This window comes from Phoxinus phoxinus (genome assembly GCF_949152265.1).
Source record: "Phoxinus phoxinus genome assembly, chromosome: 7".
NCBI lineage: Eukaryota > Metazoa > Chordata > Actinopteri > Cypriniformes > Leuciscidae > Phoxinus > Phoxinus phoxinus.
The window spans coordinates 29,473,637-29,579,474 of NC_136882.1; the positions used below are offsets into that span (position 1 = coordinate 29,473,637).

The 105,838-nt window shown below is 37.8% G+C and overlaps 6 protein-coding genes and 1 long non-coding RNA gene across 15 annotated transcripts; 4 read left to right on the forward strand and 3 right to left on the reverse strand.

The window, feature by feature from the left end:
- Positions 1-729: 729 nt before the first annotated feature.
- Positions 730-11,973, forward strand: sona (SON DNA and RNA binding protein a). The gene is made up of 8 exons (XM_079617634.1): positions 730-929; positions 3,712-3,843; positions 4,120-4,312; positions 4,408-4,466; positions 4,612-7,077; positions 7,217-7,653; positions 9,949-10,029; positions 10,123-11,973. Exons 2-8 carry the CDS (start codon positions 3,816-3,818, stop codon positions 10,123-10,125), a joined length of 3,267 nt encoding a protein of 1,088 aa, XP_079473760.1. The 5' UTR covers positions 730-929; positions 3,712-3,815; the 3' UTR covers positions 10,126-11,973.
- A 913-nt stretch (positions 11,974-12,886) lies between these two features.
- Positions 12,887-29,001, forward strand: rcan1a (regulator of calcineurin 1a). Of its 3 annotated transcripts, none has more exons than XM_079617637.1 (5): positions 12,897-13,357; positions 22,724-23,015; positions 27,099-27,272; positions 27,432-27,591; positions 27,734-28,953. In XM_079617637.1, the coding sequence occupies exons 2-5, from the start codon at positions 22,929-22,931 to the stop codon at positions 27,901-27,903; spliced, it is 591 nt and encodes a 196-aa protein (XP_079473763.1). In that variant the 5' UTR covers positions 12,897-13,357; positions 22,724-22,928; the 3' UTR covers positions 27,904-28,953. The 3 variants fall into 3 exon arrangements, with proteins under 3 accessions (XP_079473761.1, XP_079473763.1, XP_079473762.1); XM_079617636.1 differs by having other exon boundaries at positions 12,901-13,357; positions 22,427-23,015; positions 27,734-29,001; XM_079617635.1 differs by lacking the exon at positions 22,724-23,015 and having other exon boundaries at positions 12,887-13,357; positions 27,734-28,955.
- Positions 29,002-31,538: 2,537 nt separating this feature from the next.
- Positions 31,539-39,995, reverse strand: dnajc28 (DnaJ (Hsp40) homolog, subfamily C, member 28). Of its 2 annotated transcripts, none has more exons than XM_079617638.1 (2): positions 39,766-39,994; positions 31,539-32,807 (listed from the first exon to the last, which is right to left on the reverse strand). In XM_079617638.1, exon 2 carries the CDS (start codon positions 32,776-32,778, stop codon positions 31,639-31,641), a length of 1,140 nt encoding a protein of 379 aa, XP_079473764.1. In that variant the 5' UTR covers positions 32,779-32,807; positions 39,766-39,994; the 3' UTR covers positions 31,539-31,638. The 2 variants fall into 2 exon arrangements, with proteins under 2 accessions (XP_079473764.1, XP_079473765.1); XM_079617639.1 differs by having other exon boundaries at positions 31,567-32,826; positions 39,766-39,995.
- LOC307001840 (uncharacterized protein) lies at positions 33,415-35,641 on the reverse strand. The gene is made up of 2 exons (XM_079618829.1): positions 33,885-35,641; positions 33,415-33,831 (listed from the first exon to the last, which is right to left on the reverse strand). The coding sequence occupies exon 1, from the start codon at positions 35,151-35,153 to the stop codon at positions 33,978-33,980; it is 1,176 nt and encodes a 391-aa protein (XP_079474955.1). The 5' UTR covers positions 35,154-35,641; the 3' UTR covers positions 33,415-33,831; positions 33,885-33,977.
- An 878-nt stretch (positions 39,996-40,873) lies between the features above and the next one.
- Positions 40,874-45,917, forward strand: mab21l3 (mab-21-like 3). Of its 2 annotated transcripts, none has more exons than XM_079617640.1 (7): positions 40,874-41,062; positions 41,321-41,473; positions 41,566-41,637; positions 41,759-42,050; positions 43,778-43,959; positions 44,533-44,727; positions 44,870-45,917. In XM_079617640.1, exons 1-7 carry the CDS (start codon positions 41,015-41,017, stop codon positions 45,101-45,103), a joined length of 1,176 nt encoding a protein of 391 aa, XP_079473766.1. In that variant the 5' UTR covers positions 40,874-41,014; the 3' UTR covers positions 45,104-45,917. The 2 variants fall into 2 exon arrangements, with proteins under 2 accessions (XP_079473766.1, XP_079473767.1); XM_079617641.1 differs by having other exon boundaries at positions 41,321-41,461.
- Positions 45,918-53,981: 8,064 nt separating this feature from the next.
- On the forward strand, positions 53,982-66,544 carry atp1a1b (ATPase Na+/K+ transporting subunit alpha 1b). The gene is made up of 22 exons (XM_079617555.1): positions 53,982-54,121; positions 56,909-57,022; positions 57,116-57,175; positions 57,273-57,476; positions 57,988-58,101; positions 58,253-58,387; positions 58,502-58,619; positions 59,559-59,827; positions 59,910-60,218; positions 60,511-60,645; positions 60,962-61,157; positions 61,247-61,422; positions 61,504-61,640; positions 61,727-61,877; positions 62,676-62,844; positions 62,916-63,070; positions 63,171-63,294; positions 63,489-63,634; positions 65,681-65,811; positions 65,919-66,020; positions 66,106-66,197; positions 66,312-66,544. Exons 1-22 carry the CDS (start codon positions 54,110-54,112, stop codon positions 66,338-66,340), a joined length of 3,078 nt encoding a protein of 1,025 aa, XP_079473681.1. The 5' UTR covers positions 53,982-54,109; the 3' UTR covers positions 66,341-66,544.
- Positions 66,545-77,681: 11,137 nt separating this feature from the next.
- Positions 77,682-79,811, reverse strand: LOC307002047. 5 transcript variants are annotated; one of them, XR_013798406.1, is made up of 5 exons: positions 79,648-79,811; positions 78,464-79,490; positions 78,200-78,369; positions 78,068-78,120; positions 77,682-77,846 (listed from the first exon to the last, which is right to left on the reverse strand). It is a non-coding gene; the product is annotated as an uncharacterized lncRNA (long non-coding RNA). The 5 variants fall into 5 exon arrangements; XR_013798407.1 differs by having other exon boundaries at positions 78,464-79,091; positions 79,387-79,811; XR_013798408.1 differs by having other exon boundaries at positions 78,464-78,518; positions 78,618-79,811.
- Positions 79,812-105,838: the final 26,027 nt, after the last annotated feature.

A 105,838-nucleotide genomic window follows, 5' to 3' on the forward strand; every position in this document is an offset into this window, starting at 1 on the left:
TTCTATAGTTCTCTCACTGTGGTCTTACACTGCCCTCTGCAGGAAACTGCACTGTACACAACCTTTTGCCATTTGAAAGTTTTTCCTCAACTAAATCACATTTTCATGTTCAGACAGGAGAATTCCTTTATCAAAGAGCACCTGGGGGCAAAAACATCAAACATCCAGGTTTGATGTTCTTGCCTCTGCTGCTGTTTTCTTATTAAAGTCTCAATATAATTTAATTGACTTTTATAAATAAACATTTTTGTATGTGTGCATAATGCACAAACTAGATGCAGAACATTGGCAACACAAATTATAAATGCATTTCCTGCCTAAATGTTCTTGTTTATATTTATTTATTTTTACGGGGATACCAGTTCTGACACTGATACTCCTAATACTGTGAGTAGTAGTAGTGTAAGTGTAGCCTATAGCATGTGTGGGTGCCAGGTTTAAATACTGATAAATTTCATTAGGCTATATTTTATTTAAATTAATAAATTAACCAAACAAAATCTATCCATCTATCCATCCATCCATCCATCCATCCATCCATCCATCCATCCATCCATCCATCCATCTATCTATCTATCTATCTATCTATCTATCTATCTATCTATCTATCTATCTATCTATCTATCTATCTATCTATCTATCTATCTATCTATCTATCTAGATTCTAGAATATACTCTTGTATATTCGCATTCTGTATCTTTATATTGCTACGGTAACGGTCAAAATCTGTAGGAATGTAAATACAGTATGATGACACTAGATGCCGCTATGTGCTTGTAGATTAAAACGCACAAGCGAAGAAGTCTTGGGGTTCGTGTGTTTCTGGGATACTGGCGGACTGACTGTGCTGTAAATGTCATGGCGACCAACAGCGAGCAACTTTCTCGTGGTTTCGTAACTGAAACCAATCAAGAAGTCAACAACACAGGTGATTATTAGTGGGTGAAATATTTCTCAAAAATAATGTCTGATTACTTTAAGAATATGACGGACATTACTGGGCTGTTATACAGACGCGCGTGGTTTGTTTGTTGTAAAGCTTGTTGCGAGTGGGATGCTAAGCTAATACACGCTAACGAGCCTTTGTCCGCGTGCTCCGCGAAACGCTCAACCAACAGCATTTTTCGACGCGTAACTACTTTCTGCGCACACGTAATGTAATAGTATCCAAACAAACAGATTAATTATACAGTACCTGTAAATGAGCAGCCTACGCAGTTTGCAAAACACGCATGTTGGGTTAGCCTTTGTAGGATGCGCGTGCCGAGTTAGCGCCGCGCTGGTGACGAGTCTCTATTCTCTCTACTGAACGAAACGATGCGAAAACAATCACGTTAGAAGTACTATAGGCGTATACATTCATCAGTAAGCATGTTTATCTTGTATCCATACTAAAACGTACTTAAAACTGTGTATTTTAATCATGAGGTGAATAATATCAAAACAACCAAGCGTCATGTATCGTGCTCCGTAATAACAGTTACTCGGCGTGCTTATCTGCGTCTAGCACTCTTTTAATGTAGTAAAATTGACTATTTGAATTACTGCGTAACTGTTTGTAAAAACACCACCGACTGGGTATCTATATTATGGTAACGTTAATGCCAAACCATATTATACTGGGAATTATTTATTCTAAATATCTGCTGGTTAGTGACCAGTGGTTACTACTACTGTCGGTTGTATGTTTACATCCCGCTAAAAATATGTATACGTGTATAATATATATATGTATGTATAAGTCGTCTTAATTTGTATATTTCGCTATTGCAATGTCTTAAGATCCAGGTCTATATACCGTACTTATATAATGTATACCTACTAATGCCTTCATTGTCGCTATTCTAGAATAGTACGTTAAGAATATTGTATGTCCTGCATCGATTCGGTTTTCCACGTATTAGATGCTATTTATCTACATATAATATATTTAAACGTTCATAACAGTGTCATCTCTTCATGAGCTCAATAATATCAAAACAATCTATATAAATATATTCAATATATTTAAATGCCTAATTTATTCAATCTCTTCACTAAGCTGGTAATTCTCAAACCAATGGGACCATATTGTTTATACCCGTTGCAGAATAGGCCATTCAAGGAAGACACAAGTTTTTAAATGCTAGGAGAAGATCCACCAGCATGTTCTTTCTGTAAAATCTCTTTATCATTGGAGCATGTTTATTAGATTGTGCTGGTTTTAACCTTGTGAGACTTTTTTTTTTTTTTTTTTTTTAAGGCTAGTCAGTTAAATCTTTTGAAGAATTTTTTAACAAAGTTAAACCAAATATAGTCCCCCCGGTTTCACAGACAAGGCTTAAGCCTGGATCTAAACTAAAATGCATGTTTGAACTGTTGAAACTGAAAGCAACTTAAAATATGTCTGTGCCATTTTTTTGTCTCAAGATGCGCAGCACATCATCAGCAATGTTTTTTTCTTCTAAGGCACGATTATACATTTCCTAAATTAAACTAATGCCTAATCCTGGCTTATCTAAGCCCTGTCTGTGAAACCAGCTGGCCTTATAGTTTTTAGCAAAAATAAATGGCAGGTAATTTGTTTGAAAGACAATGCTAGTGATAAGTCAATCTTCAGTTGAGAGATGCATTTAATTCACTATTAGTTATTATCCTAGTCACATCCATTATGCTGTTTCAGTACCCTCCTGGAACATTATAAATTATATAAAAAATTAGGCCGGATTCACTGCATGGTTGAAAAGCCGTCTTTTTAAAACTGTGATTCAAAAAGTGATTTGCCATGCTGATGTTATTATTCAACAGCCCTGCTTATTGAGTGCAAAGAAGCTCTATGTATTCAGACTAGCGGGTCCAGTAAAACATACTTTCAGTCTTTATATTAGTATGTAAAAAAAAAAAAAAAAAAGTTTTTTGGCCCTGCCATTCCAATTTGTACTTGTACTTCCAATATTTTTTCTGGATACAAAATCAGTATATTTATGACACCATAACTTTATAAACACTAAACACTTTTAAATGTTAACACTTATAAATAATGGCACATGGTGATTTGATTAATTTTCAGCTAATTTTCAGCTTGATAACATTTAAACTGATACCTCCTAAGACTAATAAATAATTTTTGCTGTGGTGACAATCTCATCTCACTCCTTTGGTGAAGATGAGCAAAATTCACAACAATGTGAAACAGAAAACAAATACTTTGCATAAAACATGTTTATGATCACTGATCAGTCATCTTTTTCTCTTGAGCCATGCATTTTATATATATATATATATATATATATATATGTTAAACTTGTGCAGGCTTCTCGGCAGCATCGACCTTAATGTTACCTTAATAAAGCAATATTTAATGACCATGCATGTTTATAGCTTATATGTAGACTGAACAGTAAGCTATGAGTACGGTTTTAGAGATAGTTCACCCAAAAATAAAAAATCTGTCATTTACTCACCCTAATGTTGTTCTAAACCTGCATGAATGAATTTTTTCTGCTGAACGCAAAATAAGATTTTTTTGAAAAATGGGTAATCAAACAGTTGATGGTAACCATTAACTTCCATGAGTATTTCTCCCCCCCCCCATACCCATTAACTGTTTATTTACAAAAAAAATTCAAAATATCATCTTTCGTGGTCAGCAGAAGAAAGAAAAAATGCAAACAAGTTTGGAACAATTTAAGGATGAATTATCCCTTAAAGTTGGTTGTTTTTCGTTTCAGAGTGAAAACTGAGGGTCAACGTGTTTTGTCCTGATTTACGGAGCAAAGACAACATCATTTGTTACCAAAATTAAGATTGGAAATCAGTTAAACCAGTTTTTGAAATGGAGAGTGCAGTGAACACTGGTCCTGGTAAGTTACTAAGTTTTAGCCCTTTATAGAGTCACAGTGTTAAACATGGAAAGTTGATCATGGCGAAATGATTGTTAGTAAAAGATTATGAGAGCTTTCCATGTCTTCGTATATTCAAACATTTTCAGTAGCACCATATGTGATTTATCTGACGAAGAGATATGGTAAAGTCCCAATTGTCATATAACTTTCCTAAAACTGTTAGAATAAACTTATTTCATACTGTAGTTATGTTCAAATAAATATGTTTGTTGTAAACATTGTCTTACCCCACAGATGATGAGCCATCTGAGACTGCTGTTCCATATGAAGCCATTAATGTCAAGGATGGGAGTGAGACCCCCAAAAAGAAAAACAAGAAACATAAGAAACACAAAAGTAAGAAGAAACGTAAGAAGCGTAAGGGTGAAAAAGACAGTAGCTCTGAATCTGGAGTAGAGTCAGATGGTGATTCCCGAACAAGAACAAGGTGAGATTTTGTTTGGTTGCTTGGCAACATTGTTTTTTTTTCTTCTTGATACTTTGTTTCTTTTATATTAAATTAAATTTTTTCTTTTGTTACAGTGTTAAAAAAGATGGCTTATCTAACCTTGAGACTGATGCTACAAAAAACTGTACAGAAGGTATATGCATATGTTCTCGTCGATACAATGAGTTACAGACAATCTGGCAAATTATTACGTGTATGCTCAAATTTAAACCAATTTACTGTGAATTCAATGAGACTTTTAATCTGAAAAGTAAAATTACAATTATTTGTCCTTATAGACCTCAGTGATGTGGAAGCTGATGCCAAGGTTAAAAAGCAAAAACATCGTGTTGGGAAAAAGAAGAAAAAAAGAAGGCGGAAAGAAGAGGAAAAGCAAGAGAAAAAGTCCTCCTCTCGCTCAAGATCGGGGAGTAGCTCAGCGTCAGGGTCAGAATCTGATTTGGACTCCAAACAATCACAAAAAATGCAGGTGGAGTCTTTAAAATTGGACAAGAAGTCACCTATTACTGCAGTTAAAGTTCCAAGTGACAAATTTAAAGATGGCACACCCCAACCTGAAGATAAAAAGAGAGATATGACTTCTGACCACAGTGAAGAAGAAAGTTTCAAATTAGGAGGGAGAAAAAAAATGTCTCCTGAGCCTGCAAATGCACTAATTCCAGAGAGAAACATAACCGTGGAAGCTGGTGGCGAACATGAAAGTTTTGGTAAAGGTCAAGAACTTCCTGATATAATCCCTAAGCAAGAGAATGTGCACAAAGAGCAAGCTGTGCAGAAGGACATCTTAAAGGAAGCAAATGGGAGTCAGAAAGAAAAGAAGAAAAAATCCCTCTCCAGGTCAAGGTCACGATCGCTTTCAGACACTAAAGGGAAGAAATCCAAACATAGTCGTTCCAGAACCCCAAAGAAGTCAACCGTTAAATCAGGACGTCATAATGACAGATCATCTTCAAGGGATAGGTCTGTGTCTGCCTCGGGTGGGAAGGATCGAACAAAACGAAGAAGCTCAAGGTCTCCATCAGGACGGTCCCCATCTAAAGTGACAAAGAAAGCTGGACGCAGGTCAAGGTCGCTCTCTGGAAGAAGAGGGTATCGCTCTGACTCAAGGTCTCGTACAAAGACCAGAAGATCTAGGACCAGGTCCCCACGGCGTGGTCATCGCTCAAGATCTAGGTCAACTGGAAGAACAAGACATTCACGGTCAAGATCAAAACAATCTGTTTCTCGGCGGAAGAACCGGCGCTCAAGATCACGGTCCAGATCTCTACGGAGAGGAAGACACTCAAGGTCTCGCTCTCGAAAGAGGACACCTGTTTCTCGGACGAGGCGGTCCAGGTCTAGATCTGTCAGAAAAGCAAGGCGAGCACGCTCAAGATCCGTTGTGATCCTTAAACGATCTCGATCCCAAATGAGAAGAAACAGAAGATCTAGATCAAGATCCATTCGTAAAAGATCAAGTTCAAGAAGCCCAAAACGTCGAACTAAGTCTCGGTCCCCTCAACGCTCCCGGCCTTCTGTGTCACGTTCTCCTGCAGTCCCTCAAAGGAGGTCAAAATCAAGGAGCCCTCATAGCACAAAGTCAGAATCAGTATCTCCTCAGCGACGTAAAAGATCAAAGTCACGGTCATCCTCCCATAATTCAAAGTCTGAATCCCCAAAATTAAGAATGGATAAAAAGCAAACAGGTAAACGGTCAAGGTCAGTTTCACAGCAAAACACATCAAGATCTAGATCCATTTCCAGGGAGCGACAAACATCAGATAGAAGTGTGTCCCCTACTAAGAGTATACACTCTAAATCTCCCACTAAAGAAGATGAGTCCTTAAAGGATCAGAGTTTAAAAGAAACCTCAGAGACTACACTGCAAGTTTTGGATGCTGTGGAGGAAAAAGTAGAAGTAAAAAGGACAACAGGTGGATGGAAACCAGTGACTACTGAATGTACATCTGTGCAAAAGCCATCAAATGAAGACGTAACATCATCAGAATGTGACACAGAATGTAAAATAATAGAGGTGCCCGAAAATCCCTCTGAATGTGAAGGAAGACCAAACCGATCTAGATCATTGTCCTCAGAGCCGGTTCCTCAACATGGCACTGCGGGATCAGATGAAGATGATCGATCAGAGAGCTCACGATCACCTTCCCCAAATACAGTGAAAGAATCGAAGTCCTCCAACAGAACGTCACCTGTTCAAAGAAAGCGCTCCAGATCAGCTTCTTCCACCAAGAAGAGGCGGTCCAAGTCAAAATCTGTCAGCAGCAAGAGGAGGTCAAGGTCTCCTGCAAGAAAACACAAGTCCAGGTCTCCTTCACATAGTCGTAAAAAAAGGACAAAGTCTCGGTCACCGGTTCGGAAAAGGAGATCACGATCAAGATCAGCCAATCGAAGGGCAAAATCAAGGTCTAAATCTCACACAAGGACAAAGCGCTCAAAATCAAAATCCCCCAAGCGGAAACGGTCAAAATCTAGATCACCAGCTCGAAAAAGGAGGTCCAAGTCCCGTTCTCCTGCTAGAAAGAGAAGGTCTCGTTCACGGTCAAGGGCACGTCAGTCACGATCCAGAAGGTCACGATCTGTGTCCCGCCGGAGGAGACCAGCATTTAGAGGGCGATCTTTTGACAGACGAGATCGGTGGAAACGTGAACCAAGCCATTCCCCAATTTTGATTCTCCGTAAGAGGAGGTCCAACTCAAGATCTCGACGCAGTTCTAGCAAGACGCCACCGCGTCTCACTGACCTAGGTAAATATACTCCCTCTTGTTAGCATGAATAAAATATATTAACTTCAAATAAATAGCATGAATAAAATATATAAACTTCAAAATAATAGCAAGAAATGTCTGTCTACATCACAACAACTTTAATTACCTCTCCCTTTAGATAAAGATCAACTGTTGGAGATTGCGAAGGCTAATGCCGCTGCAATGTGTGCGAAAGCTGGAATGCCCATACCTGAAAGTCTCAAGCCGAAGGCAATTCTACAGTTACCCCTGCCAACCCCAGCTCCAACCCCCTTGTCTTTGCCTCTGCCACTGCCCATGCCCAATTTACCTATGAATCTGTCCATGGGTATGGCAGGTATGCCTGCAATGCCAAACATGACGATGAACGCTGCCGTGGCAAGTATGACTGCGGCAACCATGACCGCTGCTCTATCAAACATGGGTGCCCTGGCCTCTATGCCCCCGATGCCTCCCCTTCCTACCATTACCAACAAGCCCCCTCCAGCACCCACACCTAATCTGGCAAGTATCGAGGAGGTAAAGAGGAAAGTGGCTCAACAAGCAAACAGCATCAGCATCAAGGAGTTCACAGAGGTGAGATTTGTTTTTGTTGCTCAGTGAATCAGATTATGTATGCATGTATTTTGGGGTCAGTAAGATTTTATTTGTATTTTTTAATTAAATTAAATTTATTCAGCATGAGTCCATTTAATTATTACTAGCTGAAATCAAATTCAATATTGAGCAGTATGTTAAATTCCAGTTAAGTGAACTTCCCGTTCCCAGAAATGCGTCTACAGAAATGTTCATATAGAATCAAATCTTTATTGGCATGACTGAAGGTCATTTACAAAACATAGGCTATATGGTACTGAAAGTAGGACTATTGGATAACACAGAAAATTTATTGGGTAAAGAGATGAGATCAAGTGTTAAAATGAATAGAAATAGAAATATTAAACAAAAATAAAAGTCTGCAATTTCAACTGTGCGTCAAACAAAAAAAGCTAACCCGAGGTATAAAAAAAAAAAAAAAAAAAACGCTTTTACACCTGGTTTTGCGCCAAAGTAACTATGCACACTGACGTGCAAAACCAGGCGTTAAAGCGTTTATTTATTTTTTAAACACCTCGGGTTTGTTTTTTTCGGTTTGACGCACATCATGGAAAACTGGCCGACCAATGAGATTAGCGCTTTTGTTCACGTGCCTGGAGCTGCTGAAATTATAGTACTTGGCATAGACATAATAAATATATCGCCAGTGAAAATTGCTTGGGTATGAACACTAGTGGTGTCAACAATAATCGATTCAGCGATGCATCGCAATGCGGGATATGCACGATTCAGCATCGATGCGGCAAAGTGCCATAATCGATTATGTCACTGTTTATTTGCTGGCCTTGAGTTGGACAATAAAGTTACTTTCGTGGGCATAACAACAACAACAATCAAGACGGCTGAGGCGGAGGGAGATGACCGCGATAGACGGGTAATTAAAAACGCACCCAAAGCTTGGAAAAGCGGACATCTGGGCACATTTCGGATTCTACGAAGTTAATGGGAAACTAAACAAGACAAGGCTGAACACAGGAGCGCAGCTTCGCGGCTGAGACAAGAATAGACTAACATAAAGCTTTTACTCTTAAACACAAAAGGCACGTCCATTTGAATAAAACAATAATATTTATTAAACAAACCAGATCAAGAGCAAAAACGAAATAAAGTGCATAACTGAAAAATAAAGCATAGGCTCAAAACTAATACAAACAGTGGCACTGCGCATTGGGCTCCAATAATTATTTTCCGTCTTCTAAAAAAAAAAAATGCTGCCACACTGCCGATGTCTTTGTTGACATGGTAGAAGAGGACTGACTATGAATTAAACGGTCTCTCAATTAAATAAATAATATTTTGCAAACCTTCTAGTAGCCTACTTTCTTCAATCTGTCTCTCTTCTCCGGTGGGTTGGGCTAATCCAAAAGAAGTGAAAACAAGGGGGGTGTTCTGAAGACACACTGTTACCTGTGAAACAGGGGTGCTCTGAAAACACCCCCATTTGCAATTAGTGCTTTCCACCTGATGAAATGAACGCGCAAAACGAATAAAATGAACGCGGGAAAACTGATGAAATGAACGCGCAAAACGAATGAAATGAACGCGGCAAAACGAATGAAATGAACGCGGCAAAACTGATGAAATGAACGCGCAAAACGAATGAAATGAACGCGGCAAAACGAATGAAATGAACGCGGCAAAACGAATGAAATGAACGCGGCAAAACTGATGAAATGAACGCGGCAAAAAATCGACCAATCAGAATTTTGGTCAAGCCAGAATGTATCGACCAACAATCGACTGGGAGATTACAGCCCTAGAAACCAGTGATTTATGTTTTCTTTTTCAGGTTTGAAAATGCCATATCCAATACCCTGTACCATTCAATTTTATTTTGTTTAATGACATATGTCAAAGATACAGGAGAGTGATAATACACACATAGCAGCCAATAAAATCTGTTGTTCAATATATGACTGCTTGTATTGCCTGATGAAAAATTTGCCTTGTTGTGTGCAGTAGAATTTTGATGCATCGCAATGCATCGTAGAATCGAATTGAATCGAATCGTTACCTGGTGAATCGTAATCGAATCGAATTGTGAGGGCAGTGCCAATGCACACCCCTAATGAACACATTGACGTGCCAAAAACGCTGGCGATACGCGCGTGCGATGATTATCCCGGTGTTTTTAAAAAAATCGTACTGACCCCAGACTTTTGAATGTTATTGTATTAGTGCTAACAAATCGATTAATCAACTCTTAACATAAACCTTTGTAAATCTATATTATAAAAAACCAAGTAATCATTTTTTGCAAATCATCTTTTTTAGAAATGTAAACAGATTGCAGAGAGCAAGGAGGAGATGCGTATTGCACGACCACATGTTTCAGATGATGAAGATGAGACACGGGTAAATGTTCTGTCATTTTGAACTGATTTAAACGTTTTCTATCCTGGTTGCTTGTATTTACCTCTTGTTTGTTTTATTTTAACTATTTTGCAGTAACCCGCTGTCCTTCAACTTCATCTTGTATACAATCCTGATGATAGACACCTGAGGCCCGTATTTAGGATGAAGGATGAACTCATGCCATAGGCTTGTTTCTGTCATGTAAATTAAACATTTGTTTATTCGCAGGAGTTTGAGCATTTGGACACTTGAAGCTACATTAATTTCAGTGGTTTATTTTGACCGTTATCTTTAAATTGTCAGTTGTTGGAACAACTGCAAGCTACAGGAACCTTTTTTTACCATAGACTACCAGATTAGGCCATTCAATATGTCTACCTGCCCAGACTGACAGTGAAACATTTCGCTTTCAGACTTTTTACCTTCACTACATATGGTGCCTCTTGATACCATTAAGAAGGACCTCTGGCAGATTAAACTCAGATTAATAGGTTTACCTGTGCGTAAGTGAGTGAGGGAGGGAGATAAAAAATAATAAAAAAAACCTGATTTTGGGGTGCAGCTTAGATCACAGATCAGGTCTGTTGGTCCACGATTAACATGTTAAGAGAAGTGATCATTTTATGAGTATTTTTCCCCCCCAGTGTTTTAAAATTCATTGTGTTAATCGCTTGTTTAAATACATGAATGGTAAAGATAATTTGTTTTTGTTCCTTAACACTTTTGTGAACTTTTAAAGCAAATTAAATGTTGAGGTTCAGAGTTGTGGCTATACTTGAGTGCTATATTAATGGATGATATTTGCATTGTAAGGGTTCTGACCACAAACTTTCTTTTAGTTGCATCGGTTAAACCTTGCTGTGCTTATTTCTGGTGACTGATTGTGGTCTGGCTTTATGTAAAAGAATTATCACAGAGAATGACACTCATTGATGAGATTGAGTTTTTTTTTTCTCATTTTTATTCTGTATCATACAGTGCATCCTTGTAAACAACAGTTCATGATGCAGTTGTGTGGTATGCAATGCTGTTTTATCTTTGTGATTGAAATATTTGACCCAGCAGTGCTGCAGGGTGGGATGCTGAACTTTCAGTAGTGAGAACGTCACCCATCACCATTCTAGATGGGGGGTGATGAAAAAGCATATGATTTAAATAAGATTATTGTTTAGACACATGTACTTTAAGGTGTACTGTATACTGTGTAGGTGTGTTTTGTCCGTTTTTGTTTTTGTTTTTTTTTTACTTCTCCTCTACACTGTTTTTTGCTATAGTGCAGATTACTTTCCCAATTTATCTAAGAAATGTGATGATGGCACTGCTCCTACTAATACACACAGGAAATGTTTAACATTGTTCAACATAAAGGGATGAGCCACACTGTTAGCTTTAGATTTGGCACTGTATTGTTCTCAGAAACACAAACTTCTGTCCTTAGCTTCTTCCACCTTGGATAGATGATAGTGATTATGAATTAAGTTTAAAATTCATTAATATTAGCTAACAGATTTCAAACTGGAAATATGGAATAAATTGTTTAATTTTGCCATTATTGTTAACTCAAAGGGATAATTAACTTCAAAAAATAAAATGTGTCATTTACTCACCCTCATGTTGTTAAAAACATCCATGGCTTCTCCAAAATATTTTGGTGATTTGGAATGACATGAGGGTGAGTAAATGAGGACAGAATTTTTGAACTATCCCATTTTGTAACTATTAAATTTGAAAATGTATTAAATGAGTATGGCCATGTTGAAGTCTCCTTGAGGTTAGTCTGGAAAAGTTCTGCATCTAAGGTACAAGCCCACATTCCTTGCAACATCCTCAGTTTTGACTACAACTTTTTTTTTAATGTTTTTCATCACATTGTGAAACATAATGGCACACTTTGTATATAATGCAACATCAAATATTAAAAGAAAACAATCTAATTGACTTTGAAAATGTGTTAATTGTATTCTCTATAATAATTATATATAATAAAGTAGGAATTGTCTATGGCAGAAATCATAAGAATAGGGTTCAGTTTACTCTAGAATTTTTCTTTTCAGTGACTTGGCGCATGATAGACTTTTTTTACAATGTAAAAATATCAGTACTAAACTTAGTATTAAAGTAATCATTTAGATGTTACTTTATAGGCAAATTGAGGCCTCTAACCCCTAATTTTGGGGAAATAGTCACTAGTTAAATCTTTTGGAAAATAATTTACATGGCTATATATCTTGCCATTTTGTTATGTATTTTGTTTAATCTGGGTTTGTTTTAACATCTTAAGTGTCAAAAAAGGCCTTGTTTCACATACAGGACTTAGATTAAGCCAGGATTAGTTAAATTAGGGCATTTAAGTAATAATAAAAAATAAAATAAAAATTACCATATGGTACACCTGTGAAATGTGAATGAAGTAGAAAATAAAACTTCCATGTGGCATATTGCATCAACATCACTCTTTATATATAAAACAAGGCATTACAATATATTTTGGCCAGAAAATGTCATTTGGATTTAATTAATATCAGATAATGATATCAACATGACACGTCATTTAACAGTTTGTTCTCTTTGTGATGTCAAAGAGTAGCAGTGATATACAGCTCTGCCAGAGATGTACAGCATATTGGCTATTCGGCTACTTGTATATGACTCTAATAATCTCTTTTTATGCACATTAAATGTAGTCTGACTTTAATGGCAAATGATTGCTAGTCGTTTATTTTGATATTTTGCAATCTGCAGAAACACATTTAATGGGCAAACAAGTTTGTAAAAAAAAAAAATACCGCTCAATGCGCAAACCATATGCAATACATTTCTTAACTAATTTGCATGGATGTCTTATACCGCCCCCTGCTGGAATTATTGAATAATGAATATGAAAAAGGAAACGGGAAGTTGTCAAGTTGGTATGTCGACGAAGCTGACTATTTTCCGCAAATGATGGTTAAATCGAGGTTGCTTATAACTTCCAGCTTAAAAGGCAAATATAGTTTATAGTTAAAAAAAGGTAAACTGAACACGTCAATGCTGATTACAAAATCTGTTCCCAAAGCATGCGTGAGTCGTTTAAGGGTGATGACATTGTCATACAGTAGACTAGATAGCTTAGCTTGCCAGTCGTAAACCATATGGTTTACACAAAAATTAATTAGGAATTAAAACAATCTAACGATCTAGACAGTATCCGTTTCATATTTACATTATGCAGCAGTCAAATAATGAGGACAGTGAGGCCACCGTGGACGTGCATTTTACCGAACTGACTGATTCACTGGTGGCCTGGAAAGTTCCTGTGGATGTTTTTACCATTGAAAGCCCTTTAAGAGTGAGTAATATTTAATTCATACTCCTATATCCTTCTCATGAATCTTATGTAGACCTGGCATGCATATAGCCTAACAAATAGACCATGCATTGACTGAGAATGTTCATATAATTATTGGACTTAAATGCCATGGAACATCAGAATATCACACCAAGTGGCATTTTGAAGATAGCACCAGCGCAATTTTCAAACAAAACGTTTGACACACACAAACAAAAAAAAGTGTTTGAGATTACAGTGCAATAGTTAAACTGTATTTGGACACATTGTCAAGCATAGCAGACATGTCAATTTTTACAAAAAAAAAAAAAAAATCTAATTTTCTGTTTAAGGCGTCAGATGTTTTCTTGGTTTGACATTTGTGTTATCATTATCAAATGCAAAAGTTAATGGTCCATATTGGCATGATAGCATCATGCAGTTGTAGAGTTGTTGGCTGCACATTTATGCTGTGAATGTGTCATGCTCTGAATTGAGCTCTGGTGATTGTGAACTAATCTTCACCATAATCTTCTTTAATGAGCCATAAGCAGATATAATCTTTCTCCTAATGATATGATGCAAGCATCATTTGATGATTAAGCAGTCGAGATATGGTTGTATAAGTTGTTGTGAGTATAACTGGTAAGATTTAAATTTTCTGTTGAATGCCTGTAACTTGGAAAAGACTGGCTTTTTTGTTGGTATAAAGTGTTACAAAGGCTAGTTAACTTTGACTAATGGAGTTTTTGGAATATTTATAGAAATTTTTGACATCAGTGGTGTGACTTTAATTTCCCTGACAGCTTCTTTGTTCCTCATTGTAAAAAGGAAAATAGGAACTTGGGGAAATATTATTCTCATTGTAAAAAGTCTTCGAGTCAATCCAGAATTTCTGTGTGGTTTCCATATGGCTTATCAAAATGAAACATTTCAACCATTTATCTTAGTACACTTTGTTTTCTAAACGTGTCTTATATACTTCCACCATAATTTGTTTAATGGCAGCGTATGATGTATTGAAGTAGTAGCCAGTGCTTTCAGAAATGGAGATTTATTATATTCCTCTGCGTCCCTTGAGTTTAGGTCTGAAATATTAGAGTAATTTACAAGTCAAGTAGCTAAGTGAATAAACACAAACAATAAATAACAACCCATAATGTACTCATTTGTTTGCTTTTTTTTTTCCACTACAAGATTATTATGACATTGGAGTGGTGAATAGGTGTGTTTGTTATGGCTGAAGAAATTTTCCACTTGACGTCACTTTTGTTGAGCTGTTACACAAATCCTAGTCATCAGACAGCCTTAAGTCAAATTGTAGACATTGTTATTATAATGTACTAGAGAAATTACCTGTTTCAACTATCCTTTTTTTATACAGTCCAGCTTAGAGATTAATTTACCACAGTGACGCGCTACACAGTTTTTGTCAGTTTGTCATGCCTGATGATAAATTAGTATTAATAAGACTTTGGGGCGTAATATACACAATAATCCAAGCATTGATATCCAAACACTAGAAGTTGTCTTTAGCACAAGAAGTAGGTTATATTTGAGTCCAGGCAACATATTTCTGGTGTGTGCAAATTTCCAAATAGGGTGGAAACCTTGAGTTGAATGGAAATGGGATGAGAGCATAATAGTCTGCTGTTGAGAATGGATAATATGGAAAATCTGTTCCATTGTGTTTTGCAATGCGGAAACAGGAAGCAACATGTAGCCTATTAGCTACAATGCTGATTGTTCCGGTTCTAAAATATGATTGAAGGAGCAGGTCATGTAACCACCATAGACATTAGCTATGTTTACATGGACAAGACACCTTTTGTTTCTTTCAGTCATAATGAAATCATTATGATGATGATGAATGAATCTGAACGAAGTGTTTACATGAACACTAAATAAAGTGATCGGGTTGATGTGCACGTCTATGTCTGTCACAAGTCTCTAATAGAATTTGATCTTTTGACACACTGCAGGAGTATATAGAGTTTCCTGCTGTTGGTGCATACTAGGCATCCTGCTTTTCTTTGTTTTAAAAAGCAGTCTTAAAGGAGAACTCCGGTCAATTTTAACATTGAGCTCAATTTTTAGTAAATTTGGAGTGCTGTCAATACAGAGAACAAAAACAAAAATCGGTGTTGCCTACACCGTGTTATCCTCTTTTTAAAATTTGCAAGGAGTCTGAAGGAAGGACTCCTGCCCTGCAGAACGCGATTGCGAACAGCCCGACGGGGGGCCAAGCTTCCGCTACCTTCCGCTGGTCCCGGCCCCATGCTTGGGACGGCCCTGCTAATAAGACAATGTTGTCCTGCACCTCTTCACAGACTATGAGTGGAGGGAGAATTTTAGAATGACACGACATTTATAAAACTTTATACCATGGTCTGTCTGAATACTAGATTCTGATTGGCTGGAAGGAATTAAACCGGTTAATGCACAGGTCATTCCACACCGTTTAATTCCTAGTCCTTTTAATCACTGTTCTATATAAATGCATGGTTTTCATTGAAGTGCACACACACACATACGTCACTCGCACACACAGAGAGCGGAGACCGCGGTGCGCACGCACAGAAACTTATCAATGCTGCCTGCGATGATTCGTTATCAATTATTCGTTTTGCTACTGAATCGCTATACTTTATAGGCCTATTCCTCAGCAACGAGGAGGTTACATCGCCCGTTTTAAGTAAGTAAACTCACAGCTTCGTTTTTAATAGATAGAGAGATGCTGAAGGTAATGCATCTTTCTCTATCTCTCTCGATCTATCGATAATTGATTCAAATAAACGCTATAATTAATTTATTGAAACAAATGTAATCTTACTCACTACTTTATTTGCGTGTCTCATTCAAAGCGGGCAGAGTGCTAGATCTGACTAGCCGTAACTGACGAGAATAACCGTAAATGTTCCCCTTCCGTGAAATATTTATAGACAGTATATAAGATGGACACAGCGACCCCATAGACTTCAACGGAGAAAAGTGAAGCCCATTTGAAGCACTCACTTCCTGATCGCCAGGCGAACTGCGCAGGCTCAAACTGAGCTTGAACACGTGAGCAACGTGTCTGACAGCTGTCAGTCTTCTAGTAGCTGTGCGGAGAGAAATCTGAATCATTCCCTTCCGAATCTCGCAGAAACGGAGAGCGTGAGTATTAGCTGTCCATGAGCTAGCAGCAGGACCAACTTTATCACGCTCTGTGGGCTTCTCTCTTGACTTTATCAGACTTTATGCCTCCACGTCCCCCCGATTGCCCGTGAGCTTCTCTGCCTGTCTATACGGTAATTTCTCTACAGTGCGACAGAGAGTCGTGTGAGTTATGACGCAATCGTTAGCCTATTTTTACAAAAACGGCTTCTACGGGGCCATAACGTAAGGTACAAGGTAATGGAGCCTTTTATACATTGTCGAGTTTCTTTAGAAATAAATAATGGACAAATGGAGTCTTTGGACGCCTCAGATGTAAAGTTATTCGCTGTCAAAGTGACGCAAAAATGAATGGGAGTCAATGGAATGCTAACAGCAGGTGAAGTTCTGCTACAATGGCGGCGCCCGCGGAGGCTTCAGTTTCCGGCGGATGGATTACCCCCTTGGAAATATTGCGCGGCAGACATCAATAACAGCTTTATGTTGTCAATGCTGGCTAATGATGGTATAAGCGGGATTATCCACGCTTTCACACTCCGCTTCGTGTGGTTCCTTGCCTCCACGTTCTGCATTAAGATGGTTTAATGCACAGCTAGCCGAGGATTATCACTTTGCCATGACTGAAAATGATGCACGAGTAGCAATATGTAAAGTTTGTTAGGCAGCTCATTGCCGAATAACTTAACTATAGTTTAATTTAGAAAACGGCACCCTGAACATACTGAGTTCAGTTACCCAATTACCTCAGTAAAAAATAATAATAATAATTTTGATACATCACTACTTAAAAGTTTACCCAAAAAGAAAGTTGTGCAGTCATTTACTCACCCTCATGTCATTCCAAAACTGCAGGACTTTGTTCCTTCTGTGGAACATAAAATATATTTTGAGAAATGTCTAGGGTTTTGGTCCATATACAGTGGAAGTTAAGGGTCACCAAAACTGTTTGGTTATGAAGAATCTTCAAAATATCTGCTTTTGTGTTCATCAGAAAAAGTCATACATGTTAGAACGGCATTAAAGGTCCAATAAAGTTCATTGAATAGCGCAGCATTATTCAATGTGTTGACGTAATTTCCACTGAAACAGAAAGACAAGGCGGGACATATTGAACAGGTCCTCCCCTTTTTTTAAATAGTCAATAATATCATTTAGTTTATAAGAGCTCGGACAGAGCCGTTGAGCTCAGTAAAGCCGCAGTTTAATCCTAATCTCTAACCGTTTCTCCTCCTAATCTATCACTTTAAAATTTAGCATTCTGTGTAGAATGCGTCCGATACGTTTTCTGTATGTGGCAACTCGCGCATATGATCCACTCATGATTGTGTATCCGGAGCAGACTGTGCGCGCTGCGGCGGTTCGCATGACACTAGACTTCAATCGCCTAATAGGAAGCATATTTACACTGTCTGAATCGTTCCCTATCCCCTTTATAGTGCACTATGTGCCATTCACCATGTAGAAAATATATGTGTGAACAAGTGACTGATTTTAGACGCAGCTTAAGCATCTGTGTGTCTATGCATCTATTCATCATTCATTTAATGTAGGGGGTGGGCGCTTAGATTCTAGAGAGCATTTGATTGGACAGAAAATCTGATGAGAAGCTGAAGTGCAGACTGATGTCATCAAAATCGTTGATCCTTATTGGCTGGAGTAAGAAACGCTAGGCTATATCTTCTAAATGCGAATTCTGTCATTGTTTTGGAGCACACTAGTTTATAAATAACCTTAAGGCTAACATTCATACTAAAAGCCAAAAAAACTTCATGGGGAATTTAAGAAAAGTAAATAATGACAGAATTAAAAAAAATTGTAGAATGATCCATTTAAAAATGGTATGCCTAAAGCCGCACAAACTTTATTTGGCTGCATGTTTTCATGAAGTTTCTATGGTGGCCGAGAGAAGTTTCTATGGTGGCCAAAAACAAAATAACAATTCAGAAAACACAACGACAATTCAGAAAACAAAATAACAATTCAGAAGACACCAAAACAATTCCGAAAACAAAACGGAAAAGGTATATTTTGAAAATGGCATACGTATCGCTGTTTGGACAAGCAAGAACCGGAATCAAGCGATTACTGGAAGTACCGAGTTTTGTTTTCTGAATTTGTTTTGTGTTTTCTGAATTTTTATTTTGTTTTCTGAATTGTTATTTTGTTTTCTGAATTGTTATTTTGTTTTTATAATTGTAAATGGACTGCATTTATATAGCGCTTTCTCAGACCCAAAGGTTGACCACCGTAAGTTTCACTGGAATACACAGTTTATTTTTGCATTTTCAGCAGTTATAGTTCATATTTTGACTTGGCTTCTTTCTTTCTTTTTACCTCCATAATGCAGATGATCATCATCTCCGCCTCAGCAAACAAACCTAATTTCAGAACCTATCATTGTAGTATCATCTTCCAACCTCAGTTCTTTGAACTTGCCTATTTACAGTGGCACAGTTGTAAACAAACTAGTGCAATACATGCAGTTTTGTGATCCACCAGTAGCACGCTGTTTTTCATCTGCTTTCAACTCAAGCTAATGACCATTTAACAGTGTGGGAGGTCTAAAGTTTTTAAGGGATAGTTCACCCTAAAATGAAATTTAACTCATAAATGACTCACCCTGGTGTTGTTCTAATCCTGTATGCCCTTCTTTCTTTTATGGACCACAAAAGGAGATTAAAAAATAAAAAATGTCCCGCTCGCGCTTGTCCATACAATGGCAGTGAATAGCGACCAGCATTAAAAAAGTCTGATCCCATGCGACACATCACATGTCGTATATTCCAAGTGCTCTGGTGAATGATATGAAATTTAATGTATTATTTAATGAAAATTCTGACCTTAGCCTTTGGTCTGTGCATTGCTACGTGATGTAGACTCTATTAGTGCTGTAGGTCACTTCGTCTCGCCCAAAAAGAACACGTTGTGAGAAATCAAGATTTACAAAAACTTGACAAGAAATACGCCTAGAAATCCCCCAAAAAACATCCGAGTACTTTCTTCACTGAGTTAAATATCTCCAGACCGGAACTCTGATAATCGCGTTTTTGTTCATCTTAATTGCTCTCAACAGCCAAAAATCTTTCTCCTTCCACATTCACCATTCGCTTATAATACACATTTTCTTCAAGTTTCCACATGTACGACCTATTCACAATATACATGAGAATCTAGGACATTGTCATCATCTTTTGTTTTTATGACTTTGTGTTGCAAACAAAGAAATTCTTGTCTATTGTATTAACATGAGAAAGTGTTGTGTACTGTATAGTTTAGGCCATTGTAAATTGAAACAAATCAAAAGCCTATTTTCAAGGCTTTATTGATATTTGCTGCTTTAGTTTAACTAGTTAAGAAACACTTTTCTGAGATATTTTTCACTGTATCTGCAGGCAATAAATGTGTCAAAATGTGGCTTTTTTTGTGTGGTTATTCACAGTCAGCTGAGTTTCTCATGATGAAAAAATCCACTTTGGTTGCTGCTCTCTGTGGAAAGTCTGGAAGGAGTTTGACACTTGCTCTGTGTGCGACATGGGTCCTCGAGCTGTCATAAACTCAGCTGGGTGTCTCACTGGAAAATATAAGCCGTTCTTTTTAAATGTGTCAGATGAATTCACATTTTCTGAGCAAACCTATTCTGATATCAAAACCACAGCTAGGGTCTTATAACCAAAACACTTGACTCAGAAACTTTCTTGGAAGTTGGAACCCACTTCCTGAATTGGTGCTTCTAAACATGAAATGTGCCATTTAAGTGGACAAATGAGTGACATCAGCCTGTATGGTCATAGTTTCTGAAAGCTTGAAATGGAGCCTATAGTCATGGCCTTAACCTCAGGTCAGTTTCGACTATTATTATTAGGTGGGCTAATAATATGTGCTCTCTGCTTTCCACATTTACACACATTTCTATGACGAGTTCATTTGCCAAGAAAAAGATAGCAGATCCTTTTATTTTTCATTACATTGATTGCAGATGATAAATTCATTACAACGACAGAAAATAATACTTCATTTCCTTTGGGGGTAGATAAGAATTTAATTTGCCATTTGACTTAAATAATGACCTGTTAAGTAATACGTAATAATTTTATCCACATAAAGTTATTTTTAAGTTCTTCATTTACCAACACATAAATTGTAATATAAGAATTGAATTTCCTTTACATTGACAGAAGATAATTTAATTAACTTTTACTTTGATGATTATTATTAATAATAATAATAAAGTAACATCAAATTAAGGCAAATTCAGTTCTAAAATTATAATAATAATTATTATTAAATATTTGTAAAAACTTGATTTGCTGTAGTATATGATATTTTTCTTGCTGTGACTTTAATGTTTGGTAATCCTTTTATTTGCTGTAACTTAAACAGTAGGCCTAAATAAGAACCTAAATGTGTCATTACAGTAATAATATGATTTGTCATAACTTTGATGGACTTAGCTAATAATTAGCCATTTGAAAATGAGGAATTCAACTTGTTTTACGCTTCTGACTTGAAAGAAATGTTTTTAATGTATAAGGTTTTTATAATAGCACTTGCTTTGTAATAACAATAAGCATTATGCTTTCCACCCGTATAAAAGCATACACAAAATACAGCAACACAATGCTGCTCTGTTCACCATTTTCCACCATGTGTTTCTTCCTCTTTGTTATTTGGTTTCATTGTTTTTTTGCTTTCCATTCTCTAATAAGAGACTTTGTTCCACTGGAATCCCAGCTTTTGACTAAAACATCTGCACACGACTGACAGATGCCTATGGCTAGTGTAGATCTCTCTTATCTCTTTACCAGATTGAGAGGTGGAAAGTTTGTGTGGAAAGTATGGGAAGAATGTTCACTTTACTCTTATAGAAGGCTGTTTATTTGATAAAAAATGGCAATATTGTGAGAACATAACTGGTTGTCTGTTTAATGTATTTAGTTTATTCCTGCGACGGCAAAGCTGAATGTGCAGCATTGTTACTCCAGTCCTCAGTGTCACATGATATTACAGAAATCCTTATATGCTGATTTGGTGTGCAAGAAACTATTTTAATTATACATCATTTACAAATGGTAGTGTTTCTTAATAGTTTTGCGGAAACCGTGACCACTTTTTTTTTCTGGATGAATTGAAAGTTCAAAAGAACATTTATTTGAAATATAAATATTTTGTAAGATTACTGTGTCGTTTTTATTTGCATTTAGCATTCTTTTTTCTCAATGCTGTCCACAGACCAGCAAGTTTTGTTTTTTTCTTGAGAACTGCATTTTAAGTGTTAATCAATCATATTAGCCTACATATTCCCAATTTTAAGTATTTTTTTTATTATTAAAATGCCAAATGTGTTTACCTTCATAGAAGATTACAGTTAATCTCTGTGCATCAGCTGTACCGTCGTCAGTTTCAGTATTTAATAGCCTAATAGCCTCGATGTTTACACACTCGAGAGGGAGAATATGGATAGTGTCTCTAAAACTTTGGAAGACTCGGAGAGAATAACGTCATACAGATCAGTGTTAAAAATAAGCCTGACAATGTGACAGCTGAATGCCACTAAACAGATAGCAAAAGAAAAGCTGCTCTTCAACAATAACGGGACAAATCCACTGCCCCTGGAGTCAGACAGGAGAAAACGAGTGGAATTAACACCCATGGAAAATATGCTGCGGGCAGCGCTTGATAACACAGCTGCCCTTCTGCCCAGCTCAGCTGATCTAGATTTTCCATCACGATGGGAGGGGAAGCGTAAAAGAGATATACAGTGAGATGACCGATACAGATCATTGTTTTACCACACCGTGTGTCCTGAAATAGTGTGACTGAATTGAGCAGAGATTGGCCGAACTGAATCTGAGCTGCATGGAAAGCAGTGTCACATAGTTTCCAGGACTTGCACTCTAAGGGTGTGTGTGTGTGTGTGTGTGTGTGTGTGATTAGTCAGCAGAGCCATTCGTTTCGGTACAGAATGGAAAAGTGAGGCGGAGTCTGCAGTGGGCGGAGCCTGTTGTTGGGCAGTGTTGAGGATCTTTATATAAATCGAGACGGATGAGTGAGCCGCAGTCTTACCAAGCATTCCAGACGTTTGATCGGTGGTGCAGGAGCACAGACGATTCCAGAAGATTCTCCCTCAACAAAGCAGCGTCACGTGACCGCAGTACAAAGACGCTGGGCTTATATTTGTGTATGCATTAACGTTTCTCAGTTTGACCCATTTCCTTTCTGAAAATGCTCAAGGCTCTCTGCGGGACTGAGACCGCCTGAGAAGGACTGGGGAAAGCAGGAGCGAAGAGGGTGATTTCGAAAGCATTTGTTTCCTGAAGCAGGCGTCATTCGTGTCCTCACGCTGGGGAAGGCAAAACGGACACGTCTCAACCCCTCCTGCCCTTTACGTTCTCTAACCTCTCAAGTCCTCCGGAGGATCCGTCAACGGGCTGCAGTCATGCACCTGAAAACCATGAAGTGCAACCCTTTCTGCCTTATCGCTTCCTTAGAGGATCTGGATATGTTTAACAGACCCGAAAAGAGGGTAAGGCTTCATTGACATGGTGCCTTACAATATTGAAATAGCTTTACACTTTAAATAAATACCAGAAAAATTACATTACACTGCTGGAATAGTTGTTTCAGCCATTAATCAGAATAAATGACAATAAAAGAGATCCGAAAGCTGTTTGAATACCCTTATATAACCTTTTGTCTTTATTGATGATGACTAGTCTATTTGATTTGTGCTTTATGTGTGGTTTGGGGTTGACCAAATGACCTACTTGTGTATCATGTATTTATGATGCAGTTGGTTGGTTGTGGTAGGGGTGGTTAGATCATGGAATAATGCTGTTGGAACATTTAATGAGCGTTTGTATGGACAGTTTGGGTTTTTTGAATCTGACGTAAGCTCTTACGCACACATGGGTGGTTGACGTGACGCTACATTTTTGCGTCCATGGTGACAAATATTAATAAAAATGTATAATATTTCATTAAAATGTCTGTTGTTATATACAGTTTAATCTTCTAGAACTAATACATCTGTAATTAATGAGTATTATAATTAAAATATGTAAATATTTAGTTTTAAACATGACATTTGTCCTCTGGTGTGACTGTCCGGGGTAGCTTTGCTTATCTTAAAATTACTGTAATTAAATGAAAAATAAGTCTAAATACATTAAAATACTTGAATAGATGTTATAGAGGTGTTAACTTAATGAAACTAAAGGTTATAAGTCATAAGGTCCCCATTTAGAATAATTGTGACACATTACATTTTGTCCGCAAAAGTGGTGTCCACCTGGTGTGACGCCATTCTGTAGATATAAAACGGGCATTAATTTTGGCACCTTATTACTGAGAAGGGTCCTTCTTCATCCAGGAAGCACAGTAGACCTCACTGGAGTACATGGACTGCCCAGAAGGTGAGTTCTGTTTAAAATATTTTCATAATATTGCTATTTCCATGCACTGTTGGAAATGGGATCCATTACGCTGTCCTTTGGTGTGACATAATCTAAGTATTGATCTGAAAATTTTCAGCAATTTATATTTATTGACTATTGAAAATAATGTAAATCTTAACACTGTTAGTCAGGATTGAAGACTGTGTCTCATACAGTTAGGCCGCAAACTGGCCTTAATCTTGAAAATGTCCACTGGTGTGACAGCACTGTCCTGTAGTGTGACATGAAATCAGTGTCACACTGGTGGACATGACTGTCACACCAGTGGATGTAAACATTCTTTGTTCCTATAAAATAACCAAAATCAGACAGAAATCACGAACAAACCAGATATATTTGAATCCTGCATTTATTAGCTTCTTGAATCAGATGAAGAGATGTGTAGAACAGCCTTATGGTCTGGTTGGTTCACGTGAGATGATTGACAGCTTTAGAAACTAATCATATCATGCTGATGTCATAGCTGACGCGAATCAGGAAGAGGAGAGTCATTGCTAGCTCAGTTAGCTGTTTTAAGCTCTTGAGATCGTACATTTTAATGCGATATGAATAGAAATGTTATGGGAACGGATTGGGCGGTACCGCCCAAAATTGCATACTTTTACATGTGTAATTATCTTAAAAACTGTTAGTGATAGAGAGGTGCGGTCTTTTTTGCCGCATTCCTCATATTCCGCTGAAAACAGTGGTATCCAGTTTGTACAGACTTCCTTGTTGCGTAATACCACTGCGTAAAAAGGCCAATGAAATCGATGTTTGCTAGGCAGATTCCACGCGCATCGACCAATGGAAAAATTGCGCTGGGAGGAACATTTTTCTTACCCAATCTGAGGACATTATTACCATGACGTATTCTAGCTAATCAGAAGACTCTGTAGCTGTCCCTTACCATAGTAGATGGAGTTGGGGGATCAGTGAAACGCATGGCAGATAACCATGTCCATGGGGGGCAAGACATACAAAGCCCTAAGGACCTCTATGAGTTCCTAGCCCGAAAAGAGGTCCCAAACATAAAATTCAAATGGATCGATGAGGCAGATATCCAGGTGTTCAACGAGATGTTGCCACCTTCTGTCCCGAAAGTACCTGGCATCTTAAACACACACCAAATACTTTCCTTCTCTGCTGGAGAGATCTTCTATAGGGCTCTAAGCTGTTTCTGCCGCTACCCAGAGATGTGTAACTGCTTCTCTCCAAGCAAGATGAGGCTTGCCTGTGAAGTCCAAGAGACCCAGCCTGAGAGTCCCAGTAGTGGAGAGGAAGAGGAGGAAAAGTCTGACGACAAGTACACTGTAGGGAAATTCGTCATTGTCCGCTATGACAAGAAGCCATTTGTTGGTCAGATCACACAACTAAATGCTGAGCACATTGAGGTCAATTGCATGGTGCAAATTGGCAGGAAAAACACATTCAAGTGGCCTGCTAGGCGAGACTGCATTATGTACAGCAAGGACCAACTTGTCAGTGTCATCTCTGAGCCAGAGCCCCACCAGCGTGCAGCCCAACTCACCAAATATGACTGGCTGCTGTTCAATGAGGTGTGAAAGGAGGATGAGTCCTTAAACTCTAAAACACTACTTTTTTTCTTTTTTTGTATTTCACAGTGTACTCTGTATGAATTATTTTTATGAACCACAGGATGTTTTGCTGTTTTATTCTGTATGAATTATTTTTATGAACCACATGATGTTTTGCTGTTTTATTCTGATCAATTCCATTTATGGTTATGAAATGTGACAAGGTGGCCCTATAACTTAAAGCTTACCTTTTTATTTTAGTGAATTTTAAAATAAATTTGAACAAGTAATAAGCCAGGTGAATTTTGTTTACATGTTAATGTTATGTTGCTAAATGTTACGATAGCTCCCAGGTCTTTTTTATGGGAATGTTGGTTTCTTCTTCTTTCTTCTGACTTTATTGTACAAAACACATTTGAACTTGAAGTTGTACCTTTGTTTTAATGAATTGTTTTAATTATCTGAACAAGAAATAATAAATGTGACTTTGTACAAAACAAGGGCATACTGGTACTTTTTGTTGTCCAATGGTGTGACGAAATGTCCTGTGGTGTGACAAACTGAATTATAAGTGGAAAAGGCATTTAAATGCACAAATTTATGTAAAAGGTGTTGAATAGTATAATAATAATATCATCACTGTGCACATATATAAGGATGGAATGAAACTTCATTAGGTTTTATACAAATGATAATGAATATAATCCAGACGTTTGGGTAAAGTCCCTATGTGTACATTTTATAGTGGGATAATAACATGATTGTGAATTTTTATTGGTTACTTTTGATGTGGGAATGTAATTAGGACAAATTGATTAGGATTGTGCATATTTGTATTATCTGTCACACAATCTCTGAATTGAATATTAACATAAAAAATGTTGTCACACCGGTGGACAATTTTTGGGACTACCACACAAAAAAGTTAATAAAATGCTAAATTAATAAGGAATTAGAAAGGGACACATTCAGTTTTGAGTTATTCACATATTAAGCAATATAATTATAAGACATTTGACATGCATTTTAGAAAAAAAAAATTTCCCACTTTGGATTTGAGTTCACGTCAACCACCCACATGCATACACTACACTATACCCAATAAGAATAACCCAGGATTTGTGGATCATACTCTACTAAATCTCTGCATAGCTTGAAATGGTCCATCAGGATAGTCCGTCTGCATGTTCTCACTGTGCAGTAAGTCTCTGTTACCTTGGAAACCAATATCTTGTCGAGCACTGACAGACGTGGTCATTTTTAGGATGTGTATTAGATTAGTAGCTATGTGCGTCAGTAAGGTTTAATATAGAAGCGTTTACTGAATAACAATCTGGCAGTATCCCCAAAAACAAGATAAATGGATTTAGCACCATGAAGTCTTACGAGCGCAGTCTCGCCACAGGGTGGTTGGTAATCTAGTGCTTTAGGATTAAGTTTTTTTTTTATAAAGGTTGCCAGACTGAGCCTAAATGGAGGTACACTTTCAAACACTTGACATCAGATTGCTCCACAGGGAATGTTTATTTATGTACTCTTCTTGCTTCAACCGCAAAATGTTCATTTCTTACTGCTGTTTCCATGAAGACGCATAGTCAAATGTATTAATTTGAGATGCTTTCCTCTCATCCACAGGCTAGTTTTGAGGATCTGTTCCGTGCCTTTGACCGAAACGTCACCTTCCAGTTCTTCAAGAGTTTCCGTCGGGTGAGGATAAACTTTAGCAATGCTCTGGCCGCTGCGGAGGCAAGAGCAAAACTCCACAAAAGTGACTTCAGCGGCAGGGAGGTGCGACTCTATTTTGCCCAGGTATGTCACCTAAAAAGTGTGTGTGTGTGTGTGTGTGTGTTATTTGTATTATGTGTGAGTGAAATATTTGTATTATTATTAGTATATATTGATAAAATAAAATGATTATATAATTGTATCATTTAATAACAATAAATAAATATATCTTTCTTTTCCTAGTCTGTGCACATTGGCAGTCCACACCTGGAGCCTCCTAAACCAGATAAGCAGTTCCTCCTGTCGCCTCCTCCGTCACCTCCTGTGGGTTGGGAGCAGGCAAAGGACGCCACACCTGTCATTAACTATGACCTTCTGTGTGCCATCTCCAGACTAGGCCCAGGTACAACACATGCAATGTCTCACATTCTCATTGAATCTTTTTTCTGAATGGTCCATACTTCTAAAATAGGTCAGCGATTTAAATTATAAATTTAATTTGGCCTGCGTTGAATTTCTAAAAATAAATTATCTCTGTATGGCAGGTGAAAAGTATGAGCTCCAGCCAGGAACTCCCACCACTCCCAGCGTGGTTGTTCATGTTTGCGAAAACGATCAAGAAAGCTCAGGAAATGAGGAGGATATGGATGGTGGCAGACGTCCACGTCCAAAAATCATCCAGACCCGTCGTCCAGAATATACTGTCACGCAGTGATCCTAGGGAACCTCTCATTGTGCCATAATCTTTGCTTTACTATCACAAGACCCTCTGGGGGATCTGCAGAGGCACGCAGTTGGTTCTCCAGACCACTAGAGGACGCCTTAAGACAGAACCTCAGCCCTGTGGAGAGAGACATAATGTATATGTCCACTGTCTCATAGGACAATGGGGTTCACTGCATGCGTTCGTTCATTCGTTCGTTCGATGGTAGAGTGACTAATTTTTCTGCAGGCTGGGGGTTTTCAAGAGTGCTTTCATTGGTAACTGTGGCCATGGAGAACATCAGTCTCATATTGTGTAATGTTTTTTGTATCTTGGGAAGCATGTTGAATCCCAGTCATTGGATGTGTTGATATGATTACTTTGTATTTCCTTATTAGTTTAGCTTGATATTTTCAAGCTCTTATTGAATTAACACTCAAGTGCAAGATTATTGGAACTTGAACTAGAGTAAATGCTGACTATGAAGTAAATAATTTCTCATAAAAGGGGTTTATTTTTCCCATTCATATCGCAATTGTAAGTCTCATTCCACCTTGTGCCTCAGCATGTTCCTAAATGACAGAATCACAATTTAGTGCTCTCCTATGACTAACATTTTTATTTGTCTAGATGTCCACATCTTTTTGGGAAGGTGAGTTAGGTTATATGAGAGTCCATTGTTTTAACGTATTTAACAAAACTGACTTTTTAAAAAAATAAGATGCGTAATTAGTCTTTAAGATGCGTTTTTAGGATGTACTGAAAGGAAGGGTCCTCAATTTCATGCACTTGAGTCATTTGTAGGACCATAACACTGTAATCAGTTTTGATTGAGGACTGTTACACTCTTTACCAGGATGAACATCAATTGATTTTATTACGTGGAGCTTAATAATATATTTCTGATGCCTTTTACTGTTTGTAATGTCTGTATATAATGGTATATGTTTTGTTTTTTGTATTTTACTTGGTTTTGAACATGTCACTGACTTGGAAATGGCTTGGGTGTTTGTCCTGTCATAAATAACAGCCATAACATGTCATTAAAATAAGTTGTTTTTCTTCACAAAGTTGTTCTGGCCTTTTCACTTTTTTAAAGCAAAACTGTATTTTAGTCTGCAATATTGTGAGTGTTCTGACTTTCAGCCCACATGCCTCTTGAGTTTTATGCATTTAGTCATTTTCAGAAGATGACTCAGCGTACATCCAGTATGCTGGTATCGCAATAATGACGCAAGTCGAGGACTTTTCAAGGATATGTCTTTTTCTCTTTTTTTGCCTTGAAATAGAATCTGTAAAAGTCTCGAATGCCTTCCTACCTGCCTCAATGTACGGCATTGTTCAACTTGCATGTGGAGTTATTTAGCATCAAGGTCAAGCTGACAGAGGTGATCGAAATATCTACAGTCTCCATGTGACTCATGCCCATCTCCACCAACATATCATTTAACTAGCTTGTTAAAGTCAAAAACATACATTGAAAAACATCACTCTGTCCTACATAACTATTAATTCGGGATGGGGCTGATCTGTGCAGAATTTCATTGGTCAGCTAGTCTTTTTTTTAGACTCAGACTTTTCTCCCTGAAGAAGCGGATGACCTTGGCTTGTTAGATTCATTAAAGCTGTTGACATTTTAAGAGGGTTGGATCATTGAGTTAGTCTCTCCATGTTGATAATGGGGTGGAACCATGATCAGATACTATCCTGTCTTCCTTAGTCTATTTTTTTTAAAGGTACGACACAAGAGGACTAGCAGGAGAGATTCCCAACACAATTTTTGGCTTCTCTTGCAGTAAACTAAAAGTTCATATTTACACCAAAGACTATAAGGTATGTTCGTTCATTTTATGTTATATTATTTTCTTACTGGAGAAAAATATATGTATTTGATTATTTATATTTTATACTGAGCACTTGTTGGCTGCGTTGCCTGCACAAGGTTTAATTTTCCAATTTAAAAGAAAAAGTGTATATGTACTTTTTATTTATCAATTTTGCACACCGTTCACCAATGCTTGAGTATTATTTTTATGTTATTAATTATATTTTAATATAGCTAAATGTAATTTATTCAGCAGGCTGTACTCCAGTTGATGATTTGGTGCTCATTATCAATATTGAACCATTATGCTGCTTAACATTATTGTGGAAACCGTAATACTTTTTTTCCACAATTCTTTGAGCTCAAGAAAGTTCAAAGGAGCAGCATTTATTTAAAATATAAATCTTTTGTCACATTGTAAATGTCATTAATTCAATAATAATAATGCCAAAATATAATTGCTGAATAATAATATTGTTTGTTTTATTTTATTTTATATATATATATAGATAGAAATAGTACGATGATGATAAACAAATTCAGTCAAGCGTGTTCAAACATTTGACAGGTTTAATATATTTGGCTATAAGTAGGCTATTCCATCAGATAAATTAGTTATGAAAAATACTAATGATGCATCCTATCTGTATTTATATTTATTGAGTTTGCTGTCTGTATCAACAGTGGGAAGAATGCTAGAGCAGAACTACACAGTTGTGCATTCTCTGCTGGTATACTGGTTGCAGCACTACTTTAATGAGACATGGGCAATGGGAGCAGCTCCGTACGTGCCTCCACATCATCCACCTGTGCATCTGAGTGGACCTCCGGTAAATGATCAAGGTCACGGCATGATCTACATCTGTCTGATGGTGGGACTCTTCAGTTTCTTTACCTTTGGCATCATGTTCAGCTATATCCGCTCAAAGAAGGTGGAGAACTCACAGGATCCGTATCATCAGTATATAGCTAAAGACTGGGATAGTATAGCATCTCCTGTTGTCATCAGCAACCCGTCTGCTCTGGGACACCTTCCAGGGTACAGTGGAAGACGCCAGGAGTGTGCATAGATTACTGTCGTTGACTTCTTTTATCTCCATACGGAGTATACATTTGATTTTCTGTTTCATTAAATTAAAAAATATATTTATGTCTCTGTTGTTCATTTAATTGAATTCAACATTCAGTTTTGTTTTATAAATGGTAAAGGTCTCAACTGCAGTCTTAAGGCTAGTGCACAATATCCCAGCAAACACCAGTCTCCAACAGTTGAGGGATTTTGTTGGATTAGTGTGTTATTCCTGTAGGCATTTGTTGTCACAAAATGAACATGTGCAAGTGGCATCTGTAAGGTCATGGAATGTTTGAGATGTCTGGAAGGATTTTCCAACAATATGTTACATATTCTGACTCAATCATGAATGATTGGCATGGCAATGAGATCTATAGTCTTCAAATAAATGTCATTCTATTTTCTGGCTATTCATCAAAAAATATTGGAAAAAAAATTTAGCATGGTTTTCCAAAAAATATTAAGTAGCAAAACCATTTTCAAAATTGATAATAATAAGAAATGTCAGCATATTAGAATGATTTCTGAAGGATCATTTAACTGAAGATTTGAGTAATGATGCTGAAAATTAATTCAATTACATTTTAAAGTATATTCAAATAGTAATCCATTATTTTAAATTGTAATATTTCACAATATTACTGTTTTTACTGTATTGTTTATAGTAGTTTAAGTATTATACATCAACAAGGTATTATTTATTGCCTTTAATCTTCTGACAGTTTTTAATAAGCAAGACAATAATTGTTTCATACTTTATTATAACAAGAACAAGGAAGGGGCAAATAATTTTTAATCACACTAATAATAGGCCAATAGGTGAATTACAACTGCATTTTTTAATGCAGTATCATTTAAGTAAATTCTGCATCCATGTGATGAATCCTTGTCTGGTGTGCTGAGATGTTCTTGCTGTCTCCATCTGCTCATCTTGCATCATTTCTTTTTCTCTTTCCTTCTTTTGCCTGAGCAGCTGATCAGTTTTCAGTATTTTCTCCAGCTCTCTCTTCAGGCTGTAATGCACCATCTGCCTGCTCAAGAGAGGGACAATCAGGTTGAAATTGTCCACTTTCTTGTTGAGTTTTCCCAGTTCATCAGCAAACACAGTGCAGTGCTCCTTCCACTGGAGGGTGTCAGAGTGTCGCATGGGTTCCCCCAGCCTGGCCCTGACCTTCTGCAACTCTTCCCTAATTTTAGCGATGGTTTCCCTGATCTCCTTCTGTACCACAATCCATTCAGGCTGGTAACCGTTGTCGATGAGGATTCTGTTGAGGTTGTGCGTCATGGGGTCCATATACGGGTTATGATCAAACTTGTTGAGCGGTTTGCCGGTGCCACTGAGGTTCTTGAAGTCTCCACGGGCCATAGACTCCTGGATGAGGTCCTCAACCAGCCTCTCTACCGCCTGAGTGATTTTGATCTTCTTGCTGCGCAAGCGTGCATCCCGGGTCACCATGGCTCCTTCTTCCGCTGCCGCTTTCTCCATCTCCTTGCGTCTGTACTCCAGAACCTGGTCGGTGGCACGGTCAACGCGAATCTGCCGGTACTGTCGTTCTCTTTGACTGGGAGTGCCAGAACCAACTCCTTCAAAACTGAGGTAATGTCTGTGTTGAGGGGCATTACGTTTAACTTTATCTTCATCTTCTTCTTCTTCCTCCAGCGATTGGTTGTACTGTGAGACAGACTTCTGCCGGCTGATCTGAGTAAGCACAGCCCGATAGGCCCCCTCTATCTGGGAAAAAAGAGCCGCATCTGCCGTGGGAGCACCGGAATCTGGATGGTAGAGTTTGGCCATGCGTAGGTAAGCCTCCTTGACCTCTGCAGGGCCGCTGGCTTCATCGTCAGGCAGCTGCAGCAGACGGTAGCTCTCTCTCAAGCTGTGGGTGATAGCTCTAGAGCTAAGGGCTCGCAGACTGAGGGAACAGTACAGAGGCAGGAGAGAAATGCGAAGGTCCCCGCTGTGTAACCGTAACAATACCCAGCAGTTCATTGCGCCTATGCAAACAGCACCGGAATATACTGAAATTACAAGATAAAGCTAAAAAAAATTAACATTTGAGTTACATTTGTATTAATTCATACATTGCTTTAGAAAGAAACTAAAACCAAACACTAAGTTATGAAAAGTTATATTAATATTTTTATATTTCACTGGAAAAATCTAAGTTTTAAGACATATGCCTAATAATATTAGTGTAACTAAATTAAATAGTAAAAATGACAGCACTAATGTTTATGATATGTCTTCTGATATTTTCAAAAGTTAAACCATCGAGCTTTTATTTTGGCGGAAAACCGTCAATGAAATTAGGGGCGCATAACGTACTCGGTTACTAACGTAACCTCGGTTCTCTCTAGGAGAGGGAACGAGTACTGCGTCGAAAGAACGCTACGGGAAAGATATTTCTTTGTCGAGATTGAAGCCAAAAATTAATCCTTAATTTTGTAATATTGTAAAACGCTTTTCTGAAGCATACAACCTAGGCGGAGCAATACAGCTCACCCATTGGCTGCTCTGCCAGAAAAGCACAGCCTATGCGAGGCCAGGACGCTGACCAATGAGGACGCTTCGCGCCCTTCTGCGTCACCTCCCGCCCAAACAGGCGTGGCCTAGGCCTATAAATACGAGCATAGCTGTCTAACACGCCGATTTTCGTCAATGAAGCGACGCAGCGTGGACACGCACGGCATGAGACGCAGTACTCGTTCCCTCTCCTAGAGAGAACCGAGGTTACGTTAGTAACCGAGTACGTTCTCTTACGTAGAGTTCTCTCGTACTGCGTCGAAAGAACGCTACGGGAACCCTATGCAAACCGCCGTGCGTGTTCTTGGATCGACACAGACACCTAAGGGCGCGCGCGCCCTGGTATACAAGCGCCTACCCCAAGAAGTATAAGGAGAGCGGCTAAAATAGCATCATCCCTTATAGTAGTGCCTCTCAAGGCATAATAGCATATATATGTAAATATAGATATATATGAGGGGTAATAGCATGCTCATGGGACACATTGTCAGTGAGTGATGCTTAAAACATTGAAGTGACCTGGGCCGCAGCGCGGGGCAGGAGCACTTATACATATTAGACATTGAAGTGACCTGGGCCGCAGCGCGGGGCAGGAGCACTTGTACATATTACCATTGAAGTGACCTGGGCCGCAGTGCGGGGCAGGAACACTTATACATAGTCTTCTAGACCGAGAGCAGTTTAGCCTGCAACGCAGGAACCTCTAGGTTATAGAACCTAATAAATGTAGACGGGGAGGCCCAGCCTGCCGCCATACAGATATCTTGTAACGAGATTCCGCTATACCAAGCCCATGAGGAGGCCATGCCTCTCGTGGAATGTGCTCTGATGCCCAAAGGGCATTCCAAGCCTCTAGATGCGTAGGCTAGCGCAATGGCGTCCACTACCCATCGAGACAGACTCTGTTTCGTTGCGGCTCGTCCCTTGGAGCGCCCGCTGAACGAAACGAAGAGCTGCTCCGTCTGTCGAAAAACAGCGGAGCGGGACACGTAAGCTCTTAATGCCCTGACCGGGCAAAGGGAGCTATTTCCGTCCTCTGAGGCCGGCAGGGCCGACAGGGAGATGACCTGAGCCCTGAACGGTGTGTTGAGGGACTTAGGCACGTACCCATGCTTCGGTTTCAACACGACTATAGAGTCGTTTGGCCCGAACTCCATACAAGAAGCTCTCACTGAGAGCGCTTGCAAGTCTCCCACACGCTTCACTGAAGCGAGAGCCAAAAGAAACACGGTCTTGAGAGACAGGTGTTTCATGTCAACTGAGTGAATAGGCTCGAAAGGGGCCCCTTTCATAGCGTTCAACACTGTAGAAAGGTCCCACACGGGGACTGAAGGAGGCCTTGGAGGGTTTAACCTCCTGGCGCCTCTCAGGAAGCGGACCACCAGGTCGTTCCTGCCTAGTGAACGGCCAAGCGTTGGATTAACGAACGCTGATATGGCAGCCACATAGACTTTGAGCGTGGATGGGGTTCTTCCCTTATCCAATAGCTCTTGCAAGAAGGAGAGAATCTCCGGTTCTCCACACTGAAGTGGTGACAGACCTTGATCTGAACACCATCCAGAGAACACCGACCATTTGGAAGCGTAGAGCCGTCTAGTAGACGGAGCCCTAGCTTGTTCGATCGTGTCTAACACTCCTCTTGGGAGGTTAGCGGGTACCCGTTTATGGCCCATACGTGTAGGGACCAAAGCTCGGGGTGAGGATGCAAAATCGAGCCCTTGGCCTGTGAGAGGAGGTCTCTCCTCACTGGTATCGGCCACGGGGCTGTACTTTTCAGTCGCATCAAAGCTGGGAACCAGGTCTGATTCGTCCAGAATGGAGCAACTAGCAGTACTGAGCATCCGCTCTCCCTGATACGCTCCAGCACTTGAGGCAGGAGTGAGACAGGAGGAAAAGCATAGAGCGGGCGGCGGGGCCAGACTCTGGCCAGCGCGTTCGTGCTCTTCGAAAAGAATTCTGGGCAATGAGCGTTTTCCTGGTTTGCAAACAGGTCTATTTCCGCTCTGCCGAACGTTTTCCACAGCAGACGCACTGTCTGTGTGTGTAGGGACCACTCTCCAGTGGGAACGTTGTTCCGTGAGAGTCTGTCCGGGCCTACGTTCAAGTGGCCTGGCACGTGCATTGCTCTTAACGAGCGCAGGTTGTGCTGGGCCCACACCAGTATGCGTTCCGCTAACCTGAATAGGTTCCGGGATCTCACGCCACCCTGGCGGTTTATGTAGGCTACTACCGACATGTTGTCCGAGCGGACCAGGACGTGGTGTCCTTTTATCCGGGGACAGAAGCGCCTCAGCGCAAAGTCCACTGCCATCATTTCCAGGCAGTTTATGTGCGGTAGTTCGGCTCGCTCTGACCACTGGCCAAAGAGCGGACTGCCGTCGAGCAGTGCTCCCCAGCCTGAGGTGGACGCGTCCGTGGACACCACTTTCAGGCTCGAGGAAGTCCCCAGGCTTACACCTGACCGGTACCAGTCTGACGCTCTCCATGGTGTCAGGGCTGAAATGCATTCCTGAGTGACCTTGAGGCGATAGCGACCGTGTAGCCATGCTCGGCGCGGTACGCGCGCTCTCAACCAGAACTGTAGTGGGCGCATGCGCAGCAGGCCCAACTGCAGCACTGTTGAGGCTGAGGCCATGAGGCCCAGCATTTTCTGAAATCTCCTGAGTGGCACTATGTGGCCGCTGAGGAAGGATTTCGCCATTTGCAGGGTATTTCGCCTGCGCTGTGATGACAGCTGTGCTGTCATAGACAGTGAGTTCAGATCCAGTCCTAAAAAGGAGATCCTTTGACTGGGAAACAGTGAACTTTTCTCCCAATTGACCCTCAGACCTAAGCACTCGAGGTGATCGAGTATTAGTGTCTTGTGGTGAGCGAGTTCTGACGGCGATTGAGCCAGAATTAGCCAATCGTCCAAATAGTTCAGAATTCGAACGCCCCGGAGTCTCAGGGGTGCCAGCGCCGCGTCCATGCACACTGTAAATGTACGAGGTGCTAGGGATAGGCCGAATGGCAGGACTGTGTACTGATATGCCCGGCCCTCGAAGGCGAATCTCAAAAATCGCCTGTGACGTGACGCAATTTGTATGTGAAAATACGCGTCTTTCAGATCTATTGCCATAAACCAGTCTTCTCGGCGAATTTGCGCGAGGATACCTCTGGTCGTGAGCATTCTGAACTTCCGCTTTGCAAGCGTTTTGTTCAGACGCCTTAGATCTAAAATGGGTCTGAGACCCCCGTCTTTCTTCGGTACCAGGAAATATCTGCTGTACAGGCCCCCTTCGCTCTGAGCTTGAGATAAAGGCTCTATGGCCCCTTTGCTCAATAGCTTCGCTATTTCGGCTCGAAGTAGATGTGCTACTTCTGTTTTTACCGTGGTTTCGACTTTTCCCGTGAAACGGGGAGGGCGTCGATAAAACTGTAGCGAATAGCCTCTTTTTATAGTCTCTAGCACCCATTCTGAAACCCCGGGTAGTCCTTCCCATGCATCTGCACGTGTGACTAGGGGTTGAATGTAATCTGGGCTCTGGTCGCGAAATGGCGGCGACACGAGAGCAACCATGTGCTGTGACATGGACGCCGTGGCGTCTGAGGCGGGGGACATGTTTAACACAGTATGCGTCCCGCGCGCGCTCGACTCTCTGAGTTGAGAGAGAGCACGCGGGGCGAGCCCTACGGGGCTCGTTATGTTTGTGAATAAACGTGGGCGCTTGGTGGCGGGCACATTTATAACACCGGGGACACTGTGTTTGTGTACTGACTGACCGTTCGTTAGTTTCGTTTTTACAGAAACCGCGGAACGTGCAGTGTGTAGTGGTTGTGGGCACTGGACAGTGGGCACGCTCACTACACGTAAAGCACAATCTGTGTGAGCCGATTTTATGTGTGCAAACCCTGTGTTGAACGGGGCTGTGCTTGTGTGAATGAATGGGCACTGGGTGGGCATTGCAGTTACACACATTACACCATCGGCCTTGGCCGGAACACCAGAAATTAAACTCTTTTTTAGATTTATCTGGGTCGCCGTGAAAACGGCGTTTGTGTGCAGGCAAACGGGCTTTACGGCCGGTTTGTTGGCTGCTGAGTACACTGGTACAAACACGGAACTTAGGGCTGTACAAGCGGGAATCTTTGGTGGAAGTCCGGCCGCAGCGGGACCCGAACACCGTCTTTTTCCTAGCAGGGCTAGGATGGCGCCGAGGCCTCGGGCTTGATTGAGATCTTGGGCCGAGGACCACGCGGTGGCGGGCGGCGTCCGGCGGAGCGAGACCGTGGTCTCTCTCGGGCCTGTTGCTGCTGGGCCGGCGCGGCGGGCGCGGGGCGCTGCTGAGTTCGGGCAGGCGGCTGTTTAGGGCGGCCTGTTGCGGAACTGGAGCGCTTTGGCAGGAAATGTCTCATGGCCTGCGAAGTTTTCTGTACCTCGGCGAATCGGTCCGCGAAGTCCTTCACGGAGGATCCGAAGAGGCCAGCCGGTGAAATGGGGGCGTCGAGAAACGCAGAGCGCTCGGATTCCGCCATTTCAGAGAGAGTCAGCCATAAATGTCTCTCAGAAACAGTAGCTGTGGCCATAATCCTGCCGATGGCGTGTGCGGCGGACTTTGTAGCGCGAAGAGCTAGGTCTGTGGCGCTACGCAAGTCCGGAACACTGATCGCGCCCGGGCCTTCCTCGTCTAGCTTGCAGAGGAGGTTGGCCTGGTGGATTTGAAGCACCGCCATGGTGTGCAGCGCCGATGCAGCTTGTCCGGCGGCGGAATACACGCGACCGTTCAGAGCTGAAGACGTGCGGCAAGCTTTGGATGGTAGGACTCCCTTAGCCCGCCGTCCCGCAGAGGGTGGGCAAAGGTGAGTCGCTACCGCCTCCTCGACCGGAGGGAGAGCGTGGTAGCCTCTGTCTCGAGCACCGTCCACTACGGAGAATGCTGGCGAGGCAGAAGTACGTACTCTGGCTGAAAATGGCGCCTTCCATGATTTCGCTACCTCTTCGTGAAGCTCAGGAAGAAACGGTGCGTGTCTGGAGGGGGGCGCAGCGCGGTCTCCAGAGAGGAAGCGTCCATCCAGCCGGTTGAGTGCAGGTTGTTCGGGCGTCGACCAATCGAGGCCGAGGCTCGACACGGCCTGTGTGAGCAGACGCATCAGTTCCGCCTCGATGCTGATCTTCCCTCCTCTGCGCTCTCGAACAGCGGGGGAGGGGAGGTCCACAGAGCTCGCCCAACCCTCGCTCTCCGAAGCGAGAAGCGAACAGCAATCATCATCTCCCTCTGATACAGCTTGCTGGTCGTCATCCATAACGGACAAAGCGGCGTGCTGCGGCTGTTGTCCGTCGGTGAGCGACTCGAGCGAGACGTTGAGAGGAGCTAGCGGCGGCGGCGGCGAGCTCCTCGTGGAGGGAGGTTCCGGGGCCCGCTGAGCACGGCGCTTTTTACGGCGCGGCGCTACAGGGGGCGGTTGAGCAGCTTCGGCGAAAGATGCAAGGCGAGTCCGCAGAGTCGCGATTGGCATCATGTCGCAGTGATGGCAGCCGCCATCACCGAGAGCGATAGCTGCATGTTCCTCGCCCAAGCAGGAAACACATAACTCGTGGTGGTCCCCGTCGATGAGCGCGGCTCGGCAGGAGCCGCAGGAAAAGCGAGACATCTTTATAAAGACGCTCGTGCTCTTTTGTGAGGAAAAAGCGTGTGACGCGGTAGGCGAACACACACACAAAACACACACAAAACTGAAAGGATATATCCACGCCGGAGAAGCGCAGCAGGGAACGGCGGCTGAAGGCGGCGAAGACCAGCGGCTTCAGGTAAGGGCTCGTCCTGCTGAGGTGCTTGTATCCAGACGGCTGTGGTGGCTCGAATCAATCCAGCGATGCGTGCAGCTTCGTTGAATTTAAGAAAATCGGCGTGTTAGACAGCTATGCTCGTATTTATAGGCCTAGGCCACGCCTGTTTGGGCGGGAGGTGACGCAGAAGGGCGCGAAGCGTCCTCATTGGTCAGCGTCCTGGCCTCGCATAGGCTGTGCTTTTCTGGCAGAGCAGCCAATGGGTGAGCTGTATTGCTCCGCCTAGGTTGTATGCTTCAGAAAAGCGTTTTACAATATTACAAAATTAAGGATTAATTTTTGGCTTCAATCTCGACAAAGAAATATCTTTCCCGTAGCGTTCTTTCGACGCAGTACGAGAGAACTCTACGTAAGAGAACTTAACGTTACATATCATATAACGTTAGTTTTATTACTTGTTAGCATACTAGCTTATTGCTATGCCAGTTTTTACAAATTGTTGTCAATAACTCGTGCTCTAGTGTTTCTAGATGATTACGATAAACATATTTGATTATTTGTCCACAAAATATTCCAGTGTTATTGGACAGGTTTGTTGTAGCATGAGAGCTAATGCTCAAAACTACATATCAACCATGAACACATTGGTTCATTCAGTCTAAAAACAATATATAACAAGGACATACCTAGCTGGATTTCTCCACTGCAGCGTGAGTTAGGTCACCATGTATTTAGGTTATATGAATGACACCGTTTTGAAAAAAAAAATGCACTGGAGTTTGTTGTTATATACTAATGTCGAACAGCTTGCTGGGAAATGTAGTCACTGTTGTCAGGGTAAAGCGCGTTATCCAACTTGTCCTTTAGATGGCGACAAAAATCAACAGCCGAATTTTAGAGATATTAATAACAGGCTTAATTCTTTCTCTTTTAAAAAAGATTTTTTTTTTTAAATAGGCTATATCTAATATTCTCTTTGCACAGTGATTTAGTCTGGAGAAAACGTGACCGTTCTGGAAATAATGCCTGTTCCAACAATCCAAAAATGTTTCCCAAAAGGATTGTGAGCAAAGTTGATCATATGAGGCCGTTGGTGCCAATAGTTCTGTGATCTAAGCTTACAGTGCTTTTGAGAGATGCCGCCCAGGCTGGTTTGAGTTTTTTTTTTTTTTTTCAAGCAGGGTTCATAATTTGCTCCAACTAATTGCATAAGTGTTCCTATTTATGATGTTAATGAATTGGTATTACACTGCCTTAATAATTGGCCAGACCCATGATGACATTAGTTTACTTTCTCTCCACCACTGACAGCAGAAGGTTAATGTGTGTTAATGGGTGGAGTGCAAGTGATTGGAACAATGTTTTTCCATATTGCGATCACATGACCTCTACTAAATTGGACTGTGTAAGAAGCCAGCCAATTCATGCACATGTAGCTTAGTTAGTGAATTGTGGTGAATGAGCTTATGACCTACTGAGGGGTCCAAAAGTCTATTTCATTAAAAATGGTCAACATTTTATAACAATGTTATATTTGGTTTGTCCCTCTTTTACTGTAAAGCAAAATTTTTTAGAAAGCGTTGTCTTGCATGTTTGTTTATACCACCTACATTTAATGAAAGCTAGATTAAAACGAAACAAATGTTTACATTACAATTTCTCTATGTGTGTGATCTGCCATGTGAGTAAGCAATTGGTGAACTCATTTGCCCAGAGGAACATGGGAGCTTTTTAGCATCTCAGAAATCAATATAGTGAGATCAATGGGTCTCTGCTGAAGTGCTTTTCCCTCGTGCAATCTGTGTCACACGTACACTGGGACACAAAAGAACGACAAAAAAAGACCACAAAGACCTTATGTCAAGCTCTGCTGCTGAAAAGAAGACCTAAAAATAGCATTTGAAGAGAACACCGATTCTAAGGATAGACTGAAAAATGACCAACTTCACAGAAGAAGATCTGGACAACTATTTGCATAATCAGGTGACCTATTTATGCTGTCATGGGTTTTATTAAGCACTAAGATCTAAATCGGAGTACTTTTGGTGATTTTTTTTTTTTTAATCTTATTTTAATATTTAATTTTATTTGAGGTTAGATAGCTTAACAAATTTACTTTGGGCAGCTTAAAGAATTGTACATTTTATTTGATTTAGTCAGATAGCTTTAAGGACACTGTTTTGGCTTGTTTACAAGATACTCATTTTGTTCTTCTGTATTGATCGAATGTACTATTGTCAGGTGGATCTCAGACATCGGCAGGTTTCAAAGTCTGTAGAAGATGTGCAGAAAATCATAAAAGATCTTACGGCTGAGGTCAGCTCAAAGGATGCTCGTTTCCAGTCCATTGCAAACTCTGGAGTTCATAATGCAAGCCTCAAAGTAATACTTCATGTAGGCCTCTTGTCTATTATGCAAATAGTAACATTTAATTATGGATGCCTTTGTAACATCGTGATTCCTCTGGTGTCCACAATCCGATTTAGGACCAGACGGCTTTAGTTTCAAAATGGTCTGCATTACTCCGGGGAAGATGTGCATACAACCCCGCCATCCATGTAAGCGACAAAACTACCCGCGGTAATATAATGTTAACATGAATGTACAAGTAAAACATTGTACATCTGTTTTTTCATTGCTTTGTGGATATACTGATAGATTTACGGCTCATTTTGGCAGGTGCTCACTCCAACTCTGTACCTGATCTCAGTGCCTCTACAGGGCCTGATGGGTTATAAGGTGAGGCGAACACGTCAGTGGCGTTACTACTCACTGAGCGGGTCTCGTCTCCTCTCACCGGTCCGTGAGCCAGAGAAGCTCTACCAGTGGCTGGAGCTGGAGAGTTTCGTCAACCCGAGTCAGGAGTGGCAGGATGCTTGCATGACCATTGAGGGTGATATTGTGCCAGCCAAGGTGGTGAACATCTTCAAAGAGCATCTGGAGACATCCATAAAGACCTGTGGACTAACAAGTTAGTGTTTTTATAGTGTCCCCTTGTTTACTCGCACAGCACGAGAGAGAAGAGATTTTCTAAATTAGATTTCTATCCGTTTTTCGAGGCTACTTTTAATTTTTCACAAATTGTCTGGTGAATGATGGAAAATCTCAACTAATAATATTCTATTGATGTGTAACTGTTTTTGGATTTTTTGACCCATCCAACCATCCATCCATCCATCCATCCATCCACCCACCCATCCATCCTTCCATCCACTCACCCATCCATCCACTCACTCATCCATCCACCCATCCATCCATCCACTCACTCACTCACTCACTCACTCACTCACTCACTCACTCACCCATCCATTCATCCATCCATCCATCCATCCATCCATCCATCCACTCACTCACTCACTCACTCACTCACTCACTCACTCACTCACTCACTCACTCACTCACTCACCCATCCATTCATCCATCCATCCATCCACTCACTCACTCACTCACTCACTCACTCACTCACTCACTCACTCACTCACTCACTCACCCATCCATTCATCCATCTATTCATCCATCCATCCATCCATCCATCCATCCATCCATCCATCCACTCATCCACCCATCCATTTATCCATTCATCCATCCATCCATCCACCCACCCACCCATCCATCCACCCACTCACTCACTCACCCATCCATCCATCCATCCATCCACTCACCCATCCATCCATCCATCCATCCATCCACCCACTCACTCACTCACTCACTCACCCATCCATCCATCCATCAATCCATCCATCCACTCACTCACCCATCCATCCATCAATCCATCCATCCATCCACTCACTCACCCATCCATCCACTCACTCACCCATCCATCCACTCACTCACCCATTCATCCATCCACCCACCCACTCACCCATCCATCGTTTTATTGTTTTGATTGTTTGTTACACTACAATCTTGGTGCGTGGTACAATACTTAGTGACTGTATGTTTATACAGTAGGGTTTAAAAACCCACATTGAAAATCAGAGATCCAAAATATAATTTAAACTGAAAATATACTAAATGTTTTAGGATTTTGGAAGAATTATGCAAAATGAATATTTATGATATTAAGTTAATTTCTGACATTAGCCATATTAACGGCATTGTTCAATTGAACTTTTCTTTAAAAAAATTAGAATATAATTTGTAATGAAAACCATTGTATCACATTAGAAAAATGTAAGTGTTTTCTTTTGGATCCCACTGTAAGTATTTTGATTGCAATCAATAAAAGCTTGTGTGCAGCTATGATAACAGATGAGTTGTAGCAAAGGAAATCTTTAGAATGAAACAGTGGGAAGTTTAAAAAGCTCCTGATTTGACAGGCAGTGCTTTTAAAGTCACTGTTTTCTCATTTGACCCGCAGGTTCAATGTGTTGATGGTAAACACATTTCTGCAAACACATGGACACCATATAGCGCAACGTGAAAGTTTGGATTAAAATTCCTATCGGAAAAAAAAACAAATCAGAGAGAAATGATAGGTCGATAAGAATGTTGTTGAAGCCCTAAACCCCAGTTCTGTCCTTAAACTTAATCCTAAAAATGGTCAGCAAGTATGTGAATCGAGGAATAAATCCCACATGAGTATTTCATTTTAAGCTTCATGGTCAAGCATAAATGTGCACTGAAGTGTAACAGCACAGACTGGTTCATGCTACGTTTCTTTTGTGTTTGAACTTTCTTTTGGCCTTTCTTTCACAGGTAAGGTGAGTATGCTGGAATCAGTTGGATCAGTGGTACGTGTTGCTGTGGAAACATCAGAGGCACAGATTGAGGTGGAACTGGTTCCTACAGTGGAGCTGATGAACTACTGGCCAAAGAGGGCTCGGTGGCCCCGACTCTTTCAGAGATGGCCCTCCATGGAGCGTGCACGATGTATTAAGGTCAGTGGATATACTGTATATATGAATTTACATAAATAATTTATGTTTTTAGGTTACACTTTATTTTACTGTCTTTGTTATACGCTACTCAGTAATAACAGTAAATTACATAATTACAATCAGCTAACTTAAACCAAACCCTATAGTTAGTACATTACTCTGTACTTAATTGTGAAATTACACCTTAAAATAAAGTTTAACCTGTTTTTATTTTTATATGGGACCTATTTTTACACTATAATGTATTTTTAAAGCTATTTTGTGTTATATTCGTGTGTATATCTATCTAGTCTATCTGTGTCTGTCCACACACACACACACACACACACACACACACACACACACACACACACACACACACATAACTATATAAAAATAAAACATATAAAAGTAAAATATATAAACAATTTATAAATTATAAATATAAATGTATATATAGCCTATATTAGTATATTTTAAAATTATCTTATTATTATCCCTATATCTGTTATTAACTGACTAATAAGCTAAAAATTGCCTGAGTACTGTTTACATATAATACAATGTTGATTCATCTTAATAAATTCCCTGCAGTCGTTCGGATTCAATCTAATGGCCACATCAAACTACCACTGGCTGCTGTCATTCTCACGGGCAGAGCAGGTGCTGTTGAGTAATATAGATGAGGACGGCGGTTGCCGGAGGAAGTGTTATCGGGTGGTCAGACAGCTCAAGGAGGACAACTGGTGCCCTGGAAGCAAACCCGTCATCACTGCCTACCATCTACAGGTACCAGCCCAACCAAAACAGCCTCTTTACATGTCTCCTATCATCTTTCCTGTCATTTCAGTTTATATGGCTGTTGAAACACCATACTGCTTGTATACAAAAGCAAGTTTACACACTTTCCCAATCTCCTTGCATCATCTAGACACTGCTTTTCTGGACATGTGAGAAGTACCCCTGCACCAGGGACTGGAGAGACTTCAGGGGATGCGTATTACGGCTGGTGCAAAAGCTACATAAGTGTGTTAGCCAGCATTATCTCCGGCATTACTTTGTACGATCCCACAACCTTCTGAAATACAGCAATACTAATGAGCTTGATGACGTGGCAAAGAAGATCAATAATTTCCTGGACAGCCCAGAAACATACGTTCATTAGAAACTTCCTCTGTGGGTTAGATGGCATAGATCTATGTTAGCTGTGCTCTGTTTTGACTGCATCATATTGATGAGATGATCATGGTAATAGGCTGTGATTATTGTAAGTACAGTATGTATGTATTTCTTACTTTTGTCTGTCTTATCCTGAAATTTTCCCCAGAATTATGATTTTTACAGTAGGCAAATATTGTGAATAAATGGCATGAGAGACACTGAATTACATATTTTTCTCATCAGTAATTTACACTTTGTTTTACTATTTTTTTTATTTTTTTTAAATAGTTGCAGTCTCATTTGTTAACATGAATTCATGTATTACCTAACTTGTACTAACAATGAGCAATACATTTGTTACAATATTTATTAATCTTGTTAATGTTAGTTAATAAAAATACAGTTTTTGTTCATGTTTGTTCACTGCATTAACTAATGTTAAAAAATATTATTAATGATTTTAATAATGTATTAGTAAATGTTGAAATGAGCATTAACTAAGATTAACAAATTCATTATTCGTTCATGGTAACTAATGTTAACAAATGAGACCTCATTGTAAAGTGTTACCTGTATTTCTTACAACATTTATTAATCTTTGTGAATGTTAGTTAATAAAATATACTGTTGTTGGAGGGTGGTTTTGGGCTGGGGAGGATATGGGGAGGAGAAGAGAAACTGGCATCAGAATAAGTAACATTTTAATGTGCTTATGTATATTCAATGATGATGTAATTGGCCTATTTTTCTCTTGTGAAGGTGTTTCCTCTCCAATGTGTAAACAATGATTGTAAGAAAATAAATAAATAATTGATCACAAAAAAAAAAAATATATATATACTGTTGTTAATTGTTTGGTCATGTTAATTCACTGATTTTAACAAATACCGATTTTAATTAAAAAAAAATCAACACATGGTAAAATTAACAGTACAATTAACATGAACAATTATAAGATTATTAAATGCTGTCTTGTTCATAGTAAGTTCATGTTAACTAATGTAGTTAACTAATGCTAAGAAATTAAACATTATTGAAAAGTGTTACGATTTTATTATTTTATTTTTGTTTCATTTTATTATTTCCAAACCACTATAGAAAGAAAAAGAAACTTTAAAGAAAAAGAAAAAGAAAAAACCCACAGATTAAAATCTTCTCATGTGGCCAATTAAAGAAGATCTTTTTAGAAAAGATTATTATTATAGGCTACATTATTATAAATTATTATTTTACATGCTGGTCTTTCATATAATCTGACAGGAACCCTTAGTTCTGTTCTCCAGCAGAGGGCACTGTGATTACAGCAACATTTGTTAGATTGTAAACAGTGAGCCAGGTTATTGCAAAAGTCAGTAATAAATAACTATTACTTTAATTTTCAGGACATGTTTTGATACAAAAATGTCACAAACCAGATTAACTGAGACACAGTGATCTGACATGCAAGGATTAGTTCACCAAAAGACGAATCCTATCATTATTTACTGACCCCTATGTCATTTCAAACCCATTTGACTTTCTTTCTTCCATTTAACATGTTCACTCTGTACAAAAATAGCATTTAGTTACCAGACAAGCTCCAAAACTGACACAAAACAACATCAAAGCAAATCTTCCAAATCTCAATCACCAAATCCAGTGTTTGACTGGTGTGTCTTATAACCTATATGGTGACACTGCAAATATGAATATGCAAAAGTGCGAACATGACAACATGTAGTGGCTAGTGAGGCCAGAAGGGGGTGCTCACCTTGTGGTCTGTGTGGGTCCTAGTGCCACAGTTTAGTGATGGGGACACTCACTATATACTGTCAAAAACACACCATCCTTCGGATGAGACTTTAAAAGCGGGGTCCTGACTATCTGTGATAATAATAAAAAATCCCAGGATATCCTTTGAAAAGAACAGGGGTGTGACCCCAGCATTTAAAATAAAGTGTAAACTAAAAAACTTTGTCTTCTTTGGTAGGACAAAAAATGGTCATATTTTAAAAGCATTTCGTCCTGTTACAGATCAGTTAACTGAAGGCCTAATGTGTAATGGGTGTTTTATGAACATTATATTATTTCTCAGTTTACATTGCATTAATCTTATTCAGTATTATAGAAGAGACAACAGGTGCTTGCTTCTGTGTATTTGATATTGTTCATTTCTAAACAAACAGTCTCTTGTTCAGCAGATATTAAAAAGTCAGATTACAAAGCTGCGTGAATTCTGCTAAAAGTAATTCCAAAATCTTGATTGTCAAAGATTTTCTTTAGTGTAGTGAATTTATGTAAATAAGGTTAGTGGAAAATTATAATGAATTCCTATATGTTGGGCTTTCATTAAGATTCCAAAAATGGGTTTTCACAGCGATTCCATAAAATAAAAAATGTTTGGTTCCCCAAAGAACATTTCAGTAGCCTAAACAGTTCTTAACAGAACCATTTTTTTCTTAGTGTGAAGAACATGTAAAAAATCTAAAGAAACATTTTAGAATAATAAATAACTTTTTGTACGATATGGAGATTCTTATGGGGTTGTTAACAGTTCTTCATGGAACCATTGATGCCCATAAAGAAACCTGTCACAAGGGGTTTGAAGAAGATGAAGACGGACGACTGGGTTATAAAATATCAACAAGGTTTATTAAACTAGAAGGCAGCAGGCATAACAGCGTCCACCAACAAAAATAATAACTGACAACTGAAGAGTGAACAAGGAAGAACTTAAATGCACAGTGGTGATGAACTAAATGATGCTGAGAGGAATGGTTAGTGTCCATGGAAACAGAAGAGTGGTGGGAAACAAAGACAAAGAACACTGATGAATACAAAAAAAGTCCATGAAAACCAAACTAAGAGCTAACACAACTGAATAATACAAAAAAAACTTTGTTTTTAGGAGTGTATAATCAATCAACAAAAATAATCAGTGAAGACAGTATTTGGGTTTTAATCAATCATAAATCTGTCAGTACTTAGGCTACATTACCAGACATGCTGCATGTTCATGACACAGGCCTTCTTGAGTTTGTTTATCTGTCATTGTCTATATGAGTGTATATTTTTTGAGAAGCTAACTTTCATTTAGGAGCTGCTGTAATCTAACAATGACAGTCCAAAATATCTATGAGTAATATCCACTCTGCTTTCTCTGTCTCTTCAGTGAAGAAAGTTGATTTGCAGGATAAGTATGCGGAAAACTGAGGCCAGGAGCCTTACACTTTCTTATAGTGAAAAACTGTCTGTAATCTAGCTTTTCTCCGCACAAATTGAATATGTTTTCTCTCCCTGAGGTGACAGGATTGTATGGTGCCAGAATTGTGAGTTTGTGAAAACTAAACATCAGACGAGTTTTCCTTCTATAATATTCCTTCATCAAACAGCTCCATCATCTGTCTGTTACATCCTATTTTTCACATATCTCTTTCATCTTTAGCTTCACTGTGATCTTTCATTCATAAGGACATTTCTGGGATAGATATGTCTAAGCTGAGAGTGACTGAGTAGCAAATTGACGCCATCTTGACTAAAAACAAAATAGCTAGCAGCAGGGGGCTTACTTCTCATGCTAACCAGCTAAACTAAAATAATCAGACAAGTTTTCCTTCTACATTCCTTCACCAAACAGCTCCATCATGTCTGTTACATCATATTTTTCATATATCTCTTTCATCTTTAGTTTCCCTGTAATCTTTCATTCAGAAGGACATTTCTAGGATAGAGATGTTTAAGCTGAGAGTGACTGAGTAGCAAATTGACGCCATCTTGACTAAAAACAAAATAGCTAGCAGCAGGGGCGTACTTCTCATGCTAACCAGCTAAATTGTTTTCTTGTTAGCTTCCGCATAGCTCCTGCTGCTATAACTACACAATTCTGCCAGATAAAAGCGTGTCTCCTCTTCATTAGTCTTCATCAGCAGAACTGAGCACCAATAAGCAAGATGTCAGATTTCAAATAATCCGCCGAGTCCCTCACCAACTAAGCAACTACTGAAATGAATGGTTACAATAGATGGCTCTCTCCAGTCATTTGTTAACATCATTTGATGCATTAACTAACATGAACATGAACCTTTGTTAAGTTTTAACATTCGTCTTCAGTTCTGAAAGTGCTGAACTTCCCCACTCTTCTTTTTCAATCACATTGGAAAGTTCTGCCCTTTGGGCCTGTTTTGTGCTTATAAGCTCCTCTGTTTGTGTTTATATGTTGTGCCATGTGTTTTAATGCAGTTTTTTTTTCCCACTCTCAGTGAATTTCAAGAAACAAGCGGCTCTTTGTTTAGGGTGCCAGGCGCACGCTCATGCATCGCAATTGACTGGGAGACCTTCTTCCTCCCGCTATCTCTCTCTCACCCTTTCTTTTTCTCTCTATCATTCTCTCTTTCAGTTTCTCTGTTCTACCAGATTGGTTACGACTAATAAAAATCGTGCCCGACTCATGATTTGCATCATGCAAGTATGAGTCCAGAGATGAGTTACCCTTGGCCTTGAGGAAGATTGAGTTCAGTGAGTGCACACAAAAAGAGGAGAACCCTGCAACTGCCTCAGTGAATGGTTGAGGGAACATTCCCTTGGATGGCGGTAAACATAGTGACCCTCTCTTTCACTCTTTGTTACACGCTTTCTTTCACGCTGGCTTTGAAAAGGGACAATTGTGCGTAACATCCTGCTGGTACGATGGCATAATGGTTTCAGTGTGAGACAGCTTTCCCTGGACATTATGTCATCTGGGTGGCATGAGCTATTATGAGGAGCTTTGAGGAATAGACCAGTTTCCCATAAACATGTCAAATGCAAACATATTTTCTGCTGCTATCAACCAGATGTTGTATAAATATTACCATTGGGTGCAAGATAGCCATAGCTATCAAACTAAGGAATAGATTGCCCAGAAATTATAATTTTGTTATCATTTAATCACCCTCATCTCATTTGAAACATTTATGCTGTAATTTCTTCATATATCTGTTCAATGAAATTACCTTTTCTAATAACTGCTGGCTGCCAAGCTCCAAAAAGCACAAACAAGGACCACAGAAATATCATAAAATTAGTCATACATTTTGTGTGCTGTATTCCATAGCTTTTGAAGCCATATTGTGTATTTGTGGTATAAAAAGATCAACATTTAAGTCATTATTCACTGATTTAATATATTTAAAAGGCCTATGCTGTAAACAGGAATATAGACGATTTTAAATGCCAAAATATATTACAAAATGTACAACATGTTAATACTGTATTGAAAATATATAAAAATGTATCCAATATATATGAGTGGAAATTATTTAATTATTTTATAGGCTTAAATTTAAGTGTATAGCTTTCAACTATACAACTAAGTCAATAAAATAAAATAATGAATGTAAATAGGCCTATAATAATTTTCCTAATTGAAATTTATAGATCTATGTTAATATTTAAGGCTATTTAGGCCTATGCATTTATTTATTTATTTATTGTCCCTTTTTTGTATATTATATTGAAATATATTTAAAAATATCTGATTATATTTTACCATGGTTAGGACTATAAAACGGAAAATAATCTGCTAAAAGCACCATAAAAGTGATGACAATTGATACTTTGTTGGAACGTGATAGGTTGTAGTTGCTATAAACTGTATGAAAAAGTTTATATGTGAATAATAACAGAATAGGGGTTTAGAAAAATGTGAGGCGGAGTTAAGCATGAATTTTCAGTTTTGGGGAACTATTTCTTTCATGTGACAAATTTGGATCATCCGTTACATTCAGTGTTGAGATATACTTTCACATCTGTTGCATCTTTTTAGAGCTGGAGACAGAGCTAACATCAAAGGGCTTCGATCGAAGATGTTCAGCATCATGACAAGATGGAGTGGCATAGTCTGAGAGAGAGACAGACAGTGGTGACAGGTGCACTGATACACGAGAAACGCATGGGGTGCAGAGGAAAGAAGCTAGAAAGGCTGGTGTGACAACAGGACTGACATGAAGATGAACCATCTGTCTTTGACACAGATATAGACTGACAGTTACAAATATGCAAATAGAGATAGAAACCCAGAGTATGTGAGGAGTAGATAACTGGAGTATGACAGCAAAGTTGGTGCTTTGGGAAACCCAGCCCATGTCGAAAGAGATAAATATGGAAAGTTTGTTTAAATGCTTGGATTGTGAGCAGAAGATCCCTTTTCATGAATTGTAGATGCCAAAGTCTGCACAAAAAGTCTGAGATTTCAATATGAACTCAAACATTCTCATTAGAATTTTACAAGACCTATGCCAATATTTTTTATAGCTCGACACACTTAATGTGTCAACAACTCATTTGTGCCTGTTTTTATTTTTTCTAAGGATTTGTAGCCAGAACATCTAATCCAAAGTCAATACTTTAAGGGTAGTATACCTAAAAATGAAACATTCTGTCATAATTTACTCACCTTCATGTAAATCCAAACGTGGTGGACTTTCTTTCTTCTGTGGAACATAAAATAAGATATTTTGAGAAATTTTTCATACAGTGGTCACCAACTTTGTTTGGTTACCAACATTCTTCAAAATACCTTCTTTTGTGTTCTGCAGAATTAAGAAAATGCGATTAGATTTGTTTACCCCATGCCTTTAGGATTCAATTTAGTCAATTTCCCATTGTTTTTTAAATGCAAAATAAATAGTGGTTCCACTTGATACAAAAATTCCACATATACGCATCTGTTTTGCCTTTATAAAGATGGATTTTGTCAAACATGCTGTTTGGTATGCCATGCATGTTAATATGAAGTGCTATTCTGTTTGCTGTCATGCCTAAGGTCACATCCCCAATCATTCATTTTCTCATTGTCTAACAGGTTTTGACACTTCGTTATAAACAGGCATCAGTAAAGTGAGCCACAGACAGAATGCCCACCAGCACTAATGCTCTTCTAGGAAAGAAGTAATGGCTTTTCCATCAACCGACAGGACCGTTACAGTGGCCATTGTATCTCAGTCCAGGGTATGGATGGTGTTATCTGAAACCTTGTCTATAGTGTGACACGTTTGTGTTTGTTTATAAAAGGATCCATGAAAAGACAGTGTATCTGACCTGTTTAAAAAGATGTATGTGGTCTATATTTGGACTTCTATGGACATCTGAAAAGGGGAGATGGTGAATGCGAGCTGGATGGAGATCAAGAGAAAAAAGAGCCGGTCTTTGATATGTCCCAATGAGAGAAAATCCTTTAATGGATTTGTGATCAGATCAAAGGGATTGAAAGGGGAGAATTACAATGCATTTGTCTAAGGTAGCATCTGTGTCCCTTTGGTATAAACAGATAAAACACAAAATGAAGACTTGGGTGCTTGAGTGATATAACTGTTTGTAATGACAGACTTACACATAAAATAAAAGCAATGCATCAAATTAAATTGGAAAACCCATTGAAGTGGCCTTGCTTCACGCCATTCGCAGCTCTTTATTTTGCGTGTGACGGATATTACTCAGGCATTTAAGAATGTTTGGTGTCAGAAAAGCGTGGCTTAGCCATATACACAGATTAGCCTACTGCCAAAGCTCTTGCATAATAGGGCCTAAGACCTCATGTTAAGCGTTCAGATTTACAGAGCAACAGTTTTGAAATGCAATATTTAGGCATAAGCTAACAATTATAATGTTGCATAGTACCAATAATGTTATAGGACAGCTCCAAAAATATGGTAACCCTTCTTTGCACTCACTGGCTCCAACTCAACACCAGCATTGTATTTATCTTTTAGCCACTTGTAGGTTTCCTGGCGTTGTTCTTGGTTTCCCACATTGTCATGGTTTCCTTACAAGCAGAGTAAAACATGCAAGGGAGGCAACCAATGATGAAAAGTATATTTTAATTTCTTTCGCGATTTGTTTAGCTTTGCATTTAACAAAATACTGATTAATTTAATAAAACAATATGATGATGAGGTAAAAAGACTTATGGTTATAAAAATTATTCTATTTTATTCAAAAATTTTGTACACCAATGTACACACATACATTATTCCATGTGTTAATGATTCTGGAACATCTTTGTATTAAAGGGTTAGTTCACCCCAAAATGAAAATTTTCTTATTACTTACTCACTTAAGTTATTTCAAGCCTGTATGATTTTTTTTCTTCTGTTGAACACAAAAGAAGATATATTAAAGAATGTCCATAACCAGACAGTAGACCGCACCCATTGACTTCCATTGGGAAAAAAATGGGCCTATACGGAAGTCAATGGCTTAACTGTCTAGTTACTAACATTCTTCAAAATATCTTTTTTTGTGTTGAACCTTTAAGTTGTTTGCGATCATATTTTTGCTGTATTTATACTGTTAATACTCTTAAGTTGTGTACATTTCCTTATACCCCTGTTATTTAGATTCATTTTTGTGCATTATAAGATTATGACACCATATGACATACCGTGTCATTGTTATGTGTCAATATCATTGTTCTGTTTGACTTACAGATATATATATATATATATATATATATATATATATATATATATATATATATATATATACACAATTTAACAAATGTGTATGTGTGTGTATATATATATATATATATATATATATATATATATATATATATATATATATATATATATATACATCTGTATATACATTTGGTAAATTGTTTGGTTTAACATTCAAGTAAAAGTTAATTTTATTCCGTTCTATTTATTATATCTCTGACAAGCTATTGAAGTGACACGCTTTGTCATTTTTATATAATAGAAAAAGTAGCAAAAAATAATACAAAACGTTCTCAGTGGATTCAAAGTCAAACCTTAGATATTCCACTTCTCTCCACTTGTGCACACAGACACAAACACACACACACACGGGGTACACACAGAGTTTGCTCTCTTCCTATTGGTTGTTCAGTTTTTACACAGACGTGTTATCGAGACTCGCATATGAGTTGAGCTGCAGCAGAGGCGCTGCTGTTCTGATGCTCTGCTCCAGACATTTGAAAAGGACTTTGAAAGTGAACATAAAGTAGCACAGTCTCCATTCACAAGCGAAAATGGGAGTTGGGGTAAGTAAAACATGTTTTAATAACAGTGATAATACGCTTTTTATTTTAAGCATATTTTATATCCAGATTAATGGAGGTCAAGAAGCTTTTTATGACAGTTATTTTCAGAAAAAAAAGTAGCCTATATTCACCAGCAAACGATATTTAATATAATAGGCTACTTTTTTTTCTGAAAATAACTGTCATAAAAAGCTTCTTGACCTCCATTAATCTGGATATAAAATATACTTGATAATGAAAACTGAAAAACGGGGTTGTGGAGTGGTTTATTGTTTCTTCTTATTCTATGACTGCATTGTATATTTCTGTTTGTGGGAGTGTAGTAGGCTGTAGTATATGACCTGTGGAGTGCATGCAGTATTGCTATTCATCACTTTTCCCGGCCATATTAGCATACTCAGTGTGGAATCATGATTTAAAACTGTGCTCCCACTGTTTTGCTAAACACGTTCTAATGTATTGTAGTTGTTGTTGCGCAATGTAACAGTTGCACATGTTCTTACGCACTTCCTAAAACTAGTTCCACAGTCACAGGCTGTTGTTTCTGAGTGGAGTTTTCTCTCCTCCCCTTAAGAACATGGTGCGCCTTATCTAGGTCAGTACACCAGAAGTACCACCAAACATTCGAATCCTTTTTAATAAGAATAGAAAAAAGATGTCAACATGTAGCTGCTTGCCTCATAATGTGCTGCACCTATTTTCATGGTGTAGAGACTCAGAGTTCTCTCACTGTACAACCAAAAAATGAGTTTGATTGGGTGTTATGTGGGATTGTTTGCAACTGATGAAACATGTTTTATTCTCACAAACAGTTGCTCCCGTCACACTCCTGTGTGTCACCTTGAAGGTGGCATAACGTTAACATGATTGCCCGAAGCAACAATTGCAGTGAACTTTGGTTGACTGGACACAGCTAAATAAAACATGAGTACAAGTCTTGTGCTAGTGTTTATCTGTGAATGTGTGACCCTCACGCATATTCTGAGATTAACTAATGATACTCCCACCGTTGCCTACTCATGTTCTCTTTTGGAGAGGAAAATTACTGAGGGAAAAGGCTTTGTTGCTTCTGCTAATTTCTTTTCATTGGATAGAGGCCAAGGTGACATAGTTGCTCCGATGTCCCTAGTTGAGACTGGCTCTGTGCCAAAGAACATTTTTAGACTTGTTTGTTCCATGTATCAGATCATGTCCAGAGAAAGCTGATCCCTTCGATATACATCAAAGACCCTTGAGAAATCGGGAGGTTGGATGTGAGTAAGTTGAATGTGTTTTAGTAATCAGATAGTTGGGCTTGCCCACGTTTTCATCACATGAGATATGATATAATAAGTAATAATGGAAAAACATGCAAATAATATATTTGCATAGTTTAATTTTCTTTTTAATAAAACTATAGTTGGCCAAAATATTTAACTTCTGTTATTTTCATCAACCTTCATGTTGTTCAAAACTTCTATGACATCCGCAGAACTCAAGAGAACAGTTGAAGACTGTTTTCTATCCTATTTTTGACATATTAGTTAAAATGAACGAGACCTAAATCGCCCAAGATTCAAAAAGGATGTAAAAGCACCAAAATGTCTCAAAAGTTTTCTGAAGCCATACAAATCATTCTTTTGAGCCAGATCTTTCCAGTGAATCTGTCAGTCCGATTACAAGAATATGTCTGATTTGGTTCTCAATTGCAATTCGCTGATGCAATGATCTGGTCGCAGGAGTTAACAGCCTACTGGACCTGGAGGAGAATATTATCAGTGGAAAACAGTGGAAATGTCAGTCTGTTTCTCACCTAAATATATTGTATGACTTATGGCAACTTGGAATATAGCACATGGAATATAGCACACAAGCAAACAAACCACTTTTATGGTATTTTTGAATCCTTTTTAGAAGCTTGAAGAAAGCTTCAGAATGTCAGGGTTTTGGGTGGTGAAAGGAGCGAGGACTCAAGTGCAGAACAATGAGTTTTTAATGTTAAAAATTGAAGACTTGACTTGACTTGACTTGACTTGACTTGACTTGACTTGACTTGACTTGACTTAGAAACACGGTGTACAGACGACGACGAACCAGCACAAGACTGCAAACTCAGGGAGAATAAATAGGGAGAGCAAACAAAGCAGGTAATGAGGGAGGACAGGTGGGGCAAATTAACCAATAAAGGTGGGCGGGGGTTAGACAATCGACAGGAGAGCACATGGCACAAGGAAACACATGACAAGCCATGTGCTCACACCAGACATGACAAAAAACACAAGCACATGGCCAGTAAAACAAATCACAAGCCATGTGCTTACACAAAACGAGACATGAACACGCAGCTAATGAAAACACTCATAAGCCGCGTGTTCACAGTCACACAAAACGTGACAACATGAAAGCACACAGTTAGTGTGAACACAAGCTGCGTGCTACACAGCACAAGACAAAACATGACATGAAAGTACATGAAACGAGGCACACAGACAAGACAAAACAGGAGTGTCAGGGCTCTGTCACAAAACCAAGAAATAGACTAGACAGAGGTGACATAACCTTGACACAGAAAGCTTGGTAATTGCATGAAAAAGAGCAACCAGCTCAGTCTTCACAATATCTCCTTTTGTGCTCCACTGAAGAAAGATAGTCATATGGGCCTGAAACAATGTAGGAGTAAATAATGACAGAATTTTCATTTATTCCTTGAAATAGGTTATAGTGAATTATAACCTAACTCAGTAAACAATTGTCACACAGCCAAGAACTCCTAAAGTTATTATTTAATGTTTCAAACATCTATTTCAGGATGGACGGGACCAATATGAGCTGGCGGCAACGTCAGAGCAAGGAGGGAAGAAAAAGAATAAAATGAAGAAGAAGGAGAGTGATATGGATGAGCTGAAAAAGGAAGTGAATTTGGTAAGTCTTTACTTACAGTTTTGTATCAGTATAATACACTCTGACAATTTTTCTGAAAAAGACTGAAAAATCTTGGAATTATATTTATTTCAGGATGATCACAAACTGACTTTGGACGAGCTTCACCGTAAATATGGTACAGATTTGAGCAGAGTAAGTCTTCCAAGTGTTATTATCTCTTTTATAAAATTACTCTTAATAAATCACTAGTGAACAATAACTAACATTGTATTCTCTGTGACTTCATCAGGGTCTTACAACCGCCCGTGCGGCAGAGATTCTGATCCGTGATGGACCTAATGCCCTCACTCCACCTCCAACTACCCCAGAATGGGTGAAGTTCTGTAAGCAGATGTTTGGAGGTTTCTCCATGCTATTGTGGACCGGTGCCGTTCTCTGCTTTCTTGCATATGGCATTCAGGCAGCAATGGAGGATGAGCCTGCCAATGACAATGTGAGAGGCAATGCTGAAAAATATGTGTTCCTTTATAGGGAGGCACGATTGGTATACCAATATATGTTAATTTTTAATGTTATTGGCTATTAAAGGTGATAAATAAAATATTATTTCCTATAGCTGAGACACTTCAGATGCATACTGTTCGCCATGATGCTTTTAAATGGCTTGAAATATGATTGGAATCACTTCAAAAAAGAAAATACTGTTAAGTGCAACATGTGCAGCGCAAGTCTGTCATATAAGCTACATAAAATTATAATGAGAACATAATTGTGTGCTTGGGACATGGCTTTTAATGGTGATACTTTTCTTTTTGTATTCAGGCTCTCAAAAACTATATACAAATTTGGATTTATATTTAGCCAATATATTTAGCCAATATATCAGTTATCGGTTTTCAAATATAAAGAATTATCGGTATCAGACAGATTTTCATATTGGTGCATCCCTATTCCTTTCTTGGATGTATTATATCTAATCGTGTCTATCTCTTTGTGCAATGCAGCTTTATTTGGGAGTTGTGTTATCAGCTGTGGTGATCATCACCGGATGTTTCTCGTACTATCAAGATGCTAAGAGCTCAAAAATTATGGACTCTTTCAAGAATTTGGTTCCCCAGGTACATATTTCTTCCTAATTTTAGTCCTAATTTTTTTGCCATTCAATTGACAATTTTTGTCTTTAAACCTAATAAACTATTCTACAAGCTTAAATGCATTGTAGTTTTGTCTTCTTTTTTGTTCAGATTCTAAACTTTTTTTCTTTTTTAGCAAGCGTTGGTTGTCCGTGATGGTGAGAAGAAGCAAATTAACGCTGAAGAAGTGGTGATTGGTGATCTGGTGGAAGTAAAAGGTGGTGACAGGATCCCCGCTGACCTGAGAATCGTGGGCTCACATGGCTGCAAGGTTATTATGCGCCTTTATTTCTTACTTTACCTGATCAGTGTAGTGTGAACTTCATATTTCCTTTCTGTGGCAGTGGCATTATGTAAGCATATCTTTTAAATTGGATGTTTTAAGGTGGATAACTCCTCTCTTACTGGAGAATCAGAGCCTCAGACACGGTCCCCGGATTTCTCAAATGATAATCCTCTAGAGACCAGGAATATTGCTTTCTTCTCCACCAACTGTGTAGAAGGTATTTGATATTCTCATTCACTACAGATAAGTTCAGTAAAGTGTTTCACTTCTATTCTCAGAATTGTTAAGATTTCATTGTAAATTAATTCATACACTTGTTTTATTTTTATATTGACACCTTTACTTTTATTATTACTCATTATGTCAGTAGGTGGCGAAAAAGTGATTTATGATGAGTCATTGAAACATTTTCTTTCCTGATTTGATTAATTTAACTGTGATTCAGGAACACCAGTGGTTAATTATCCTGTGGTTTTGTTTGGAACTACTTTTTTTGTCAAAGCAAAAATAGACAAAGTAGCTGGCGATATTGTGTCTAAAATGTAATTCAGATAATATTAACTTCTTGTTTATTGAAATGTTGTATAATAGCAGTATCACATATATTTAAATTGTATTATATGTAAATATGATTATTTTACATAGACTACTGTTAAAAAGTTTGGGGTTGTATTTTTTTAAATCATATATATATATATATATATATGAAATATTATTACAGTTATATATAATACATTATTATAGTTTAAAAAATGATATTCTATTTGAATATATTTTAAAATGTAACTTTTAACAGCCATTACTCTAGTTTTCAGTGTCACATGATCCTTCAGAAATCATTCGGCTATGCTGATTTGGCGCTGAAGATACATTTTTTAATTATTATCAATGTTGAAAATAGTTGTTTTATAATGTTTTTTTCTGCTTAATACTTTTGAGGAAACCATGAAACTTTTTTTAGGATCCTTTGATGAATGGAAAGCTCAAAGGAGCAGCATTTATTTGAAATAGACATTTGTAACATTATAAATTCTTTACATTTTTGTCACTTTTGAACAATTTAATGTGTTTTTGCTTAATAGAGTTTAAATTTATGAATTATTTTTTAAAACACAAGCCTGATACTTTGGTGTCCTCTGCTTCTCATTTGTTTTAGGTACTGCACGTGGCGTCGTCATCAGCACCGGAGACCGTACTGTAATGGGTCGAATTGCAACGCTTGCGTCTGGCCTAGAGGTTGGGCGCACCCCCATCTCCATTGAGATCGAACACTTCATCCACATCATCACAGGCGTGGCTGTCTTCCTGGGTGTCTCTTTCTTTGTTCTGTCTCTCGTTCTTGGTTACTCCTGGTTGGAGGCTGTTATCTTTCTCATTGGCATCATTGTGGCCAATGTGCCTGAAGGTCTTCTTGCTACCGTCACGGTAAGTCAGTTCAAACTTACTTTGTTTGAAGGTTAGGCCCTTATATTTGCATGACACCCTCTCTCTGTTTCTCGTTCTTCAGGTCTGTCTCACCCTCACAGCTAAACGTATGGCTAAGAAAAACTGTTTGGTTAAGAACCTTGAGGCCGTTGAAACCCTGGGCTCAACCTCAACCATCTGTTCTGATAAAACTGGCACATTAACGCAGAATCGCATGACTGTAGCTCACATGTGGTTTGATAACCAGATCCATGAGGCTGACACAACAGAGAATCAGAGCGGGACCTCTTTTGACCGCAGCTCGGCCACCTGGGCCTCATTGGCACGTGTTGCTGGGCTCTGCAACAGAGCTGTGTTCCTGGCCGAACAGACCAATGTGCCAATTCTGAAGGTTCGTTTTTGATGTGATGCACAGCCGTTATACTATACATATATATATATATATATATATATATATATATATATATATATATATATATAAGAAATTTACCGGCAGCCCAACTGCTTATTATTTGAAATGGAAATATTTCACAATATTACTGTTTTTACTGTATTTACAAACACATGCAGCCATAGTTAACATACTGTAACATACTGTAATAAGAGGGTTATTTAAAAAATATTAAATAATCCCAAGCTTATGAACAATTTTATAAAACTCACTTGTGTGTTTAAATGTTTAGAGAGATGTTGCTGGGGATGCGTCTGAATCTGCTCTACTGAAATGCATTGAGCTTTGCTGTGGATCAGTGAAAGAAATGAGAGAAAGGTACAACAAAGCGGCAGAAATCCCTTTCAACTCTACAAACAAATATCAGGTACCGGATTTAGGATCTTACATCTCTCTACATATTGCAAAAACTATACGGATTCTTATTTGGAATGCAAATAAATAAAGTTTTTTTTTTTAAATAAATAAAATAAGGCATTTAATTAGTCAAATTGTTGAATTGTGAATTTGCAAAAACATAAAGCTGTTACTTCAAGCTTTGTAGGAACATTCCTTTGTGTGTTTTTTTTCTATTAAGTAATCCCGCTAAATAAAAATGTTCAAATGACAGCCCGAATTTTCACATACTATTAATAAAATACATCTTATCATTATTTTAAATGATCTAATGCTTGCTTTGGTAGCTGTCGGTGCACAAGAACCCAACTGGTGGCGCAGAGTCTAAACACTTGCTGGTCATGAAAGGAGCCCCGGAGAGAATCCTGGAACGCTGTTCTACTATATTGATCCAAGGGAAGGAACAGCTTTTGGATGATGAAATGAAAGAATCCTTTCAGAATGCTTATCTGGAGCTTGGGGGCCTTGGAGAAAGAGTTTTGGGTAAAATAAAAAAAACTGCTTCTTCAAATAAAGGTTATGAGTTCGCCTGAGCAAATTGTGGACTGATCATTCACGTTCTTCTCCAACAGGCTTCTGTCATTTCTTCCTCCCTGATGATCAGTTTCCAGAAGGTTTCCAGTTTGATGCTGAGGATGTGAATTTCCCTACTGATAATCTGTGTTTTGTGGGTCTCATCTCAATGATCGACCCTCCACGTGCTGCTGTACCTGATGCTGTAGGCAAATGCAGAAGTGCAGGAATCAAGGTAAAGTAGAGATGCGAGTCCAGCTCATGTGCTGAATTTATTACATAATTATAATTTAAACAAATATTTCTGAACTATTAGGTTATCATGGTAACCGGTGACCATCCAATCACTGCAAAAGCCATTGCAAAGGGTGTTGGGATTATTTCGGAGGGAAATGAGACGGTGGAAGACATTGCAGCTCGCTTGAATATACCTGTCAATGAGGTCAACCCCAGGTATCACAGTGTGTCAGTTTTACTAAAAATGTTACTGTGACTTGCCTTGACATAAATTTCATAACTCAGTTAATGTCTTTTTTCAGAGATGCAAAGGCCTGTGTGGTTCATGGCGGAGACCTGAAGGACCTCACGGCTGAACAGCTAGATGATATTCTGAAGTACCACACAGAAATTGTGTTCGCCAGAACGTCACCACAGCAGAAACTGATTATTGTTGAGGGGTGTCAGCGACAGGTGATGAGTGAACTTATGAATATACCTAAAAAATGGGTTTTGGACCTTTATACTTAAATTCGACAGATTGTTTAGAACAGTTGATTTTAAGGACCCTAATATGTGATCCCTCCTTTTTAAAATAAAAAGGCACCTATGTATTATATTTATTTAACATTTTGGAGTCAGTAAGATTTTTTTTTAATAATAAATGAATATTTTTATTTAATCCTGAAAAAAAGTTTCCACAAAAATATTAAGCATCACAACTCTTTTTAACATTACTAATAGTAATAAATCATTCTTGAACACCAAATCAGCATATACATTTATTGCATTATTTGGTAATGAAAATAAGTTATTTGCAAACTTCAATGGTTGGGTTTTATATTGTTACTTTAATGATGCCAAAGCATTAATTTTTTAATTAAAATGTACTTTTGCAAATCATTAAAATGTAATTGTTTTATTTTAATAGTAATATTAGTATTTTATATACACACCTGAAGATAGTTAAACCATCTTTTTAGCTAAACATTGTTAAGCATCTTTACAAATAATATTGCCTAAAAAGATAAAAGGTGGAAGGATCGAGGAGAAACTTTGTAAAATAATAAAATAAACAGTCTTTAGAAGCAGAATGAAAAATAATCAAAACAGTATTAATATCAACTTTGGGTCTTAACCTTAACTGATATCTTAACCTTTTTTCTAATTGATCCTAATACACAAATACAAGTTTTCCATTTACCCCTTTAGAAAATAGTAAGCAAATTGCAATTTTAAGTTAATGTTAAAAACATAATTTTTGTTCCAAAGGGAGCCATTGTGGCTGTAACAGGGGATGGTGTGAATGATTCTCCTGCACTGAAGAAGGCTGATATTGGTGTTGCTATGGGCATTGCTGGCTCAGATGTGTCCAAACAGGCTGCTGACATGATCCTGCTAGATGACAACTTTGCCTCAATCGTCACAGGCGTAGAAGAAGGTGCGGGAGACCTTTATTCATATCTTCTCAACGTTGTGGGCTCTTTTATTAATGTTTTCTCTCCACACTAGGGCGTCTGATCTTTGACAACTTGAAGAAGTCCATTGCTTACACCCTGACCAGTAACATCCCTGAGATCACACCCTTCCTGTTCTTCATTATCGCAAACATTCCCTTACCTCTAGGAACTGTTACCATTCTCTGTATTGACCTGGGAACAGACATGGTCAGTGCAGAACACACTGGGTTATTTTCTTTTTCACACTTGCATTTGGTCTTTCTTCCAAAAGATGACAGTTCATTATTTTTTTGTTTTTGTTTTCAAGGTCCCTGCTATTTCTCTGGCATATGAGGCTGCCGAGAGTGATATCATGAAGAGACAACCCAGAAACCCTAAAACAGACAAGTTGGTGAATGAAAGACTTATTAGCATTGCATATGGACAGATAGGTAGGTGGCCATTGTGTGGCTTTGTTCTAGTCGCCTAAATGGTTAGCATGTTGTTAGCATGTTGAGAATCCCATTCCAAGTTTTTGCTGACTAACATGCTACCATATGCTTTTCACAGTCCTTAGAACATGTCAATATTGCTTCACAATTAAAAGATTTAAGATTTTGATGCAAGATCTTGTCTGGTTCTACAGGTATGATTCAGGCTCTGGCTGGATTTTTTGCATACTTTGTCATTCTTGCCGAAAATGGCTTTCTACCATCTAGACTATTAGGAATTCGTGTTGGTTGGGATGACAAATATCTTAATGACCTGGAGGACAGCTACGGGCAACAGTGGGTATGTATTATGAATTATGTTACAGTTGTGAACCATGATTTGCTACATGTTAGTAAGGGGGAGTAGCATTCTCATTCTAGAGAGCATTTGATTGGATACATGTTTGTGTATTGTGTCAACAGTATTGCTCTATTTTCCCACAAGAGAAAGACATTTTAAAATGTAAATACTACTGTTTAAAATTTGGGATTTTTTTAAATGTTTTAGAAAGAAAGTATCTTCTGCTTACCAAGACTGCATTTATTTAATGAAAAATACAGTAGAAGGAGTAGCCTTTAAGAGTTCAGCAGCCATTACTCTTTTTAAGCTGAAGTGTACATCTGCTGAAATTGAATGTACCGGTAGTCAACATTTAGGAGTACAGTAGGATATCACTTACAGCATATTACTTAAGAAAACGTCATGAAATAAAAATGTGGGTTTGGGGCTATACTCCCAAAACCCCAATTTTAATTTCATGAAGTCTTCTTAAAGGGGTGGTTGATTGCGATTTCACTTTTTTAATTTTAAATAGTGTGTAATGTTGCTGTTGGTGCATGAACAGTATCTGCAAAGTTGCTGTGCTGAAAGTTCAACGTAAGCAGATATATTGTCTTTTAAAAATCAGGAAGTTTAATGCCTACAAAAACGACTCGAATGGGACTACAACGAGATACTTCCCGGGTTTTATACGTAGCTAACCCATACATTTACATCAACCCTCCCTCCGGAATATGCAAAAAATGGGGCGTGGCCATATTTCTGCGGCGTTGTGGAAGAGGAAGAATAGTGGAGAGCTGTAGCCATGCCGTCAAAGTTTTCACCCAGCTGTCATGTCTTCGGTGTTCGGGCTTCCTATGGACGCTGTAGTTCGTCAACAATGGCTACAATTTCTGTTTTATTATGTTCCTGAAAATTACAATCAAGCTCTCTGTGCTGCGCATTTTACGGAAGACAGCTTCCAGAATCTCCACGAATTAAATGCCGGATTAAACGAGAAACTGTGACTAAAACATGAAGCAGTTCCAACTTTAAACGCAGAGGCAGCCGTTGTTGGGCCACAACCTGTAAGTAAGACTTAATAATTTTAAATGTTTGCATGTATAATTTCAGACGTAATGTTTTAGTTTTATCAGGGACGTAAACAAATGCCAGCGCTCGCGTTATAGCCACTTAATTATGCTATTTCGTGTGTCTATGACAAACGCGTACAAACATTTTGAACCTGCAATTTGTAATTATGTACTAATTTTGTAAATGTATTTTCCATGTATACTTTATAAAGTAATTTTTCGATTTGATCAAGAACGTAAACGAATGCCAAAGCTGTTTGTTTATAGTAGCCAGTTAGTTCGATGCTATTTTGTGTGTAAGACAATGGTGTAAAGTAAAAATATATGTAATCGCAACAGCAAACTTCAGCTGCGGTATTACTCAGTCATTTATTCAGTTATATTAAATGTTTAATCAGGAGAAACCCGTATCTCAAAAGCTAACAAGTGTCAGCAGTGGCATTTTCAACTAACAGCGTATCGAAATTATTATATAATAATAGTAGAATAGAATAATAATAATAATAAAAATGTACAACGTTTTGTAAGAGCCGTGTTTGGGGAGGTTCTGCTTGACTCTCTTCATTGCCGCTTTCTGGGTCTGATTCTGGCTCAAACTGTACGGCAGTATTGAAACCATTACATTTGACCAGAGCACATGCAACTTTCGCCCGTAAAGGTGATGGGCATGAAGTTTCCTGACAACGTGCACTGCGCAGTTTAGCCAATTACAACACACCGGCCCAACTAACCAATCTGAGCCCATGCCTGTTTCTGGGGGAGTGGTTTCATAGAATCAGGAAGTCAACCAGTCGTTCAAATGACAGAGGAGAAAGCGGCTTACAATAAAGGTCAAATTTATGAAAAATAAGGCTTAAAAAAAAAAAAAAAAAAAGAAGACATGTTATATTGCACCCCATAAATACAATCATGCAAAGAAAAAAAGCAGTAAACCACCCCTTTAAGCAACACTTTTAGATTAGTATTTTACCAACACAATGTTATGTTTTCTCAGACATATGAACAGAGAAAGATTGTGGAGTTCACTTGCCACACAGCATTCTTCGCCAGCATTGTGATTGTGCAGTGGGCCGATCTGATTATCTGCAAGACCCGGCGGAATTCTGTCTTCCAGCAGGGAATGAAGTGAGTCTGGGAGAACAAATGAGTTCTGAATGAGCATAAGCCACGTTCTTGAGGAGATTTTCATTCATTTATTGTCTATTTACCACATTTTTGGCCTACTACTACAGGAACAAAATCCTGATCTTTGGATTGTTTGAGGAAACAGCACTAGCGGCTTTCTTGTCTTACTGCCCTGGCATGGATGTGGCTCTCAGAATGTACCCACTCAAGTAGGCTAAAATTTATTTGTATAAAACAAATATGTAGTTATTTCTTGGCTGCTTCTTTGGTTTATGTTATGCGCTCTATATACAGGCTCAGTTGGTGGTTCTGTGCCTTCCCATACTCTCTTCTCATCTTTATTTATGATGAAATCAGAAAGCTTGTCCTTAGAAGGAACCCTGGAGGTAATCGGCACCCTTGTTCTAACCAATTGCACTGTATTGTAGATTGTCAATCGTATAATTTTCTATTTTCCAACTATAAAAATAGAAAAAGTAATTTTTTTTCTTTCTTTGCAGGTTGGATGGAAAGAGAGACATACTACTAGACCATCATGTTAGCACAACTTTAGTGAGTCATATTTGTGGCGTAAGAGTAGGTTTTCTGCTCTGAAATTAACCTGTATTTTTTAAAATATTTTTATATAGAACAACTGTAGTACTTAGATACTGCTGACACTACATGCCATGCTTAAGATAGAATTGAAAAAGTTTTTAATTGTGTCATTTGAATAAACTGTGTCGACTTCACTAAAGATGTGGTCTCGTTCAATAACTTCCTGTCTTGTATAGGTGACAGTAAGATTTAATTTAGTAATTATCTTGTTGGCATAGAAGGACTTATGGTCAATATGGATTTATAAAACGGTTAGTTCTGGTCCTTCGGTTCTGATTTGTTGACCCGTGTTCAAAGTCGTTTTAAATTTCCCGAAAACATACAGTATCGCTACTCTACTGAGTGTGTATTGCTGTGTCTGCGTTGCTTGGCAACCATTCCGCTTGCTAAGCACGACTGTTTCTGAGGAACTACATTGTTAAGCGGAAGAATAATATTTTTTATTAATTTAATTACATTTTATTTACTTTGTTTTATTTTATGAAACCTTGCTACATATATGGAACAACCATTTTATAAAAGCAATAAGCCCCGTGAAGCCGTGGTTTACAGTGAATTTTTAACAGTTAAGGGGGATTTAACAACGCCCCTTAGCCGTTATAAATTCACTGTAAAACACGGCTTCTTGGGGCTTATTGCTTTAATATACAGCAAATGTGCCGGTAATATACAGCAAATTCCTTTTTGTGCCGGTAGCCAGTGATATTTTTGCAGGTCTGTACTGCATATTTCAGCCTAATTCATTTATGAATTACACCTCTAAATATATTTGTAATATTTCTAAATAATTTATATAATTTCTAAATAATTATATTTAAATGTATTAAGAAACATCAACATAGTGGCTAGTTTTAGGTTGCTTGTTATATAGTTTTTTTTTTCATTCAACTTGCTCACTGAATGGTCCTCTCAAGATGGCCAAGAGCCTAGTGACCCAGAAGAATAGAATCATGTTGCCATGGATTCACAGCAGTAGCCCTAAACTTTTTCATTCAGAATTAACGAACAGAATGTGCCTGTATTTTCTCTCAGTTTTTCATTCAATAGAACCCACTGGAATGTTAAACCACTCTTGCTTTTTGTTATTCTGCAATGGTGTTACCGGGTTGATTTGGCTTCTCTGTCACACACACACACACACACACACAATTACTAACAGGAGACTGTCACTCTACACTGGCCAAGAGGGGACCAGTGTTTCTTGGCATTTTGAAGAAACAAAATGACATACAAAATGTTTTTTCCAGGTCTTTTTTCATTTTCAACTGTTTATTTTTTTTTTAAATATGCCAAGAGGGGACCTGCAACTCTGACCAATGTCTACCTAACTAACCGATGGAATGTTAACACACACACACACACACACACACACACACACACACACACAAATGTGTACCTAACTAACAGGGTGCCTCTAGTCTGCAATGGAACTGTGTGAACACAAAGTGAAGTCTGTCTTCATTATGTAGCCTAACTTTATAAATGTATATGTTCACTCAGGGATCACAATAGGCATACATAAACCTTTTTTTTTATTATTATTATTTTTTTAAGAACCAAACCACACAATTCCCCTTGTTCAGTTGAGGACTTCTAGGTCCATACTTTTCAGTCCATTGTAGATAAATTGTGATTAATTTATCTTCTGGTGCACCGAACCAATTTTAGCATTCTGAGTCTGTGACTGAATTAGACAAACTACACTTAAACTCAAGACAAATTGAATTCAACCCACCACACAAAACTGCCAGCAATTTGTACATTTATCATAGTTATGAAACATTTAATTTTTTAATCATTAGTTGAATATACAGTATATAGCTTACATATTGTATTTACACACATATTTTCATATATATATATATATGAAAATATGTGTGTGTAAATATATTTATTTATGTAAATATATGTAAAAATAAAAATGTTCTTTATGATTATTTCCTTATTTAATTAAAACTTCTGTATTTAAGCCAAACCCAACACCTGACCCAGGTCCTGCTGATCTTGATCCAGATCCTGACAGAGCCAGATGGGTCTGTACGGTCAATATTACTCTCATTCATGTCAATTCTGTCTTGTTTAATTGTCTTTTTTGAACCTGCATTTATCTCCATGTCAACCTTCTTGTACCACACTTTGTTAACCTATTGAGTTTACACCTGCGGTTTGTCTAATGCTTTTTCAGTCAATGTGAGCCAGAAACCACATTTTGTGAGCCAAAACTTACTTGCATTTTGCCATTGGTTTCCTGGTTTCCAATTGAAATAAATATTTTGTAATATGAATTGATTGTTTTAAATTCTGCACTAAAAAATATAATTAAAAAGATATCATTGCCTAAGCTAAGCTTTCAACTTCATATGCATGTCAGTTGCATGCTCGTGCAGGCCAATGCAATGGTGTTCTTCTTTTTGATATGGAAGGTGTACTTTTTTACAAAAACAAAATAACGACTTTATGCAATATTCTCTTCTCTTCCGTGTCAGTCTCTGATGCTGTTTACGTTGTTCTGGGTTAAATCAAAGACAGTATAGGTTTTAAGTAAGAACACCGGCTCACTATGGACTTAATGCACAGCTGCACTACTTCCTGAACTTTAGCCAGCTCCTTTGTTTCCTGTCTGTCATTATTGGACAAACGGATTAATCCAGGTGTGTCTGATTATTGTTGTTGTCAGGCACACCTGGATTAATCAGTTTGTCCAATAATGGCAGACAGGAAACAAAGGAGCTGGCTAAAGTTCAGGAAGTAGTGCAGCTGTGCATAAAGTCCATTGGCCGACTTCTGTGTCAGCATCACACGCACATCACCGTGAACAGCGTCAGAGACTGACACGGAAGAGAAGAAATTGTTGAATAAAGTTGTTATTTTTGTTTTTCTTTTGCACACAAAACGTATTTTTGTCACTTCACTTCATCTAAAATTAAGGTTGAACCACTGTAGTCACATGACTATTTTAACGATGTCTTCACTACATTTCTACACCTTGAAAGTGGAAATAATGTTGCAGTCTATTGAGGGACAGAAAGCTCTCAGATTTCATCAACAATATCTTAATTTGTGTTCTGAAGATGAATGAAGGTCGACTTGGTTATGGGTTTGGACCAACATAAGGGTGAGTAATTTTTGGGTGAACTATCCTTTTAATGCATGTGAGTGAAAAGTTCTTTCCTTACAAAGATTCAGAAACATTGTTTCATTCAATTCAATTGACATTTATTTGTATTGTGCTTTTCACAATACACATCGTTTCAACGCAGCTTGCACGTGTCGACATTACAATTTAGAGTGATCTGTTGATGTGGATGAAATTATCTGGCCAGATGGAAATGAGCGGTGTGACGAATACATTGATTCAGTGGAAACAACAGCAAACATCATCATAGACAAACAAACAGAAATTTCAAAACAGATGTGGCAAAATTATCTTCATGTGAAACCTTATAAATCATGTTTTTCAGAAATATAATTGTAGGCTGTTTAGTGAAACAATAATAATTCAAAAGTTTTGGTGTACACTATTTAAAAAATAATAATAAATGTGATGACTGAAAAGATGAAGCCTAGACTCCTGTAGGCTATGCCTGAGCCAGGTTATATTATGTATTGTCTTTCTGTAAATATAAAATGCCTCAGGAGGACCATAGGTTAGATAGCATCTGAAAATGTAGCCTAAACCTAACTTTTCACAGAAGTCCATCACTTTTGCGTTTGTTAAACTAGCCAATAGCTACAAGGCCACAAGTCCTAAAACAGAGTCAGCGTTTGTTCGTACAAAACCTTGTATCCAAATATTTACAATGTAGCCTACTATAGAGGGCATTAGTAAATTGTATACAATTTAAATTTGCAATCTAAATAAGTAGAAGTAGTTGTTTAAAAAAAAAAAAAGAAGTTTGGTACGGTCCAGGTTCTTAAATCTCGCTCTCTCTGAAAGTGAAAGTAGAAGTGAAATCTTTGTGTTTCACTTTTACTTCTACCTCGATGACGATACACTCCAGCCCATATTTTGCTCCTTTATCGCCGCGTTCACTGTTCTACTCATGTAAACAAACAAGTTTACAATCTTGTATTTCTTGTATCACTATCTATTTCTTGTATCACTATCACTATCCAGATTCTAATGCAGAAAGAGGACAACATTTTGAGTGCAACGACCTAAATATCGGTCCTTCAAACAACATGGAATCGGGCTATAGCCCACGAATCATACAGATTTCTTTCATAGTGGCTTAAAGAGTAAATTCTTTCATTATGCTACACCTCATGTCGTTGCAAACTCATAAGACTGGTTCATCTTCGGAACACAAATAAAGATCTTTTTGATGAAAAACGATCGCTTTATATGATAAAAAGTTTGAATTTAGGCTTTTATTTTTTTACTTTCATCAACTCTGGGAAACTCGTGTTCGTTTGACGTGCGAGAACCAATGAGGTTCATTCTGGTGTGTTACGCAGCACATTTGAGCTTCCACAAGAACCAATGAGGTTTGTTCGCCTGTGACAAGCAGGTTCGGTTGAGCTTCTGTTTATGTTTGCAAAGGGGGTCCATCCGCCGGAAACTGAAGCCTCCCCGGGGGCCGCCATTGTAGCAGAACATCACCTGCTGTTAGCATTCCATTGACTCCCATTCATTTTGGCGTCACTCTGACAGCAAATAACTTTACATCTGAGGCGTCCAAAGACTCCATTTGTCCATTATTCATTTCTAAAGAAACACGACAATGTATAAAAGGCTCCATTATCTTACGTTATGGCCCTGTAGAAGCTGTTTTTGTAAAAATAGGCTAACAATTGCGTCATAACGCGACTCTCTGTCGCACAGTAGAGAAATGACCGCATAGACAGGCGGAGAAGCTCGCAAGCAGTCGGGGGGACGTGGAGGCATAAAGTCAAGGGAGAAGCCCATAGAGAGTGATAAAGTTGCTTCTGCTGCTAGCTCATGGACAGCTAATACTCACGTCTCTTCAGAAAATTTGGACTGATGAACAACAATTCATATGGATTAGTTTTACAATCTCTTTATGAACTTTTTGAAGCATCTAAGTGTCAATTGCGTTGCTGTCTGTCTATGGAGGGATAGAAAGCTCTCAGATTTAATCAAAATATGTGTTCCAAAGATGAATGAAAGACTTATGGGTTTGGAAAAACGGGTTTGTGAGTGAACTATCCCTTAACAGTTAGTTACAATCGCCATCCTTGCATCCCTTATTCATGGATAAAACCAACATAGCCTATGGAGCAACATAAGGGTAAGTAAATGGTGAACTATTTAGGCAAAATATTCCTTCCCATTTTATAATTAAAGTGTTGAATTGTGTATATTTTTGCAGCACATAAAGTAGGCCTACTGGCAGAGAGGTCATCTGAGAGAAACTGTAGTAGCCTAATCAAGACTGATGCTTAAGGCTATTTAGGACATGTCAAAAAGGATCCTGCTTTTTCTTCCCCCAAATTCGCAAATTATATTTCATAATAACGGAACAGGCCTATATAGCACATGATTCATACTGCTGTTATTGTATTCGTGGTAATTTTTGTATCTTGACAGTTGTGGTCACTTTGAACTGTTGTGTTGTGTGGAAAAGAGCTGCATGAAGATTCTATTAAAATTCTTTTAAAAAAAAGTTGTCATGAAGTAGAAGTTGCTATAGTCTTTTGTTCCCTATATTGTGACGTGTACTTTTGATCAAGGACAAAAAAATGTTGCGCCAGTAAACACGTCATCAGAGAAGAGATGTCATTGCAACAGGAAGAGGAAGTTATTTCGATTGCAAGGAAACAATATATATATATTTTAAATAATGATGTCCAATGATACATCTTTTATAATAAATACTGCAATATTTCATTAAAAAATAAGAATTGTCATTTTTTATTTCATGGGGACTTATATAATAGCTTTTTTTCCATCGTGTGGGTCAATACCTTTATTAACCCAAAGTATTGAGTGTAAGTGCAAGCTTTCGTCTTAATCAGAATGTCGTACATTGTTTTCCACTAAATGTGACTTGGCTTTAACAGCATCACTTCGCTAGCCTAGAGAGAATAGAGCTTTTGTTGGACTGAAAATGGGACTTGATTCAGGGGCCCATCTCTCCGTGACAAGAATAAAGTGAAGCTCTGAACAAAAAGCTCAGTGGTGAATTTGTGATTTATATTCTCCGCTCTGAGACAACCACATAATCATGGGGCAGGAAAGCAGAGTTTTCTCATGAAGCTCATGCAATCAATAGCTGACATATTGATAATACTATTAAAATAATGCTGTGTTTGCTTGGAACTGTCACTGGAGAGATCAATTCAAATGTTGTGCTTCAAAGCAATAGGTTTTTGACAGTATATTTGGCCTTTTCATTATTTATGTTATTTTGTCTTATATATGAGAAAATATGAGCTCTTGAATGGTTTGCAGCGTAGGATGAGGCAATAGAAACATCTATGTTGTAAAGGTTTCATGGTCGGGTCCAGGTCAGGATATATTTAGAACTTAAGCAGTTCAGGTATTCTGTGTATTGATCATATTTTCTGTCTCCATAGTAAGACTATGCTGGACACTGAGAGAAGAGTTTATAATTAAACCTGAGGGAGTCTGGCAGGGATTCGAAGGACCATGACCCTGTCCTGTCATGGCAAGATTTCACAGATACATGGTAATTTTCGGGATTGATGCATTTATCCTTTGTCCTCTGTGCGTTTTGTCTGACAGCAACATCGCTGTCATTTTACATGGTATAAGCTTTTAACTATTATTTTCTGCTATCCTATTGTGACTGCATGTGTTTGAGTGAAATAGTTGGGTCAAGGTGTAGGCAGGGAGTCAAATATAGGTTACTATGCCAAATATGCAGATTCGTGACTGAATTTGGACAAACTACTGTTCAAATGTTTAGGCTCAGTGAGAATGTTTATTTTAATTCTAATGTAATATATTTTAGAATGTAAATTATTAATGTGATGGAAACGCTGATTTTTTTAGCAGCCATTAATTCAGTCTTCAATCATATGATCCTTCAGAAATCATTCTAATGCTCATTTGGTCCTCACGAAAAATGTTGTATTATTATCTATGCTAAAATGATTTGTTCTGGTATATATATATATATATATATATATATATATATATATATATATATATATATATATATATATATATATATATATATATATATATGCTTTTATTCAGCAAGGACATTAATCGATCAAAAGTGACTTTTACAGTTTGGGGTCAGAGTGATTTTCTTTTTTGGAAGAAATTAATACTTTTATTCAGTATTACTTGCTGAATAAAAGTATACATTTTTTTCCAAAAAGAAAATTAAACTTCCCCCAAACTTTTGAACAGTAGTGTAGATAAGGACAGCTTTAGGTCACTTTATAAGTAATTAGTGCAATTAGTGCACAAAATATGAAAATTAACTTTGATTGCTTTTTAAAACGGAGCAGGAATTATGGCTAATTGGTTGCATTATGAACACTCTTAAAACAAAGGGTGTTTTCACAGAGATGCCATGCATAGAAGAATCATTTTGGGTTCCCAAAGAAGCTTATGTTTTATTAACAAAGGCATTTATATACATATTATTCAACATATTTTTGATCTGACTGAACTGACACCACTGAACTGAACTGAGCTGGACGATGACATCACTGTTTTCTCCAAAGCTGCTGTATAGATAAATTAACCAATTTAATAACTAATGATTTTTTAAATGGACACTGAACTTACTTTAATGCAACTTAGTTGCATTATTTTCCTGTTATCACTGTAAAGCTGCTTTGAAACAATCTGTATTGTAAAAAGCGCTATATAAATAAAGGTGACTTGACTATATAAATAGCTGACCCACCTCTGTCCATTGACAGTTTTCCAGCATCCCTCCCCGTCTCCACACTCTTATCTGTTCTTATCCCTGCCAGGGATACAGGGGGAGTATTCTGGGTTCGGGCCACATTCCGATCTCGCAGCCCTACCCCCGGACAGCGCCAAATACACATGCTCTTTACTCTATATTTGATTATATAAGGGTGAACTCATGAAACAGTTCTTAAAATATATATTTTTTCTAATTGTGAGGAACATTTTAATAATCTAAAGAACCTTTTTTCATTATAAAGAATATTTTAAGGGAAAGGTTCCATGGATGTTCTTCATGGAACCAATAAAGGCTTTATTTTTAAGAGTGAGAAGAATAATGCAGATCGTGTCTCTTCTTCAATGAAGGGTTCGTTGTGTCCACGGAATTTGTGTTTTCCTGTTTGTTCGACAGTTCAAACTGTACTTTTACACACTGTCTACTTATTATTTTAAGCTTTTACAAAGTTACATAAAGGATGAGAGATGGAAACAGTATTTGGTCTTTGCATTGGACCTGTTGGTTTCAGAAATAAATCCTGCTGTTAAAGGGATAGTTCACCATTTTTTTTTTCTGTCATCAATCATTAATTCACCCACATGCCATTCCAAACCCACCTGACTTTCTTTCTAGAACACAAAAGAAGATATTTTAAAAGTGGTTTGACCCTAGATTAGAATAAAAGTAAATGAGATCCAAAACAATTTGACAATTGCATTTTTGGGTTGTCACACTTAGTTGTGTGGTTGAAGCTTTCTTGTATACAGTAGCACTATATGTGAAACTGTTGGATTGAATTCTTCAAATAAATGCTTAATATTGAGTTATTTATCATTAAGTGGTCAGATATGGCCATTTAAATATATAAAGTCAAGGTTTGGGTGAGGTAGATTTTTCTGAAAAATCCTTATTCAGTTTTTTACACTCTGTTGCCCTCTGCTGGCAATGGTATATCATTCCCTGTTCATAAAAATAAAAAAATAGACTATGGCTGGATGACATCTACAGAGACTGTTTTCACTCATACATTCACTGTCTAGTCTGATATTTTGCATAGCTTTCAATTTCCAGATATTTTAATGTTTTGCAGTTCATAAATAGACATTTCATTTTGTCCATAGTCAGTATGAATCTTTGACACCCTCCTTGAACACACTCTCAGGGAAAGAAGGAGGTATCCGAATCCTTCAGATCCCAATTACTTTGAATTTCACACCCCCGGCTGAGCTGAAGAGCCTGACACATCTGCAATGCAGTTATCTTCTGAAACGATACTTCCAGAGAAGTCATTTTCTATTTGTTAGGGAACAGACGCTAAGGAATTGCTGGTGGATGTCACACTGTAAACAAACACTTATCACCTAAACACACAGTCATTAACCTGTCAGGCATTAGCATGTGCTTGTTAGCAGAGCGAATTATCATAAACTATGAGAACAGCTGAGGCACAGAGATATTACAGTATACATTACAGCTTAAAATCCGGACTAATGGAGCTGCTTATAGTAAATACAAACCAAAATGCTTAATCTAAATGCTAAAAAAGCTAGACTTCCCAGAGCTCAGGGCTTTTATTCAAATGAGGTTGTATGTTTTCCCACCCCCTAACTAGGAAGTTTTGAAACCATAATGACAGATTTCTTATGTACAGTATATATATACAGAGTCCTTCATTTATAGTAACAGTTATGGTATACAATAGTAACAAATTTAACAGAAAGACAGAAATCTTGAGTGAAATTCAGTTTGAACTTTTCAGTAGTTGGATAAAAGTATATTAAATGGAGGTACTGTCCTACATTTTTAGGAAAATATGTTTTACAAAAATATACAGTAGTGACCAGGGATGTCCGTCTGGCCGAAAAATTGGCATCTTTGCCCATTATTAAAATATTATTAAAAATGTAAAATTCGTAAGCATATTGCACAGTTGTGCTTGGAGGAAATTGTTTTATTTGTGATAACACAATGAAACATTTTTGACCACGCTATCATACAAAGAAATTATAAACACATGCAAAAACAAAAGTAACTTGGTAATACATGTATGCTTTTTCCTGTGAGCTTTGGTTTTCTATGCAATTTATTTTATTTATTTATTTATTTATTTATTGCATAGTGAAATTAAACCTGTAGCTGTAGGTTTTGCCTTTTTTGCCAAATAATTTAGTCAGATAAATACTTTAACCCAGTTTGGTTTTTTTATTTGAAATATTTAAAAAATATTAAATATTTTCCTCATATTTTGATGGTTTAGTCAAACGTGTAGTGTCATTAAAAAACAAATATCCCCTCTGGACATTACTTTTGGCCACCGTTGTTACATCCAGCAGCTGGAGTTTTGTTCATTATTGTTTGATCACTGCCACCTGCGTGTTGTTATCTGGTTAGCTCTGCCTATTTAAGCACAGTTTTTTTCTTTATAGGCTTGTTTGAGATGCGCCTCACTTGAAATGTAGCTGAGAGTAGGTGGTTGCAGTGTGGTGTAGCAAAAAAAGTGCGGGCAAGCCGGACAGTTCTCTCTTCTCACAGTGGATCAGATACCTGTGAGATCTAAGACAATAATTGCAGGATTCACGCTCATGTGCTGTGTTGCTACTTTCTATACTGTCGTCATCAAGTCGTTTGCCATTGCTGTGCCCACCTGCAGAATCTGATAAGTCCGACAAGAGTTTTTTTTTACATACGTCAGCATGACATCAGAGCAAGTTGGACCACACTCATGTATGTATCGCTGCAGCCCGGAGACCCGCAGGTGGGAGGAGCTTACGCCGCAAGTGGGAGGAGCTTATGCCGCAAGTAGGAGGGATTTCACAAATGTGCAAGTAGGAGGAGTTTACGCCGCAAGTGGGAGGAGCTTATGCGGAAATCCCCAAGCTGTCATTGCCGAGGACGGCGGTGAATGAGTATGACAGGAAGTAGCGACAGTAATGAAAATAAACGATCAAATATTACGTTCCTCATCATGGTCTGATTTCTTACAGCTTTGTTATTATTGTGTGTGTCCAATACCACTCACTGTCAATAATGAAGTCACGTCTTTACACCTTTTACCATACTTAAAGTGATGGTGTTTTAAATTCATTAAAGTGATGGTGTTGTAAATTCATCAGGCTGTGGGCCTTATTCAAGCATATTTCTGAATATTAGCGACATATTCTACAGTATCAAGTAAGCTAAATGAACATTAAAATGTGATGCAATTGGACTCAGTGAAGTGAATGTGTAGCTAAATACATGAAAAACATTTGGCTAATGAAAAAAAAAAAAGTTATCCATCTTTACTGCATTTTTTTAAATAGCAGACAAATTTTCTTCTGCAGAAGTGTTACACATATATTACATTTAAATCTCAGGGTAGATAAATTTTTTTTTTCAATGAAAATCATGTACAAGTCACTCAGAATTGATTGCAAAAGTGTTTATTTTATTTTATTATTTTTAGTCTCTTTTTTTATTTGTAAGGACACTATATCAGCTCATTAGAACTGATCTGCATGCAGTGAAAACTGCGAAATCCAGGGTGGAAGGTTTCTGAATAAATGCCCTGGAGCTCGCCTCGCTTTCCCTTCCCAGCATAACCTGGTGGATACACAAGAAGCACAACAAGAACTAGGGTTTATAGTTGATATTGAACATTTACAAACATTAAGAATAATTTCTCAGCTCTGTAGGTCCATGCCATGCAAGTGAATGGTGTCCAGAACTTTTAAACTCCAAGGAATGACATAAGTAAATTTGATTTTTAGTTTTCCTTTAGACTAACAACTAGTTTATTCATCACCAATTTACACAAAACGTACCAGGTGTGAAGAAGAACTTCAAGAAGTATGTTCTTCAGCAACGCTCCTGATAACTGAAAAGATAGCAACAGTTAGCACAGGCCGTTAAACAATGTTAAAAAGCACATTATATAACATTATTCCTCCAACTACCTTGAAGATGAAGCATGATGGAGGGTCATCGTCTTTTAACAGCTCATTTTTAAAGAAAAATATAGGCCTAAGTGGATTAAAGTTGTTCTATGATACACATTTTAAATCATCATTTAAATTGATTATGCATACCTTGCTAAAAACAGAGGGCACGACTGGGGTTTGGTCTGCTAAAATAAAGTAATTTAAAATTAGCTGACCAATATTATAGTAACATAATTTGAAACCCAGATTAGTGTATGTATTTTTTTCTTTAGTTCTTACTTTTGCAAGTTCAGTTTTTTTCCCTTCCCATAGGTTTCAGGGAGTGCAGAGCATTCTGAAAGAGGATTAGAATAAAAAAAAAGGTGATACAATTATCCAATAATTTTTAATTTGACAAAAAAAATATCAGCAAAATATAAAAAGCTGACAATACCAGCTACAACAGCTCGTTTTCTCTTTCTCCCATGTCTTCCACAATTTGATTGTCATGCAACAAAAACAAATAAAGTAAGCAATTGAACAAGTACAATATCAAAATTAATTGAATGCAAGGATGCATTACATTGATCACAAATTACAGTAAAGACTTTTGTAAATAAAAAAAGAAATCTAATTAATGGTCCATTTTTTTATATTTTTTTGAAAAAAAACTTATTCACCAATGAATACAAAAAAAATTCAACTTTTGTCAAAAATGATTGGATATACGATCTCCTATTCATAGTGAATATAACAATAATATTTTGGTCAACTTACACCCATGTACTACCACCCAAGATAAATGGGACTGAAGGTGGCCTGTTGCCTGGAAGTTCTCATCAAATTTTGTATTGTCCTTAGGACAAAGTGGACAGTGAAATGTTGTGCACTTGAGGCATACCTGCACATCTTTCACTGATAAGTGAACCTAAAACACAATAACATGCGTTTCACATTTATTTCACTGATTGTTATGAGTAATATATTTTATAAAATAATTATGATATTAAAACAAATGTTTCAATTGCATTACATTGTGGATTACGCAGAAAAAAAGCATAACTACAATGAAAACAAGTATTAAAAGAATTGCATGCATTGTACAATTAAGTTAGGAGTTGTTTTCTAATATCAAATCCATTTACAAAACGTTTAAGACATTTACAATTTGAAAATCAATGCAGTCCTAAGTAAAACTTACAAAAATTACACTGCCACAATACCTTATTATGGTCTTCAGAATTCATAATCTGGAGAGCAAATTGTAGAAATGGAATGCAGAAAAGATCTTGTCATGCACGTTACAGATTTTGTAATTTGTGTGCTTCTAAAAAAACGACAGGAAATTTATTTGGATACACTTTACCCTTATTCTTTTGTAATACATCAAGACTAAAAACAGTGTACAAGCGCCATTATGAAATAGTCTTTTTCAGAATTTATAATGCTTTTTTACAAAACTAAAAACTGTACAACAAGCTTACCCCTTCATCTCAACAGCACGCTGACATGTGAAAACACAGGTGATATAAATAAAATAAACCAATCAAAATCCTCTGGAAGTTTGTACAGCCCACTTGCGGGTAAAGCTCCACCCACTTGCTGGTACCCACCCACTTGCAGCTGGCTCCGACCTCCGTTTATACCCTACTCACCACACTCGGATACATTTCTAATTGACTTGCATCTCGCGGTGATCGCAGATTTTGCTAATCTCAAACGAGCCTTATGTCTTTGCTTAAGCCTGGCTCACACTACAGGAGTTTCAGCCCGATTTATGCCCGATTTACCCCTCCCGAGAATCTGAGAAAAAAATATTGTCGAGGATCTCGATCGGTTCCGATGTTCGGCGCAGATTATCTGGTAATGTGAGGTGTTCACAGATCGAATCTTGCACCTCCCGATCTGCTCGCAGACACATCGGGGCCGCCCCGATAATATCAAACATGTTTGATATTTAGGATTCAAAATCGGGCATAAAACGACTGATTACGTCAGTACTTCCACAATAGCCAATGAGAGACCGGATTACAAGGAGACGGAAGTGACGGAACTTTTGAAAATGTCAACCGCGAAAGCAGCTGTCCGGTGGACAACGGAGATGGACCAGACCTGTTGCATTAGGTTGCTAAATTTCCTGCTTCTATGTTGGAATACAATAACACCTATTTGATTTAACTTGTACTAAAACACAGTTCTACACCGTTTCAGAGTACGTTAGCGCTATAAACTAGTGCTAACATGTTGCCAAACAACTGTAAACAATCTAGCTCCTGCTAGCGCACTACTGTAAACATTTTAAAATAGTTAAAAATCGTACCTCTAGTTCTCGCTGAAGAACAGACAATCCATGCTGACCCCGTCTCCCCAACCATTTTCTCGTCCATGCTCGTTTGGTTTCCTTTTGTTTTTTATTGCTACAAAGAATAAGTATTAATACAGCAAGTTGCCGCACAGTATCCATTTTGTTTACATGCGCTTCCGTGAGATCGCGTCACGTGAGGTGGTAAATCTGGCAAGATAATCTTAAGAATATCTTGTAGTGTGTGATGCCCCACTATTTTGCGCCACACAGATTTCTACAAGTCATTGTGCCCAGGGGCCTCTGAACTCTTAATCCGGCTCTGGTCATGTGTGAACAGCTCAACAACTTGAACACTCCTGATTTCACAGAGAGAAAGTCATATAGTGTGAACCGCACAGTTCAGCCTGACGTTTTAAAATCCTGCAGTGTGAACTTGCCTTAATAAGCATGTCAATGACGTCATCATCTTCAGAGATTCGTTTTTTTGTTTTTTGCTGGATACATTATTTTGGTTTCCCGTGTTTACGATATTGACTCTTGTGTCTGTTTTTTTATTTATTACCCTTTTTGCCTGTGTTTCCTGCCCCATGTGCTTGCTATATGGATTTACCATACTGGATTACCCTAATAAACAACTGCATTTGGATCCTCAACCCTTCAGAGCAGTTTCGTGACAACTGTACTTGATAAACATTGATTGTTAGGTATTTTTTTAGAAGAGACTATTTTCTTTAAAAAAAAAAATACTAGGGATTTATGCCATTAAATTTATTAATATAAGCTGTAACATTCAGATTTTACAACACTTTCCGTATGAATTTACTATTAACAGTAGGCCTATCTCTGCAATAAACTCCACCAAGAACAGATTCATTGTTATTGTATATTATCCATATCCCTTGGACTGATGAAGTGGACAAATGCAGCGTGAAGATATTACTGTTGTGTGTGATTGCCTACCAGGAGCCGGATAAAATTTTCCATAGTTTAATCAAGTTACGTCTCTTCATTCATGTATAGTGTCCATTAGGCATATGGAAAACTCAGCAGATGTGAAGAAGGTTATTAAGACCACCCGAGGCTACTAACCATTACTGCTTTATTGTAATTTACATTTTATGATATTGCCTAGGCTTTCCTGACTTTAAAAAATGAAGCAGAAATTAAATGAAATAAAATGTATATACATCCCTGTTGTAGTTTAAAAAAAATGACTTGCTAATTTATTGCACCCTCTACTGGTCAAATTTCGTGACAGCGCTGACAATTAGTTTCCTCAAACCCATATATCATGCAGACAAATGGGTGAGTAGGCTGCAGTTCTCATCTCCCAGGAACATAATTGAAAATAATTGAAAAGTTCACACCAACATTCAAGAAGGTGGGATATGGAAATACAAAGAAGAGCGATTCAACTGCTAATATTTACTGCAATCCATCAATATCAGATATTAGTTAGATAAATTATTTCTTAGATGAAGGAGAGCTAGTTTGTTAGGGTTGAATGTAATGAGAGAAGAGGCAGAGAGTTCGGCAGTAAAACGTAGAGGACACATTATGTGTAATAGGATGCATTTGGATGAGCAAAATGAGCCAAAGGCAGTTCAGCACCCTCACAACAAGCTTTGATTGATCTTCTTTACGCTGGCAGGAGACAGAGCGACTGAACCATAGAGAATGCATGCAATAAAACATGGGAACTGTGAACCCACCAAAAATCCTTTCCACTATAGAGCGAGGAGAGCCAGTAAGCTAGTCTCAGTCAGAAAGTGTACCTCGGCTTTTAAGGCCTAATCCATTAGCACGTATTCAGCAAGCACAAAGCTGTATCAGAGATCTCGAAGAACACAAAAAGAAAGCTGTCAGGTGAACAAGAATATTCTCTTTAGCTTTGACTCCTTCAATGGGGACAGAGAATAGAATTGTGTCAAAATCAGAACCCCCTTGATTACATGGAGCAGGCTTTCAGAAAAAAGTTTCGTGTGCAAAATAAAGAGGGTAGGCCGTGATTATGGCCTTGCTGTGAATTAGAAGTCTTTCATGGATTTGCGTAATGCCTTTGATTATGTTTAAGTGGTGGAATGGGAATAGGGCTCATCTGGAAAGCTGGAGGCCGTGTGGGATGAATGTGATGGAAAGAGAGAACTGAACGGCACGTCAGAGGAAAAGCACACATAAAAGCAGGCGGACATGTGCCATTGTGGATTTCAGTAATTGCTGAGAGACAATGAGGAGGGCCTATTCTTTTGAAACACACTGCTTTTCAAAGCATGAAATCTATGAAATTCATGACATGTATTGGTGATTAACCAGTCAGACCCACAAGGTCAGAGCTCTAATGGATGACCATTAATTCTGTAAGATTTATTGAAGATATTGTAATGCATGCTTGAGTCTACATTTCACAGCATATAGACTATGCATATTTCAACCATGACAACTATTCAACCATGAATAGTTTAGCATGCTATTGAATATGGCAATGTTAATGTATTGGGTCTTGGCGGATTAGATCTGATACACTGACTTGATATGGACTTGCTAATGATAATAGATACACATACGCAATGCTGTAAGCATGTAAGATATGCTGCTGCAAAAATAGACAAACATAAATTCAGGTGGAGCTGGGGGAGGAGGAGGGTTTCAGAAGATCTGAAATTACCTTAGCAAACAGATTTAAATGTTGAGCAAGCAATCTAACTGACTGCAGGATCAGCAGAGGCCAATCAGCTTGTGCCATGTGGTAATGATGTCATTGCTTGCAGATTGCATGTAAAGGACCCTATCAGCTTGCATAGAGTTTCATGACTGAACTATATATGTTAGTATGAAATTGTCAAAATTGCATTATTATATTCAATGTATCCAGAGACATGATTATGATTAAGTAACAATTAAATGTATAATGTAATTGGATTAGATAAATTATAACATCAAGTTTCCAAGCAAAATGCCACTATGCAAATAATAAATGGGCAATTTCTGCAGATGCTTGGTTTGATATTTTATTGAATGCAATGAAATTCCAAAATTTGAATTGTGACAAATGTGTATAGAAGTGTCCAAATATGCTTGAAATGCATAAAATGTCTGTTAGAAAGAGATAATAATTGAGTGAGGTTTTTGCTTAATATAACTAAAACCGATCTTCCATATAAAAATACTTAATACATTTTATTTAATTGTTTAATTGTATTTCATTTTATTATTTAATTTAATTTTGTTTTGTTTTATTTTATTTATTTTATATTAAGGATATTTGATGGAAGAAAATTGTGAGCCATTTTCCAATTCAGCAGTAGGAAGTCAGTGTACCAAAGCAATGGCATTTTATAATGTCACATGGACGATTTTGCATTATCTCTCCAGTCAGGTAAGTAGTTAGCATTATGAGCTTCATTGTTCGTCTGCCAAGGCTGAAGGATTATGTGTGTATGCATGAGTGTGTTTTCTTTTTCAAACTCCACTGAGTCATAACAATTTGAAAGAAGTTTTTGTTCCCTTTATGTCTCGTGTCTGTTCTTTTCCTGTGCTCTGACACATTTTGCCCAGTAATCACTCATCATCATTGTATCTAATAATTCATGCTTTTATGACAGATGAAACCCTTTGGAGACACATCTCATCAGCAGTCAAGTATGGTGTGCGGACCACGCTCATACTGATCAGATAGCTGAGCATTATTTCAGCGCGGGACATGTTAGGGAGTAATCTTTCAATTTAATGAGAGCTGCATTTAATTGGGCACACCCTATTAATCGCACAATATCCATTACTCTGTAGTTGTCTTACTTTGTTATGTTTGCTTGAATGAGGTGCATGTTGGATGTCCTGATCAATGCTCACTCCAAGTCATGTGTTTACATGCTGCAGCACTACTGACACAATTATGATTATAAAGACCGGTTAATGAATTGAAGATGACAGAGATACACTCAAAAGTGATGCCACTGCTGCTAATTGCTAGGTGATTTTAATTAACTTCAGGCACTTTAAATGACTAATCAAACCACTTTACAGGCCCATTCCTACAGTGACGAGGCTTGTGTGTTTTGCTCATGCAAGCGTTTCTTTATGACAAGGATGCTTAAATGGGCACTGCTTAATTAGAAAGGGACCAATGGTGAGTCGAGGAGAGCGGAGTGCGTTGACATCTGCTCCTGGTGAAAGAGTGCTAGGTCAGCATTTCCCATGTAATGGACAAAAAATGCAAAAGATTATGTGGGGAAAATAGACATTTTAGCCTCCTTTTAGCCTGAATTTCAGCATCATTACTCTTCAGTGTCACACGATCCTTCAGAAATCATTCTAATATGCTGATTTGATCTAAATATGTCTTCTTATTATTAATGTTGAAAACAGTTGAGCTGCTTAATATTGTTGTGGAAACCATGATACTTTTTCAGCATTCTTTGATGAGTAGAAAGCTCAAAAGAACATAATTTATTTGAAATATAAATGTTTTGTAACATTGCTGTCGCATTTTATTAATTTAACGCATCCTTGCAAAATAAAAGTATTAATTTCTTAACAAAGTCTTACTGATCCCAAACTTATAGGAATATGCTGTTTAATACTATATCAGCTTCTCAGGGCAGTATACTGTAACAAGCAACAGTTTGTGTTTCACAGTATATATTGCCCTGCGCTGAGCTATGTGCCTGCTCGGACTTCATCCTTTGTTTTTCTCCCTGCATTGCTCGCGGCTGTGAGTTAATGGAGGAATAGAACTGCATTCAGAGGCAGGTTGAATAGTAAATGACTTGAAAAGGTGTCATGTGCAGAGTACATTCTGGCCACCTGGTGGCAGACACAGCATTCTTAAATGTAGCATCTTTACTCAGGTGTTTTTTTTTTTAAGGGCTGACAAGAATCCTTGTGTCAAAACACTACAACCCCGTTTTTTACTCAAACTAGTGGTAATTGGGATATATTTTGGTGTGTTCATGCAGACTTTATATTCCTATTCTTCAAAAAGATATGTTTTGCGTGTGTGAGACTCATGTTGTCCTATATTTCTCCAACTTCACCATTAAACATGTAATGAGTAGAGCTACACAAATTAAATTGTAATGAAATGCGCACAAGGAGAGTGTGTGTCATAATGAAGCAGTGGCAACATGTCTGAATATTACATGTGTTTATATTTAGCATCTTTGATTCACTAAGAATGACTGTTCTCATGGGCACTTTTCTTCTTTTGTAAAGGACTTTATGTCAGAAGTTGGGCTGCTTTCATTTCCTTGTTCCTTTGAGCATTCGCAAAAACTCTTTGAATTGAGTGCCAGGTGTGTGAATTGAACGCTCTTCCTGTGAATCCATAGGATTTTCCTGAACTCAAGCGTGAAAGAGTGAGCATACTGCTCTGGAGAACAAAGAGACACAACAGGATGAACGCTGAGCCAAATGTAGCTAACACATATTTATTCTCTTCTCATAATTCCCATGGAAATACCTATCGACTTGAATTCTAGGTGTTTTTTTCTTGTGCTTCACCCAGTTCTCACCACCCACAGTGATGTATATTGAACACAAAAATGACAAACTGCCAAGCTCTAATTTGATTGACAGGCAGGTATGAAAGTTGGTGTCCAAGCCCTATGTTGTAGACAGTTTTTGCTTAACATTCATATATATTATATAGTCATGTAATTTTCAATTATTAATAATTATTCAAATATTTTCAACAATTAAGTGATACTTTAATGCTGTTTGGGGGGAACTTGATGTATGCAAACCAAAAGATGAGATTATTCACAACAAATTAATGATACATCCTTGCTAAAGTATAGCAAGGATGTCCTTGTCATAAAGAAGTAAAAAAAAAACCCCAAATATTTAGGGGCAGTAGTTTTTTGTTCTTATAAATGCTTACCAAGATTGCATTATTTGATCAAAAACGTAATTTATAAAAAAAATCCGCTTTTTTTAAAATGAAAGAATTTGAAAGTCTTTAGTGTCACTTTTGATGAATCTAGGCTTTTATTCACATATAAACATTAATCAACTCACACATCAGTTGTGAAAAACGGAAGCTAAGTCATGCTTGACGTGTGAGAACCAATGAAGTTCATTCTTGTGTGTTACACTTGTGCTTCTGTAAGAACCAATGAGGTTTGTTCTCATGCGTTAAGCAGGTTTGGTTGAGCTTCTGTTTATGTTCGCTTATCAATAATGCTAATATGTGAATAAAAGCCTAAATTCAGTCTGTTCATCATGTAAAGTGATCGTGTCTCAATTCATACTGATTAGTTTTTAGATGTCTTTATAAACTTTTTGAAGCATCAAAATGGTAGTTGCATAGCTGTCAATGGAGGGACAGAAAGCTCACAGATTTCATTAAATATATCTTCATTTGTGTTCCAAAGATGAACAAAAGTCTTTCGGGTTTGGAACGACATGAGGGTGAGTAAATCATGACAGAATTTTCATTTTTGGGTGAACTAACCCTTTAATGCATCCCTGCTGAATAAAAAGTATTTCTTTCTTCCTATGTTTGAATGGTCTTCATTAGAAAAAGAAGATTTCTGCCCACATAATAATAGTATAATAGAATAAAATATTTACAGCATCTACTGGCCAACCGGTTGTCAAGGATTGTTGCAGGCAAAAAAAACGAATATGAAGAATAAAGTACCAATATGAAGTTTAATGAGAATAATACAAATAACAGACAGGCCAGGCAACACACACAAAATGCAACAATGACCAGACAAACACTAAGTGAACAAGAGGGATTTAAATAGACATGGTGATTAACTAAAATACGAACAGCTGTGATGATAGAGCTTATGTCCATTGTAGATGAGTGGCGGGAAAATCAAACAAAGGAACACATGTGACTAGAAAATAAAAACTAGAAGTCCATGAAAACTAAACAAACTGTCACCATTAAAGCTAACTGTAAACACTGGCGTTTATTGATTGGCATGTAAGGAAACTTATCACATTACATGTCAATCTCTTTCTGATTAAGTCTGTGGTTCTTGGCCAGAATATGTTGCACATAGGGACTGGAAAGTTTGTGAAACGTGGTCAAAAGTGTGCAAACCATATTTACAGAAAGATAGACAACTTTGGCATTTGGAATACCATTATAATCCACAAGCCAATCAGACTGTCAAGACTGTAGGTGTGTGCAGTGTAGGTGAGTTTAATCTAATTCAAGTTCGCTTTGACATTCACAAAGAATAAGAGTCCTGTAAAGTACCTTGAGGACTGTAAAATTTGAAAACAAAAAGACGAAATGAATTTCGTTCAAGGCCATGCTTTTCTCCCCCACATTGTCAGTCACTAGGTGCTAAGAATACATAAATTATTCATGACACTGCGGTATCCTTACACATGTTGTAGGGACAAATGAGTGTTAAAAAATAGCCTTAAGGCCAGTTAGAGAGTTTCCGTGCTTGTGGAGAACAGCCCTCTGTTCAGAGCAGCCGTCCATCACGCTCCTGACGGACAGCGTTGGTTATTGATTTTACAAGAAATGCTCGACAGGGATTCTAGGACTGGCATGGAGGAGATCGAAAAGGGTCCTATTGCTCCACACCTACATGCAGCATCATGCTTCACTTTGCTGTCAGGTTGAGATATACTTGAGTGCGGTGGAGGATGCCAGAATAGAGCCAAAGGTTTTTCCACATAATTTCACGTGGTTTGAAAGCTTATTTCGAGTCGGAGCATGCCAGTGCACGCCAAATCATTCTTGATAGGATATACATGTTACAGTAGGCTGTGTGAAATTACCTCATGAAGTCACGTGCATTCAGTGCATCTAACCCCACGTATATTTCCTGTCACTACATCTAAAATAATGACAACTATATTGCAGCATGTTATTGCCAGGGTCACTGACAATGACGTCAGTCGCTGTGTTTCTCCTCTTGCACTTATTCTCTTCCTTCCTATTTTATAGATTAATGTGTTAAATGTACTTCCTATTCCCCAGGGCCTCATCTCCAGGATTCACTCTTTAAAAACTTAAGTGTTTAATCATTCTATTGTCCTGATTATGGCCTTAATGCAACCATTTGCACCCATTGAGCAGGGCAAAGCACCCCAGGAGAGCATTACAGAACCAATTGTGGGGTGCGTTTGGTTTTTGTCGGCATGGTCTCATGACAATCTGAGCCAATTTTAGTGAAAATCAGACGGATGGTCTGACTCTATGTGGAGTTTGAAAAAGTAAGTTTTCAAGAAAATGTTAAATGGCAGATATTTCGACCAACTATGGCATGGTATCATTGTTCTCGGTGTGATTCAAGGAATTTATAAAGACCATTTTCATTAAAATAGGCAAAACTAATCAAAAGCTATAGCATTTCTTAAAATTTCATTATAATTCTTCAGGGCACGGTGCCGATGACACATACTGAGTTTCGTAATGATTCACTAATGTGATCATAAAATACAGCATTTTATGACAAAATTCAAAATGGCTGACATGGGAAAATTGGATATCATTCGGCTCAGTATGCTGCAGCTGCACTGAATCAAAATAGACCAGTTAAACTTTGACAGCCAATCATAATGCACCTGACTTTAAACAGGTCAATCATGTAAAGCACAAGTCAATCAAACTGTAGCGTATGCTTAGAATTTTTTTTTTATCATACGTTGGTGTGGACACTAATATTCTTACAGTTATCTTAACAGTTATCGTTCAACCTGTTATTGGCACACATTTATTGCCTTTTTCCCAATCACATATTTTAGCAATCCTCATAATTTAGGTATCATTCAAAAGCTTAAACCCTCAAAAAAATCATCCTGTGGAAACTGTTGAAATTGGTCATCCTTTTAGCGGGCTCCTCCTGTGGCTAGCATTTTTTTTATAATCAAATCTGGACACAGCTCTATTGTTGGAAAGGTCTGAGAAGGTTTCATATTCATCTTTCATATTTATATTCACAGTTTTGTTATAGAAGTGATAATGAGACAAACATGTTTTAATTTGTGACAGCAGAATGCATCAAATACATTTCAGTGGAATTTGTGTGTTCCCCGCTGGGATTTACAGTAGTTTATTTTTGGGGGGTTTTGTGGAGCACCTAAACAAGGAACCTCAATGTAAAAACTTCAAGTTTGGAATACTGGTCAGATAAATGGTTCAAATTGTCTAGCAATTTTAAATCCAATTGAATTTGTTTGCAAGTATATATATATTACTACATACATACATACATTTTTAAATAAAAATGGTATTTGCTTTACAGTAAACTAGAACTTCTATAACTTTTTTAGTATACTTTTACTTCAGCAATAATCTTCTAAGTGTCTTCTTTAAAAATGGTCTGCGTTCTAAAGCATTCATGGATAACAACCACTTATGTTTGAATAGTGGATTTTCATGTCTATGCTCAAAAAAGAGAAGAGAATAAAGAGTATTCAAAAATATAAGTGATTCATCCTAAGGAGACAATAAAGAAATATGCACAAAATAAAAGTGAGAAACGGTATCCAAAGAATATAATAATATAAGAGTTGTGTTTTAAGAATGCATTAACCTTTATGAGTCACAGGAAAAGTTTAAACTAACTTTATTTCTTGCACATTTCCTTTAATTCCAGTGCATTTTCAGCCATTTTGCAAGCAATCCAACACACGTTTCACAAGCAATCCAACAACTGATAAGCACATCACTTAAATGCCCACACTCCACTTTTTTGTCTCTGTCTTTTTAATGGTGTTGTGTCTGAACTCATCAAAGTCAAGTGCAATAGCAACGCAATCCCCACTCTAGGGTGCGAAACAGCAATGGAATGTCAATACCATTTGTGTCATTAAAACAAAGAGGAGGATGTTCTTAAACCTGTATCAGTATGTGGGCAGACATTTAAAACCACAGTGCAGATAACAGGCTGCTTACATGGCTTAGAAGAGGAGCAGGTACCTGAGGGAAGATTAGAGGGCAGAAGGACAAGGTTTGGACCACCTTCTGAAAGCCATACTAAGCCAGCTGAGGAGATGCCTTCATCTTTATGTAAACACACACTGGGAGTTGGGATTAAGAATGGTTTAAACTGAGGCACGCTACTCTAATACCAAGGTTAAATGAGAATCTGGAGTTACCCAATGTATTGCTATACAAACAGTTCTGGCTTGTATAATGAAGGCAGTGAGTGTCTCTTCAATGGCTTAGGTCACTTACTGCCTGTCCTTGACCTTTGTAGTGCAGCTGTGTTAGCCAGCCTGATGCCATAAGAATTCATATTGACTGTATGTAATGTTTAGATTTACGTTTTGTTTACAGTGTTGTTGATTGACAGGATCTAAAATGTAAGATTTTTTTTATGAATGCCACCTTTCAAAAATTTGGGGCCAGTAAGATTTTTTTTAAAACAAATTAATAGTTTTATTCAGAAAGGACACATTAAATTGATAAAAAAAAAAAAAAAAAAAAAACGTTTCACAACAATATTAAGCACCACAAAATATTCAAAATTGATACTAAAAATAAATGTTTCATGAGCACCGAATCAGCATATCACAATGATTTCTGAAGGATAATGTGACATTGAAGACTGAAGTAATGACTTCTGAATATTCAACTTTGCATTGCAAAAAATCAATTACAATTAATAAAATATAATTTTTTTACTAATAATATTTCACAATATTACTGTTTTATTACTTCCAGACCCCAAACTTTTGAACGGAAGTGTAAGCACAACTTTAGAAACATAAAAATCTTTATCTTTATTCTTTTTTATTTATATTTACACTAGGGATGCATCAATCGATCGATATCGCCTGATAATCATATTCTATTGCTGAATTATTAAGAGCCGCATAGTGAATTAATAAGTTGTCACGGTTTGGGTTTTGTTCCTTGTTCCTGCTTCTTGTCTGTCATGTGATCCCCTGTTCTAGTCATGTGATCCTGTCATGTACCTTGTCTGTTGTGTCATGTTGTCATTGGTTCATTGTTTAATTGAGGTGTCCCTTGTCTAGTCGTTAGTCTTGTGTATTTAAGCCCTCATGTTTGCCTTGTGTCTTTGTCTAGTATTGTTTTATTCAATGTTTCTTGTCCAGGTTCTTGTTCTGAGTTTTCATGCCTTTTAAAGCTTGTTCACGTTTTTTTAATTAAAGTTGGTTTGGGTTCTCAACCAGCTTGCCTCCAGTGGATCATTCATGACAAGTATATAGTATGCGGTTCCAAATTCAGCTTGACTCGATTGGCTGATTTCAGGAACCATCGAAATTTGATGACGTGAAAGAATAAAAAGTTGCTGCTGATGCGTATGTAAACCGCAGCTTTCGAGCCACGTCCTGCTTTGTAACTTTGCGAAACATTAGTAAACCATGAATCACACATCTTCATTTAGAGCAGGTTGTCTCAATTAAATTTGCACATTTAACTTACACATCATTTTTGAGCCCCTAACCCCACCTTTATCCTAAACCTAACCACTTCTTAACAACATAAAAAAGTTATACAAGAGATATGTACAGTGAGTTTACAATGTATTATTACATAATAATTTAAGTTTTTACTTTACATTTATAATTTATTGCATGTTTGTCTGTTTTTTTAGCTGAAGCTGTCCCATGGCAAACACCATATGATGATATGCTTAAATTATGAATTTATTTTAATTTAAGTTCCAACCTATTAATTTTATGAATGTAATATTCTATGAGAATTCTGTTCATGTATAAAATGCTTACATGTTAGATGCTTCCAATATGGTAATAAATATAATGCATTTCTGTACCTATAGGAATACACTTTACGTACAAACACTTATGCACTATTATGAGATCAAGTTGCTGCAGCACATAGAAAAAAACAACAACATAGATATTACTAAGATATTACTAAGAGGTATGCAGGTTATATTTCATATTCTTACACAACACTTTCTGTTTGATTGATTCAGGATATTTGTTAGACTCTTTCACTCTTTTTGAACCCAAGATATTCACCCTCGAATAAACCATTCAAATGAACTTGAGCTGATACAAGATGTTCACACATAGTAAACAAGCTTCTTAAAGACATGCCATGAAATAGCCAGTGACACATAGACCTGCTATTCGTGGTTTACTCAAAAGCCTTCATTCATCCCCTAAAGCAAAATACCAAAACCTCAGCACTGTGACATTTGAAACTGCGAATGCGATAGGGCTCCGAGGAAAGCCCTGCAAGACGGCCAAACCTTTGACAAGAACAGTTAATCTGAGTGGGAGAGTGAACTGCAGTGAAACAGGTCCATCTTATTCAGCAGAGATCATGTATTTTCTCTCCAAGTCATGACGTGTGGTTATGCTCTCTCCAGCTTCGCATTAACCCGCTGCCTGTGAATAACTAGCTCATGTCGGCCCACGCCGGCGCGGACACGTCAGGCACATTCATCCTGGCTTTCCACATCCTGTTTCTCAAATGCACCACAATCTGAGCCATCTAAATGGAAATGACTTTTAACACCGCTCCAATCAGAATGCAGGACAGGCAGAATCATATGCAATGGGAATTTAGTGAATGTTCTGAGGCTATTGTGAGTGAACTCATGTTACACTCCCTTAAACTTTCTCCTCTGTCTCCATAACAGTTGACAACCGGTGTCATTAATAATGCTCGGCTTTGTCTGAAAGCTGGTTTGGGCGACATGGGCGCACTGGGGTCTGCCAGGTTGGTGCTATTGGATTGTGTTTGAATGTTTGATGGAAGAGACTGGAGGCTAAGAGTCAATCATTGTCTGAGCACAGATGGTGTTGTGCCCTGTGATGGTAATTAAATTTGGCTTCTCCTGCCTGTCATACATTGAGAGGAAAAAGCTATGGTACCAGTTGTAGAAGTGATATACGGTGTGTATAGTGTTTTCTTAGCATATCCCCATTTACCCCAACTGGTGGATGCCGGAACATAGGGCTGCACAATTATATCATATTTTATTCATGATTCCTCTTGATTATTTAAGCATAATCATCTTCAATATAGCTATGCGATATATCCAATCATAAATCTTGACTGTTTGCGATTGTGGTTGCTGAATAAATGCACATACGCAACCTCTGCAATACAATGCAAAGTCTTTTTTTTTTTTTTTTACTTAACAGAACAACATTGAAATCATTTGGAACGATTGTAATTAATATTAGGAATTTCACAGTTTTACCAGTTTTCATAATTTACAGAAATAAGGTCAAATAAACCGTGCGTATACTTTGACGTTTTAATTTGTGCTTGCGTGAAAGTGAAATAATTCGAATGAAATGAAAAAAAAATTCTAATGAAATAATCACAACGAAAATAATATCTTTCTGCTTTGATGGGCATTCAAAATGAGTTGTGAATATCTTAAAATATGTCAGTGCCATTGTTTTGTCTCAAGATGCACACCAGTAATGTTTATTTTTTTTATGGCACATTTATTAAAGCTACTTAAATGTCCTAAATGAACTAAGGCCTAATCCTGGCTTAGTTTCAGTTATGTCTGTGAAACCTATATGGCAAAAGAAACATTTTGCAATAACTTCTAGACAGTCGTAAGGCACTAATGTGACCTCAAGGTGAATTGTATTTGTATCTGTAGTTTTACTGAAAAACTGCTTAGAACTAAATTCCGCCCCATGATCCAAGTCCGATCCAACACAGTATGGCGCAATAGTCTTACAGAGCTATTTGCAAAAAAAAAAAAGTGCAATTATACATGCAAATGAAACCATAGATTTGAGTCTATAATCATAATCAAAGTGATTAAACCAAAGGAAAGCATGCATGTGTAAAATGTCGTACAGCATACAGTCTACTCTTCTACAAGGTAGAAAATGTAGGTGTTGCAACTTGCAAGTAATCTTTGAGAATAAACAAATCACTGCTATATAATCACCATTTAAAGTTCTTTTTTTTAGGTGGTAAGGTGTGAAATAACAGCGTTTTGTAAACTCTATGCATTGGAAGCAGATTGTTTTTGCAGACAGACAATATGAAAGTATATACTTCAGTAAAGTGTTTATTGTACCATTCATTATCATGGCTTGGAGGGAAGGATTTCTCTGAGACAAATAATAGTAACAATATAGTCAAACCACTACAATCAAATTTATGCAGCATTTCCTCTGAAAATATAAAGCTTTGTAGGTGCACCACAAACCAAGTTATCTTTGCAACATATATTTGTAAATTACCACTGGTTGTAATCTGGGTGGGACTCAAATTGTACATTAAAAAATTAGCGACAAAAACATGGTAGTGGAGATGATCATGTTATTCAAAAAGAGTATATCCCTGCAGAATAAAACTGCATTCTTTTCTAACATCCCCGAAAATTCAAATGTATATTCCAGCATGTTTGAATAATGCAGATTCATGGAGCTATGCATCTAATTTTTAATTGAATTGACATCACACAATGCCTTTTCCTCTGGTATAATAGTATAAAACCATTTGGGCATCTTGTGACGTTTGATATTGTAATCCATTTGAAATGTCATGAATCCTCAGATGTTCTCGACAGAACATTGGACACACAATGTTCCAAATTCAAATCCAGCAGATCTTCATTATGAGCAAAGAGAGCATTTTATGTAATTGGGAAGTTTCAATAAATATAAGGCAGTGAAAACTGTCTCTAGATGTGGTCCCTCTGGCCTTTATAAGAATTTTTGAATTTGATTTTACTGGACAGTTTGGAAATTACCATGGGTTTTCGCTGCTTCATTTGATTAAGATTGGAGCCATTCACAGGAGCTCTGTCTGGTGTTCAGAGCCTCAGCACTGAGTAGCCTGTGCAGCATGCAATTTTTCTGTTTCACATTTTCATAAATTCAGTCAACCTGCTGTTTATAAAATATGGGTAAACAAATGTTGGCAGTGGACACAGGCGTAATTAAAAGGGCCGTCTCTAGTAAGCGCTGGAGAGATGACGTTTCCCAGATTTCAGGATGTACATTATGACTTTGAGCACTTCCACAGACATGTACAGATGGCTCTACAGGCATGCAGTCCACTTTTTGTGATGCTTGGTTGATAGATGGGGATACATATGTAGAAATGGTAGCCGGCATACATTGACAACAAATATAAAATTAAATTGATTTTTCTAGGCGTCCTGGGAGTGTACATCATTTAAACCTATTTGTCAAAAGTACATTTGTGGGGGTTTTTAAAGTAAAAAAAAAAAAACGTGTACAAAGAGAGTTTGTGTGTGTGTATCTTATGTATGTTTCTAGTGACTCTTTCTGCATGTTACATTTTTGAAACATTTCAACATGATTATTAGAAGCACCTGCCAATAATCACAATAAAACCATTACAAACCTACATCACTATTTTTACCTTTAAGAAAATATCCTTTCTGAGAATTTGGTTGGGTTGAGATTTGAAATGCTACACCTACCATGATCTTTTTTTTATGCACAGTGGAAAGCATGACATCCAATTAAATCATGCATTGCTACACATTTTTGACATGGAGTGGTGATATTAAAATTGCTGGTTCTGTTTTTCATTTTATTAACAGATGCAATATTATAGGAACATTACGCAAGCAGTTGTTTTGAATGTGACCCTGTTTTGGGGGTCCAAGGTGTTTACACAAAAAAAGCTGAGATGAAGATAACCAGTGTTCTTCTCATCACAAGAATTAATAATGGAGCAGGTCATGAAGGCACAGAGAACATGAAACCAAGGCAGCCGTGACAAGAAGGGGAAAGGTTTTTTCCCCTGTAGACCACTCTGACCTGCCGCTCATCACAATTATACAAGGTCTGACAGGGTCTGGGAACGTTTTTTTAAAGCCCCCTAGCACTCAATTTTCCTCTCTATACTCCATTCCAATAAGGTTGAGTGGGAAAAACTCCTGAACCTTTTTGACCTGTATCTGTGCTAAGGTGAGAAAACTGGTCAAGTCGGGGGTCACAGGTTGCCCCAAAGGCCTGTGGGCTGTATTGTGCTGCGTTTTAAAGAGAACAATTGGCTTTTTTTTGGTATCACCTGGTGGCCTGTCACAATGTTCATTGGAAATAGATCGACTCAGAGCACAATGAAGACATTTCAAATTGTGTTATATGTGAGGTTCTAGGAACAATTCTAGGTTGTATTTTTTGCTATTGTCAGTTGGATATTAATTTTACATGGAAATATAGCTGTTTCTAATTAAAATGTGGAAAATTTGTATATACACTTTCCTTAATGTTTTGGCTACTACATAAAACCTGTAAATAAATAGCCTACTAAATTTGAAAATAAATCATAAAACATAATTTAAATGTAAAAATATCCACAAATATTGCAATTAATAAATTATTTTAACTTTTATAATCACCAACATTTTTACAACATGCCCTAACCTACGGAAGCCCTAAGAGGCCACGGATTATTATCATTATTATTTTTCTTTCTTGATTTCTCGTGATCACAACTTAATTTTCTCGACATGAGTTGTCGGATCATGTTCACAACTTAATTTTCTTGTGATCTCGACATTACAAAGGTTTTCTTGTTATCACGGCTTAATGTTTTCTCGTGATCTCGACATAACAAAAGTTGTTTTCTTGTTACCACGACTTTTCTGTCATGTCGAGACCATGAGAAAATTAAGTCATGATCATGAGAAAACAAGAGAAAAAAAGTAAACGATGACCTTTTAGGGCTTCCATATATTTATGAACAATCTTCCACTATAGGTCCAGTCTCCTCTAAATGGAGTAATGTTAATGTTTTGAATAAATATAAACAATATGGATTCAAAACATTTTTTCAAGACAATTTAGATTACATAACCTGGTGTTCACGAATCTAAACTTTGAAGCAAGACTTGTGTGTAGTGGTAAAGGTGCAGAGAACAAGAGACAATGAAAGCTATTGTGAGAAAGTATAAGGACTTCTGAAGTACATACTACAAATTGTACCCGTAAGATATAAATCATATATCTACCCTTTCTTTCTACCTTACAAAGTCAAGAGTGTTCAACACATAATGCATAACCATAACTGGCATTTCCATCCACCCTGGAAGCAAAGTGATAGATGTTAAAAATGTCATGAATGTGTAGATCACAGAAAATTCCCTCTCCCACAGCTGTAAGGTTTCACATGTTCTAGTTTCGGAGTTGAAGAGGATCCAAAAATAAAATAAAAAATACAGGACATTCCAATCCTTTGCAAATTAAAGATGATGTTAGCCTGTTTGGCATCTAAAGAGGCCACAAAAAACCTGTATTGACATAATCTACTCAAAGAGGTACAATGACTGCACTACGATTTGTCCTTCAGGAATAGCATCTCTTCATTTCTAACTCTTCTGTTACCTCTTCTAACTCTCCCACTTCTGTCCCCATCTCACTTGCTCTCCCTTTATCTGTAAAAAGCAATCTGCAATCAGAACTACATGGTTCACCTCAGGATAGCACCTCTGCCAATCTCATTTATACGCTGCTTGATTGAAATGAATATTTAAGTGGCTGCATATAAATGAATAAAGCTTCAGCTCTCTCCTTCGGAATGTGACCCCTTGTATGAGCAGCTTCCTGAACCCTCATAGACAGTCCATTAAATATGTAAAAAAGTTGCCAAATATTTGTTTAAACAATAATGTAGAGTTCCTCAAACACAATATTCTGAAAGGAACATGGTCAAAAAGAGTTAATGTATTCAGAAGAATTATTGAACAAATCTGACCTACTAAACCTTTGCAGTTGCTCTACATTTCAGGCTTAGAATGTGCATCTGTATTGATCACGGGCAAGATAACCTAGACGTGTAAGTGAGCACATTGAGGAAAACTGTTTAATGAAAATTATGAATAAAAGATAATCCTCTCTATATTCATGCTGTTCTGGCAGCATAAAAAATAGAAACATAACCAATAACCTCGCTCATATTACTGGATATTGTGGCGCTTTGATATGCTGATGTTTTAATTTGAAGTCATCATAGTGGCAAATTAAACGTGGTGTTGAATGTTTATTCATCCAAACGAACTGAAAGCATTAAAACTATAGGCCTCACTACATTTCTCAGTAGTGAGGTGGAAGCATTGTTTTTAAATCACATAGCTTTCTAGTAAAGCTAGTGATGTTGACGGGTAGCGTTGATAAACATCGCGACGCTCCATTTTCCTTGACATCCTTTAGATATCAAATTGTTCGTCTGGTATTTCCTATTGGCTGTTTAGAATCAAAACTGTCTGACTTTTAGCTTTTTAATAGGAAAGTTATTAATTTATCTACACATATTTTAGCAATTTTTTTCATTGCTGTTTAAAATTCAGAACTAATTTTATTTTTGTAAATCATATAAAGTTGCTGAAAGCTTTTCCATGTAGCGCTTTCTTAATCTTTTTAATTTCACAACAATATCCGAGGGCCCCATGCCTTTTTCTTTTGTTCAAGATTCATTGGATTAGGGATAAGGATTTCAAAATATATATTTAACACACAATTTCTACCGGATCAAATAATTTAGAGCTTGATAAATAAACGAGTTAGTGTTATTTTCATTGTATTATTTTCTATGTCTTGAAATCTCACTTTTATAATTATTCAAAGAACAAAATTGTTGTGGGGATGGATTAAAATAAGACATTTCTTGTTTAATCTAATTTGCAGATTAGTTTATATCTTAAATAGCTTCATATTTATCTTGCCCAACATTGCTGAATTGTCTTTTTCTCATTAGCATATGTTTTATCCTGATCCACACAATGTTTTGGAGAAAAAGTCAAAAGCCAAAACCAATGTTGAAACATATTACTTACAAAACTTTGTGTTCAAGGCAATGGAATTCAGACAGCTTGGAGAGATTCAATCAAAGTTTTTCATCTATTTAATAAAGCAGTCAATTCACAAGCTTATTTATTTTTTAGGTGGTCTGAATATTATCATACTATGTTTGATACTAATCTTGGCTGATTTGTGCTCTTATGATTTCCGATTTTACTGATGATTTTAGGTAAATTTATCAGCACTATAGCGCCATTCTGATGTTTATTACTCGTTTAGGTTGGATGAGAGGAGTGAGTTCTTTTCTTTTGAGATACTTAGTGCGCATTAAGAGATTAACAGAACAGAAGGGAGAATTTGTGTGGAGGAAGCTTGGTGCTTTGCTTATACAGTGGAATTAAGTTGGATTTTAGTGCAGGATTTACTTCCATATCTTTCGCCATTACAGGCGCACCCGGTCCTGTGGGATTTGATCTGGAATTTACATTTGGCGAACGAACAAAAGCATTTTGTGTGTCTGAAGTGTAATGACTCCGGTTTCGCACAATGAATTTTGTACGCTGTGAGTATGAAAGGTCTCTGTGGAGTTGCACAGGCAGTGTGAAGCCTGGGATTTAAACTACGTGCTCTGTCTTCATTTAAAAAAAAAAAAGCTCTCCTTTCCTTAATACTTGACTTAAATCGAGAGACCTTGAAAGACACATATTTGAATGAGAAACAGACTTCATTTGCATTAGCTGGTGACATAGCTTCTCGTCTCCGGCATGATTGTTTCAACAGCTTTTTCCCGGGACAGAATCACTGCCAGGCATTTTATAGCATCGTGTCATCACGTCCAACACCAATTAATGGTCCGCAGACTGTTCGTAACGAAATGCAAATCTCATCATTTGCAACTGACAAGTGGGACATCTTATTAAAATCAAAGCATTCCAAAAGCCATTTCCATGCAACCCAATAGCGCTGAGTATCTGAAAGATTTTCCCTTCCATAATAGGCCTCAAGACTATAGTGGAGAGAAGTGGACTCTGTCGCATTTGAAATGGGAGCGTATCTAAAGAGTTTCTCATTAATGCTAGTCATGTCCTACATGTCTTTAAGACATAGATCTCACTTCCCCAGCTAAAGTTTGAAAAATGACCCAACAAACAACCGTTAATGCTATTATGAAACCTCTGTTAAACAAATGAAAGTCATTTAGTTCCTGAATTTACATTAAAGAAGAATTATCATTTTATTCTCTGTTTAAGATAAATGTTGATGCAACCGTGATGAGCACCAAGGGCTTTGAATGATTCTTTTTGTCACTAAGATTTCCAGCATATTCAAACTTTTCTTATACAACCATCCTTGATTTACAAAAAAACACTGTTGGGAATACTTTTTATTTACATTTAACTGTATATATGGACACTTTGTTTATACATGCATGTGTTTAGGGAAGAATTCAGCTGTTTTCATTTTTCATTAATTCCCCAAGTCAAGTCACCTTATTTATATAGCGCTTTTTACAATACAGATAGTTTCAAAGAAGCTTTACATTGATAACAGGAAAATAATGCAACAAAGTTTGTTTCGGCATGGAGTCATTGTCCAGCTTAAGCAAGTTCAGTGTTGATTCATTTCGGTTGTAAAAAATCATTAGTTATAAATGTAGTTCACTTATCTATACCGCAGCTCTGGAGAAAAAAAGTGATGTCATCATCTGGTAATGATGAAATAAGATTAATTATTACCATCATGATGAAAATAATACTGTTCTTTTGATTGTCTCAGCATCTGTCAAGTAAACTGGAGAGCAAACAAGTAGGCTAAACTAAGTGAAGAGTCAAAAATTATTTTGTTTTCTGAAAATGGATTTTGACTCACGACTCACGACTCACGACTCACGACTCACTACTCACTACTCACTACTCACGACTCACGACTCACTACTCACTACTCACGACTCACGACTCACTACTCACTACTCACTACTCACTACTCACGACTCACTACTCACGACTCACTACTCATGTATCACATGTTTAAAAAAGAAAACCTGAAAATGGATGAAATTATTTACTCTGTATTCATATCACAAAAGGGACATCACTAAATTGCCTCAAGGATATTACACCATGTCTGCAGCTCTGGTCTACATTTAAGTAATATGCCCACGTCTGAAAAAGTTGTAAAAAGATGTAAAAAAAAATCTGTCAGGAATGAGTTTGTCTCCTTAGTGATTCTGATACTGAATGCATATCACAGACACAGACTTAAATTTTTCATCATATACCATATTTAGAAGACAACAGTTGTCTCTTTTTATGTTTTTATTTCTCATACAGAATTAAACATCTAGAGACAAAGTAGATAACCTACTCAAAGGTGTTTCTTAAACCACAGGCACAAGCTGTTGATTCTTATTAAAAGTAAATGTAAAGTTGTTTTCTTTATGTGAAGGTTGCTGTCACGTAGGTGGCTGTAATGAAGCGCACGACGCAGAAGTGGAAAACAGAAATAGTCTTTAATAAGAAATCCCAAACCAAACTCTCAGGAGATTACCAGGAAACAAGCAAATAACATAAGCAAACAAATAAAGACGATACCAGACAAATAAACTAAGGAAAATCAGGGCTTAAACACATCCAGGGATAATTAACGTAACCAGGAACACATGCGAAGTCAATCAAATACCATGGAGACAAACTAGCAAAGGTAACCAAGGTCTCCAGCGTGGGAGGCGGGCGCGCTAACAAGGATCATCTAGCATCAGTCGCTAGCTCACTTCTTGAGGCAAAGTCTGACCTACGTCTGTTCCATTAGCAGATTACAATATTTATTTATTTTTCTAATCAAGCTGTAACTTCTGTGAAATCATGCAAAAAGTGTAGAAAATATTGGGTGACACTTTACTTGAATGGGTGTGCATAAGACTGACATGACACCTTCATAATCATGACATGACATATGTCAGGAATATGAAGGAAGTTTTATACATGTTTATGACAACTGTCATTAAGTGTCATTCGCTCAATTATGACATTTTATAATGCAAATACGACATTGTTTGAGATGTCATTGTTACGACAACTTGACATAAACCAATACATCATAACCTGTCAGTGTCTTTGTCATGACGACATAAACCAATACATCATAACCTGTCAGTGTCTAATGACAACTTGACAATACCAAGACAACATAAATTGTCATACATATGTCATAAACATGACATAGCAGATTAATTATCAAACTTAAGAAACCACTTAGCTTTATGCGTTAACATTACCTTAAACTGTCAGGTGGTTGGTTTTGACATTGGCTGTCATGAGGCCATTATAATGGTGTCATGAATATTTTTCTTGACCTCAACTACAGTGTTACAAATTTAATTTGTCATGTAATGTAATTTTAATGGCAAAATCAATCCATAAAGCTAAGTAGTTTCTTAAGTTTGATAATTAATCTGCTATGTCATGTTTGTGATATATTTATGACAGGTTATGTTGTCTTGGTAATGTCAAGTTGTCATGACAAAGACACTGACAGGTTATGATGTATTGGTTTATGTCAAGTTGTCGTAACAATGACATCTCAAACAATGTCATATTTGCATTAAAAATGTCATAATTGAGCAAATGACACTTAATGGCAGATGTCATAAACATGCATAAAACCTTCATATTCATGACATGTGTCGTGTCATGATTATGAAGGTGTCATGTCAGTCTTATGCACACCCCTTCAAGCAAAGTGTTACCAAATATTGTTTCATTGTGTGTATTTTTGTAGACATGAAGCTATGTCATTAAAAAGGTGAGTTAAAAATGTAATTTTACCGTGAAAGCATCAACTTTTTATGTTGCTAGTTGTTTCAAATAGTTTACCTCTTCATTCAATTATTTGCCTTTTCTTTTATAGACATTTTACAAACTTCTCCTCTCTCTGTGACCTAATGGATCAGCGATTATACCAAGCTGTGTGAGTTTCTTCCCCTTCATTAGATGTGCTCCATGCTCTTTTAGCTCAAGGTCATCGATATTGAGGCAATCAGGAAGCTGACACATTGTTTTCATAGGTGACTGAGTTCTCAATGAAGACTGTAATGTGAATTTGGGACTTGTTAGCATGAGAGAGGCAGAGCATCAGTGTCACATACTACAACATGGGTCACTAAACCAACACACTAGGTGCTAATTGTTACATGTAACTCAGTACAAAAACAGTACAATAGTTGTTTTATTTAATTATAGCTTTTTCTACACAGACATTGTCACAATAAAACATTCCTCATTGAGTGACTGCAACCTAGTCACCTTGGTTAGCCAACCACTGGTGACACAAAAAAATATTTCAAACCCTGAGTTCACACAGCATGAGCCATTTAAAAGATCCCACCATGATGTTGCAAATCAATTTTCTTTTACAGCAGTTAGAACTAAGTTCAGCAGTCCGTCACTGCTCATTATGTTTCCAGCAGGCTCGCAAAACCACATTTAACTTATTGAACTTTTGTAACACATTACAATGATGATATTTTTAAACAATGAAAATATGAAACAAATTGGGTAATTTTCAAAATGACAAAAAGGAACTTGCTCATGTTGATTCTAACGTCACATCTGCAGTGTGAAAGTCATCAAATATTTGACAGAGTCTCTCAAATCACACAGTCCTGTTATATAGTCTGACATTTGCTAGGTTTGACAGCTCCTGTCCTCTGAGATAGACTTTTTTTGGTCATTTCAGCTCATTAGTGAATGTTACAAATATTTCTAAATATGTCTCTCAAATATATGCTACTCTTGGTATTGTGAATTGTGAATTCTCAGAGCATATACTTGCTCTTTAAAATACAATGGTTGAAATGGCATTTGTGCCCAAACGTTTTCTCTTTGCATTTCCACTTTGCTTTGAAAATGGCCTCTTAGCTGCTATCTATAGTCTTTCTGGAAGAGATACCTCTAAATAATAAGCATTCCATTAGAGATGGCGTCTAGAGCAAAGATCGCCGATCTCGTCTATGTGCTCCACTTCTACGTGAAGTGACATGACATGTCCCTCTGTAATTATGCCAGATATCACACACGCACTGTGGGCTAATTAGGAGCTTACTTAGAAAGAGTAGACACTGCCAGTCTGAGCTGTAGCAATTAATTCAATGTTATTCGACTTCATAATTTGGAGATAACAGCACTTGCTCGTTTGATTTTCAATGTCACCTTCACAGGTACTGAATCTTAAAGTGGAGATTCAAAGAAATGCAAGGAGAAAGGCAGCTATCCAGGAAATCACATCTCGTGCACGTAGGGTTTGAATATGTGACATTCGCTAATATACCAACGTGCCCCTCCGGCCACAAAATGTTATTCTGCTGCATAAATACATCAACCCTGAGACCATTTGAGGTAATTTATAATTGGTGAAACATTCTAGTCCCAGGCTCTAGGTACTGGTGGAGGCCCGTGGGAGCATTGTCACATCGGATTTGTTGTTGCGGAGCTGATAATGGCCTGCCCAATCCAATTAAAGTATGGACTTTTACTATGACACATTTAATATGACAAAATTCAGAGTCTCCGCCTTGTGACTCACTTTCTTACTCTGGAGTCCACCGTCTCAAATGCCTCTTTGAATTAACACAGGGGTGCTTTGAAGTTTTCATATGTCATTTATGCGAGTGAAACTTGCCAGTCCCAATCAGCCCTGGCCGTTGGAATTCAGTATCCATTTGACAGGTGTACCAGCCGCTGACTTCCTAGGGCCTTGTTTTACTTCCTAATTTCGCCGCCATTGACACGACTCATTTTCTGCCTCGGTGCAGACGCGGACTTTGACAAATGAGGCCATAGGGATGAGTTACGGCCCAACCACTGTCGCGTTCCGAAAGCCCTGTACTCTGCAGGATGTCCAGCGATTCTCTGCTCGGATCGTAATCCTATTACCTCACCGCCTGTACTAGAACACCAAGGCTGCAGTGCCAGTGCATTTATTGCAAAGTGAGCGAATGACATCAGTCAGAGTAGCTGATTCCAGTGAATAGCATTACACGGTGTGTCTGGGGCTCAATGGAATCCTGACCAGTCCAAATGATACTGAACGAAATATTATTACATTTTAAAAGAACTGTTTTCTATTATAATATTTTTAATATGTAATTTAGTCCTGTGAATGTTAAGCTGAATTTTCAGCAGCCATTACTTCAGTCTTCAGTGTCACCAACGCTATCTCACGACCAATTCGTACGAATTTGTACGAGTGATTAAAATGTGTCTAAACGCACGTGATGGGTAGGTTTATGGGCGGGGTCAGGGGTAGGTCATTTGTACGAATTCATACGAATTTGGCAACTCGTAAAATATGTACGATTTAGCAAAAATCTTACAAATTCGTACGAGTGAGGTCGTATGAATTGGTACGAATTAGCCACCTCGTAAAATTCGTACGAATTGCCGTGAGATCGGGTTGGTGTCACATGATCCTTCAGAAATCATTCTAATATGCAGATTTGTTGCTCGAGAAACATGTCTTCTTATCAATGTTTAAAATACGTTTGAAGAGTGTATCGATACCTAGCCCTAACTGCACAGCTCATCAAAGTCATTTTTAAAACTGATGAATTTGGGAGTGGGATAAGCATCATGTTTATTGAGCATTAGCAACAATTTGTGGGAAGTTGTGTGATTTGTCCCTTTATGAGCATCATCTAGCTG

Coding starts and splice junctions, on each gene's coding strand:
- sona (XM_079617634.1), top strand. CDS start 3,816: ATGGAGAGTGCAGTGAACACTGGTCCTG. Junction 4,313..4,407: donor GATTCCCGAACAAGAACAAG/GTGAGATTTTGT, acceptor CTTTTGTTACAG/TGTTAAAAAAGATGGCTTAT. Junction 7,078..7,216: donor ACCGCGTCTCACTGACCTAG/GTAAATATACTC, acceptor CTCTCCCTTTAG/ATAAAGATCAACTGTTGGAG.
- rcan1a (XM_079617635.1), top strand. CDS start 13,235: ATGCAGCAGTCAAATAATGAGGACAGTGAGGCCACCGTGGACGTGCAT. Junction 13,358..27,098: donor CCATTGAAAGCCCTTTAAGA/GTGAGTAATATT, acceptor TCTCATCCACAG/GCTAGTTTTGAGGATCTGTT. Junction 27,273..27,431: donor TGCGACTCTATTTTGCCCAG/GTATGTCACCTA, acceptor TTCTTTTCCTAG/TCTGTGCACATTGGCAGTCC.
- dnajc28 (XM_079617638.1), bottom strand. CDS start 32,778: ATGAACTGCTGGGTATTGTTACGGTTACACAGCGGGGACCTTCGCATT.
- LOC307001840 (XM_079618829.1), bottom strand. CDS start 35,153: ATGCTCAGTACTGCTAGTTGCTCCATTCTGGACGAATCAGACCTGGTT.
- mab21l3 (XM_079617640.1), top strand. CDS start 41,015: ATGACCAACTTCACAGAAGAAGATCTGGACAACTATTTGCATAATCAG. Junction 41,063..41,320: donor ACAACTATTTGCATAATCAG/GTGACCTATTTA, acceptor TACTATTGTCAG/GTGGATCTCAGACATCGGCA. Junction 44,728..44,869: donor TCACTGCCTACCATCTACAG/GTACCAGCCCAA, acceptor TGCATCATCTAG/ACACTGCTTTTCTGGACATG.
- atp1a1b (XM_079617555.1), top strand. Junction 61,878..62,675: donor TTGAGGGGTGTCAGCGACAG/GTGATGAGTGAA, acceptor TTTGTTCCAAAG/GGAGCCATTGTGGCTGTAAC. Junction 66,021..66,105: donor CTCAGAATGTACCCACTCAA/GTAGGCTAAAAT, acceptor CTCTATATACAG/GCTCAGTTGGTGGTTCTGTG.